Source organism: Nuphar pumila, chromosome 3 (genome assembly GCF_984573655.1).
Source record: "Nuphar pumila chromosome 3, dmNupPumi1.hap1.1, whole genome shotgun sequence".
NCBI lineage: Eukaryota > Viridiplantae > Streptophyta > Magnoliopsida > Nymphaeales > Nymphaeaceae > Nuphar > Nuphar pumila.
In genome coordinates, this window is record NC_143251.1 from 32883652 (window position 1) to 33027830 (window position 144179).

The following is a 144179-nucleotide window of genomic DNA, read 5'->3' on the forward strand; positions in this document are numbered from 1 at the left end:
GAGAAATGATAATGGGTCTCGACTCTTCGGATTCCGTTAACGGGTCTCGACTCCTCGGATTCTATAAGGGGTCTCTTTCACGTTTTGTAACCGTTCGTGGGTTATAAAACGTGATTAGGACTGGGGTTACGAATATGCTATACGCATAATTCTGAGGAAGACTCTGTGTTTTCTCTCTCCCTGTTGCTCTCTCTCTCTCTTGAGTTATCTCTTTTCAGGTTTTTTACAACATCGGTTCGTAGAGGTTGTCTTCGAAAGATGATCCGTCGGAGTGCACCAGTTCTGATCGTCGAGGCTATTGTATCTTGGGAGAAGGACGTCAGACCCTGTTTGCACTGTATGTGGGGACGAATCTTCTCTAAGGAGAGTACTTTCGTACGCCTTATCCTTTTACATAATATTAACATGATTTGTTTGTTTTTATTGGGTTCTATGCAACCTGCTGTATATCTTGATTTATATCATGATGTTGCTGAAAAACGATCCAACACTAACTTCACTTGAGTGGGTGTGTGGATGTGCCTACCCTTGTTTGCTTTTTATTCACCGCCCATCTTTGTTTGTGCAGTTGTCCCCTAATCAAATAAGGTATACCATATGTTGGCGTTAGACAACACGTATCGGTCCAGGTGGTCACCCATAGAACAAAAGAACACAATTAGAGGTGTTTTACCCTCACGGTCCAGTACAGGGTGCTTCTTGTGATTCTGATTCAAATGATTCTAAATCAAATTTGGTTTGGGGTCACACATGGTTCCTTTCTTAATTTGTTCGTTCCAGTTTTTTTTTTTCTTTTCTCATTTTTTTTTCGTAGTTTTATAATTTTTTTAATGGCAAGATTGAGGTTGATTTAGGCTATGGGTTCTATTGGCCACTTGCCTTTTGATTGAAGAAATAATTCTCCGAAGTCTTTTATTTGGTTAGATGTTACAATTCGTAGAATCACTAAATGATATTTATGTTCAGTTTTGTGGTTATTTATTCTTTTATTTACTTACAGAATTTTGGCAAAGATTTCTAGTACTATTTTCATATTCAGCGATTCATCTTTCTAATTTCAATCATAGTTTTATTAGTGTAGCTAAATCCTTCCCTTTGCTTTTTTTGTGCATCACATGAGCACATTCCTAAAAACTCAGCACTTGTCTGATGCTTTGTAAACCATCTTTTTTTTTCTCAAAATTTCAATTACAAAACATTGTTAAGTTTTAGCACCAAATAGGCTTTTAGTTTTTTTTTGGTATTTTCTAAGAAGGCCTAAGAGTTTTCTATCTAAACAAAAAGAACATTATTATAAAAAATTTGTTTATTTTGTTATATATACGGTGATTTTATGCCATTCTCTCCCTTTCTTGGTAGTATAGCTGTAAATTTAAGTCTTTTCTTTGAACATTTAATTAGGCGTTTTTTGTGGTTCTTTTTCAATCAACATTAAACATGATTGGATGAATATATACTTGATTTTGATTAGAATTTTAGTGTTTTCTATTTTTTCAATTAGCATATCTAGAAATGATGTTTGTTGGGATTTAGGGTCTTTTTATTTTCTTTCAATGCTATAAATGTTTAGTTATGGTTTTAAGGTTTTTGTGTTTTTTATTTAAATTATCATTAGGCATGAAATAAATATTTAATTAGGCATTTTTGAGTTTTTTTTTCAATAAACATTAAACATGATTCGATGAATGCATGATTGATTTTGTTAGAATTTTAAGTTTTTTTAATTAACATATATCTATGAATAATGCTTGTTAGGATTTAGGGTTTTAATTTGGTCTTTTTATTGTGCATATGTGCCCACCTTAATTGAGTCTCCTGGCTCCGCCTCTGATTATAAGGTATATAAAATGTCAAAAGATGGTTTGAGTTGTTTTAATAAAAAAAAATGCGTTTAGGGTTTAGGGTATGACATTTTTTGTCTAGTAAAGCAACAATGAGGGCATTTTAATCATTTGATTTGACTAAACAAATGTCAATTGAATGATTTTGTGACCAAGTGCATCTTTGAAACATAAATTATAAAAGAGGCAGCTAGATGTGATAACTGAAATATTAGAAGCTTTTTGTAAATAGCTGATAAGTTAGATGACTTTTTGTAAAGTACTCTTTTGATCCACGCACGGTGGATCCATCTATCCCTAGATCCGAATTTGAACTTGGATAAGGACCTTAATCAAGTTATGATCTTGGTAGCATAGTACCAGAAGTTGGCAACTTGGGTCAGGTAAGGTGGATCCAGGTCCTTTACATATGATAACCAAAAAGGCAAAATCTTGGCTGCCTATTGCCAAACCTGTTTCTGGTCCTATATTGCCATGATCTTGATCAAGGACCCTGATCCAGGCAGGATCTCGGTTGCATAATACCAGACCTGGTGACAGGGATCATAACTGGGTTCCTCACATTAGGAAGACTGAAGACATGAAAAGTGGGTCATTCATGGTGTTCCAGATCCAAGATCCGAGTCCAGCTCCGACAAGATTCAACATCGCCCCCTGTTTTAGTCCATAACAAATAATATGAATCAGAAAGGGTTGGATCTCCAACCCGGTTTTACCCATATTTGGATCACAATAAGGAGGTTCGACCCATGAGATCAATTCTTTTTATAGTTGGATCCATATTTGGGGCCTGAACTTTGGAATCGATTCACTTCTTCCCAATCATTTCTATGAAGATGGTCTGCTCCACGTGACCCCTTTACAGCTCTGATGGATGGTTTACTTAGTTTTGAGTGGACCCAAGTCTTTCATAAAGTGCAAGGGGATTTTCAAGCTTAATGGGTAAGTTGATTGAGGGTAGGTCAGGTCATATTTTATATAACCGATTATTGGTTACATTGAATCCCCACCGCACATCTCACTTGGGCACTTGACAACTATGGGATCACGCACATCTCCATCAAGTGCGATGTGGGGTGGGGATTGAGTATAACTGAAGATTCAGTTATACATAATGCAACAATCTTCTCTTTTTTTTCTGCCTAACCCCAGGTTGCCTTTCAAAAAAAAAACTCTTGGAGTACCAACTCTCACCAGATAAAAGCTTCAAAATTTTAAAAAAATTGAGCATTTTTTGTTGATCACTCCCTACTGATATGATTTACAGTCATTGAAAAACAAGTTTTGGATCATGTGATTATGACATACATGAAGGTAATTTTATGATCTTCAAAAATCAATGGCTAGTAATGTATCAAAATTTTATGACTTAATAATCTTATTTTTATGTCCAAAAAACATGATCCAAAACATGATTCCCATCAAATAAACAATGTTAAGTACATTTATAACATCAGATTGAGAAGATACAACCTACAACTATGATTTCTAGTAGGTGGGAGTAGGTGCTCTCGGAGCACTGTGGCATTACTCTGACCAAAACAAGACATATTTTTTCATGAAGAATGGGGAGACCACACAGAGATCAGAGACCTAATTGCACTGGCTTTGACTGCCTTATTATTTATGGTTGATGTCCCGATGGTATAAACCTGTGTCAACCCCCCCCCCCCCCCTCCAATGAGTTACTGTAATGTCGCATATTTTTACGCTTAGTTAAATTTAAAAAAATTTAAAATGTTGGCTAAGTATGAAAAAAAATCGGTAAATGCTCGATAGTAAGAATATGTTAGTTGAGTTTGGGCTTGTCCCAAGTCTCATCGACAAGGTTTAAACAAGCCAATCAAAAGGTGATAAAAAGTTTTATTTTTAACCTTTAAAATCAAGCTAAATTTGGGTTAAATTCGGGTAAATTTTGGAGGCAAAATTCAAGTTATATATAGTTAGATGTGTCCCAAAATTTTGAGTATAATGGTATTTTACTTTTTCAAATTTGGGCTACGGTTTGCCCGAAAATCATATTTTTTTAAAAAAAGACTGTCTCGACGGGCTGGGTCTGGATTTGGATCAAACTAGATCCAATGTATATGATCTAAATTAATATGGATCTGGACTCTATCTAAGACCCATATTAATTAAAAATTGATTCAGCCCAGGATCCAAATGAAATTTGAATATAGATTTGGATATTGGATTCAGATCCAAATCCAAAAATCATACCCAATGAAAATACAACTTTAAATTCAATATTTAGGTTTGAATTGAAGTTATTTAAAGTTAAAAATACTTCCAGAGGGATGAGGCACCCTTTGGAAGTTTTTGGATATTTAATTATTAAAAAATAATAAATAAATAAATAAATAAATATTAAATTATAATTAATTCCAAATTTCAACATTTGTTAACTAATTTGGGACTCTTTAGAAGAGTCCTTATTAGTTGAGAGAGGTAGAGAAATCTAGAAAGGAGAAAAAATGACATGATTTGAGAAAGGTTTGAAAAAGTCAACATAAAAAGAATTTCAAAAAAAATGGAAAGAAGGTGGAGAATGACTCCTAAATGGAAAGTCTTCTCTCCAGCCCATATTAGAAGGGGTTGGAAGGATAAGGGCTTATTTTTCTATAAAAAGGTCAAAAAATAAGAGAAAAAGCAAGAGAAAAAGGGAGAAGAGAAGGAGAAAGAAGAAGAGAAGATACTCTTCCTTTATATGACGTTTCATCCATCTTCCTTTTCGAACGTCAATAAGGTACGGGTGTTCTCTTTTGTTTTGGATGAGAAAGACAACTTAAATAGGCTTTAGGCAAGATTTTAAAGGAAAAGTATGGATTTTATTTTAGTTTCACCATTCTGATCCACGGGAATCAATGTATGCATGGTTAGAATACATATTTTTTATTCTTATATTAGTTTACATGCATATATTTATGTATTATATATATATATATATATATATATATATATATATATATATATATATATATATATATATATATATATATATATATATATATATATATATATATATATATATATATATATATATATATATATATGTGTGTGTGTGTGTGTGTGGAACGTATGTATTTACATATATATTTGGACAAATCTGAATAGATCTGTTCCATATGTTTAGCAGACAGATCTGGCCATCGTGATAATGGAATGATCTGGCCAGATATGAACCCTTGTTCATTCTGTCTGTCCTAGATAGATCTGTTTGGTGGACAAGTGTACATATCTGGACGGATGGACATGGGATTGCGGTTCTTGAAACGAACCTTGCTCATGAAAAAAAAGAGATATATGTATTTAGTTTAAAAAAAATGGTTTTTTGTGTGTTTTGTTTAAGATGGGATGGGCGACTGTCCAGTCCCCGCCTGAACAGTCTGTTGTTCAGTCTCAGTCGATTGTCCAGACTAGGACTGGACCTCTGTTAAAAAAAAAAGTTAATATATATAACAAGCTCCAACCAATTCAGTCGGCTGAACTGAACTGACACACTGCCAGAATGGCAAAAAAAAAAGATTTATATGAATGGTGGCTATGTTGCCTAGCAGACCAGCTGAATAGAGTTCGGCTGGGCAGCTGTAGGCTCAGCCAGGCCCAGCCGACAAGATATGTATATATATTCTGGGTAGCAGCCTGCCAAGTCTAGCTAAATTAGGGTTCAGCTGGGCAGACTGGTGGTCTGTCATGCCTTGGGCAGGCATAGGGCCTGAGCTCCAGCTGACTAGGTCAGTTGGGCTCAGCATGGTCATGTTTAAAAAAAAACAAAGTTTGCAAAAAGAAACTCTTTTAGTTGGGCTGGTACAGAGTCTATCAGGCCCAATTGAACCAGGTTTGGCTGGGGCTAGGCCATATGCCTGCAAACTGAACAAAAAAAAAGAATGACCTAGTTGATTTCAGTCGACCGGGCATTTCAATAAGCTGGGCAAAGCCCAGCCAACTGCAGTCGGTTGGGTATTCTTTCAACTCTATGAGGCCCAACCAATTTTTGGTTAGGTGGGCATTGATGCTTTTTTCCATTATATATATATATATATATAACAATAATGAAGTTTGTTTATGAATTGAAGAGTATAATATAACAAATTTTATGATGATTAGCCAATATCCTGATTTGCATGCATTACCTTTTCAAGATTTATGCTTGATAAATGTATTGGTCTATGCATGTTAATGCGCAAATTCCTACATGTCAAATGCCCCTGTTAAGTTCATATTCTCATGTGTGAAATGCTCATGTTATTTCTAGACTTACATATGTTAAAAAGTTTAGTTTTCATGCAAGTAAATGTATAGACGTATGCATACATTATATGCAGTTTTGCTTAGACATACGTGTACAAATTTCTACATGATCATTATTGGGCTGTTATGCACATGTCATGAGAATATTTGAATGTGTTCATGTACCTACCAATGTTGTCTCTTGTGCGGGTAGCAATGGTTTGGACTCGGTGGGTATGGGTGTCGTACCCCGAGCTTGTCAAGATGGTAAGAGAATTTCGGTTATGCATGTTTTGATATTTAAAGTGTTGCTTTCATACAATTGCATGAAATAAAAATGTAAACTTTGAAATTTGATTTTGTTATGGCACTTGCATAATCACATGGATGTTTACATATTAAGCATGAGATGAGTCACAAAAATAAAGTTGTATTTTTATAACCATGTGATCATATGCATAAGAAATCGGTTATTCACATACATTCTTGTTTAGTATGTGAGAATGTGCATTTGAGTGCATATTGAATGATTGCATAAGTGGCATGCTCATTATGATTTTTGCATTAGATGCATTGGTGGTCAAAAGTGGATCATCGTAGGCTATGTGGGCCTTGAGCAGATGTTGCTTCATATTTGATTTCTTATGCATCACAAAAATCAACTTAATGTTTACTGAATTAATTGCACTGTTCTCTGTTGCCACGGGCTGTGGTCCCATGATGAGTTTCACATGTTGATTTGCGAAACGTATGTTATTGATTTTGCATGTTGATTTGCAAAATAAAGAATTTAAAATAATAAAAAGATAAAAATAATAGAATAATGTAATTCACATTTTTTATGAATGTCTTTTTTTTAGTGTGCGAATCCTGGACTGCGGTTTTGGGGAACCATGAGGATACTAAAACTCTGTTTGTGATTATGCTCCAGAACCCAACTAGGTGGTTCATCTCCCGACCGCGATTTTAGGAAGATTCTGCCACTTTGCCTGGGGGTGGTGTGTAGACACAGTTGTTGTTTTTGATATACCAAGAAAGTGGCATTAGCGGATGTTGATTTTCCTAATGTCCCAACATTAAATATTGATTTCTAATATTTTGATGGATGGTGTTAGTTCTTGATATCGGTCGAGGGCTAAGTGTGAAATCTAGTAATAAAATATAAATTGTGTGTTAAGCTATAAATAGAAACCTAACTTGACCTCGAGAATTATTTACCCATTTTGAGTATCTGCGAATAATGATAATAAAAAGCAGAAGTAAAGTTTGTGTGCATTAAATAGGGACATGCATATAAAAAACTCTGATAAAAGATAATAATTTATTCATGCATATTCCTGTTATGCATTAGATCATACATATTTACTTGTTTTCTTACTTGTGTTAAATTAATGATTACATGATATTTGCTCTCTAGTGCATGATAAATGTTCCCTATTGCTTAATAGTGATTCCTATTGTTGAATAATTATTCTCTCTTGCTTAATAATTTTCTCTATTACATGAATGATTAATTGAATTATAATTTTTGTTGTAATTGTAGCATTTTTAAATATTGTATGAATCTTATTTATATTTTTTTTACTTAATGATTTATTAGAAGGATTCGTACATAGGATCTATGGTTCTGACCCTCTTATTTATATGTTTTTCATAGCCTCTGAGATCTAGTGAGGGGACTTGCTACTATGAGGAGCTACGAGGGCTACACAATTGCTTGACAACTTTATTTAGGGACAACGTAGCTCCACTCTTTTTATTTATTTATATTCTTTTATATTTTGTTCTCAGACTTTATGCTTTTGATTAATAAAGTTGGTTTGGTTTAAATGATGGTAGTGTAAGATCCCTTGTGGTTGTGAATTAGTTATGACTGCAAAGGCCCTGGTCTTTGAAAATGTTTTCATAAATGTTTAAAAAAAATCCACTTTTTAATGGGTATGAGTTTGGGTTCTTACAGTTACTTTGTTTTGGCATAAGGAGAATGATACCCTTACTCTTGATGACTATTGTAAAACCACCAGCCTAAAAGCTAAGGGCCCCTCCCACTATGCCAAACCCTTTAGGAATTAAAATACTCATATTTGTTATGGTGCTTTTGTACATTCTAAGTTGGACTTCTGGCATAAATGTACCATCACTAAGTTTTTCTTTTACATAGGGTTTAACCCTATAATCTGCACATCTCTACAAACTGAGCTTTAGTTTGCACTATTTTAATGATATGTATGTTGACCAAACCAACAATTCTTGTGTGTATGTATGTTCAAGGCATCTCTCATATGTCATCTCAATTTCTTGAATAAAAGAGGAGGTTTGACATCAATAGCAAATGACCGTAAAACTCTAGCTACATCTTATGACCCCATACACCAACGCCTTATGGCCCCACACAATTAGGATAAGGCATGATGATGATGGAGTTGACAATTAGCAATTTCTCAAGAAGCAAATTTATGGTGATAATTATAATATGGATTTTCTGTAAATCATGAGAAAACATCATAAACACATATAAACAATGTTGCAAAAAAAAAGAAAGACAATTTAAAAGTTTTAAGTGTCCACACTACCAATTCTCCTTCTCTATTACCATTAGAAACATTAAAAAAATAACTCCCCATAGTTAAGGAACTTATAGTTGTGATTGGAATTCTTGGACCTTATCGGTTGACTTGGAGACTCAAGCGAGTCAACTCAATGCTTTAATTTATTCAATATAAACAATACACATATATACATATAAAGGATATATATTTAATATACGAAAAATGATTGTATTGTCCTTGCAAAATGGTGCATTTCTCAAAATACCTTACAATTTGAAAAAAAAAATTGCATATCCAAAATTTTGATTCTTGATTTTTTTAGAATATTTTTACCCCTCTGCAAATATAACACAACCATCACAATTCTTTACTCGTGAATGCCTCCAAAATGTGTGAATTTTCGTAAAGAAAAAAGGCATAGGCATGAGAAAATTCATAAATACAGTATGACATTCACAACTCATTTGTGAATGTCCTCATACATTTGTGAATGCCTTCTTGCTTGTGCCTCTTATGCGATTTTAGTAAAAGGAGGTTTGGACATTTTGAGGACCTTCACAACTCATGATTGTGAATGTCGTACTATATTTGTGAATGTCAAGGCAAAGGGATTCCTGCTTGGTATTTGTAAAAGTGCCGCTAAAGGTTAAAAAACTTTAGTAGCACTTGTAAAATGCCTCTAAAGCCTTTAGTGATGCTTCAAAAGTGGCGCTAAAGGCCATTTGCCTTTTAGCGTAAGTCACACATTTTGGGGACATTTGCAACAATGAGTTGCAAAGGTCATACTATATTTTGCAAATGTCAGGATATGTAAGGCAAATGCCTCTTGCCTAGTATTTGCAAAAGTGCTGCTAAAGGTAAAAAAACCTTTCGCGGTGCTTGTAAAGCGCCTCTAGTGATGCTTTAAAAGTACTGCTAAAGGCCCTTTGCCTTTTAGCGCATGATGCACATTTTGGGAACATTCATAACAATGAGTTGCGAAGGTTGTACTATATCCTCCTGCCTAAAAATAAATGGCACAGGCAGGAGAAAATTCATAAATATAGTACGGCCTTCACAATGAGTTGAGAATGTGGTACTATATTTGTGAATGTCCTTCTACCTGTGCTATTTTTTTACTGATAGTCGCACACATTTTGAGGACATTCACAAGTATTGTATTTGTGAAGGTCATGCTATATTTGTAGAGGGGTAAAAATGTCCTAAAAACTAAAAAATCAAAATTTTGGATGTGGAGAATTTTGTTAAATTGCTAGGTATTTTGAAAATTATGCCATTTTGCAAGGATAGTGTGATCATTTTTCATTTAATATAGTCATTTGCATCTATAATATAGTTGGAATCACATGATCCAAGTTATTTCAACTCAATCTAATCTCATAGATGTGTTCAACATTGTTGATTTGGTAGGAATTCACCTTTAAATCATATTTTTCAACAAAAAAAACTTTTTTTAGTTCGAAAAAATTGATTTCATGGTCATTGATTTTTAGATCGCTGGAAAGATTTATATACAGGAAATACAAAAACTGACACTCACTAATAAAAACATGTAGACCACATCTATGGTGTTAAATATAAGAAATAGAGGTGGTTGTTGCACCCTTCTAGCCAACCGCCAGCCTACCATGATTTTGAAGGGATTTTTTTCATGTTTTCCTTAAATCAGACTGTACATATGTGTTTTACATGTTTGATTTTATAAGAATCAATTCTTGAGTAATCCGATTATGATAAGCAGGTAGGTTTTGAAAAGATTTAAAAACCGACAATCTAAAACTTTCATAAATATTTAAGGCTTAAAAAATTGTACTTTTTTATTGAAAAACTTGTTCCAAGTGTTATTTTTGAGCAAATTGTTCATGTTGAACAGATCTATATAGTTAGATTTGTGAAAAACAACTCAAAAATACTTGTTCACTCACAGTAGGCTAGCGGTTGGCCAAAAAAGTGGCAGCCGGAGAGAGAAATATTTTGCTACCTTTTTCGTTAAGTTACATAAGGAACCCTCAAAAATCATAGTTTTAGGTAAACTGTTAGATGTGTTTATCATTGCTTATTTAATAGAAAACATGTTTATGATTAAGCATCTTTATTATCATATGTGTATTTTAAAAAGGTAAACAAATCAATGGTTGATATTGTACTAAAATTTGAGGATAAAATATTTATATTCATACATCAAATGAATTCAAAAACAAAGTTTGCTTCTTAATAATTAAGCAATGATAAACGCATTTAACAGTTGAGATCTAGCATAAAACACCTAAAACAATGATTTTTGGAGGATATTAACATGACATGATGAAAAAAGGGATAACACAATTTCCATTCTCTTTGTCTCTCTCTCTCTCTCTCTCCCTCTCTCTCTCTCTCTCTCTCTATATATATATATATATATATATATAGAGAGAGAGAGAGAGAGAGAGATAAACTAGCTAGGTTACAGAAAACTCTATTTACATGTGAAAAATATATTTTCAGGAAAACCGTTTCCGAAACTAAAAAACATGCATTTCCAACATTTGTGGGAAACTTCTAAAAAAGCATGGAAAATCCGTTTCACATCACATGAGAAACCTACTTGCATTATATGGGGAACATGTTTTCCTATGTTTTCTAAAAAAATTTCTTAAATAAGATTTTTTTTCAATGAAAAGTTGAGATATATATGTTATTCAAAATTGCAATGACTTATTTTAGTTGTAATCAATGTGATCATATATTTTATAAAAACCATATTCCAACATGTTTCTCATTTTTGTTTCCCTTCTTGGCAACCTTGGTTCCTCCTAATCATCCATATGGTGTCGACTAAGCTATGTTTTTATAATTCCTTTTATGGATAATGTAAGGTGGGGTTAGTCAGACCCTTACGAGTTTATTTTTGAGTAAGAAAAGACAAAATTATAAAATAAACTTATAGACTCTATACAAACATATGTTGGTCTCACAGGGACAAAGTTGCCCCGAATAGTCAACTTTACACTTTGGGCAAGATTGTGTGGGTCTCTGCTATCGAGGCTCTGTGCCTCCTTGTGGTCTCGACTTCTTTGTTAGTAGTGTGAACTTTCTCCCACCTAAGTTCTTTTGGAAAAATCTTCTCTTAGGCCAGCTCCTCTGACCTGTTGACTATTATTGTATACCTCAATTAGGTTGGGCTTTTTGAGACTCTATTCAATTGTTATTCAGGAGAGTAGCTACCTCGATACCTCAGTGTCTTTGGCCCAGAAGTTTAGACCTTAGTCCTCAGAACTAGTTTATGCCCACGTGTGAACTTCATCGCACGTTCTGCCTCGATGATGTATACATTGGGGCAGTATCACTCTAAACCCAAAAATCTAGTGATGTAGTATGTCAATGTTGCTCCTCCTTACTGTAGATCTAAGAATTCTTGCATCTTTCAGTTTTTCTCGTGCTTCAAATAGTAAGCCATATAGAACACTTCGACAAATTATTCTCATAACACTGGTCCATTGAGAAATTTGACTTCTAGGGTCGTAGTTCACCATCTTTCCGCATTCTCTTTGAGTCGATAAGTTTTGAAGTCCACTTTTCTATCCTCGGGGTCTTGTAGAATTCGAAAGATCATTATGATCTCTCAAATCTAGTTTTTTGCCATTTTGTGGTTAGACTTTTCAGTGAAAGAGAGAGGATTCATGTCAATGAATCTCTTGTGTGAAGCTTCGTCAATTGCTATTGGCACAGGTGTCGTGCGGTCATGCACTATTTGTTAGAGGTTATCCCTCATCGTGTGTATAACTTTTGCTTGCTGCCCTACAACCCCTGCCAAGTTGTTGAGGGTGTCCATAATGGTGTTGCACCGTCCTTTTCATGCCATCTAACGATCACATAAGAAAACATTTTTTAGAAGTTAAGAAGGTTTGATCTTGGTGTTGTACATTTTATAAAGTTGCTCTCATAATCAAACAATAATAAGCAAAACGAGTCATATGTATTACTATGCCTGAATATTAATAGGTTCACAAAATGTCATAAGAACACCCAACAATGCAATTAAAACTTGAACCTATTTCATCAACAACATTTAGGAGTTTCTAACTCCTAAAAAAACTGTATTTGTCTCTATATGCTACAAGCGGTTGGTGTAGTGCCTGCGATATTCGACCATGTTCATAGTATGCCTCTGCTTAGGCATTGAAGAATGTGGTGGTGATGCTAGTGTGTATTTTGGCGATCCAAGGAGAGTAATGAATGCAGCTGGGGAGTATTCAGAGGATGCTGGTGTGTAGATGGGTGAGTTCGGTCCCGCTTCCCAAATCATTGGATTTGGATCCTCTACCATTAGAGGTACTGGCATTAGACTGACTTGGGATACTATATCCTCATGCATACTTGCATTTCCTTGCCACCTTTCATGTTCAGTCCTAAGTTGACATTCATCTATGATGTGTCCCTTCATACCACAATAAATACATTCACTAAATTCTCGCAGACAATTTTGTTATGTGTGGTTCATATGATATCTTCTAAAGGATTGTGCCTCCTATAGGAGCATTTGGATGCTATACGAGACTGTTTGGACGATCTAATTTAGATGTTCAACACCATGAGCTAGGTCTTGCAATGCCCCTAGCATAATGTTGCATCACTCTTCCCAAAACATCTAAACACAAGTTAATCTACTAAGTTCATCATAAGTAAATCATAATCATTTAACATAAAACAAAGTAATGAACCTAAAACTGGTGATACTTACAGTGCGATTATCGATGTTTGATGAGTCTCGAACCATTTTTTCTAATCTTGCTCTGATATCAAAATTGTAACACCTCAAAAATTTCAACTTAGAAAATATAAAATTTTAACCGATTTTTTTTTTGAAATAGATATAACACAATATATATAATTGGGTTTTAAAAAGTCGGACAATTTTGGTGGGTTACAAAAATGAAACAATTGAATGAGGTTGCACCCGATTCCCATTAGAACCAGATCCGTCCCTTACTCACATAATGAAGGAAACCAATTTCATTCAAATTTCATAACATAGTTCAGAAAATGAAAATACAAGTTTTGTAATAAAAAATAGAATATCTCAATTGGATTGAGGCACCCAAGAGCTATCCTAAGATCGCCAAGACTATTAGAAAATGATGGTTCTCAGCCTTGCCGCCACATCACACTCTCGCACCGCTTCCTCATTCATCACCCGCTCCCCATGAAACGAGGTCAAAACTCTTACGAACCGGTAAGCAAATCTACATTTACATGCATAATGATAAATATCAAGTTTCTATCATGGATATCATAACATGCTTTCTAATAGTCATATAGATGCAAATAATTTAGCATGTGAGCCTTAGTATTGAACATTATAACATGGAATCTCAAGTAAATAGGCATCATAGATAACATGAATAAGCAATAATCAAGTTAAACAGTTAGCAGGGTTAGTAAATTTTTGTTTCTCTTTGATTACACCTCCGAGCATGCAGAGACAATTGTCATCGTGTCTGTTAGAGTATATTACGGTGTTCATTATGACAATTATATTTTTATCGTAGTACTTACAGACTAGATAAACACTCTCAGGCGAGCAGTCCGTGACTGAGAGACTTTCTGCACAAGGGTAAACCAGATTGCAATCCCTACTACTACAGTAGCCAAGGTATACTACTTTTGGGCAACCCCGACCTTCATAACTTCGAGTGATTGGAGGTCTAAGTATGCCTTTGCTCCTTAGTTTAAGTTGGTATGATATGCAGATCAAACCTACATGCGCCATCGTCATGCAAGATTGTATTGTTTCACCCTCTCTAAGGTGCACCACATTATGAATGGGTTACATGGGCAGTATCCTCTTTATTAGGGTAGTTAGTACTACATGCACTCGCTTCACAAGGCAAACAGGCTCAATAGCCTCCATACTCTCCTCAGGGTAGTATACATGTCATGACATGGTTTTTGCCCAACCCAATTCACGTGCTCTGGTGCCTTTAGCCCATATGAGCACATTGTCGGTGAAGGCGATGACAAGGATCTTTAATGTATGAATGTATGCATGCGAAGTGAGACTTCTTCTCATAATTATGGGTTGACAGCTCACCCAAGCTCATAAGAGAGCATTATCCAGCCATGCATTTCAACATTTATTTCATATATCAGATAATATCCACACATAAGTCCATGATGTTCACTCATGCCTTAATATTTCATGTCATAGTACAAAGGAAACATAACTTTCAGATGCATATTGACGTATTTCTATAACACGCTATATACTTTATTTATATGTGGGATTCATGGCCAATTCGTGAGGCAACACATTACATGAACAATTCATGTTAATAACAAAGAACATCACTATCACATGCTTCTATGCATCATATGCCATTTATGTAAGCTCATGCAAGTTTTTCAAAGAAAGTATAGCCTTCATTTCATATGCACTTTATCTTATTGCATTTTAGCATAAACATAGGCATTTCATATGCAAATTTGTCATGTTGTATTTGGTCATAAGCATAGTCATTTCATATTCAAATTTGTCATGTTTCATTTGGCATAAACATAAATATTTCATGTCATATTGCATTCGATATAAGCATAGACATTTCATAAGCAATTGTCATATTTGCATTTGTCATAACTATAAACATTTCATATGCAATTATCATATTGCATTTGGCATAAGCATAGACATTTCATATGTAATTATCATATTTGCATTTGGCATAAGCTTAGACCTTTCATATGTAATTATCATATTTGTATTTGGCACAAACATATAAGCAATTGTCATATTGCATTTGGCACAAGCATAGACATTTTACATGCAATTGTCATATTGCATTTGGCACAAGCATAGACATTTTATATGCAATTGTCATATTTGCATTTGGCATAAGCATAGACCTTTCATATACAATGGTCATATTTGTATTTGTGCATATAACCAATTGTCATATTTTTATTTGGCATAAGCATAAATATTTCATGTGCAATTGTCATATTGCATTTGGCACAAGCATAGACATTTCATATGCAATGGTCATATTTGCATTTGGCATGAGCATAGACCTTTCATATGCAATGGTTATATTTGTATTTGGCATAAGCATATAAGAAATTGTCATATTTGCATTTGGCATAATCATAAACATTTCATAAGCAATTGTCATATTTCATGTCACATGTAAATTTTGCATTTTGCACAAACGTATTTCTACGTGGTTCACATAGGTCAGACTCAATAGATCATGTATTCACCCATACATCGACTCACAAGTCTTTGCATAAATCTATTTTTCTGAAGTACATGAGTATATCACATATGTACTCATGTGATATATATATTCAAATCATTGAACATATATGCATGCCATGTTTGCACTTACGTATCAGTTTTTATGCAGATGGATTTCACACTTATGCAATATAGGCATTTACCAAGGAGATATATTTATTTCCAATTGCTTCATTCCTTCTTCTTTTTTCTGCAGGACATGGACTATCAGCTGGTCTGTCCAGCCAACGCGGACCCGGTCTGGGGTAGACCAGTCAACCTGGCCTGGGTTCAGATCTGGGTTGGACCGAGCCACTCGGTCTAACCCAACTAGGCTTAGACTGAGCCTAAATTGAGTGCCTCGGTTCAGGCTGATTTGACTGACCCGCCGTTTCTAGGTCTGAGTTGAACCAGACTTGGTCTGAACCGTGGGCACGGTTCAGGTCGGTCTGGCCAGCAAGGGTTGAGAACCCTGCTGTGAAAAAAAATATACATGCGCCTATTTTTTTTCTTTTCAAAAAAATTGTTTTCACATATGACTGCAACATTTATATTTTTTATTTCCTTACTATTGTCAAATTTTGAATATCATACGTATTTTTTTTAAGAGTTAGGTGTTATAACTAATTTTGAAAGGAAATATCAACTTATAAGAAAGTTTGAAAAGGTCATATTATATCTAGGGTTATGTTTCAAGAATAAATCATTCCTTTAACTTTCTAACCATGAGTGAGTTTCAAAACTACTTATGGGTGAGTCAAGTTTATAACCGTGTTTCGAAAATCACTTCTATTTTCTCAAAAAAAAGTACAATCTTAGGTATAAATCAATTCTTGATCATGAGTGAGTTACAAAATGCCTAACACGTGAGATATTAACATTGCTATCCATGAATGAGTTACAAAATGCATAACACGTGGGGTATTAACATTTCTATCCATGAAAGAGTTACAAAATCATATCTCTTTTCACAAACCCTAAGTATGAACCACATTCTAACCACAAATGAGTGACAAAAATGCTTAATATATGAGGGATTTGTATGTCTATTCATGAATGAGTTGTGAAAGTGCCATCATAAGTAAGAATCATATCTCTAACCATGATTGTCTAGAAGAGGTGATATGATTCATGAAAATAAAAGAATTTTTTTTTCAAAAATGATAAGGCAACTAAAATAACTTATGAATAATCTTTCTTAGTATGAAAAATGGTTTGAAATGATAAAGCACTATTAGTATTGCTGAACATCATTTTTGACAGTGGGTTTATGTCAAAACGTAAATACATCAAAAGAGCAAACATATAGATGAAGAATCATGGTTTATCCATGAAGAGTCATTGTCCATACCCACATGCACTATGAAAATGCATGTTTGTACGGTGGAAAAGGAAGAAGAACTTAAACAAAAATCAAAATGCAAAGAATGAAGATTGACTTACTTTTTTTTCCTAAAATGATGCTTTGAATCAATGCTCAAGCTTTGCTCTTCAACCACAAATTATGTAGAGTAGAGTTCCTCTAAGGCACCCTACACTACACTTGAGTGGAAAAAGAGAAAACTCAAAAATGTTGAGAGAGAGGAGAGAGAAAAAGCTCGAGAATGTCGTTCTTCTTATTTTTGAGAGGTATTTATAGGAAAAAATCCATGAATATGTAAGATATGTGATTTAACTTACATGTAAAAAGATGAAGGGTTGAGATGGGTCTAACCCTCTTCTCAAAAAAAAGAAAGTTCTCAAGATTGACCTTTGACTTCTTCTAGTCATGTGAAGACTTTCACAAATTTGGTAAGCTGCAAAAAGCTATCATTTCTAGTCATTTTCATATTTGTTTTTCTTAGGAATTGTAGAGATCTTCCATTGGGATTCATGTGGAATCTCATTGGCTATCATTATACACATTCACCAAGGTAGGGACTGGTGAATATGTGGAATCCATGAATATGTAAGATATGTGATTTAACTTACATGTAAAAAGATAAAGGGTTGAGATGGGTCTAACCCTCTTCTCAAAAAAAAGAAAGTTCTCAAGATTGACCTTTGACTTCTTCTAGTCATGTGAAGACTTTCACAAATTTGGTAAGCTGCAAAAAGCTATCATTTCTAGTCATTTTCATATTTGTTTTTCTTAGGAATTGTAGAGATCTTCCATTGGGATTCATGTGGAATCTCATTGGCTATCATTATACACATTCACCAAGGTAGGGACTAGCCCCCCCCCCCCCCTTTTGGTTGGCTTCTAGTTTGTTTCATTCTAACTAGTTCTAACTACTAGTTATCTTTTTGGTATATTTTATTATTTGTAAGTTTTACTATTTTTTATATTACTTTTAGGAACTCCAAATTATAAATTTTTCATATTGGTCCTTATATTATTTTTAAAAACTTTAAATCATAAATTGCTACTTTGAATCCGACTCCAGTTAGATCCGGTCCAAATCCAAGTTAGATCCAAACTCTACAAGATCACTTTAACAAAAATTTTTATTTTAAATTCATAGTTTAATGAATAATTTAAGTATAATTATTTACTTAATGTTAATTAGGCATAGTTTATAATTAACTATTGATTAATTACCAAATAAATACTAATTAATTATTCTGACTAATTAATGCCTTATCGATAGTTTTACAAATGCTAATAAATCTTAGCTAGCCTGGATAAATATTAAGTCAATGTTTTCACAACTTGAATTTGCTACACAAAAATTTTCTTTATTTTGATTAAAAATTCCAAGAATTTTGTGGATCTTAAAGATGTGTTCAGGAAGGTTTGTTTGCTAAAGATCAAACCTTTCGATCCAAAAATATGATTTTTTGAGTCATGATATTTTAGTGCATTGTAGACCATTAATTTTTGAAGCCATTAAAAAATGTGCTTATGCATTACAATCATATTATTCAAAACTCATTTCACACTAAACAAACATTGTAAATCACATTTATAAGATTTAATTTACAAAAAAAAATCTAAAACCTATGATTTTTCAGCTCAATAGTTTCATATAATTTGATGACTTAAATAGCACCAAATATATATATAAAATCATAGTGTTAAGAAAAAAGTAAATATGACAGCCAAGTTTAACCCCTAATTGAGTCAAGCTTTATAGTGAACCCTGGGTGAGTGCCTTGGTCCCAAAGGACATCCACCAGTATGATTCCAGAGAAAATCAATCAAGTGAGCTTTTTTGTGTCCACCCACCCAAAATCAGAAAAAAGAGACAGTGTTGGCATCGTCCGTTCCTCATGTGCAATATCAACTTTTCAATAAGCAGAACTTTAATAAAAGTGTGATGAAAGCAGGCTGTGAATTACATCAAAGTTTCAATGCCTTCTTTAAAGAGGAAGATGAAGAAGATGGATAGTGTAGTAACAGGGCCTTCGCTTGTCTGGTAGGAGCTGCTAGTGCACGTCACCTTATGTTGGGACGTTGCAAGTTCAAATCCCAATGGTATCGTTGTATAACTGGCAGGGGTCTGCCTAACCCCAGCTTGCCTTTAAAAAAAAAGGTTGGATAATGTAGGGCAAGGCTTGAAAGAATGATTGTCCGTTGGTGACTGACTTAGGACTTCAATTCATTTTTTATACTCGAAAGACCACCAGGTGCTCTTTTGCACGGAGTGCAGAAAATAGAAAAGCTATTTGATTTAACTGAAAACTGTTTACTAAAGCCAACTAGAATTGTCACAATTAGTCTATGTTGGAAAACTCACTGTCGGAGGGTGCCAGAGTGGAGATGTGGAATCCCCAGTGCCCAAACCTGTTTGGAAGTTGAGAAAAATGCGGAAAACAGGAAATGACCAGGGATTGAAAACCCCCTTACAATCCCCCGGGAGGAGAATCAGAGATGTTGAGGGCCCTCGTACTACGATTAGGTTACCATCTTTTTACCCGAAATTTTTCTTTCTTTCTTTCTCTTTCTCTCTTGCTCCCTCTTTAATTCTCTCCCATCTTGCTGACCAATCTAGCATCTCCTTCTTGCTACTGCATATTATTTTTTAGAGAAAACAAACACGTCATTGGCATATAATCATAATGTTACAAGATATATATATATATATATATATATATATATATATATGTCACCCCAATGCCAACATGAAACAATACAATCTGAAATTAAAATGAACAATAGATCTTCATGTGGTCATGCACAGCCGAATCTTGGGAGGTTGATCCAATTCTGGTCGGAATTCGGCCATTTGAGCCTACAACGCTGCTTAAGCTCCCACAGAATCATATCAAGGATGACCCCCATTTGTTTCTATCATCCATTGAATGTCCTTTCATTCCTCTCGAGCCAAACTGTGATATCCATGCAATCAATAACCAGCAGCGCCATTTTCGGCATTTTCATTGAACTTCTTGTGCCAATAATAGGTCCCTAAATGTGAAATTGTAGTCCAATGGTCGACCCAACTCGCCCCCACACAAACAGTTGTAATTCTCTTATCAATTTACAATCATTAAACAGATGAATAGTTGTATCTTGATATGAACCACACATCCGACATTTGCTTGTAAGGTGAAAGCTCCTCGATTTAAAAAACAAGTCGGTTTTTACCTTATCCTGCAAGATTAACCAAGCAAAGGAAAAACCTCTAGCTGGAAGGCCCCCTCCATAAAGAACACCTTTAGGGAAGTAACATACCACATTAGAGCATAGTTCTCTATAACATGACTTCACTAAAAAAAACGACCATACGAGGACAACCTCCATGTGATTCTGTCCTCACAATCCCAAAAAGCTAGAGAGAGAGAGAGAGAGAGAGAGAGAGAGAGGAAGGCATGGTACTCTTCTAAAGCTACTGGTGAAGGGTATCTTCAGAAATCAAAGCACCATCCCTCGATATTTGACCACATAGTGACACCAGAATGATTAGTTACAACCACCACACGAAAGAGGTTCGGCAAACAAAACCTGAAGGGTTGCTCATCCAGCCAAACGTTTCACCAAAAGTTCTGTAGAACCCCCATCACTCAAGTCCACTTTGTGAATTCTAGAAAAATTGATAAGGGTCATCGAGATGCCCTTCCAAAAACCCGATCCATTTTTCCATCTTGTATCCTAGACCCAATGCCTTAAGGCATTTAGCCATCACCATTTGACTATAAAAGCCATGTTAGCATGGTGAAGGTTTTGAATACCCAGCCTCCAATTTCCATTTGCAACGATACCGTATGCCAATTCATCAAACTACGTGAGGTACCCTCTTTCCGACCTGCCCATAAATTTTTTTTGGAAAGCTTTTTGTTGTCCTTTAACCGTCTTCTTCGATATACATGAAAACAAACGTGATTCTGCCTGCAAATGAGAATAGTTTCGCCGACCACATATCCAGCCTTCTGCTCACCCTATCCTCCACAGCTTAACAATGGTCTCTTGACACACCCCGGTGCATAGGGATACCCAAATACTTTATATAGTTATGTTTTCTCTTTCACACTCACACACACACAAGAAACAAAGTCTCACCAAGCCCCACTATTATCATTAAAGGTAATTACCTGACTCTCAACAATTGAGGCGGAGGAAAGTCTTGCTCTAATGCTGTCCATTTTTCTCTAAATCGGGAATGCTCTAAACATCTTATAATTGAATCACATGCCTTGTGTAGGTCACTTTTAAGCATAAAAGCCATTTGTTTAGAGGCATGAATGGAATGGATAGCATCATGTGCTAACACCACACAATGGTGCAATCTTCTACCGGGTAAGAAAGTACATTGAACTGAAAAAATAACCGATGGTAGTACCCTTTTGAGTCTATTATATAATGCCTTAGTGAACAATTTTAGGGTAGTGTTAGGTAGAGAAATAGGTCTAAACTGGGTGATTTCACTGTTGTCTTGTTTTTTTTTTAACAAGGATGAGAAAAGATTGGCCTCATCTACTAGGCAACCTCTCATTTCTATGAAATTCCCCAAAAAGCCTCCAATAAATCACCCTTACTGTAAAACCCGTTAAAAAAATTTTCTGTCGAACACGTGCCAATGTCGGTTTGCAGTAGCAGACCAGGATCGGATCCGGGCCCGACCTTGACTCGAACCCGCAACCTAGCTTCTCGAAGGATCGAGAGCCTGAAGCTTTTAAAGACGCAGACTGGGTAGGCGAGGAGCAAAACCCTCGCCTCTTTCTCTCTCATCACCACCCTCTCTGACTCACATCTTCGTGCCCTCCTTGTTGCCATCAACAATCGAAGTCGTCGGTGACCTTCCATCCGCCAACGACCTCGTCAATGCCCCGACCTATCCTCTACCTCTGTCACCCTCTTCTCCCTCATCGATAGCTCGCCCAATACTTTGCCTCCTTTCGCTGCCTTCTTTCGCTATCGCGCTTCTTGATGACCACTGACCGTCGGTGACCTCCGAACGTTGTCGACACCTCTCTCAAACCCTCTTGTTTACCACCGACGTAACCCTGAGTCTCGTCCGACCGTCGACCATCGCCGCCCTTGCTTCAGCAGCTCGACCGATGTCCCCGATGCCGCCACTTCTATCCTCCCTAGTGCTCGTGTTCTGGCACCCCTCACTGGCGACAGTCCCCGTCGCTCGCTCCTCTCTCTCTCTCTCTCTCTCTCTCTCAGCATTTGCCTGCATCGCCCCTTCGTCCCGCGCTTCCTGCCACCATGCCCTCTACGTCGGCAGTCTGTCGTCGGTCGTCTTCGCAGGTAACTTTTTCCCCTTCTTTTTGTGTGCCTTCTTCATTTTCTTCTTTCTTCATCTCCCTCGACCTTCCTGTTCTCAGGTTAGTGGACCATAGCCACCATCGTGGTGGCTCTAGGTCTGCCAGGGAGGGGTGTTGAGCACCTCCCCTCCTCATCCTTTCCCCCTTCTTCCATTTGTTGGCGGTGTGGACCAAAGTCACCATCATGGGTGGCGCTGGGTCTACCAGGAGGTGTCGAGCACCTCTCCTCGTTGTCTTCTTCTTCACCTTTTTCTTTCTATCAACCGACAGGGGCTAAAGCCCTGCCTGTTGTTCTTTTTTTTGGCAAGTCATGGTCGATCGGCAGGGGCCCTGCCAGTTTTTCTGATAGGTAGGCAGGGGCTTCGGGCCCCTGCCTCATTCCTTCTGGCTAGCAGGGGATTTGCCCTTGCCACGTGGGTGTTTTTGGCAGGCGGGGGCAAGGCCCCCTGCCCCCACCTGCGCTTTTTTAGGGAGGGGTCGAGCTCCCTCCCTATCTTCTTTTTTGTTGCTTGTGTTGTGATTGAGGGGTTCAACCCCCCCTCCCTGTCTCCCTGTTGTGGCTGGGAGGACAATGCCCTCCTTGCCCTTTCTTTTTCGACAGGGGAGGGGCTCAATCCCTCCTTGTCTCCCTGTTTCGAAATTGTTCCCTTTCTTGCAGAGGAGGGGTTGAGCCCCTCCCTACGTTTAGGTTGGCGGGGAGTGGTCGACCCCTCCCCGTTCCCCTCTTCTCTCTTTGCTTTTGTTGGGCAGATGGGGGCCCGACCCCTCTCTCTGCTCCTTTCCAACAGGCAGAGGGCGGAGCCCCTTCCTCTACGCTCTTCTGCAAGGCTGGCAAGGGGGCGAGCCCCCAACCCCTCTCTATTGTTCGGGCATGCAAGAAGCAAGGCTCCCTTCCTTTGCCCCCTACCTGCCATCTTCTGCCAGCAAGGCCCTGGCAAAAGGGCCTTTGTTGTTTCAGTAGACAGAGAGTTGAGGGCTCCCTGCCTCTGCTGCTCTTCTGCAGAGAGCTGCTGAGCTCCCTGCCTAACCGTGTATCGGGGTCTGGTCTGGCGACCATTATGGGTCTCATCGAACTCGCATGTTGTTCTTTATCATGTCATACTAATTACTTTACGCTTGTAGGTTTTCCTATAGAGCCGGCTCATACCTCATGGCTTGAGCCCGTGCTTTTTTATGTTTGCTAGTGTACGCAGACCCGCAATCCCTCAAGGTAGGGAAAAGTTGCGCAAAGGACACTGAATGAATAAATGCCAAAATAAAAAAAGATAATTAAAAATGGAAAAGGATGATGATATACATATACGTATAAAATATATACGTATGTCCTTTAACTCAAGGATGCGGTTTCACAATCCTTATCCTTTTTACCTTTTTGCACTTTACTTTCTTGTTGTCATCGCGCTTTATATGCCCAGGCTTTTAATTCATGTCTTTTTATTTGATGTCTTTTAACTCAATGATGCAGTTTCGTGATCCTTGTCCTCTTTACTTTTTTGCACTTTACCTTTCTGTTGCCCTACACTTTATGCGCCATGGCTTTTTACTTTCTTGTCTTTACTTTGCCCTACACTTGTTCCAACACAAACTGAGGGAAGATCCATCACCAAGCTTCTGTTTCACATTTACTTTCTGTCTTTTAATTTCTGTACTTTTCTTTCTGTTGTCCCTCGCTTTATGCGCCACGACTTTTACGTTTTGTCTCTTTTAATTTCTGCACTTTCCTTTCTGTTGCCCCGCGCTTTATGCGTTAAGGCTTTTCTTTTTATCCTTTTTGGTTTTTAAATTATTGATGCTCTTCTACTTTGCGTATTACTGGCTTGCATGTCTAGTTAGCCGAGGTACAGTTTCATACCTCATGCACTGCCTTGGGTATTTCACTTGCTTGCGCGTTTGTTTGGCTGATGTGCGGTTTCATACCTCATCCATTACCTTGAGTATTCACGTACTTGCTCTGTTGTTTAGCTAAGGTACTGTTTCGTACCTTGTGCACTGCATATGAGGTTTTTGTGCTCAACACATAGTTTTACACTTTGGAGATCAATCATGCTTTTTTGCCGCACTGTATTGTTCATGAAATCGCTTTTTGTCAACTTGCATTTAAGTGCAACTTTGAGCATATTTCTTTTTCATTCATTTGTGTTAAAAGACATGATGCATACTTATGCACTTTGGTTCTCCAAAAAGGATGAGTTTTAGGCACCAACCTATTTTTGAAATGTATAGTTTTGTAAAGCAGATTTCGAAAGCCTTTTGGAGATAGTGGTTGGATCTCCCGAATCGTTGTGTTTGGGAAAAGTGTTTTACAACTTCAGTTCATGTATTCGATGCAACTCGGATGACCCTGTTTAAGGGCATGTGCATGGGATGGGCAAAGGTTCTACTGAGGAACATGTGCCATCTCTAGATCGTTGCTACATCACCTCTGATACGAGACCTAGTTTTTGGGTTTCCTGACCAAACTAAGATAGTTGGCATTTTTCCTTCCTTCGCGAGATTGTTGCTGATGGATTTCTTTTGAGAAATCCATGCCCCTCTTCTCATAGTCGTACTCTTAGTCATGTACGATAAGTTTGGACTACGAGGAGCAGGATGAGAGGTTTGTGGTAACCTCGAAATGTGTTTTGACACTTTATGGTAATCATGTAATATCGATGTTCGCCTAAAAGGAAAGAGGCTCGTGATAGTCTAAAGGACCAGAGCATGACAAGTTGGAACTCGAATGATTACACTGTGGACTTTTACAAAGCAAATGTGTTGGGGATTTCATGTGAGAAATTTGGACCCCTCTCATCATGGTTATACTTTTGAACAGGTACATTGTGTACTACGATGAGTAGGATGAGAGGTCTGTGTTTACCTCGAACGTGCAATGGCATGTGTTTGAGATCATAAAATGGTGATATTTTCACCCTCACTATAAGTTAACCCCTTTCATTGTGGTTGTACTTTTGAACAGGTACGTTGCATACTGCGGTGAGTAGGATGAGAGGTGCATGGTTGCCTTGAATGTGCACTGGCGCATTTAATCACCTAATGGTGATGGTTTTGCCTTCACAGGAAAGGTGCTCAAGTGGGTATAATGGACCCGAGCATGTAGAATGGGGCGGCAGTTAAAAAACTCTCATTGTGCCCATTCATAACGGTTCATCAAGAGAGAGGATGGATAGTACAAAACTCTAATGGATATGCCATTAATGGCTATTTTAGGTAAATGACTCAGTTTCTTCAGTCATCAGAGTTAGGGGAAATGCTACAAAGATAACTTTCAGGCCACTTATGTAGAAGTTTGAATGCATTCGCAGACCACCTATACCTTTGGAGATTTACTCTCTTGGTCACTGACCATCCCCTTAGGAGCAGACTCAGTCAGTCATTCGGAGTATCATAAAATACATAGCATAATAAACCCCCAGATCGATCTTGGTTGTTTCTACGTTTCATGCCTTATATGTACGCGCAATGACCAACTAATAATCAGAACAAAATATAACCTATTCACATTATTTGGGATGTGCATGTTGTGATATAATTTGCTTGTTTGCTCAATAGTTCAGTACACTACTCATTGAGCTATGCACGCCTGTTGTAGCATTTCGCTAGTTCCGTGCTAGTAATAACTAGCTATTCGGACTAGTTAAATACTTATGATAATATCATTATGCTAGATGCAAAAGGATGCATGTGACTTGCTTTACTACTTGGTGAAACTATTTATGTTTGCTGTAATGTAGCACTTATTGACTTAAACATCTTATGACTGATGTGATTGCTTACTACTCGTAATCTATGAACTGTTTGCAACTAGGACTAATGTAGTTGTTTGTCTTATAAGCTACTTACATCTTGTGGTTAATATATAATTGTTGTTGTGTGATTGTTTATCACGTGTAACTTATAAATTGTTTGTTGTGCAATGGCTTGCACCTTATGATTAATATAGTTACTTGTCGGTGGACTGAAGAATTCAGTGGTAATTGCATGCATTGTGAGCTCTATTATGAATGCTTATCTTATTCTGTTACTCGACTTACTACATTGCTTGGCGAAGTTAGTTATTCTCTACCTGCAGAATTAGTTGGACTGTTATAGTTACGTAATTTGCTTGTTTAGCACTTTGGTCCTTACTACTCTCGTATTTAGCTATTTGTTTTACTAGAGTTTTGATTGCCATACTCGATAGCATGTATGGTTAGCTCTACTAGTTGTGCTTCTTCTGTTTAGTTTAATAATTATCTTGCTTATTGTAGTCTTTGTTCTTCTTTGTCTTTTACACTTCTATTAGTTTTTCGCAAAATGAACTCATTTTATGGGCAGGTGGTGAATAGGTTGATGCGGCTTACGATGACGTGATGAGATCAAGATGAGACTCTTTCCCTGATGTTTCGCTCCTGAAGACATTTTAGTAAATTTGGTATAAAATTTCTTTGAAAGCCTTTTTTTTTATTAAACTCTGAGTTATTAAAACTATGTTACCAAAATTTTGTTTCTTCTTTTTATTTCAATAAATATATTTGAGTTGCAAATCTGTTTATAAAAGACAGTTTGCGTTGTAATGCGCCCAATGTCTAGAGATTTTTTATTTCAAACATGATTTTCCGCTGAACCTCTGTTTTAAATGATCGATTTCAAAGCTTTCAACCTTTTTCATAAAAGGTTTCAAGTCCAAGATTTTTTGGGGCGTTACACTTACAAGAGTCTCATATGGTCTTAAAGAACTCAATGAAAAAGTTGTTTGAGCCAGACTATTTACTAGCAGGCAACCCCAACACTACATTTTTGACCTCTAACGTGAATGTCATCTCCAATGCCAATGAATTCACCACTTCAATCCACGGTAATGGCAGCCTACTAATATCATAATCATCTTGTCCCGAGTACAAAAATTTAGTGCTTAAGTAGTTCAGTGCTTTCTCAATAATTTCAGCTTCTCCACATCTAAGGCCCTTAAGGATGAGTGAGCTAAGGTGGTTTATTCTTCTTCTAGAGGAGGCAAAAGCATGAAAGTACTTGGTATTTGCATCATCATGTTTCAACCAATGTACTTTGGCTGGCTCATTGTCTCCATCGTTGTTCCTCCCTAATCCTCCATTTCATAATATTAATAATCAACTAGGATTGCCTCATTTATAGGGTGTTCCTTTGATCCATCCAATCCTTTGCCTCTACCTCCACCACATCATTTGGCAAATTCTTTCTCTATGATGCCCCAATTCCTCTTCCCATCGTCTTATCAAGTTAAACTTCACCTTCCCATGTTCTTTAGATTACTATATTAAGTGCCTTTTAGCGAGATCCAGTTTTGCTGATATTCCAAGTGTTGCCCACATTGCCTCTTACTAAGCTGTCCTCCAATCATTTAACTTCTCACTCATACCTTCATTGTCTGATCTACCATTTTTTCAAATTTAAACCCTTCTTTCCTAACCGATCACCATTCATCCCATGATAATTTGATCGCCCCATGATTTAAAATTGTCCATGGATCTATCTATACAAGCCCAGATATCATGATATGTGTAGAAAATTTGTAGAAACTAGGAAACAGTCCAAACTTGGGTAAAATGGGGTTTTGTCTTTCCCACCTTCCCTCCATGTGCACCTCTGCAAGATCCCAATCCTGTATAAATTTTGTAAAATTTCTCGTGCTCTTGGTTAGAGACTGTGGGCAGTTTGAATCAGTTAACTGCAAAATACAATTAAAATATCCTCCCAAACACCAAGGGGAGATAGCCTTCTCCCAATCTCTTCCAATTCCAACAATAAAATTTTGCCGGATTATACACCGAAGTAATATAGAATTGGCCAAACTTTAAATAAGCAAATTTAGTAGTGATAGGATGTAATTAGGGAGGAAATTGAGTGGGGCCCATATGTTCATCTTTTCTCAAATCCATTATGCTACATATATATACGGATACTGACAACATTGGTTTTAATGACCTTCGTCACACGGAACAGTTAAGAACAATTAAAAGTATATCAAAATTCTCATTAACTATTAAAAATATGGGATTTCCTAACTTGTATCCTTTGAACGTTTTAAGAGTACTTTAAAATTCCTATTTTTTTACTATTGAACGTTAATCTTGCAAATGATTGAAACGGGATTTTCATCCATATTTTCAGTTTTGAGTCTCATCTGAATTTGGACCAGATCTACGCTAGCTATGGTTTTGGATCTTGGTTGGAACCAAATCAGCATTATAGTCGGTTTGAACCAAAGTCGGGCAAACCCACCTTTTTCACATTAAAATTGAAATGTGTAACTCTATTTTAGTGGACCCCATAACACAGGCCCAACCCGATTCGAAGCTTTATTGTGATTTATGAAACCCAAGTCGAATATAAGCTTAAAACTAGTACCAATCATAAAAAAATCGAATTTCAAACTAGGTCTGACCAATATTTTGTACTGGATAGCATACATATGAATTTGCCTCGCATCTTTAACAAATATATTTAGGCTTATTCAGGTCAAGGTAAGAGCCGGTTTGGGTCAAAATTGGGTTTGATGACACCCATTTTGCTATTTGAAATTAATAGGTCCATCCTTAAAAAAAAAAAAAAACTTTATAAGTCTGTCATGAAATTTGAGAGGGATTCGGATCTAAGCCAAGACATAACCCATATTTTTTGTAATGAACCATACAAGTACTGCCAGGTCCATTTAAATATATTGATGGATGAAAAATAAAAGGGTAGAAGCATATATTTGGCATTTCAAAATATGTAACTTAGTTAAACTAGGTGAAAATAGTGGTAGGTTAGACGAGTACCTTACTTGGCTATTGTCGGGAACACATGCTCACCGCACTTGCAGGAGACGTGCGTCATGGCTAAGCCCAAGCTCGTCGTCCTGGTGCACCTGCAGTCCCTTTCATGCCGAAGGCGATAACGGCGAAATCAACACGATGACTTTGGGGGTGCTTCCACCGTTATTCCCAGCTTGAGAGGGAGGTGCCCGATGCCCTAACAAGTCAAACTGGGTTCTTGAACAGGTTCGGCATTGACACAGCTATTGAACCCGGTCCGAATGAAAATCAGACAAGTTTTCACAAGCATGACACTGGTTCAAGGTTGACCCAAACCGGTTTTAACCTGGTTCTCAGATCCTGAACCAGTTGCCATTGATTTTGGACCCAGATCCACCTCTCTTTTACTTTAATTTAGTCTGGTTTGGTCCTAATTCTCTCTTGGACCAAATCCAAATCCAAATTCATGTCTTTAGCCCTACTTCTCAATTTCCAACTCATTCTCAATCTTGGACCCTTCTTTCAAGTCTGAATCTAACCCACGATTATCCAACTAATGCAAAACTCTATTTAAGTCAAATGGATCCTTACCCAATCCATTAGAATCCTATCCAAAACCATTTCCTTACCTATCCAAGCTCCAACTTAATCTATGATCTAAAATTAACTCAAACCTTAACCCCCACCCCGTCCATATTTGTAACGGCCCAAGTTTTGAAACCAAACATTTAGGAAATTTAAAAAAAAAAAAACTCATTTACATTTTCAAGGAACACAGACAAAACTCTTTTGAACGTGGTTCAAGCTTTAGGTGGGTTTCAAATACAATACACACCACAGGTAAGACTAGGATAACTCAATCAAATTATGATTTGCATTTAAAATAAATCAATATTAGTCTCAAACATTATCAAAGTTAACAGAACTTAATTAAATAAATAAATAATAAAATATCAAGTCCTCTCAAAGTCGTAAAGAACTGACTTTCTTAGTGCCACAACGAACCTACTATCATCACCTTTCTGCCTACTCATTACCTGAAATATTATAAGTAGAGATATAAGTCAACAGCCTCAGTAGGTAATCACCAAAATACGTGAACACAAATATTTCAGTCACAAAAATAAATATTGGCACAATTTCAAATAATATCTAAATCATACAACATCACAATATCAAAATTAAGTATAAATTATATTTACACAACTAATCATGCTTGCATTCATATTATAAAAATAAACATGTTACAATGCATCATGACAATGAAATAACAATTTATGCACAAACTGAAATATTTCAATGATTCCATTTGATTTCTTATGTTTCACTTTTCTTCCTGCTCGAAGGCAAACTCTTAGGTTTATAACTTTGATTCAACCAATTTAATGAGGAGTATATTATATCATATATTTTATTAACCTCATTGGATTGAAAAATCTGCAACCTCACACTGAGGTTTCACTGGATCAGTTTGTAACCAAGAGAAATTGTCAGTGGTCTTGCACGAAATTGATTCCTACTTTGCAGAGATTTTGGACATACCACCTAGAACACATGGTAGTCTGGCCCCCCTACGACCGACGACAAGGAACCAAGAGACACCGTCGCTCTCCAAAACAAAACAACAGTCAATCGTTCGTGTGTACCCCCACTCTCTCCAAAGTGTGCCCCAGTCCAAAGGACCTGTTCTGAATGGGTCATAAGTGTTATTTAATTATTAGGCTCATAAATTAAATTACATGTGCTCACATGACACGCACTCAAGCTCACAAGCCCAATCTCCCTATTGGAGATTCTATAAAAAAGTTTGTTTCATCCTATTCAGATCTCACAGTTCACACTGTGAGCCTGACCTCCATGAGGCAATTATGTGATTATGTGCATGGATATCTTTTCTGTCTCTAGTGCACTACAATCACCCATAGGTTCTACCGAACCCTAACTCACATCAAGCCACACACATGCTCATATCATACATCATTATCATAATGTCATATGTTCACATGCATAAATAAAGATTGTAACCACATGTAATTCATGATCATGCTTAAATAAGTAACATGTATAACAATTTACTTTACACTGATTATGCCTTATGATATTCAATGTTCATTAACATGCATGTCATATGAATGGTTATAAATCAAGAATAACATATATTATATTCAGTTTGCATATATATTAGCTCAAATTTTAAGATAAACATCCATAATCATGCTCCATAATGTAAAATATACTTAAGCATCCATACATATCATAATGTGTAAATTTGAATCTCTATTAACTCATTTTTAAAAAATCTACCAAAAATCGCATAGACTGAATTACACTTTTTCCAATTTTAGCAAAACTGCCCCCATATCTTAGGAGCATAGTCCAAGAATCAGAACTGAAAAATTCAATATAATAAAATCAGAAAAATTCTATGACTAAACCCTGTTCAGGAAAAATATAAGACAGATCCTGTCAACTGCAGAAATTTATTTCGATTTGGAAAATTTCTCCATAAGCTTCAGAAAAATCTTTTGATAAAACCCTTTTTACAGGATCTTCTTATACATATTACCTTTTACCCAAATTTTTTTTATTTATTTTGATTAGTTTTAGTTGGGTCTTTAGAACACTCAAAATCATTAGTCGGAACAGTCATGTAGAAAGGGCAGAAAACCAGTGCTCTGTTGTAATAGATGTTTCGGCCCTAATACTGATCCAAACAAAGTGAAACAAGATTTTAAATTCAAGCCCTGAGTGTGTAGAACACTTTGATATTTTTGTTTTAATTTATTAACTTTTTTTTCATAAAGATATTTTTTTTCTAAAATAGATTAAAATAAAAAAATGATGACAGAAAAGCTAAGATTCAAACTCATGAAAGATCTATAAAGCAAGAATAAGATTTAAGGTAAAAATACATACAATCATGATTTTTTATGTTCTAAATATATTTATATCATTATACAATACATGTTTGCACATATTCATGCTAATCTTGCTAAAATAATAGAATACATCATCCAAGAATCACAAAACCTTTAAGAAATACCTTAAATAAGATTATATCTATGAAAGAATCATAAGAAACCTTAAATAATCATAAAAATATGGATTATTTATACATTAAAATACAGTTTAATCATGATAAATATGAAATAATTCATCATCCATGCTCATATCAACTTTTTTTATTAAAAACATCAAAACTCTAAAAATATTTTTGCCAAAACTTTCTCTAAAACTATTTTTCGCATACAAGAACATGTATTCAAGCATATAACAAATTTTCAGAACTTATAAAACTTATATTTCATTAAAATAACCTAATATTAATATATTAAAATGCTGGAATAAATAGGATCTAGCCAAGAACAAGAAAGAAGTTTTTTCCAAAACATTTTTTTACAAAAAAAAATCAAAAATTATCCTGTTTTAAAAATCATTTTTATTTCATGGTAACAAAGATCCATAAAAAATGTTCTCTAGATTGAAAATCAATCTTAGAGAGGTGTTTCATGGTCTGAACCATCATTAGCTCAGATTTGAAAATTGAATCATGCATATTTCATGCATTTGAAAAAATCTATGCCTACGTGATTGATGTACTTACCTTAATCGGGTTCTCAAATATAGATCATCCTTTGTCTTCCATCTTACAACCCTAAAGGATCTTCAATGGCTACTGAAAAAGCTTCAAAAAGAAAGAATACGAAAGAAGAAGAATAAGAAGAAAGATACCTACCTCTCTTTTTTTCTTTTTATATTAGAAAGTCCCACTAAGGGGGGTGTCCCCTCCTTGGAGTCTAACCCTAATGTGATACTAGCTAGGCTGGTCACTAAGAGTCCTATTCCAAAAATATTATAACTAATATTTTAATTGATTAAGTAATTAATTTAATTAACTACTATTTTAATCTTAACTAGTCATTAATTAATCTAATTAGTTTTGGATCCACTAAGGGGTGTCCCACCCTCTCAAGAATCCTCTAGGGTTTAAAGACCCTCCTAATGAGGTCTCTAGGACCTGAAGTGGATCCCACTTGGGTCCAAATCCAAAAATGATCGAAATCCAAAAACTCAATCTAGATCCAATCCTCAGATGGGTTGGATCTAGAAACCAAACAAAATTATTCAAATCCAAAACCAAATTAAAGATTTATATTCAAACATAAGATCTAAAACAATATTGAATCCAAACTAAGGTTTAGATCCGAACCTAAGCCATCTAAGATCCAAATAACTCTGCGTCACCCCTGAACCCCTGTGAGCCATCCTAACCGTACCTAACACTCCACTGGACTGGGTGTAACCCCTCTGAGCCTCTCATAGACCCTGGTTTGAGACCAAAACACTACTTAGTCAACTTAGACTCTCAAATTTTGCTAGAATAAAAAACTGATTTTAACAAGAATTTAAAAGTTAAGTTAAAGTAAAATTGCAGATGTTACAATATCCAAACCAAGATCGGACCCTGACTTTGTATATCCCAAGACCAATTCCCATCCGGACACGTGGGAAAATCACACACCTAGTGTTTGACTCTAGAGGTGACAAGGATCGTGTGCAACAACAAATTTCAGAGAGCTTTTGCCTTGAGGACAATGCGAGTTTGAGAGGGGTGAATTATTATGAACCATCTTAGATTCGATCCCGAAAAGCCATTTTGGATCCAGATCTGCCCAAGATACCCAGTCCGACAAGGACTTGAGGATGTCATTTTCTATTTGGATTCTTATTTTTGGCCTTTTATTTTTTTTAGGATTCTTTAATGGGCTTTATAAATAAATGTTGTTATTTATTAATTATGAATGAAATTAATTGATTGATTTCTTTTTATTTTTGTTCTCCTTGTCTTGAGCCCTAGTCCTATGGGGAATGTCTTTTCTCTGTCTCCTCTTTCATATTTTTTTCAACAGCAACTTACTCAGAGGAATCAATATTCTTTCTTTGCTTTGTTGCTAACCTTATCTGATGCACAGCCCAGCCAGATCAAGAACGAATTTCTTTTTTTTTTCAGTTTCTCTTTCTTGAGGTCAAATTTATAGAAACTGTCCCTCCCTTAGGGTTGGGTTTCTAACAGTCACCCTGTGCACAGCAGTGAGACTGTACTAAATACAGAGCAGTCATCTCTTTTTTTCTTGCAAGTTCTGTTGGTCAACCTATGCACAACAGTTGATCTGTGCTTGTTACTGTAGTCGACCTGCTCTTTTAGGATCCCCTTAGTGTGGTCATGCGTACGCAAAATCTTGAAGCTGTTGTTTTCATTATTGGACGTGTGCATCAACATCATCTTCTTCTTGTGGTCTCTCTCTGCAGATTAGGTGTTGCTCAGTCGCTTCTCTACTCTATTGCTGCAGACACCTTCTTCTTGTTGTCCCCACCAACTCGTTGCTACCCTTGTCTATCGTAGTTGTCTCTACTATTAGTGATTGCTTTAGCCTAGTTCATCTGAACCCTGTGAGATGACCATGGCAAAGAAGGAATCAAAACAAATCTAGTAATGAATTCATGGACTCATCTAGTTCATTTTTTCTCCATCATTTTGATAATCCAGGAACTCTCCTGGTATCTCAAGTTCTGAATGGTGATAACTATATCATCCAGAGTTGCACCATGGTTATGGTGCTTAGTACCAAGAACAATCTTGGCTTTATTGACGGGTCTATTAACCAGCCAGACCTGCCAATAGCATTTTATATGTGGCTACAACACACGAAGTTTGGACCAACTTAAAAGATCTTTTTTCTTAAAGTTTGGCTCCCAAGATATATCAGATTCGAAGTTTGATTACTCGACTGCAACAAGACTCAATGTCGATTGTAGCCTATTATACTAAATTGAAAGGATATTGGGATGAGTTGAGGTCACTCGCACCTCTCCCCACTTATCTAGGTGGGGTGATGAAGATTCTAATGGAGGAACAACAATGTGAAAGAGTCATTCAATTTTTAATGGGTCTGAATGACTCATACAATTCAGTGAGAGGACAGATTCTCCTCATAGACCCGCTTTCATCCCCAACAAAAACCTATTCTCTTATCCTTCAAAAATAGAAGCAATGTGAGATGTGTCCACAACTCATTTTCTTTGATCAAACTACTATGATAGTCTCTAATTATCCCAGAAAGCTTATGACTTCTAATAGGACTGAAAAATGCCCAGTTTGTTTACACTGCAACAAAGTAGGTCATATAAAAGAAAATTGCTACATGTTGCATGGGTTCCCACCTGGGCACAAACTTCATAATTCCAAACAAAATACTGCCTTTTCAAATGCAGTCATTCCAAATCAAAATTCTGATAGGGTGACCACTAAAATCAGGACCTCTGAAACGGATTTCCTATTGCTCCAACTCTCACCATGGGAGATTATCGTTGCTCATGTCCATCAAAGATAAGCCTCTTTCCCCCCACTCTACGATAGGAAGTGCACCTCCCACTTCTCTTGTAGCAATGTTAGGTAAGTTTTCCTCAAATTCCAAAGTTAGTTCCCCTCTCTCTAAACGTTAAGTTATAGATACAAGAGCTAGTAGTCACATAACATCTAGTGTTGGCATGCTAACTCATGTATCATCAAATTCTTGTGTATTCTATCAAGTTACCAATGGCAACTCAGTATCAGACTCGCATATCAGATCAGTTGATGTTGTTCCTCAATTGTCTTAAAAATGTATTGTGCTCTCCTTCATTCAAATTCAACTCTTATCAGCAAGCCAATTAACCAAAGACTTAAATTGTGTTGCCATTTTTAATGCTTACTCTTGTGTTATCTAGGACCAGATTTTGAGGATGATTATTGGAGTGGTTGAGGAGCATGCTGAACTATATTACCTTCAATTAGTCAATTCCAAACCATCGGCCTTCATGACCCATCAACCTGATTTCAATCTATGGCATTGAGGGTTGAGACATCCCTCCTCTTCTTGGATGAAACTTTTAGTACCTATGATTCTAGAGTCACTTTTTTGAGTCATTGTGAATGTGGTGTGTCCTAGGTCCAAGCAAGCTCGTTTTGTTTTCAATTCAAGGAGATATTTATACTAGTAGTCCTTTTGATATCATTCATTGTGATATTTGGGGTCCTTGTTCTCAAACTTCTTTAACTGGTACACACTATTTTTTGAGTATTGTGGATGACTCCACTCATTGCACCTGGGTTTACCTTATGCATCATAAGCATAAAATAAAAATCTTATTACAATTATTCTTCTGTATGATTGAAAACCAATACCAAGTTCAAACAAAGAAGCTTCAATCTGATATCGGTGTCACATTTTTCTCTCATGAGATAAAAGCTTTCTTATTAAATCAAGAAGTTGAACATCAGCATAGTTGTGTGTATACTCCCCAACAGAATGGGGTCGTCGAGCGAAAACAAAAGCATTTACTTGAGCTCGCTCAAGCTCTTGAATTCTAGACAAACCTTCCTATTAAATTTTGGGGTGAATATGTTCTCATTGATGCCTATCTCATTAAGGGCAATCACCATTTGAAAGATTATACCAAAAAAGATCCTCAATTAACAGAGTCTTTGGTTGTTTGTGCTACACAACCAATCTTGACACTTCAAAATCCAAGTTTTACTCTAGAGCTAAGAAGTATATCTTCTTGGGATACCCTTTCGATCAAAAGGCTTACAAGGTTTATGATCTTGAAACATGCACTTTGTTCAAAAGTCGAAATGTGGCCTTTCTAGAAAATAAGTCCCCCTATTATTCCATAAAAGAAGAGGGATCAATAATTGTCTTGTCCTTACTTGTCCGTCAAGGAATCACTACAACAAAGCAGTAGATTAGCGACAACCACATTCCGTCGCTAATCCGTCGCTAACCATGTTAGCGACGGATTAGCGACAACGCGGCGACAGTATGCTTATGTCGCGAATATTTCGACGCTAACTGGCGACGGAATAATTCTGTCGCCAAGTCCGTCGCTAATTGCGACGGAATAACGAGCGCTATATTCTGTCGCCAATCCGCCGGTACTAAACGGCGACCACGGCGTGGCGACGGATTTAATTCCGTCGCTAAGCCGTCGCTAGATTAATATGAATAGCGACGGAATCATCCGTCGCTAATCCGTCGCAAAAACGAAAAAAAATCAAAAAAAATTTATTTAAAAATTAATTACCAAGAACTGTACAATTTATATTTTCTGTACAATTTATATTTCCTGTAAATAAAAAACAAACCACACAAAAAAATTCATATAACAAGTATCTATAATAATTAATCGTTCCACCTTAAAACTAAGAAGTTTAATTATTTACAATTCAACAATTACAATTAGGAAAAATAAAAAAAATAGAACTTCTTCAACACAGTCCTCTAATCATCGCCAAGATTTTGTGCGTCTTCTTGTTCATTGTCTTTATCTGTCCCTTCAGCTCCACTACCCTGATTATCGCTAGCAGCCTACACAAGAAAAGAACAGTCAGTATTGATAAACAAAATATAATGAAATAAATTACACACTATATGTGATTCTATCATGTGCTCATGTGTGATCTAAGGCAATAAAAAAACTCTATATGTGATTCTATCATGCTCATATGTGTGCTAAGGCAGTCAAAAAATTGAATATGTGATTATAGCATGTTCATATGTGTTCTAAGGCATATAAAAAAACTCTATATGTGATTCTACCATGCTCAGATGTGCTTTAAGGCAGGCAAAAAACTATATATGTGATTCGATCATGCTCGTATGTGTGTTAAGGCAGTAAAAAAATTGAATATGTGAATATAGCATGCTCATATGTGCTCTAAGGCAGGCAAAGCCAAAAAATTTATATGTGATTCTATCATAAATGATATATAACATGTTCATATGTATTCTAAGGCAGTTAAAAAACTCTATATGTTATTATAGCATGCTCATATGTGTGCTAAGGCAGTCAAAAAACAGAATATGTGATTATAATATGCTCATATGTGTTCTTAGGCAGTAAAAAAACTGAATATGTGATTATAGCATGCTTATGTGTTCTAATGCAATCAAAAAAACTTTATATGTGATTCTATCATGCTCATATGTGCTCTAAGACAGACAAAAAGTTATATATATATATATATATATGTGATTCTATCATGCTCATATGTGTGCTAAGGCAGTCAAAAAATTGAATATGTGATTATAGCATGTTCATATGTGTTCTAAGGCATATAAAAAAACTCTATATGTGATTCTACCATGCTCAGATATGCTTTAAGGCAGGCAAAAAACTATATATGTGATTTGATCATGCTCGTATGTGTGCTAAGGCAGTAAAAAAATTGAATATGTGAATATAGCATGCTCATATGTGCTCTAAGGCAGGCAAAGCAACTTTATATGTGATTCTATCATGCTCATATATGTGCTAAGGCAGTAAAAAAATTGAATATGTGATTATAGCATGTTCATATGTGTTCTAAGGCATCTAGAAAAACTCTATATGTGATTCTACCATGCTCAGATGTGCTTTAAGACAGTCAAAAAAACTATATATGTGATTATACCTGAGAGGGACCTGGAATCGAAGATCCCCTATCCTGAACAGCGGCCTTGATCTCATTTCGGAGAAAGGGGGCGACGGTGTATTGGAAGTAGTTATTCAGTGATTCATTAATGATCTCGCGTACATCATCACCGGAAAGAATAGTCGGCTGCTTGGAGCTTATGTCGGCGCAAGAAGTCGGTGAGCCGTAACTGGAAGAACCAATAACTGGTGAAGTGTTCATATTACTCCCAAACCCGAACACGCGACCTTTTTTGGGTTCACCTGTTGCAGTCACCCATGCTGTAGGATCAAATGATGGATGCTGAGTAGCGTCTTCGCCATATCGCTCTACCATCTGTTGCTCATATGCCTCCTACAAAATAATGTTTAAAGTATTCATTAATAATTAATGATAACATTATGATAACTTGCATATATATTGCAATGATTATTAATAGAATTAATACATACCGTTGTCGTTCTCGCCTTCTCTGATACGAAGACTCCCGTGGTCTTCCGTTTATGTGTTTCTACAAACACATCCTTTTATGGTACACTGCCTCCTTTTTCTGCTTCCTGCGAAGTTAAATGACAAAAGATTTAGTACACAAATTTGCAACAATACTTATAAAATTAATATTATATATTGATGAGTTACCATTTTCTTTAGGTGGCTCCCAAATGTCTTAGATTCACCTGTGTGTAGATGGGCTTCGGGCATCTTCGATCGATTTTGTGAAGCCTTCGCAGAGCGATTTTTAAATGCATCTCCCGCCCACATATCGCACATTTCATCCCAATAATCTCTCCTAATAGTAATAGGACCATGGCCCTTCCACAGTAATGGATCATCTACTACGCCAGATGCTTTTTTTGCTGCAGTCTTCATAGTGTGCAGCATGTCTGCAAATCGATTGGCAGCCACCTTCTGCCACACCTTCCTTGCATCATTTTCTTCCACCGTAGTTGCAAAGCGATTCGAAGCCTACAAATATTTTCAGAAAGTTAGTAGACATTGCTTAAATAAATTAAATATGAAACACATTAACTATGAGGAACATCTGTATACCATGAATGAGGACCACAATCTGTCTAACACCTCCTTTGGGTACTCTTTCCATTGAGCAACTGGTCCTGGTAGATGTTGAAAAAGTGAATTCCTAATCTCCCGTACTACTTCTTGTGGCTCAAACCTCGTGCTGCACATGAATTGTTACACAGTAAATATCAATATAAAATATTTAAAAGATATGCAATAATTGAAAACAAAATACTTACGGTCGATTATCGATATACACTATTCGAATGAGTCTTCTTGTGCCAGCCTGAGAAGACCATGTTTCCTGTGTTGGTTGTTGACTTGTGCGATCAACTGGTGTAGGTGGGTCGTGTACAGGCGCAACATCATCTGTAAAAAAATACATTAAAAATTCTCAGAATGTGCATTTGAACTAATCAAGCATCTAATTAGTTATATGATATACCTATCACAGGAGCCCGTGAAGATGAAGGTTGAGCCTGGCTACTACTGGATGAGCGACCACTATAACCTCCACGAACCATATTCTAACAAATAACATATGTCATACAATACATTCAAATAATTCACATCAAGTATTACAATGCATTCAAGTCATTCACATCAAGCATTGCAATGCATTCAAATAATTCAAATCATTGACATCAAGTATTGCACTAATTCAAATCATTCGTTAATTGCATAAATTATAATACATTCAGATAATTAAAATCATTCACATCAAGTATTACAATGCATTCGAATCATTCGTATCAAGTATTACAATACATTGAAATAAAATTTTTAATCATTCACACCAAGTATTGCAATACAACTCACATCAAGTATTACAATGCATTTAAATAGAGGTTTGTAGTATAAGATTTTGCTCACTAGCTTGAGAATTCTTCCTCGTCACTAGTTTGACTTTCTTCTTCTTCTTCTTCTTCTTCTTCATTGTTTGCCCATCCACTTGGTACATCATTTGGATCACATTCCTCTATGAATGTTTCATCAGTCAATGGAGATATGACATGCATATCATGCGCAACATCGTGACCATAAGCGAAGTCACAGACATCATCTGATTGATAGTAATCACTGTCTTCAGCTAACTCATCTTCCTGTAACTGATCATACTCGGGGTATAGTTTGGATTTCACCTTGCAAACTGCCCACCATTCATTTCTATCTGACTTTTTTATACTCGGATCAAACCAATGACACTTGAATACCGTAACCCTGTTATTCATGCCTAAGTAAGTCAACTCCATTATTTCCTCTATAACATCGTAGTAATCATGTTCATTTTCACCGTAGCTGCTACCCTTGACACACACACCACTATTTATCGTTGATTTGTTTATACCGTAGTCTTTTGTATGGAATCGATAACCATTTACGATATACCCGTTGTAGCATTGCACAACTTTGGTCGGACCATTTTCTAAATCACATATTCCTTGATCTTTAACATCACCATTGCGAACCTACGCACAAACATAAACAATGATTGTGATCACGATCAATTAAGTAACTTAGTGTTGTTTATAAGTACAAAATTTATGTTAACTTCTTTACCAACTGTTTCAACCACTCCACAAACTTAGTTTCACGTTTTTTTTGTACTTCTGCATCAGTGAGATGTGAAACTTCGTTTCGCAACTCTAGATCAAATCGTCTGCAAACCACAAATACTTATATTACCGAGTCATGTATCCACATATAGAACATAAAAGGATTTATAATTGAGTTGCATATACATATACTTACTCGATGTATGGGTCGATCGCTGAGCAATTAAAAAGAATATAGATGTGTGCTGCATCTTGCTCTCGATCTGTCAATAGCCTTGATCGGCAACTACCAAATGCATGCCCAAGTGGTTGAAATATCGACAGCTTGTCAGCTACAGTTACTTGTTCTCCATCATCGTTACGGGGCGGGCATGTGTAACGTGTTGAAATATGAGGTTCGAAGTACATAGATGAGAAATTTGAAATCTCTTCTAAAGTGTACGCCTCACAAATAGAGCCTTCTACTCTTGCTTTATTACGAACCTTTTTTTTTAGGTCGAACATGCATCTGACAAGAATATACATTTCAAATTGTAAATATCTGTCATTAAAGAGACAAATATAAAAAAACATATACCTTTCAAATGGGTACATCCATCGATATTGCACAGGGCCACCAACCCTTAGTTCATATGGCAAATGTATGATCAAATGTTCCATAACATCGAAAAATGCTGGCGTAAATATCTTTTCTAACAGACAAACAGTGGTGATGACAGAGTCCTCGAGATTCTTTACATCTGATACAATGACCTCCGATGCGCACAATGTTCTGAAAAATCCGCTCAACTCAGACAATACCCCCCATATAGGTTTGTCTAACATATCATGGAATGCTAGGGGTATCAATCGTTGCATAAAGATATGACAATCATGGCTCTTCAACCCATATAACTGTCCATCATCAATCTTCACAGCCCGAGCAATGTTAGAGACATATCCATCTGGAAATCTCAGTTGTCTCAACCATTGACATACATGTTTTATTTGATCAGGTCCGAGCATGTACTTCGCCTTTGGTTTCAGTACTTTGCCATTATACTCTTTGAGTTCCAATTCTGGTCTTTTACATATTAATTTTAAATCCATACGGGCCTTCGGATTATCCTTCGTTTTTCCTTTAATATTCATTACTGTATTGAACACATTATCAAACACATTTTTCTCTACATGCATCACATCCAAATTATGTCGTATCAATATGGTCGGCCAATACGGTAGTTCCCAAAAAATAGATTTTTTCGTCCAATTGTGTTCCTTCCCAAATCCACGGAAGGGTGTAGGACTGCGGGCATCTGTTAATACATCTGGAAAGTATCGCAATCTTCTTAAAATCTCTATGCCAGACAATCTTGAGGATGGACCTTCCATTTCAGTTGTGCCTGCTGTAAATGCATTCTTTTGACGTCGGAACGGATGATCGCTGGGTAGAAATCGACGATGGCAATCAAACCAGCAAGGCTTCCTTCCATGCCTCAATCTAAAAGCTTTGGAATCCTCCATGCAGTACGGACAAGCCAACCTCCCATGTGTGCTCCAACCAGATAACATACCATATACAGGGAAGTCACTGATTGTCCATAGAACAGCGGCCTTCATGTTGAAATTTTGTTTTTTGTGGGCATCATACGTGGTAACACCGTCATCCCACAATACTTTTAATTCATCAATCAATGGCCTTAGATATACATCAAGATTTTGGCCAGGTGAGGTCGGACCAGGGATCAACAGAGACAAGAAAAGATTTGGACGTTTCATACACAAGCTTGGTGGAAGGTTGTATGGAGTTACAAATACTGGCCAGCATGAGTATGGAGTTGATCTACCCCCAAATGGATTAAATTCATCTGTACATAGACCGAGTCTAACATTTCGCACTTCCATTGCGAAGTTCTGATGAGTACGATCAAAGTGCTTCCAAGCTTCAGCGTCAACAGGATGCGTGATCTTGTTTTTATCGTGTCGAACTTTATTTGCATGCCATCTCATGTGTTTAGCTGTCTTTGAAGACATATACAATCGCTGCAATCTAGGAGTGATAGGAAAGTAGCGGAGCGACTTGTATGAAACTTCCTTTGATCTCGTGCTACCATTGCCTCTTGTCTTTGGCTTGAACCGAGGATGCCCACATGACGGGCATGATATGTCGTTTTCCTGCTCCTTGAAATACAACATGCAGTGATTTGGACAAGCATCAATCTTTTTGTAACCCATACCTAGAGCGTTGACCATAACTTTCGCACGATAGAAATTTTGTGGCAATTTCTCATCTTTAGGCAACATACTCTTCACAATCATGCACAAACGGTCAAAACATGATTGACTCAAATTATACTCGGACTTCAAATTCATTAGTTGAAGAACTGCAGACAAGATAGTGTGACTCTCACAACCGTTCCAAAGTGGCTCATCAGCATCTTTAAGTAAATCATAAAATCTACTAGCTGCATCGTTTGGTGATTCTTCATCAACGGCAGTTCTTACATCACTAGAACTCATAGCAGAACCCAGTTCTGTTCCTGCAGCATCAAATATCAAATTCGTATATGGATTATCGTGCACCACATTCACCCGTGCATCAAAATCGTTTCTAAATTCTTCTCCATGAAACATCCAGTTCTGATAATCACTCACAAAACCCTTCCTGTATAGGTGATGTCTAACGCCATGAGGTTCTACAAATCGATTATTCTTACAAATCTTGCAGGGACACCTAATCTGACCTGTGGGATCTACCGTACTGACACTCGCCGTTGCAAATTCAATAAAACTATCGACACCATCCATATATTCATGTGATAACTCATTGTCCACTATCCTACGGTACATCCATTCACGGTTTGCAGTCATTCTGTCGTATGATGTTACGAATAGTATCCTAACGAATTAAGAAAAAAACAATCAGAATGCTACGATGAAGAAAATATCAAATTTATCATGCAATATACTATGTCAAACAATAACAAGAATTTTGATGCATGCATTGATAACTTAATATTTTCATGTGCAAACTATTAATGACATGATACAATCATTTGAAGCATGCTTTTATTATAAAATTTCACATGGAAGTCAAAATCAAATTGAAAGTAACTACATGCAAGCATGGATACAATTACATCAAACATTGCAATACATCATAATCATTCATATCAAATAAATGGCAAACATGTATCTGCAGCAAACACACTTCAATATCTCACTAACTACTACCATGCTTAGCATGGACTCCGTACTCCAAAAATAAGAACACTTCCATATTTCTACATTAAAATCATGCTCAGCATGATCTCCGAACTCCAACAAAGCAGTCCTAGATATCAACAACTAAGTGAGTGTGTGAACAATAAAGTGTTGCATTCAATAAATTAAATAACATGTGATACGTTTGCATCACTTACTCACCACGGGTATTTACCCGATTTGCATTGTTTTCGTCATTTACTTACCACAGGTGGCCGAGCACGAGTTGGTTCCGTTGAAAAATCTGCACAAAAACAAAACAAATTAAGTAACAAACTAACTAATCATGAAACAAGATGAAACACTAACTAAAAAAATTAAAACAAATTAAAACAACTCTAACTAATTGAAAGAAGAGAAAAGAAAAATAATATATATGTTAAGCCAAATCTAACTAGAAGATGCTAATTTAACAAACCAGCTATAACATGTTGAACCAGTCGACTAACATAAAGTCATAGACAATTTCTAATCTGAACTACTTAGCAAAAGAATAGTAAATCAATCAATTAGTTTACTAGAAAAGATGTGAACTCCGTTTAACCACCACTATCATAAAGAATTCAAATAGCTCTAATCTAACTAACTGATTGTGAGAACATTAAATACCAATCTATCTAAGAAAAATATAATTATAAAAGACTAATAGATTGAAATACTCTAACTAACCAGATTTCAAGAAAACAAATTGAAGTAAAACTAACTACCAGTAGACATTAACAAACTAACAAATTGAACAACATGGACAACTTGTATATATACATTACAAAAAAAATTTCAACTTAAAATCCATATGGACAACATATATGCAAACTACACTTAAAACCATATGGACATCTTATATACACATATTAAAAACTTTTTTTCAAGCTAATCACATGGACAACATAGGGATCACATAATAACTTTTTTTATTTTTAAAAAGAGATCACATGGGCAGCATAGGTATCCATAACAAAAATTCTTTTCAAAACAGATCACATAGGCAACGTAGGTATCTCATAACAAATTTTTTTTCTTCAAACAAACACATAGGCAACATAGTATTCCTACTAAAGATTTTTTTTTTCAAACTGATTTACATAGGCAGCATATGCATTAAAAAACAGATTTTTTTGAAACCAATTCACATAGACAGCATAATATATCTCATAACAGATTGTTTTTTTCAAAAGCAATACACATCGGCAGCATGTTATTCCTACTACAGATTTTATCTTTCAAACGATTCATATAGGCAGCATAGGCATTCAAAAACAGAAATTTTTTTTTTTGACAAGTCACTTAGGCAGCATAACGCAGGGGGTCGACCCCCCCTGCCGGAAAGCACGGCAGGGGGTTAAACCCCCTGCCTTTCTGGCAGGGAAGGGGGTTAAACCCCCTGCCGGAAAGGCAGTTCCGGCATGGGGGGTTGACCCCCTGCCGTGCCTTTACGGCAGGGGGGTCGACCCCCTGCGTTTCCGGCAGGGGGTCGACCCCCCATGCCTTTCCGGCAGGGGGTCGACCCCCCCTGCCGGAAAGCACGGCAGGGGGTTAAACCCCCTGCGTTTCCGGCAGGGAAGGGGCGTACCCCCTGCGTTTAGAAGAAGAAGAAGAAGAAGAAGAAGAAGAATATTACCTGCGCGTCGCCGAACGGTGGCGGGAGGTTGACGGGGAGCGGCAGCTGGCGAGCGGTGGACGGGGAGCGGCGGCTGGCGAGCGGCGGCGGCCGGACGGTGGCGAGAGCCGACGGGCGGCGGGAGGGAGCAATACAGCGAAACAGGGAAAAGAGAAAGAGGGATGGGATTAGGGATTTACGCGACATTTAGCGACGGCTTAGCGACGGAATTTTTCCGTCGCTAAGCCGTCGCGAAACCAAAATATCAAAAAAGTGACGGAATATATTCTGTCGCTACTCCGTCGCTAATTAGCGACAGATTAGCGACGACAGAGTTCCCTCTCTAAATCCGTCGCTAAAATGGTGTTCTTGTAATAAAAAGTAGCGACAAAAACATGCAGTCGCTAATCCGTCGCTAAGTAGCGACAGATTAGCGATAAAAGTCGTTTCCTCGCTAATCCGTTGCGAATTAGCGACAGATTCTATCTCTAGCTAATTTGTCGCTAAGTAGCGACAGGAAAAATCCGTCACTAATTTCCGTCGCTAATTAACAATTTTCTTGTAGTGAATCTAAGCAAATGGTTCATTTGAATTCTAAATAAAAATCAGACCCAACTCCCAATAAAGGAGTTGTTGAATCCCAAATAGAATCAGACCCATCATTTAATGAAAAAAATGACAGAACTCAACCAATGATTCTCAACCTCAAGCTCAAAGACGTTCCATCAAAGTTAAGAAACCATCAACCTTGTTGAAAGATTTTTATTGCTCCATCGTTTGCAACTTGGATCACTCCAAATCATTCACGAAAGAAGGTTCATCTAAAGGTACTCACTTTCCTTTAGCAAACTTTGTATCATTTGATAGATTATCACCCTCTCACCTAGCCTTCCTAGTTGCAATTTCTTCCCACTTGGATTTTATATTGTTTAGTGAGCCTACAAAAGAGGCTTGTTGGTGTGAGGCTATGGCTGCAAAAAATTGAGCATTGGAAGAAAATAATACCTGAACTCTTACTACATTACTTGACAGAGTGAAACCAAGAGGATGCAAATGGATCTTTAAAATAAAATATAAGGCAGACAGATCAATTGAAAGGAACAAGGCCTGACTTGTTGTCAAAGGATTCTCTTAGTAAAAAGGCCTAGACTATCAAGAGAGCTTTGCTCTTGTTATTAAATTGGTTATTGTTTGGTGTCTATTGCCATAACAGCTCACAATTGATTTCTATGTCATATGGACATCCATAACACCTTTCTTTATGAAGAAGTGTATATGTGGATGCCCTTAGGATTTACTAGTAAGGGAAAAAATTTAGTATGCAAGCTAAACAAGTCTATGTATGAACTTATACAAGCTCTGAGGAATTGGTTTGCTAAATTCTCGTCAACATTGATAAACTATGGTTTTTCTTAGTCCAAAGCAGATTATTCCTCTCTCTCTCTCATCATTTATAGCCATTCTAGTGTATATAGATGGCCTGATAATTGTAAGAAACAAAAAAGGAGCAATTTTTTAACACAAAAATTATTTGAATCGTTTGTTTCACATGAAGGACCTTGGACCACTAACATATTTCTTAGGGATAGAAGTGGCTCAATCCAAGTCAGGTATATGCTTTTCTCAGAGAAAATATACAATAAAAATTTTAGATGAGACATGTCTCTTAGGAGCCCATCATTTGGATTTTTTAATAGAACAACGACACAACCTTAGTAATCAAATGGTGCTATTATGGAGGATCCTTCTATGTATAGACATCTGATAGGTCATCTCATCTACCTAACAATTACAATACCTAATATTGTGTTTCCAATTCAAGTTCTAAGTCGCTACAATCATGCAACCTGCAAACTACACTTGGATACTACTCTCCGAATAGTAAGATATCTCAAGAAAAGTCCTGGTCAAGGAATTCTATTATTTTCAAACTCTACGCTTTAGTTGAGAATATTTTGTGACTCTTACTAGGCCGCATGTCAAGATTCTCGTCGATCTATCACAAAATTTTATGCTTTCCATGATGACAGTCCCATTTCATGGAAATCTAAGAAACAAAGCATTGTACATCGGTCATCTGCATAAGCCGAATACCGTGCAATGACAAATACAACCTATGAAGTTACATGGTTAAAATATGTATTTTTTGATTTGTAGGTTTCTCATCCTTAATCAACATTGATGTTCTATGACAAACAAGTTGCACTACATATTGCAGCAAACCAGGTTTATCACAAAAGAACTAAACACGTTGACATTGATTGTCATCTGGTTAGAGAGAGAATTTCTTCAGGAACAATAAGCATAACCTACGAATTGTTTACTAAAGCACTTGAAAAAGAGCAGTTCACAAAGTTGATGAACAAACTGGGCATTTGCAATTTGCATGCTCCAGTTTGAGGGGGAGTGTAAAAATGAGAAGCAGGATTGTGATAGTAGCCCAGTCCAAAATACTTATGTTTTTATTTTTTGGATCTGGGTTTTCCCTCGTAGGATTTGGATCTGCTGATCTCGTTGAGTGTGTGTGGGATTTAGGGACTAGGTAGAGGGTAATTCAGGCGTTAGCACTAGGCAAGGGCATTTTGAAAATTATCCAAGTCTCAAGGGAACTCTATCTTTGTGGAGGATATTTTGTGTCTTTATTTTGTCCTTAGGATTGAGCTGCTACTTGCATTAGTTTAGACACCTCATTGCTAATTGCACCATTTTTTGTTTTTCTAAATTTTGATTTCTTTAATTTTTTCACAGTTAGCTTGATTCTTCATCTAGAAATGTCATCAACAATATATCAAGAAAACATTGTGATAAAATAGTGTTATTTTCAAAATATCACTGGTCTTTGTTACATATATAGCTCTAATTATACCATAGGAATGCACACCTTAGTATTGGGAAATCTTATACCAATATATTTTTTTTAAGAATTTATGTCAACATGGCCATGAATTTGGTAATAATGATGGATGTTTTCAGAAATATGACGTTGTCATCTTGTCCTTCCTAGAGCCTTTTGCGGAACTAATTAGTGTGTGAACTTCTCTATCTAAAGGAGGCAAACTGTTGTAAGACAATATTGGCTATGCCCTTAAAACATGAAAACAATTTGCACCAAACAGATCTCATAAGGGGCATAATATTACGGTATGAATTTAGGGATGAGTGGACTTTGTTTCATTAATGATTGTTTTAAAGTGTAATAATGCCTTAGATTTGTGTTCTCCAAATGAATCTTCATCGGGTGCAGACTCACTCAAATATATTGCTCCCCAGGCCGACTCTTTAGCCTCACATCCTAAGTTCAAGTGCCACATTGCATAACTTTGTGAAGGTTAACAAGAATCCTCATGATTTGCCTTAACAACCCGAACCATTGTTGACATCCCATTGGTGACAGCTCTCTTAACTAATTAAAATGTATTTGGTCCAAGTAGGAAGGTGAACACTTAAGTTTCAGATCTTCAACCAAATATGTTTAGTAGCATTTGGAAGCCAAAATGAGATCATATTATAATTCGAATCCAAGTTCAATCCGAGAAAAATCTGGATCCTAGTACATATAAATGTCAGAGCTTAGGCAAGTTAGATTTGAATTATATTCTGACTGATTACCATATGATTTAAAATTTAAATTCAGATCTATGTTAAAACTATAAGTTGGACTTGATAATGCCTAGATCTGACTCATTTACACCTAGGTTCAAGAAACTTAGACAAAAGAGTGTCCAAGCAGCATTCCAATGGCCATATGAATAATGGTGTTTACTTAAACTGAAAATGACCATACTGTATGACAAAAATGACATGTTTTAAAAAATACCTTATAATTTACCAAATTCATCAAATAAACAATTATGTCGGTCCTAACTTTTTTAACGTTTTTATCCCTCATAACTATGAATTTTAGATTTTTGTGAGTCACGATGCTAAAAGTGGATGGACCCATGAAACACGTTAACAAAATCACATCTAAGGTTGTGATATTCCAAAAAAGATTATGAAATTTCAAAACACTTATAAAAATCGTAATGAGTATCTCAAAACACGTTGCGAAAATTGTGATGAATATCACAAAACACATTGTAAAAATCCTTTAAGTGTTGCTAAAGTCCATACCTTGCGAAATTCTAAAAGAGTATCGTAGGTGTATTGCAAAATTCATTTTTCTTGCGAAATTTTATTTTATAGAAATGATGCTTCATTTTTTAACCCCTTATTTGCATATGGATGCCCTATTTTCACAATCCTAGGGTTCTTTTGGTCACCAATCATTCTAGTAATCTTTTGATGCATTCAAGCTTTACGAAAATCTCTCATCAGTGGTGGTTCATCAGCAGCGGTTCACCGACGGTGGTAAAGCCTGAAAACATAGGTGACACTTCATCGACTATGAGTTTTTTCAGTAAAATCATGGGCGACACTTCATCGATGGTGAGTTTTTTTGATAAAAGCATAAGCAACACTTTATCGACAGTGAGTTTTTTTTTGGGGGTAAAAGCATTGGCAGTGAGAAGATCAGCGACATTTCATCGACGGTGAGTTTTTAAGATAAAAGCATCAATGGTACTTCATCGGTGGTACTTCATCGACGATGAGTTTTTTTAATAAAAACATTAACGGTAAGATCTTGTAGCATGGATGGAATAAAAAACCAAAAGTCCACGAGTTGCTCGTGAGTGATGCATTCTCATCATAGAGAACGTGAAGGATTATGATGCAGAAGACATCCACTTTAACAAAATGTGGTAGTCGATAAGATATGTTGAACGATGATGATGTACAGTTAACGTATCTCATAGCCAGCGTTTGTTCGATCACATGGTATGGGTGGGATAGAAAAAATCAGAAGAACAACACAGAATGTAGAATCAACGATGGTATATTGTGTTTTTGTCTATGGCATTATTGAGGGCAAAGAGATGAAAGCATATTTGCACATACTCGGTTTTCTCCTCATCAAAGAAGCAGTGAGAAGCAACATTCTTGTGAAAGAATAGAATGAATGCAATGTATGAGCGAATTCATTTTATAAAATAATGAAACGAATGCAAAATGTATGAGCAACTTTATTTTGTGAAAGAATAAAATGAATACAATGTATGAACGACTTTATTTTATGAAATAATGGAATGAATAAAATGTATAAGCAACTTTATTTTGCAAAAGAATGGTATAAATGAAATGTATAAGCAACTTCATTTTGTGAAAGAATTGAATGAATGCAATGTAAAAGTGCTTTCATTTTTTGAAAGAATGAAATGAATGCAATATATGAGTGACTTTATTTTATAAAAGAACAGGTCACACATAAAAATGCGGATACAAATTCACACGTATATATGCAATTTTTTTTTTGAATATGTGAATTTTCTACTTATGCGATATTTTTGCTTCAAATTTCATTTTTACAGAAAAGATTCATTTGTTTAATAATTTAATAATACATATAAACAGAACTAAAATTTACAACTAAAATTCATCTACAAACATAATAAAACAACTACAAATTCTTTTTACCTTACATGCAATATTACAACCATGTTTTTAAATGTATTGTAATGAATGAACTTTACATCCAAATGACATTCAATTTTTTTATTTATTTTATCAAAATTACATCCACATAGGGCATCTGGATGCAAATAAGGGGTTGAGGACCATAAAAACTCTATAGTTGTGAAAATAGGGCATTTGGATGCAAATAAAGAATTGAAAAATAAAACTTCATTTATATAGAACAGAATTTTACAAGAAAAAAAAATTGCAATACCCGTGTGATACTTAACGCAATTTTTCAATATCATACTTTCGCAAGTTTTTTATAATTTTGCAATACCTTATGTGATACTTATCACAATTTTGCAATATCAAACTTTCGCAAGTTTTTCGTAATTTTGCGATACTCTTTTGAAATTTTGCAAGGTACAAACTTCCGCAAAGGATTTTCATAACGTGCCTTATGATACTTGTCATGTGTTTCACAAGTATTTTAGAATTTTGCTCTTTTTTAGAATATCACAACCTTATATGTGATTTAATTGACGAATTTTATGGGTTCATCCACTTTTAGCGTCATGACCAGCAAAAATAAAAAATTCACAACTACGAAGGGTAAAAATGTTTAAAAAAAGTAAGAACCTGTGGAATTATCCATTTGGTGGATTTGGTAAATTGTGTAGTATTTTTTGAAAACATGTCATTTTTGTCATTCAGTACGATCATTTTTCGTTACTTAAATGGGCTAGAAGATTTTTTGTGATTATAGTTACAAATATCTACTATTTTTTAAGAATCTTTCGATTTTATAATGAAATACTCAAACCAATATAATCTTTGTAAAAACACCTCTAAATATCACCTATTACAGAAGTATTTTTTCGTGACATTAACACATTACTAACATGATATTTATATATTTTTAAAATTTAAATATACGAAAAACTATCACTAGATTTCCTCTGCCAAAAAAATCCTTATAATGAGATTTATGATGATATCCACTTTTTAATGAACAACATTGACGACAACAAAATGAATGGTTATAAACTTTTTTCAAATTAATCATTTAATAGATTTTCATGTATTATTCATCGTTGGCATCTTTGATTAGGAACGGCATCCAAAGCTCGGGCTGAGAAACAAGCCCAGTCGATTGTGGCTAAGCACATGTTCTGCTCTTAAAGAGCTCATTCTAACTTATAAAATAAGCTTGACAAACAGAATATGAACAATAAATACTAAGCTTGGCTCAACTCGTATAAGCATGTTAAGTATTAAAATATATATTCTATATGTATTTTAACATATTTTTTTTGTAATCCTATTTCTTCCAACTCTAAACCAATGTATGTTTTCTATGCGGGCAGGTTATATGTTTTCCCCAGAAACATGCACAACATGCACTGTAGCTACAGTGTGTGTTCCTGGGTCCCCACTGAGCACCGCATGGCTCTCAGTGGGGTGTACGGAGGAGCCATACATCGCCGTATATCCTGCAGGCTGGTGTACGGTGGTGTATGACTCTCCCTGTACACCCCCACTGAGAGTCACGCAGCGCTCAGTGGAAACCTCGAAACATGCACTGTAGCTACAGTGTGTGTTCGGGGGTGCACATGCAACACCCTCTCATTTTCTATAAACAAAAGCGAGATTGAACTCGACTTTGTTTAACTCAAACTCATTACGAGCTCAAACTCAGAGGAATGTGCCAAGCTTGAACACTTCAAGCTCAGCTCGTTCAGTTTGTTTATCAACCCTATCCAAGGCTCGTTAACAGGGATGGCAGTGGGCCAGAGTGAATGCGGGGGACAAGGTTTTCACCTCCACTCCATCTCAAAATTTTGCCCTTCATCCTCACACCGGTTTTGATTTTAACCTTCATTCAGCCCTCTATTCACATTCCATGTCCTTCATCCCGGGTCCATTTCTCTCCAGTCTACTGCTACCTAAAAAAAGAGGTTGAACCGTCAAAAGATCGATCATGCCAACCAAAAGAAAGAGAGAAAAAAAAAGGTCACTGCAGAAGCGGCGACCCAAAGAAATATAGTATTAAGGTTAAAAACTAAGAATATATATAAGAAAGTTATATGAAATTTTATTAAATCATTAAAAATATTTTAATTATTTTACTAACCAGAATCGAGGTTGGGACGGAGCAGAGCGGGATGAGAGAAAATGTAAGTCCATCCCCACATGAGTTTTGGACCTCCATCCTGTTTCATGTCTCTTTCATCCCCGACCCAAACGAGACGAAGCTGGACGGGTCCCACTGTCATCCAAGATATTTTAACCTAAACCGCTACTCTCAGGAAATCCCCCGCTACTCACAGGAAATCCCCCTCTCAACCAACGGTCCAATGCTTTTTCAAACCCCCTCCAGGCTGGCCAACAGAATCAGCGAAACCACACAAATGATAATAAAAAACGTATCCTAAGGTGAGAGAAAGGACCAGACCCACACGGCAAATAAAGTTACTGACAGGAGACAGAATAACGAGTCTTTAATAGGCTAAAGACAAAAAGTGTAAGTGATTGGGCCCACCTGTATATATCCCCAATAATTTATCTCCAACGTAATAATAATAGGTCCCATCCTACAATCCTGGCCTCCCTTAAAACACCCCAAAGAAAGTTTTAAAACTGGGGCCAATATCAACGGTCAATAATTGTTGTGGACTCATGATATTGCCACAATGCCATAATTTACCTGATCCGGATCCGATTCTGCCCTTCAATCCAACAACAGTAAGGCCGATTCCGCTCCAACAACAATAAGGCTGATTCATGCAAGTTGATCAAATCTGAACTCATAAATATATTCAGCTGATTTAATAAAAATCAACCCTTCAATCATATTTTTTATAAAAAAATACTTTTTTTTTAATCTCAAAATTTTGTATTTTTTCAACAGTTGATTTTTAAATTACCAAAAAATTCTGCAAATAAGTTGGATTCTGGCGATTCAAATGTTGACCTCCACTAAATGGGCAATGTAGATCGCATCTATGTAGTCCGATCTGATAAAAAACAAGGGGTATGAAGATAAGAATGACTTTAAGGATGAGTAAAGTGGACTCAAGCAAGGCCTCCTATTATTGGATAACGGATCACGAGAGTCTTATCTTGATAACAATCCACTCATTAACAAATATTTAAACCAATCCTGGTATAGAAAACAGAAAAAGAACTCCCAAAATCTCTACTTCACATATCATTATCTCTATGATTTTTTACAATACTAACAAGAACAGAAAAAAAAAAACACTCTAAAAGCATATCCACAAAAGCCATAAGAACTATGATATACATCTCAAGGAATGCGTGGACGCGGTAGAGTCCATGGTGGGTGCGTCTTGGAAGCCATGGTGGTCCGTTTCCAAACCATAGTCCATGAGTGGTCTGTACTCCAAGTCATCATCATGATCATAGACGAACTCAGGTATCTTTATCTCGCTCTTCCTCATATGCTCCCACAGAAACTCCAGACGGTTTATGTACTTGAACTTCCCATACAACCTTTTTTATGCACAAATAGGAATACCAAAATCAATTTCAAGACAACAACCAACAAACAAATCCCAAAACAGCTAAAACAATATAAAGAAAAAGGAAAAGGATCTGTTAATAGCTAAGAATATTACCCTCCACTGAACAAGAAGCGACCGAAGGTGGCGAAGAAAAGCCGAGACTGCAGCCCCGGATGAACAAAGTAGACAGCTCCAAGATTCTCCTTGATGGTGGCCGGGATTTCTTCATATATCCACCTGAGAGTCGAGATCCCCGGGAAGTTCTCGTTTCTTTGAACCAGGGAATGTATATAGACCAAGCAGAAAGGTTGGTTCTCAAGATGGGGAAACACATGCTCTGCCAAGTACCTCTTCAATTCTTGCGGATTCACAAGCCGAGCTGCACGTATACGCAAAACACCGAAAGAGAATTCTCCATCAGAAAACGTGCAACAAGATGTCATGGTCCATGAAGAAGAGCAGGAAATCAACAAGAAAGAAAGATCAAAGGTAACCAACCTGGGAAATACTTCCCTATGACGAGAAGTATCTTTCTTCCCAGCTTGCCTCTCCCCTGAAACTTGAAAACATGTTTCAGCCTTGATGAATTATCCATCTCTTTTTTTTGAGAGAGAGAGAGAGAGAGAGAAGGGTGGTTTTAACAGAGAGAGAGAGAGAGAGAGAGAGAGAGAGAGAGAAGGGGGTGGTTTGTGTGAGGGAGGTTGGGGTGAAAAGGGAGGAAGAGAAGGGGAGGTTTATAAAGGAAGAGGGGAGAGAGAGAGAGAGGTATAAGCTAGAGAGTAGTAAAGAAGGAAAAGGAAAACGCATATCGGATTACGACGGGGCATATTCTGGGAATCTGCCGTTGGGGAAGGGTGAATCAGGTTAGCCAGGAGAGTGGAGACTGACACGTGGCTCCTCCGCCCATTGGTCTAAGCAGACCGCCTCCCGGTTCGTCCGGTCTACACTCCCAAAACGCTCACAATTCAACAAAGTAACGGAACGGAAAAGGCAAACCCCAAGACCACGTTATGACCGAAACGCCCTTCTGTTACGTTACGGGTGTGATTGTATTCCCGTAGACCGTCATACTAGCAGATAAGCATTGCCAGGATGGGGTGACGGCGATCTGGTCAAAGGTGCTATGGACGCCGTTCATCTCAAGATGAACGGTTCCCAGACCACCAACGTGAGATGGGATGTGTAACTATGATTAGCGCCGGTGCCAAGGCTGTAAACGGATCGGATACGGCCCGGATTTCACTTGACATGAATCAGAATATGAATATTGTGCACTTGATCCGGATTCAGGATCTGATGGTCTAAGATAGAATCCAGAACTGTATCTCGTTATACTCCATTCGGTAACCACGTTCAAGACATATTCAGAAAATGATGCCAAATTTTTTATAAGAATTTGAATTAGATCCAACTTGAAATACCGAGCATGTTGAAATACCTCAATATGACAAGCGGTTGGGGAGAAACATAAGATAGGTTGTTCCGTTGTTGCTTTCTTCTGGTTTTAGAGCTCAAAAAGAAGAACCATAGAGGGGTTTTCGTCCTTGATTGAAAACGAAAAAGTTATAAGTCTCTGTCTCAGATTTTTAACAACTATAAAAACTTAGATTTTCGATGTCGAAGCATAGAGATATATAGATCTGAGAACAAAGACTATTCTAAAAAAATATATATGCAATTTTTGCATATATTTTTTGCAAATTTTTTTTAAATACATGCGAAGTACCTCCTATGTGTGATTTTCTCCTAAATATACAATTTTTCTATATATGCCATTTCTATTGCACAGCCAAAAACGATCATTTCTTTAGAATTTGAAAATACCAAGTTCTGCAAGTCTGACCATAACTGGGCCTGGCTAGTGGCTCAATCTGTTTCCTTTCTATGTAAAATGACCAAAAATACCCCCAAAACTCCTGCCAAGATTGATAGGATCGCAGAAACAAGGAGTCGTTTCATGTCATTTTGGAGAGCCTTTACTTTTGAAAAGCGAGTTAGTTAGTTTGTTTTCTCCTTTGAGAGTTTCTACTCTTATTTAAAACATTTGTTGTCCCGGTTTCACATTAGTATTTTGATTCTTTATATTTACTTTTTATCCCATCCTTTATATATATTTCTACTTTTTTTCCATTTTTCTTGTATTTATTTGGGATATTTGTCATCATCTTCTTTCTCTTTTAAGAAGCCTCTTGCTTTCATCTCCTAAAACCTTTTATTGTTGTGCCACACTCCTTTCCTTTTTCTTCTCTTTAATTTTTTTAGTCATTAATGATAAAAATATTGAAAACAAATAGTCAATGCCACTAATTTGGACACGAAAAACATGACAATTATCTACAATCATGCTTTCCTTTAGGTGTCATATCACAAAAGGCCTAAGATACACAACAACCACTCTCAAAACCAACTACTGGCAACTCCCTAACTTCTAAGTAAACCCTAATCTCATTACACCAACACAAAAATAGAATATTAACTAAATGACAAGCAAATAAATATAAATCAGCTATAACACAACAAATATATATCTATAAAAAAACTCTAAACGATAAATCTAAAAATAAATTTTAAATAAAACACATAAAAATATCTATAGCAACAATCAAACACAAATACGCATGGGTCTATTAAATGCCCATATCTACAAACAAAAAAACTGTTCAAAATAAAATAAAACAATATGCATATATATTGTTTGTATGAAACTCACATTTTGACTTAACCTGAGAAGTCGATGCGAAGGATACCATAACCACATTAGAATGCATAAAAAAATTTTATGAAAATTGCTGCAAGGGTTAAGGGTTTTATAAAAAAAATTAGGGTTCTTTCAATAAATGAGAAAAGAAAAAAAATGAATAAAAATGAATATATATATATATATATGATTCAACAAGCACGTGAATGTAAAAAAAATTGTACATAAAAAATTTATATTGATCGCCCCATATTTGTGGATCTCCTTGAAGATCAATTACAAAGGAGATTTGCACGGTTCTATGCAAACTTCGTACATGTGAATTTAGTAAAATATTTGTGAAGTTTTGATAGGTTTCACTTACAGGAAGTTCACGAATTTGGTTATGCGAACTTCATATAATATATGCAAATTTAGTAAAATGTTTGTAAAGTTAATATAGGTTTCAGTTATAAAAATTTTGCAGCTTCGGTTATGTGAACTTCGTGCTATATGAGAATTTAGTAAAATATTTACAAAATTTTGACAGATTTCAATTATAGAAAGTTCGCAAATTTGGTTATGCAAATTGCATACTATATATGCGAAGTTTTGATAGGTTTCAGTTACAAGAAGTTCACATATATGGTTATACGAACTTCATACTATATATGTGAATTTAGTAAAATATTTGCAAAGTTTCGACAAATTTCAGTTACAGGAAGTTTATATATATAGTTATACAAACTTCATACTATATATGTGAATTTAATGAAATATTTACAAAGTTTTGACAGGCTTCAATTACAAAAAAATCGCAAATATGATTATTCGAATTTCGTGAGATACACACAAAAAAATGTGTGAATCTACTTTTTAGCAAGAGTTTGCAATACCGAGAGAGTTTACTAATTTATTGCACAAACTTTAAGAGGATCGCTCGTATGAAAGGTAAAATGATCCTAAAGAAGTTGAACATTTGCGAATTTGGACATCGAGCGGATTTTGAAAATTATAGGGCATTTTGAAAACATGTCATTTTTGTCGTACAATACGATCATTTTTTAAAATTAATATGATTACTATAATATAACTTAATGCTGCTACGTGACACATTCATATGGATCTCGTAGCCTGATAAATTGATATATGAATGACGGTTCACTTCCTTTCGTGAATATTAACAAATATGATCCAAAATCGATTTATGTTGTAGATTTTGATTCCTGTCAACTAGGGAAATTATCATTGGGTTCTTTGGAAGATGAATATGAAAGCAAAGGAGTTAAGTTTATAATATTCAATAAAGAGTAATGAATTTGCTGACAGTAACATTATAGAGACGGTACATAATATTATTACATATTCTATATTGTGCTTCTTTTGTTCAATTACTCATTCGGTTTAATGTTGTGTTGCAGGTTCAATTTTTTCATGGATGGATTGGTTACGACATTTACTCAAAATGGTCGACCATTGTTATGTAAGGTATTTCTAAGCAATAAAACTGATAATTACTTTTGTATATGTTTGATAACTAATTGTGTACATGTTTGTTTACTTGGTATATAAATGTTACATGTATGATTGCAAAATATGTCCTTTTGTATATACGATACTTAGGATTAGGTGAATCATTAAATTTCACACAGGTACATCATGCTATGTACTCTTGTTTTATTTCTTTTTCGTGTGATATTTGTCACATGTTTATTGATTGATCTTTTTCAGACTAACATAACTCTATTTAGGCGTTGATTGATAAAGATCTATAAACCTGAAAGAAAGATCGTCCGTGAGGACAGGAAAAAAAAGAGGGTTGAGCTTGTGACAATGAAAGATGTTAAAGAAATGAAGATGGAGGATGCCCTTATCCTTAACGATGTAGAGATGACATTGGATAATGAGGTGTCAGATGACGATGAGAGGTTAGAGGAGTTTTGGGCAGTTATGGGTGATATAATAAAGCAATGAGCTAATGACCCTCTTTTTTGTATTTTTGTTATGTACATTAATTGATTAAATAAAATTTTATATATTATTGAAGTTGTTTGAATTTTATTATGTATATTAATTAATGAATGTGTATGTTATGTACATTAATTAATTAGTTGAAGTAGTTTATGAATGAAGTTGTCTGAGTCTTGTTTTTGGAGGATGAATTGTATACATAACAAGGAATAAAGTTGTTTGAGTGTTGTTTTTTGAGGGAATCAAGTTGTTTAATTATTGTTTGACTGTTGTTTTTTGAGGAGGATGTACTTGCTTGTGTTGTTTTTTGTTGTGTTGTTTTTGTATAATGTTCACTAAAAACACATAATGAACATGTGTTTGTAAATTTTTGCACCATAAAAGAATTTTGCAAAGTGAGCATGAATTTCCTTTCTGGTGTTGTTTAAATAAAAAAGAATGAACAAAAAATCACAAGTACCTTGCGAATTTACTTTCGCCAGTTACAAACACACGTTCCTTCCGTGTTTTTTGCAAATTTACTCTCATTTAAAAAAACTGAACAGAAATTTGAACACAGCTTGCAAAATTACTTTTTCATGCAAAAATTCGCCAATTACAAACACATGTCCATTCTGTGTTTTTTGCGAATTTACTTTCTTATTTAAAAAAAAAAAATTTTTGCACGCATCTTGCAAAATTACTTTCTGGTGCAAAAAATCGCTAGTTACAAACACATGTTCATTCTGGTTTTTTTTTTAGAATTTACTTATTTAAAAAAAACAAAAATTTACACGCACCTTGCAAAATTCTTTTCTAGTGCAAAAATTGGCCAATTACAAGAAATCCGTTACATATTTTTTCACACATTATACAAACACAACATATATTCAAAACACTCAAACAACTTCATTCATAAATAATGTCAATTAATTAATGTACATAACAAAATTCAAACAACTTTATTCATAAACAAGTTCAATTAATCAATTAATGTATATAACAAATTTCAATAATATATAAAGTTTAATTAATGTATATAAAATTCATTGATTTAGATGTTCATTGATATAATTTTGCAAATTAGCGATAAGAGCACCTTAAGAGATAAGCATCTCCCTTAAATAGGCATTTTCTACATATGCCCCGGTAGCACTTGTTGTAGCCCTAACTTTCTCATGGATGTAGACCTTATCTCCCTCTTTATATCTTTGCACATTAGTCATGAATTCCTTGTTGATGTCTTCCTCACCGTCGCACCAATCTTCCAGTTCTTATTCAAACAGAGTGGGATAATCATTGTTCTTATCCTTAATTGTGTTATGGATTGTTTTACTAACTATACTAGGATGACGGGGTGTTTGCTAAACAAAGTCAAACTGTCGGACCATTCAAGTGACTAGTTGTTGCTCAACTTCGTTCATGTTGTGCAACCAAATGTCATTCCCTACAAGGTCTCTTACGTGTGCAATCATATTCTCATGGTCCTTATCTACCACGTCTATATAGGAGCACTACGTTACCTAAAATGTAACAATCATGAATGACTCCAACAAAAGAATAAACAACTCCAACAACAAAATGAACACTTCTAATAGATTATTTGAAGAAAACTTACATGTGATTCAATAATATTCTGTAATTGTGATATGCAAGACATTTTATTGATATTATGACCCAACCCTCTTCGATCATTTCTATCCACAGTCACATTTCTGTCTCCACATTGCAGCACATGAAAATTCAAGGAAACTATGATAACTTGGCTCCAGTATCGTCTCATGTCGTATCAACCGCATTTAAAGACACGACCCAAATCCTTGAATGACCCTAGTGACGTACAGGCTTCTCATGACACTTCAATTTGGTGATTTGTGTCATGCCCTCCAACGTAATTGTCATCTCAATGTCTCCGAAGATGAATATGTTTAAAAACAGACTCCAAAACTTCACAATAGAATCTACGAGACTATGACTGATGTTTCATAGTTTGATCTCGAAGATTTTTTGAAAATCTATTCAATCCAGTAAATCCTTATGGGAGTTTGTTAGTGCTAGAAACCATGAGTATGCTTTGTGCAAAAGAATCGATGCACGTAGGTTGGTGGAGGCTAATGTGGTTGCAAGTACACATGCACATATTTAATAGTTATAACATTTTTACTGATTGAAATGCAAGTATACAAACACATAAATAAACACATGGCTATATATATATATATACATAAATTTTGTTTTTATTTTAGAAAGACAACTCAAAAATGTTTGAAACCTTATGTTCATGAATTAAGCTTACATACATACACAAACATCAAGTGTTAGTTATATACAAAATAAATGTAGAAAAATATATATCCCTCGATATCAGACATTGTTTGCTGTTGCGACTTCCTACTCGAAGCATGCACTCTCGCCGAAGGATGAAGAAAAAGAACCTCTTGTGTACTATATAGTATCACATTGCTCTCATCTACCTGAGGACCCTTATTTTGCTCTACCTCGAGGCCATAATTACACCTTTTGCATCTGAACCCTCCATAATTGCCCCAGCCACAGCCTCACTCTCCTCCACATCTGAGCAACTCCTCTATTTTAATTTGGAGACATCCTGAAGAATTGTCTTCATCTCCATCTCCCCACTACCACTAAAAGTGGTCATGTCTTCATCTTGTTCAAGGTTGGCAACAACCTCACCTTGAGCCAATGGCTTAAACTGCTTCACCAATGACTCCCCTTCCCCCTCCTTCGATGCTTACGGGATGGGAAACAAATATTTGGTCGCAATATTATTAACTTTTTTTGCAGATTCAAGAGCACTTTTGAGCCAGCCTAAAAATTTTAGCAGCTCATTTGTTAGAAATGCATACAACAAATTGGATGAGCACATATCATAAGGTTGTATTTTTTGTGGACAAGATCTGACAGCTAAATTTTTTGTGTTGGAGCATGACCTCTCTCTATCAAAGTGGCAAGCATATTGTACATGTCAAGATATATGTTGTGAAACACCATGTAACCATCAAATGCTAAAAGTCCTTCATGCCCATTCTGCATGTTAGGTTGATTATGCCTTTTATTTTTCTTCTTTGTATTGGCATGTGTAACTTATGTATTTTTTCTCTTCTTTGGTGTTATCTCATAATAAAAAACTTAATTCCTACGATAACAACAGTAAATTGTATAATACATAATGCAAAAACTGAAACAATAATAAACTTAATAATATACATACAAAAATTGATAACACATGTACATGCAACAAATGTTGGTGTCATCTCGTAATAAAAAATGATAACAGTAAACTGGATAATATATATGCAAAAACTGAAACAAACCAAAAAAAATTGAGGAAACTAACATGCAATGTTCTACACACAAAAATAACCAATTAAACTGGTCAATATATATGCAAAAACAAATTGAGGGAAGTAACTAACACATACAACCAATTTAATATATATACAATGAAAAACAACCGTGACAAACTATTCACTGAAAAACCTAGTTGTCAGTAACCTTACAGGAAAAACACTTGTTTGAAGGATGTCGATAAAGTCGGTGTTGATGGTTTTACCCAAATATTCGAAGGAGATTCGCCTGAAAAACTCGGCGAAGGAAAGCTGAAATTCAAGGTTTTCCATCGCCTGTGAACCATTGTCGATGAATCGTCATAAATGAGAAATTTTCACAAAGTCATCATCTGCTAAAATATTTGCCTAAATATCAATGAAATGTCATCAAAATATCACCAAAAGCATTAGAGAGTATCGGTTAAGGACCACAAGAACACTAAGTGTTGCAAAAATAAGGCATCTAGAGGAAAAAATGAGGTTATAAATCGAAGCGTCATTTATATGAAACCGAATTTCACAAGAAAAAATAATTACGCAATACGGGTAAAATTCAAATAAGAGATTTCACAAAACCAAACTTTCTCAACTAATTTATAATTTTGCAATACTTCATGTGATACTCATTAACAATTTGCAATTAAATTTTATGATTTTCGGTGGTGATCATGAGAACCTCGTCAAAGTTTTGCAAATTATGTGAAATTTCGTAATCTTTTTTATAATATCACAACCTCCAATGCGATTTATTTGACAAGTTTTGTGGGTGTATTATTTTAACATCATGACGTGCAAAAATCAGAAATTCGCACATGTGAAGGGTAAAAGCAACAACAACAAAAATTGAGAACCTGATATTTTCCATTCAGCAGATTTGGTAAACTATTTGATGATTTTGATAAATTATAAAGCATTTTAGAAAAAACATCATTTTTGTTATATAGTACAATCATTTTTTGTTGTTTTAACAAGTTTTCACTAAAGTTAACACATCATGAAGTTGGTTAAACCTAAGCTACGCAACCTCCTTTTCACCTTTTCTTTAGACATGCACTTTTTAAGGGTATGTTTGAAAGTGAGAAAATAGTAGGAAAAGTGAAAGTATAAACGAAAAAATGAAATCTTTTCCAACCATTCCAAACAAGAGAATTTTTGAAGGAAAAGTTTTTCTAAAAAGTTTGACTTTTGATAGGAAAAATTCCTCCACCTCAAGGGGTAAAAAAAAAATTCTATCACCTACAACACATCTCATTTCAAGAGCTGTCATAACAAGATCTTCCTCCGTCTTCATCTCCCTCCCACCCACCACCATTTTCAGGTCTCTCTCTCTCACACACATTTTTCTCACATTTTTTCACTCCATTGTTCTCATGCTACACAAACAAGCAAAAAAAAATCATTCAAAAAAGTTATCATATCAAAACTTTTCATAAGTTTTTTTTTTCCTATGAGAAATTTTCTTGCTTCCAAAAGTGCCCTAAGAAAATGAAAAAGGACAAGTGGGTTTGACCTTACCGGCCAACTCCTCTAGCCAGACAAACAAAAGGCTCTGCTCTGCAGCAAATCTATAGCTTGACAATTCAAGGCGTAGAAAAGACACTCGCAAAAGTCAGATTCAGGTTTTTGGTGGATCAGGGTTCGGATCAGGTTTGTTCAGCGCTAATGGGCCCTTAGTCCAGCCAGCCTGATGTCATCCCCAACTTTCGTTCAACATGCCCTAGAACACCAAAATTCAAAAAAAAATATTTATTTTGAATGTTTTTGTTACTTTTATCTACCCGGTTTTAATAAAAAAAAAATTATTTAATTCAGTTTAGAATTTCTCTAATTCTTTAAAAAAAACAGTTTATACTGAATACATCCAGGTAAAGCACAGATTTTTTTTTTCCTTTTTTTATAGGCAAGCTGGGGTTATGCAGACCCCCACCGGTTTTAAAAAAGTAGCATTGGGTTTTGAACTTGCAACGTCCCAACACAAGGTGACGTGCACTAACCACTCATACCAAACAAGCGCTTCTCTAGCTGGGGAGTAAAAAGTGTGTAAACCTGAAAATTGTGGGAAGAATATGATGGCTGAATTATTTGTGACATATTGGCAAAGGAGTCTCACATTTGGTTCTAACTAGGGGCTGTCCCCAGTACTCCTAGCATAATAAATGGACAACCACTCGTAAAATTGAGAAATACTAGATTCAACTGTCATGAGATAGAAATAGCTTTCCATTTTTTTCAAAAATCTGTGTGTGCATGTGCATGTGCATGTGCATGTGCATGTGCATGTGCATGCGGGCCTGTGACACCCACCTTCCTCCCAACACGCATTCACAAAAGCTGACACTTTTTTCGTTTGATTGTACATATGTTGCTATAATTTTCTATAATGGCATATGGCTCCTGTTTGTATACAAGCTTGTTGCATGTAGTAAGAATGACAAACAAGCTTGATGCATGAATTAGTAAGAATGACACTCACTAAAAAATGAAGTAATTCATGTACAGTAAATGGCGAATTAGAACACAGCACGTACCAGTCATTCTCAACTGTCCGAAGATGCCAATTGGGAACTGTACACCAAGATGACAAAATGATGTCTGTGTTGCTTGGGTTGAGCCTGAGCTACGACTGTGGTTTCAGTTCTTCATATAGGAATCCTGATGCTTCTGCAAGTTCTGAGAATTCTTGTTCTCCACTCAAGACCTATCACGCAATGCAACTTCATGAGCAAGATCTTTAAGGTTTTACTTGTTCCAACACAAGCTCAGGGAAGATCCATCACCTGGCCGTTTATAATCCAGGTTGGGAATCCATCAATATGAGCTTCTTGACATGCCTTAGCAGGTTTTGCTCCCTTCCTGTACCCATTTGGAAAGCACTCAACATAGTTCAGAATCTTTGCAGCTTCTTTCCCGAACATCTTCAGAATCTCGGTTACTAATCTGAGGTTACAATTGTAACAGCTTTTCATTTCAAAAGTATTAATTCATCCTGTTACATCTCATTGATGTTTATTTCTCACAGACATCATCTATCTCTGCCACAAGTTCTTACAACAACAACAACTACGCCTTCATTCCAAAACAATTGGGGTCGGCGATATGAACCAAAAAAGAAAATCATTCTGGGTCTTCCACATGAATCCTTCTCCTCCAATCATTTCTATCCAATGCCATGTCCTCGGTGAGGTTCAAAGCATTCATATCTTTTCCTATCATCTCCATCCAAGTCTTCCTAGGCCTACCCCGGCCTCTTTTAACTAATATATTTTCACATTTCTCCATCCTTCTAACTGGAGCATCATTAGGCCTTCACCGAATATGTCCAAACCACCGTAAATGATTCTCTCTCATCTTATTTTCAATGGGTGCAATGCCTACCTTCTTACGTATCTCCTGGTTCCGAATCTTATCTTTTATTGTATTTTCGCACATTCATCCTAAGCATACGCATCTCAGCTACACTCATTTTTTGAATATGATGTCTCTTGGCAGCCCAACATTCCGTACCATATAGTAAAGCGGGCCTAATAGTCGTCCTATAAAACTTTCCCTTCAACCGCAATGGCATTCTACGATCGCACAACACTCCAATTGCACTTTTCCATTTCAACCACCCAACCTTTATCCTATGATTTACATCTCCATCAATTTCTCCATACTGTTGAATGATAGATCCCAAATATTTGAAACAATCCACCGGTATTTTTTGCTCACCAAGTTTCACTACACTCCCATCACTACTTCGTTGCTTACTAAACCGACATTTCATATATTCTGTCTTACTCTTACTCAACTTAAAACCTCTTGCTTCCAATGTCTCTCTATAATTCTAACTTAGCATTAACCCCAGCTCTAGACTCATCAATCAAAACAATATCATCAGCAAACAACATACACCACGGCACATTTTCTTGAATTGATATCGTAAGTTCATCCATCACTATAGCAAATAGGAAAGGGCTTAAAGCAGATCCTTGATGTAACCCAACCGTTATAGGAAAATTGGTTGTCACCCCTCCACAAGTGCGGACATTGGTTACTACTCCTTCATACATATCTTTAATTATACTAATGTACTTGAGAGAAACACCTTTCTTCATCATTGTCCACCAGAGAACATCCTTGGGTACTCTATCGTATGCCTTCTCCAAATCAATAAAAACCATATGCAAATCTTTGTTCATCTCTCTATATCTCTCAATAAGTTGTCTAAGAAGATGTATAGCTTTCATAGTTGATCTTCCAGGCATAAAACCAAATTGATTCTCCGATATCATGACAACCTTCCTCAACCTAGACTCAATCACCCTCTCCCAAAGTTTCATAGTATGATTCATGAGTTTTATACCACGATAGTTTGTGCAATCTTGTATATCACCCTTATTCTTATATAGAGGCACCAAAGTACTCTTCCTCCACTATTAGGCATCTTATTTGTCCGTCAAATCTTGTTAAAAAGATTTGTCAACCATTCTAAACCTTTCTCTCCCAAGCATTTTCAAGCCTCGATAGGTATACCATCTGGGCCAACTGCCCTTCTTGATTTCATTTTCTTCAAAGCCTCTGCAATTTCTTTCTTTTGAATCTTGCGCATGAAGTCACGATTCATCTCATGAAAAGGAATGGAGAAGTCTCCAAGATCCTGAGCATGCCATAAGTTCTTGCATACTAAAATTTTTTAGGTTGCATGTTACTAGTAAAGGGTGCTTTCCTTCTCAGTTCAAGCATGCCTCATCTAAAGTGTTTGACTCACATAACAAATGGTAACATGTAAGTAGCAAGAAACACTCCTGATTTCGAAGATTCAATGTTAAGATGGTCAGAATGGATTTTTCTCTAGAGTAAAATTTATAGTTTTGGCTCCAATAAGATATCAACTTAGTAGTCTTGCAGACTTTAATTGAAATTAGTTATGACCATTTAATTTCTTAAAACCATAAAAGTAGAGGTTAATGAACCACACACTTTGTACAAATACACAAAATAGTGCAGAAGGTTCAAAAGAGATAACACTCCAAATGGATGCTGATGTTAAACATGGGATAATGCAACAAATGATGGCAAATGAAATAAAAGGTATAAGGTTCAAATGATGCAGAGTAAGCTAGAGATTGCTTAAAAATTCTGAAATTATTTTACCATCTGATTCAAGAAAACTGAAAGGGTGGTCAAGTCAAATCTGATTGCAGTTGCCTTGAGGATGGATTCTTTTCAAAACTCAGGCCAACCCAACTGAGTAATTAGCCAAGTCAGGCCTAACTGGGGAAGCAGACTACCTGATGAACTGTCATCAAGTCCCATGAATTCAACTCGGGAAAACCAAAAGATATTCTTGTTCTCACTTAACAGTAATCAACTGTAAAATTCAAAGGACCATTATTCACACAAAAAACAGGAGGTACAAATTCTTCTTCATACCAGATTAAGCAAGTACACGTTTACTGTCATAGTCTGAATATCTCTACAGTGATATAGTTATGAGGGTACCTCTTTTTGTTCCAGACAATGGGAACACCAAAAAGCTCCATACATTTTGGCTCCAATGGCCTGCAAATGTTTGGATAGAGAAATTGCTAATGGACTTGACTGACTTGTAATTTCATGTTCAAATAGTGGCAATTCAATATCTGATGACCTATTCAAACAGTACAACATAGATAAGTGCAAAAACATTTTGCAGAAATTCAGAGAACTGTAAAGATTTTTCAATATAAACTACATGGTTACTAAAAAATTCATTTCTAGCCATGTGTTGCATGTTTGACTGGAGACTGATCAAGAAGACAATTAAGAAATGAAAAACCTGACACTAGATTATTTATTTTTGATAAGCGATTAAACTGAACTACTGGTGGTGGTTAATGTTTGGAAAGTTCCCTTTGATTAGTGGTGTTGTCACCCTTGGCCTTGTCTTGCTTGTAAATACTTGAACAGCACTTGGAGAAGACAAGAGAGCAAGGAGAACACATGGCCCTGACCCCTAATGGTTCTCAATAGAGAAGGTTAGCTCTATCAAAGTTCTATTTATCCTCAAGGAAACCCTCATAGGGCATATAGAAATGTTCATCAATTAATAGTAAACTCTAATTCATGCCACAATTAAGGAACAAATAGAATAAGAATAAACATGATACAGTATTATATGCATGCCACCACCTGACGTCCAGATGTGAAATTATGAAAATATCCTTATGACCAGCAATAGCATACTATACACTTCCCTCTAAGTTGTACATTGCATTTCAACATGCACTTTGTGCTTCAAAAATTGATTGCTCAACTTTGATAATCTCTTTTGATTCAATTTCTCTCACAAAATTATGATCAATGTAAAATTATTTAGATCTATAATGAAATACCAGATTTAATGCCAACATTGGTGCACTGCACAATTGCCATAATATGTACTTGATCTAAAAAATTTCATTTCCAACACATTTAAATATTTATGACCATATATGCCAAAGCTCAATATTCATCTTTGTTGTTTACCTTTCCACACTTTTCTCTTTTGTAATTTTTGATATATTAAACATTTCTCTAAGAAAATACAATAACCAAAAACGGATCTCCTAGTATTTGGGTCTCCAATTCAATCATCACGTCCATAGATGATTAAAGATCAAACCATTTGTTTATGGGATCATTTATGTCACACAGATTCTCCATTTTGGCTCCTGCATCACGTCCCCTAATATACTAGTCATATTTAAAACTTCATAAAAATGGCTGTATTTCGATATCAGCAGGTTGTTATAATAATTATTCCATGTTCAATAGTACCCTTCACATATGTTATAAATCTTTTAAAGGATTCCATATGTAATGTATCATAGCAGGAGAGCGCATAAACTAGGATACTTAATTCATTGCATAAGAGATAGTTGGCCCAGAAATAGATGTAAGTGTGAAAGTATCTCCAACAAGATACTAATATCAAGACCTTAATATTCTTGATATTGAACCCACCACGAAAGCACAATAAGAACACTTTAGAACACTTGTGCACAAAGAGCACAACCCACAAATAACTCACAAATGCACAAAGGCATAAAAACAATGGAATCAATTTATTGAGAACTTGGGCTTTGACTCAAAGCCATGAGAAAATACAAAGGGGAGAACCCCTATTTATAACATCACAAGAGGGGCCTTGGAGGGGCTCCACCCATAGACGTTGGAGCCCCTCCAACGGTCACAAATGTGACCGTTGGAGAGGGCCCAACGTCTATGTTGGTGGGCCCCCCAAGGTACCTTTTGGTACACTTACAAAAGAAATAAAAAAACAAAAAAGAAAGAAAATAAAAATAATTACAATCACATCCATAAAGTGAATGTGCGCAAAAATAGAGGAAAAGACTAAACTACCCTTATGACTAAACAAATAGAAATATATATTTTATATATATATTTGAGTAGATACATATACATATATATTAATATATGTATATGTATTACCATATATATATAAAATATATATTACATTATATGATTATGTACATAATTTAACACCCCCCCTCAAACTTAGGGCAGGATGACCGAGAGTTTGCTAAGAAGGAAGTTGAAGCGCGGAGCACACAAGGCTTTAGTGAAGAAATCTGCCAACTGATACTCGGACGTGACATATGGAAGGTCAATGATTCCGTGGAGATACGCTTCCCGAACATAGTGACAGTCCATCTCAATATGTTTGGTCCGTTCATGAAAAGTGTGATTTTTAGCAATATAAATCGCACTTTTGTTGTCGCAGCAAAGCTTGGTAGGCCCTTCAATTTTGATTCTCATATCTTCCAGCAACTGATGAATCCAAACAATTTTCATGGTAGTAGATGCCATGGCACGATATTCAGCTTCAGTTGATGATAGAGATACCTTTTGCTGCTTCTTGCATCTCCATGAGATCAATGAGTCTCCTAAGAATACACAAAAACCAGTGGTGGAGTGACGGTTATTTGGGTCACCTCCCCAATCAGAGTCAGTATAAGCAATTAATTTTAACTCAGAAGAGGAAGACAGAAAAACTCCCTTATTAATAGTGTGTTTTAGGTATCTCACGACAAGCAAGATAGCACCCATGTGAACAGAAGTTGGTGCATGCTGAAATTGACTTGCCGTATGCACCGCATGTGAGATATCTGGTCTGGTGATACTTAGATACATCAACGAGCCTACTAGTTGCCTGTAGGGAGTAGGATCGGAGAGAGGAACACCATCATCAACCTTCATTTTTGCTCCTACTATAGTAAGAGTTTCACAAATTTTATCATCTGTAATACCTGACCTGTCAATAATCTCAGATGCAAGCTTAGTTTGAGACAAAAAATACCCTCTATGAGAGTATGCAACCTCAATACCCAAAAAATAAGTTAAGAAACCCAAGTCAGACATTTCAAACTTATCCTGTAAAATAGATTTTATGCTTGTAATCCCTTTAGAATCACTCCCAGTAATAAGCATGTCATCCACATATAGCAACAGAATAACAATCCCTGCATTAGATTTTCTAACAAACAAGGCAGTATCAGTAAAGCATGATGAAAAACCATTGTCTAACATCACGGAGTTAAACCTATCATACCAAGCTTTGGGAGCTTGTTTTAAACCATAAAGTGCTTTCCGAAGACGAAGCACTTTCCCTTTAGGGTACTCCATTCCAGGAGGAGCATCCATATATACTTCTTCGTTTAAATCTCCGTTTAAAAACGCATTCTTAACATCCATCTGATAGATGTTCCATTTATTTATTGAAGCAACGGTTATAAGACATCGGACGGTGACCATCCGAGCAACGGGGGCAAAAGTCTCCTCATAATCAATCCCATATTTTTAACCATATCTTTTTGCAACTAAGCGGGCCTTATATCTCTCAAGAGACCCATCACTCTTAGTTTTGACTTTAAAAACCCATCTACACCCTATTGCTTTCTTATCTTTAGCAAGGTCTTGAAACTCCCAGGTTTTTGTTTTCTTTAGGGCTTCAAGTTCATTATTCATAGCAACTATCCATTCCGGGCATTTTTGTGCTTCCTCGAAATCCCTAGGTTTTATGTACGAGTGAATGGCGCTTAGACAGGCTCTATATTTTGGTGAAAAAGACTCATATGAGATGAACCTAGAAGGTGGTTTTCTTGATCTTTCGGTCCTACGAAGATTTCCTTCACTTAAAGGGGTAGACTCACTATCATATCTTTCGAGGGCACTTCTAAAAGAACTCCTATCTCTATGAGAGTAGGTTATAGGATCTCTATGTGGTTCTCCATTAATGGGTTGATCAGAATGAGTTTCATCATTTTGATTTGTTTCATCATCGCTAGTATCATCATTTTCAGTTAATAAATCAAACAGAAAAGAATAGTCTATATTCTCGTCATCAGTTTCAAGTTTTTCGAAACCACTAACATTTTTCAAGAAGCTTACATTTCTGGAAACATAAAGTTTATCACTCTTAACATCATAACAGCGAAAACCTTTATGAGTTTCAGAGTAACCAAGAAAGGCACAAGGAATGGCCTTAGGGGAGAGTTTGTCATTTTTATCAGTAAGGACAAAACATTTACATCCAAAAACTCTTAACCTGCTATAATCAGGTTCTTTTTCGTATAACTTTTCAAACGGGGAAATCTTGTTCAAGTTTTTAGATGGAAGTCTATTTATGAGATAGACAGAAGTAAGAGCGGCCTCCGCCCAAAGTTTTTTCGGTATATTTTGAGAAATGAGCAAAGTTCGTGTGGTTTCAATAATATGCCTATGTTTCCGTTCAGCCAACCCATTTTGTTGGGGGGTTTTGGGACAAGACTTTTGATGGAGAATTCCGTAGTTTTCAAGATAGCTTTTAAATTCATTGGAAAGGTATTCGCCACCCGAATCGGTTCTAAAAATTTAAAAATTTCCATTGAATTGATTTAAAATCATCATATGAAATGTTTTAAAAGTTGAAAAAACTTCATATTTATGTTTAAGAAAATATATCCAACTAAACCTAGTGAAATCATCCACAAAGATAACATAGTAAGAAAAGCCTCCCTTGGATATCACCGGGGTTGGACCCCATACATCGGAGTGAATGATTTCAAAAGGTTTTGTTGTAAACATGGATCTTTGAGAAAAAGGAAGACTTCTCATTTTTCCAAGAATGCATTCATTACAAACAAAATTTTCATTACAAAGATGCTTAATAAAAGGCAAATAAGAGATTTTAACAATGTTGGGATGACCCAATCTCTTATGCCATACATGAATATCTTTGTTTTGAGCAACATTACAAAATTGATTCTTGGGAATTTTAAGAAAATCAACATAGTAGAGGTCTCCTCTCCTAGAGCCTTCCCCAATCAATTTCCCGGACTGGCGATCTTGTATCCAACATTTATTAGAAGAGAATTTTATATCGCAACCATAGTCCGAGAGTTGAGAAACGGAAAGTAAATTTAAGTTTAGTTTTGGAATAAGATGAATTTTTGGGATAAAGAAGTCTTGTTTTTCAAAATTGCCCATTCCTTTAATTTCAAGAGGGGTTCCATCCGCGGTTGAGACAAAAGATGGAAGGCGGTTTTCAGAATAATTAGAAAGAAAACAATGACTTGGAGTCATATGAAATGAAGCACCAGAATCAAGTAGCCAAGATGTCTTATCAAGAGAGGAAGAAGATGACATAGCGGCTCCAGAAGTGTCTCCTTTGAGAAGAGGTTGAAGAGCATCCATAATTTGATAAAGCGAAAGAGGTTCATTTGATGTTGAAGGCCGTTCCTCCGATTGGGATGCTAAAGCCGCGGCAAGGAATTTCTTCCATTTGGGACAATTGGGTTTGATATGTCCCGGTTCTTTACAAAAATGGCAAGTTAATTTGCTATAATCTCTCTTGCCATATCGATCATTTTGTCCTTGATTTTTGAAATGGGGCGGTTTGTAGGTCTTCAAATTATTACCGAGTCTTGACACGGCATTGACCACTTCATAGTCATTTTGAGAAGGTGTAGCAAGAATGCTTGGGTTATTTTTACTAATCCCCATACGTGTTTCCTCACCACTTAGCTTGGTGATGACATCTTCAATAGATGGGGAGGTAAAAGCCGATAGAAGGGAGGACCGAATTTGCTCAAATTCGGGTCTAAGACCATTTAGGAAGTTGAAGAAACGATCTTCCTCTAGTTGTTTGTGCCTTAATTCAATAGCTTCTCCGCTCCATTTTGGTTCGAGCATGGCAAGCTCGTCCCAAATAGATGATAATTCGGCAAAATATTCCCGAATAGATAAATCATTTTGTTGAAGAGTCAAGGCTTTCTTTTGGAGGTAGTATTTGTGAGACAAGTCCCTTGACGTATACATTTTTTCAAGGTATAACCAAGCTTCGGAGGCCCTTTTAAACTTGATGATGTTTGCATTGATCTTGGTTTCTACGGACGAAAAAATCCAAGACAATATCTTGAAGTTCTTCATTTCCCACTCATCATGCTTTTTGGAATATTCTTCTAAGGCCTTTTGTCTATCTTCTCCTTCAAGAATTTTAATCTCCCCTTTCTATATAATAGAAAGCTTGGGTTCGGGTTCCGATATGGAACCTTGAACATAACCCCAAAGACCTTTCCCTTTGATATGGGCTTCCATGTTGTCGGCCCAAACATGGTAGTTCGAACCACTAAGTTTAAAACCAAGGGAGAAGTGGGAGTCTTTTTCACCCATTATGGAGAGGAGAAGATGGAAAATAAAGCGTACCTTAACGGATTTTCAACCTTTTCTTGACAAAAGTTGCTTCTAAAATATTGCCCGGAGCAAATGTTTTACTCAAAATCTTCACTAGCTTGAGGGAACGATTTTCGAAGTGCTTCACAAGAGCCGAGATACACGATCTTCTTTCATCCAACGAGGCTCTGATACCATGTGAAAGTATCTCCAACAAGATACTAATATCAAGACCTTAATATTCTTGATATTGAACGCACCACGAAAGCACAATAAGAACACTTTAGAACACTTGTGCACAAAGAGCACAACCCACAAATAACTCACAAATGCACAAAGGTATAAAAACAATGGAATCAATTTATTGAGAACTTGGGCTTTGACTCAAAGCCATGAGAAAATACAAAGGGGAGAACCCCTATTTATAACATCACAAGAGGGGCCTTGGAGGGGCTCCACCCATAGACGTTGGAGCCCCTCCAACGGTCACAAATGTGACCGTTGGAGAGGGCCCAACGTCTATGTTGGTGGGCCCCCCAAGGTACCTTTTGGTACACTTACAAAAGAAATAAAAAAACAAAAAAGAAAGAAAATAAAAATAATTACAATCACATCCATAAAGTGAATGTGCGCAAAAATAGAGGAAAAGACTAAACTACCCTTATGACTAAACAAATAGAAATATATATTTTATATATATATTTGAGTAGATACATATACATATATATTAATATATGTATATGTATTACCATATATATATAATATATATATATTACATTATATGATTATGTACATAATTTAACAGTAAGGAGACAAGAGCTTTTTAAACAACCACAATATGTCCACCAAAGTATCAAGTGGACAAGCACAACAAATGTTCACTAAGGGCACACAACCAAAACCAACACACAAGGGTTATTCAAAAGAGAGCTAAAAATAAATAATCTCTTTATTAATCACAAAACATGCAAGAAGCATGAATACATTGAGAGAGGGGATAAGTGTAATAAAGTAGAGTCTCAATTACCGGATTTTGTGTATTTTTAGGTGACTGATTTCATGGAGATGCAAGAAGCAGCAAAAAGTATCATTATCATCAACTGAAACTGAATATCGTGCAATGACTATGACAACAATGGAGTTTGTGTAGCTTAAAAGCCTTCTCAATTATATGGGAATAATCATCTCAACACCTTCAAAGATATGTTGCGACAATAAGAGTGCAATCTACATTGCGAGCAACTACACCTTCCATGAGCGAACTAAACATATTGAAATGGATTATCACTATGTACATGATGAATATCTGAGAGAAACTATTATGTTGTCGTATGTCACATCGGAGTACTAGTTGGTGAATTTCTTCACCAAAACTCTTCCTACTCGGTTTATTTTTCTCCATAGCAAACTTTCGATCATTTTCTCGTAAGTTTGAAGGGGAATGTTAAAATATATATGTTTGTATATATATACATATATATAATCTGTATTGTATTAGTTTTCCTGATAGGGGAATGTTAAAATATATATGTTTGCATTTTCTTACTCTTGTTATAGTAAAAAGCAAAAGCTTTTTAATATGACCTACATCGTGCAAGTTCTAATCTCACCCTCAACTTACACCAACTTGCAAGTTGTAGTTAAAAGTAAAAATTTTGCATTTTTACCATGACTTGAACTAGGCAAGTTTAAGGTCCCATCTCAGCTTGCACTACTTATGCAAGTTGGGGTCAAAATTGATTTTAACAAGCATTTTCACTTGCAAGTTAAGTAAAAAATAAAAGGTTTACCAAACTTTCATGAAAAGATAATCAATTTGCACGTAAACCTTAAAACTACCCCGCCATCAGCCCAAACTATTTTGTACCATCCCACTTTAAGTACAATAAATAGTGGGAGTGGTTATAGGGCCAGATAATAACCATCTAACCAAAATAGCACCCGTGATAGAAGCTATTACACCATAGGGTGCTAAACTTAAAGAAGAAGTCTTTGCAAGTCTATAAACAAGGAAGTTACGTAGGCTTCAAGGTATCAAGTGCAAGTTGGAAAGGGAGAAAGTCTGCCCAAGTGCTCGAGCATCCAAAAGAGCTAAAGATACAAGGATCCAACAACAACCTTCTTCTACTCACCTTCTCTCTCATATTTTTCTTGCTCTTCTCAGTGTGTATTCCAAGCTCTATGAATCAAAGACCATTGTAAAGATGAAGAGTTCCTAAATAAAATTACCAAATTCTCCACATCTCTACTTGAGTGTTAAAAAAAAAATCAACCCTAACTCGAGTGTTGATTTTTTTTATATTTTAGAAAATTAACACTTTATTTAAGAACTCATCGCCTTTACAATATCCTCTAATTATCATAAGTTAGAAGCTATGGTACCCGGACAATCCATTTTTCCCTTTGTACCCATGTCGACAGGCATATCCCACCCAAACATGCTATTTTACCCTCCGTACATATAAGTTTGTATTTAATTTATAATTTTATAATTATATTTTCAGTTTATAGCTTTATATTTTCAATATATAATATATATTTTAGATATAACATATACATTTAGATTATATTCAATTTATTTTGTATTTATGTGATATTTAATATATATATATAGTTGTGTTCCTGTACCCACATTTTTTGGAATTGTCGCGTCGTACCCGTTGTATCGTACACGTACTCAGGTGACAACTTAGAATATACAGTGAGAAGAGGAAGGAAAGAAAGAGAGAGAGAGAGAAGGGGAGAAGAAGAAAGTTGTAGGATTATTTGCCTCCTTGAAGCTTATGTCTTTAACTCTCTTGAATATACGACCACTTAGGCAGCTTCTCTTCCTTTTCTCACTTGCACTCGATGCGTTGAAGCCTATGTAACTTCATCTTTTATAAACTTGCAAAGGCTTCTTTCTCAAGTTTAGTACACTATGATGGAGTAACTTTCATCATGGGTGTTATTTTGGTTAGATGGTTGTCATGTGATCCTACAACTACTCTCACTCAAGGTTGTATGTATTGTATTGTATTGTATTGTATTGTATTATATTGTATCGTACGATACAGTACAATACGTATCGTAACTTTGGGAGAAACCAATACAATACACAGTATGTATTGTATCTGTATCAGGTGCATTGTATGATACACCCCTGTATTGTGCCATATCATATGATACAGGGTGTATCATACAATACAACTTCAGCGAGCTTTAAAAAACCGAAAGTTACTTTTTAAATTTTTGAATTTTAAATACCTCTTGAGGGTCGACTCCCTCATTTGTGTAGAGGCTATTAGAGGGAAACCCACGCACCCTAGGAGTCGTCAGAGCGATTTGGGGGCCGATCCATGCGCAAGGAAAATGGCTTTTGCGATTTTTCAAGAGTGCATTTTCACCATTTTTCCGCTCAAGGAAGTGGGTTAAGGTAAAAAATTCATATTTTATGTGTGTGTAAACTTGTTGTCGAATATTTGTATGCCTATATTTTTATTTAGTGGTTAATTGGTTATGTTTTATTTCAGATCTTTCAATGTCGTCTTCACGTTCATCTTATAGGGATGATCTTGTATGGCAATACTGCAGAAACATGGATGATGTACCACGGCCAAGGTCATCATTGAGATGTGTCTTTTGTGGTTATATTATTAGAGGTGGATTGCATAGATTAAAGCAACATATTGCAAGTGTTCATCAAAATCTATGTCCATGTGATTATCCATCTATTCATGCCATTTCTTGTTGATGTTATTATTGAACTAGAAGAAACTCAAAGAAGAAAAATTTTGCAAAAAATGCAAAGAATAAGGAGTTGCAACCATTATTCCACATTCTGAAGATGATGATAATGACCCAATTGCCAAAAAAATGGTTGAAGATAAAGAGATCATCGTGTAACAGTTGGATGCAATACTGAGGAATTATTGTCCTAATGCTTGGCAAATAGGCTCTAAAAGATAGTTTAGTTTTAAGATCTTTATAGTTTAGAACTTTAGAGATGGAGATTGACATGTAAGACATTGGTTAAATGTAATGTTTTTAGTTATCATGAATGCTTAGCAGTTTAGTTATGACCATAACATTTTAGTATGACTTAGATGTGAATTTAATATTGTTAGTTTAGGCTTTAATTGTGTTTAAAATTTAAATTGTGTAGTTGCCTTTTATTTACATTGTCAGTTATCAGTTGCATGGTTTGTTATTAATTTTAATAGGAGGAGATGATTATGACTATTGAGGTTTTATATAATATTTTGTTTTTATTTTTGCAAATATGAAAGTATGAGTATTGTGAAATGTTCTTAATTGCAAGAGTTTTATGTAGCTCATATAGACATAAATGCTTCATATGTGATTTTATGGTTGTATTTTGTGCAATTTATCATTGTTTCATGTGTTATGATTTTTTAGAATTTTTGCTAATTTGTTCTGATTTTTCTTGATTTTTTGAAAATTTTTATTAAAAATTTACGATACAATACAGTGCTACTTTGGGCCCGGCCGATATGGGTAACGATACAATACTTTCAACCTTGCTCTCACTACTCCTTATACATAAAGTAGGATGATACCAAGTAGCTAGGGTTAATGGCGAGTAGTTTTAAGGTTTACACGCAAATTGGTTTTCTTGCCATGCAAGTTTGGTAAACCTTTTACTTTTTACTTAATTTGCAAGTGCAAATGCTTGTTAAAATCAATTTTTACCCAAACATAAATAAGTCGTACAAGCAGAGATGAGACCTTAAACTTGCCTAGTACAAGTCATGTTAAAAATGCAAAATTTTTACTTTTGACTACAACTTGCAAGTTGTTGTAAGTTGAGGGTGAGATTAGAATTTGCATGATATAAACATAGTGACAAACGTTAAAAATGGCAAAATCTCATTTTTCAAAAACTCATGAGAATTTAAAAAAAAATCATAAATCTCATTTTTTTGGCAAAATCTCAGCAATAAAAAATAAATTAAAAAATATAAAAAATATTTTTTATAAGAAAATATTAATAACAATATTTAAAAATAAAATTGCAGATTTTTTCACAATAAAAAGATTTTTAAAACGTAAATATCATGTATAAATCGCGGTATTTATGTTTTTCATAAATCTCATGATATTTTGAAAATCTCACAAGAATTTGCCGTTTTAAACTTTCAGGCAATTTCTCGCGATATTATCGTGAGATTTTCATAAATCTCGCGATATTTGTCACTATGGATATAAGTCACATTAAAAAGCTTCTACTTTTTACTATAACAAGAATAAAAAAATGTTCATTTTACCACTACTTGCATAGATTATGCAAGTTAGCTTTAATTTTGATTTTCTTACGTTTTTTTATCATTTGCATGTGTGCAAATGAGTGCACACACTTGACATGTGTACTTTATGTAATTTTGATAATTTCCTTTATATGCAAACAATTTACCCCTCGATTTCTTTTTTTTAAATGAATTTCAAAAATAAGAATCGCATGCATTTAGCATTTTTTAGCTAAATGAATAGTTATTTTTTTGTTACTTTGGATTGTGAATTTGAATCAAGATTCAATTAGTAATGAAAAGACTTGAATCCAAAGTTTATTTGGATTTGCTTTTAGATCCATAATTTAATTTTGATTAATTTAATGATAGGATTTGGATCCATTTAACTTTTGTAACTTAGATGGCTTTGAGCCCCTTTTTATTTAAAGATCTATTCTTGATCTATGAGGAACCCTATCTACCCTTTTTTTATAGTTTCCCTCTTTTTGTTAATGGGGCCTCACTTTTATTTATTTATTTTTAACTCTTTTAGATAACATTTCTACTCCCTTTAAAGTTTATCTTTATCGTTGGAGATGGTTTCCTTTTTTCGACTTTGGAAACCTCTCATGAAATAAGCTAAATTCTTTTGAGCTTTCTAATTTAATTTTTATTTTTAATTTATCTTTATGTTTTTTCAAATAAGAAGCTTTATTGACTAGGGATCAAGTCACGTCCATCTAGGGCTTCATTATAGAAAACTTTACCCCTTTTTTTTAACTATGCTCTATATTGACTTTACCATGAGAGAACAGTCTTTTTAAAGACTTGAGTTGATAGAAGGAAGGTTATGATGACGTTGGGTAAGATCTCATATTTGGTAGGGATTTGCTCAAGACCTTTTAGGTCGTTTAGTTTCCTATAGAGATAAGGAAAGACCATGCATTTTCCTCTTCTAGACTTCTTTCCTACTCTTATTTCTCTTTAATAGGGTTTCACATTGACTTATAGGGCACATTTGGAAGCAAGAAAAACTCTCATAGGAAAAGAAAATTTTGCCTATTGATATGATAATTTTTCCTTTTAGAAAAAATTTTGCTTGTTTGTGTAGCATGAGAAAAATAGTACGAGAAAAATCTTCGCTTGTTTGTTTGTGCATGAATTTGCAGAAGGTTTCAAATGAACATTTCCCAGCAAAAAAAGCCATCTGAATAACAATATTCTAACAAAAAGGTTTGTTCTCTAGATATAGTGCCTCATCTCACATCCTGCAGAAGAGAAGTTTAGCATTTTTACCATAACTTGCACTAGGCAAGTTTAAGTTCTCATCCCAACTCACACAACTTATGCAAGTTGGGGTAAAAAATATTTTTAACTGTAAAACCCATTATTTTTAAGGATTATTAATAAATAAAGAACTCATTTTTTTAACTCGAAATTAGAAATGTTTTTCTAGCTTTTGAATTTCATTTATTGATATATTACATGTTCATTTGTTTATTCAAGCTAATCAGAGGCATAATTTGCATTTATAGAACTATTTGGACTATAAATCACTATTTATATATATATATATATATATATATATATATATATATATATTATACTTAAATATATTTTTGATGGAGTTTATAAATTATTGGAGTGTATTTGTATGTTATGTGGCTCATGGTAATGGTTTATAGAGTAATTTGCTATTTTTGGCTAATCTTATTATAATTGACATTTTTTTTTGCATTTGCGATCACACACGAAGGGTTCGTTGTATTGCTTGGGTAGCGGTCTTTGCGGACTTCGAAACCCTTCGGTCTTTTGGGTATCGATTAATTGTTCTTCACATTATTAAGGTAAGATACCTTACCTGAACTTATAGAAAGCACGTTTAGGCACTAATTGTGTAAGCATGATGTTGCACTGAATATCTAAATGAATTGCAAATACAAGTTATGCTCACACACTTCACTTAGTTGTAGATATCTAGGACTCTTGTGATTGTAGTTCGGAGATCATGCTTGTCATGATTATAGTTAGCGGAATATGGAGTGTGTTTGCTCCAGGTACACCTGTGTGTGGGTTTGAATGCCCGTGCACTTATGAATGTATAATATGTACGTAATGTGTGTCATCATACTTTGGTTTGTGCATACTATATTGTTTTGTGTGATTGTATGAATTTGATACATGGTACACATATAATTACTATGAATGTGTGTAAGTCGTATTTGATACATACTGCGAATGTTATAAATTGTTTTGAACTTCTATGTCTTATTTGCTTGAGAAATATATGCATATGATGTACGGTGTTATGGTCAATGAGATTTTGACCTACCCTTATAGAATTATATCTAAGGTGATATATCGTTTCATGTGGTGAAAAATGCATATGACTTTTACCGTGTGTGCAAATCTCAAACTATGTAGGAGTTATGTATGTTAAGGTTTAGTTGCTTCGTATTATGAAATGTGCATGTTCACGTATGCATGCATAGAACTCATATTTTTTTTACGCATGCTTCGAGGTTCAATTTATGTAATGCAATGTTTCTTTTGGTGATGATATGGTGCGTAGGAATATATGCTTATGTATGATATGATTTAAATGTCATGTGATATAAAATTATAAAGGCATGCGATAAATATTTAAGTTCAATAGTGAACTATGGTTCATGGAACCTTATTGGTTAAATGTATGATTTTATGATTTAAGTGTCATATGAAGTGATGTATGATGTGATGCATATTGATTGTATATATGCTTATGTCGTGTTGGTGGCTATTGACCCTGAGAGTGGTCAATTATATTGATGCATGTATCACAATAGTTTTCATTGAATATGGTACCCGTTGAGGAACTGTTCCCAAAGAATTCTCTATGAGGGTGTGCATGACCAGATCAGGTAATTCAGCTAGAGCGGTAAGTCTTTGTGAGGAAATGCATTGCCTAAGAGCGAGTAGCCCGCGAAGACGGTATATTCCTGTGAGGAAGTGCATTGTCCAAGACCAGGCAAACCATCCGTCTAGGGCGTAACTCCTTGTAAGGTTGTACATTTCTCATGATCCGGCGTGGATCCTGTAAATCTTTATTACGATTATACAAAATATTATGATGAATTGTAATGATCTTCTGAGTTGATTGAGATAGTCAGTTATGAATCTATAGATTTGGTTTTTCTGTTATAGCATGATTATATGTTGAACTCAGATGTGAGAATCAGATCCTTATTGATTTTAAATCTTAATATGAGGTTATGATTGTGACGCTTATGTTAGCATATAGGTGACACGCTTACAAACGACTAATTTTGATTTATTAGGTGAATGATACATTACGCCTACATAGTTTCATTGCAAATGATTGCATTATGATTGTCTGAGTGAATATATCACACCTATGTATCATGATTAATGTGTATCATGATTGATGTGTATCATGAATATTTAACTAAATTACTTAGAATGTATGTGCATGTGTTTCACGCTAGAATGGTCATATGTGATTTGACTTATTGTTTATATGAGTTATGAATGCATATGAAAATAATGCAATGATCTGAAAATATATATATATATATATGTGTGTGTGTGTGATGACTTGTATGACTTGAATGCATATAGATTATCTTTATTGTGTGAGTTAATGTTGAATAGAATATTAAGTGATGAAATATTTTATATTTGAATGCTTGAAATAAATGACTCATAGAACGTTCATTTGTCTATCACCTGACAATTGATGAATAATATATCATGTCTTTATCTTTAAATGCTTGATATGTTTTCTTTAAGTTTGAGTTTGGGTTGCTTTACCAGACTTTAGCGAGTCTGATCCTGTTTTATGGGGGACAGGTAATGCAGGTAAAGTATAATGAGAAGTTGGAGCAAAGAGTCGGTCGAGCTGCATCCTCGAGGGTCCACTCTTGCGATCTTCGTATTCATGATCTTTTTTGTTTAAATACTCGATAATGTAAAGATTGAAGTGTTGTATTTATACTCTGATTTAAAATGAAATTAAAATTCTTCATATTTTAGTCTTATATTGTACGTGGTTTGAAATGTGTATATCCCGTACATTTTGATTTGATTGTTATCTTTAGTGTAACCTCGCCCAAAATCTTAACCATTTTTTAAAATTGTTTCCGCATTATAAGATTTGATTTATTTATACTTATCAAAAAAAATGCCCTCGAAATTTTAAAATTTGAACAATAATTAAGGTTAAAATTTTGGGGGCATTACAAAGTGGTATCAAAGCAGTTTGGTAACAGTGGCCACGAGATGCGAGTAAGGCGACCGTCGCAGGTAAGGTATCCGTTTCTAAATCTTGTAGATGCACATATATAAAATGTGTCAATATTAAATGTGAAAGACTTGTATGATGTGTGATGTTTGAAATGTTGTTGATGTTAACTTAGAAATATGTGTAAGACTCATATTTATTATGTGATCTTTTCTTCGCCAGATGGTTTGGGTAAGAAGGGTCAATGACCTCATAAATACTCTGACCTATTTAAATGATTGTATAAATTTCGAGGACAAAATTTCTTTTAAGGGGGGTAGGATGTAAAACCCATTATTTTTAAGAATTATTAATAAATAAAGAACTCATTTTTTTATCTCTAAATTAGAAATGTTTTTCTAGCTTTTGAATTTCATTTATTCATATATTACATGTTCATTTGTTTATTCAAGCTAATCAGGGCATAATTTGCATTTATAGAACTGTTTTGGACTATAAATCACTATTTATATATATATATATATTATATTTAAATATATTTTTGATGGAGTTTATAAATTATTGGAGTGTATTTGTGTGTTATGTGGCTCATGATAATGGTTTATAGGGTAATTTGCTATTTTTGGCTAATCTTGTTATAATTGGCATTTTTTTAGTTTTTTACATTTATGATCGCACATGAAGGGTTCGTTGTATTGCTTGGGTAGCGGTCTTTGCTGACTTCAAAACCCTTCAGTCTTTGGGGTATTGATTAATTGTTCTTCACATTATTAAGGTAAGATACCTTACCTGAACTTATATAGAGCATGTTTAGGCACTAATTGTGTAAGTATGATGTTGTTGCAGTGAATATCTAAATGAATTGCAAATACAAGTTATGCTCACACACTTCACTTAGTTGTGGATATCTAGGACTCTTGTGATTGTAGTTCGAAGATCATGCTTGTCATGATTGTAGTTAGCGGAATATGGAGTGTGTTTGCTGCAGGTACACCTGTGTGTAGGTTTGAATGCTCGTGCACTTATGAATGTATAATATGTACGTAATATGTGTCATCATACTTTAGTTTGCGCATACTATGTTGCTTTGTTTGTTTGTATGAATTTGATACATGGTACACATATAATTACTATGAATGTGTGTAAGTCGTGTTTAATGCATACTACGAATGTTATAAATTATTTTGAACTTGTATGTCTTATTTGCTTGAGAAATATATGCATATGATGTACGGTGTGATGGTCAATGAGATATTGACCTACCCTTATACAATTATATCTAAGGTGATATATTGTTTCATGTGGTGAAAAATGCATATGACTTTTACTGTATGTGCAAATCTCGAACTATGTAGGAGTTATGTATGTTAAGGTTTAGTTGTTTCGTATTATGAAATGTGCATGTTCACGTATGCATGCATAGAACTCATGTTTTGTTTATGATTTACGAAATACAATATTTCTTGTGGCGATGATATGGTGCGTAGGATAATATGCTTATGTATGAGATGATTTAAATGCTATATGATATAAAATTATGAAGGCATGCGATAAATGTTTAAGTTCAATAGTGAACAATGGTTCATGGAACCTTATTGGTTAAATATGTGATTTTATGATTTAAGTGTCATATGAAGTGATGTATGATGTGATGCATATTGATTGTATACATGCTTGTACCGTGTTGGTGGTTATCGACCGTGAGAGTGGTCAATTGTATTGATGCATATATCACAATAGTTTTCATTGGATATGGTACCCGTTGAGGAACTGTTCCCAAAGGATTCTCTGTGAGGGTGTGCATGACCAGATCAGATAATCCAGCTAGAGCGGTAAGTCTTTATGAGGAAATGCATTGTCTAAGAGCGAGTAGCCCGCAAAGACGATATATTCCTGTGAGAAAGTGCATTGTCCAAGACCAGGCAGACCATCCGTCTATGGCGGTAACTCCTTGTGAGGTTGTACATTTCCCAGACCAGGTGATCTGGCGTGGATCCTGTAAATCTTTATTATGATTAAACAAAATATTATGATGAATTGTGATGATATTCTTAGTTGATTGAGATAGCCAGTTATGAATCTATAGATTTGGTTTTTCTGTTATAGCATGATTATATGTTGAACTTAGATGTGAGAATCAGATCCTTATTGATTTTAAATCTTAATATGAGGTTATGATTGTGACGCTTATGTTAGCATATAAGTGACACGCTTACAAACGACTAGTTTTGATTTATTAGGTGAATGATACATCACGTTTATATAGTTTCATTGCAAATGATTGCATTATGATTGTCTGAGTGAATATATCACACTTATGTATCATGATTGATGTGTATCATGAATATCTAACTAAATTAATAGAATGTATGTGCATGTGTTTCACGCTGGAATGATCACATGTGATTTGACTTATTGTTTATAAGAATTATGAATGCATATGAAAATAATGCAATGATCTGAATGTCTTATATATATATATATATATATATATATATATATATATATATTTATTTATTTATTTATTTATTTATTTATTTATGCGATGACTTGAATGCATATAGATTATGCTTTATTGTGAGTTAATGTTGAATAGAATATTAAGTGATGAAATGCTTTATGTTCGAATGCTTGAAATGAATGACTCATAGGACGTTCCTTTGTCTATCACCTGACGATTGATGAATAATATATCATGTTTTTATCTTTAAATGCTTGATGTATTTTCTTTAAGTTTGAGTTTGGATTGCTTTACCAGACTTTACCGAGTCTGACCCCGTTTTATGGTGTACAGGTAATGCAGGTAAAGTATAATGAGTAGTCTGAGCAAAGGGTCGATTGAGCTGCATCCTCGAGGGTCGACTCTTACCTTGCGATTTTGGTATTCATGATCTTTTTTTGTTTAAGTACATGATAACGTAGAGACTGAAGTGTTGTTTTTATACTCTGATTTGAAATGAAATTAAAACTCTTCATATTTTAGTTTTATATTGTACATTGTTTGAAATGTGTATATCCCGTACATTTTGATTTGATTGTTATCTTTAGTGTAACCTCGCCCAAAATCTTAACCATTTTTTAAAATTGTTTTCTCATTATAAGATCTGGTTTACTTATACTTGTCATAAAAAAATTAGCCTCGAAATTTCAAAATTTGAACAATAATTAAGATTAAAATTTTGGGGGCGTTACGTTAACAAGCATTTGCACTTGCAAGTTAAGTAAAAAGTACAAAGTTTACCAAACTTGCATTGCAAGAGAACCAATCTGCACATAACCTTAAACTACCCACTGTCCGCTTAAATTACCTGTTACATCCCCACTTTATGTACAAAGAGTAGTAGGAGTGGTTGCAAGCCCACATGACAATCATCTAACCAAAATAGCACTCGTAGTCGAAGTTATCCCATCACGGTGTATTAAACTTGAGGAAAAAGTCTTTGCAAGTTTACAAGCAAACTAAATGTATTCAGGTATGTGAATGGATCCTCTCTTGTTCTTCACATAAGCAAAAGATTAATGATGATTTACAATAGTTGTCACCCATTGAAGTGATAGTATAGTGGTCCTTGAAAAAAATAAAAAGAAACATGAGTTTTAGTCTTTTTGTTGAAAAAGGGTTTTTCTTACTTCATACCATAGTACAAATCCTCATGCAGATAGTGATATCTGATCCAATGTATATCTGGGATAAAATGAGAGAGAGAGAAATTTGATAAAAAGAACAAACAACAAATGTTGAACTTGAATCATATGGCCACGATGAAGGATAAGAGAGAAGAGGGAAAGGGGTTTGTGCTAGTAATCATTCATTTCCAATTTTTTTCTTTAAATGTAGAGAATACCAAACACTCGAAAATAACCAAGGGTGAAAAGTATTTTATGTATAGTGGAAAGACGGACACTAAGAGTACGTAGATAGGCATTTGGTTACAGTAAAAATAAATGCTACAACATTTGGTTATGGCAACCAAAGGCTATTGTTATAGTAACTATCTTGGCCATGCAAAGAGAGAGAGAGAGAGGCATAAGAGCTTACCTATTTTTATGGCTTTTGTCTGAAGAAATCAATTTGAAAGTAGGTTTGGAATAAATGAGGTCGGCACCTTAGTCTCTGTAGGTTAGGACCTGAACTAGTTTCTTTTGTGCTTTTTATATAATAGAGATTTATGCACGTTTCCATTGTTTCTCAAGCTCTTTCACAGCCTTAGAGTCCAACCTCAGTAATGAAAAAACATCCTGCAGACAATGAATTTACTAATATCATCATTGTTGAAAAAAATTGTTAAATGTGTTTTAGGTATATAAAAGAAGGAAAACTTTCTTGAATTATCTCACTAATGTGTCTGAGAGAAGCAGCAAATAGTAGAATAACATTCTATACAAGATCAGCAAATTTAGAACTTGAGGAGGCCTAATTCGTAATTTTATCCCATAGACTGTTGGATTTCCTATGAAGGTTATTCACATTAGTACAAGGCATCTTTAAATGAAGCATTAAAAGTATGGTAACCATGGTTATATTATATGACACAACAATTGATCAAAGATGAGAAGGGGTCCACATGGTATAGCTTGTAGGTTCAGGAGAAAGCATACAAATATGTCTATAAACTTAATAAATATATATATATATGGTCTAAAACAAGTTTCTATAACTTGGTTTTAGAGTTTGCAGTGTGCTCAAAGAGAAGGATTTTATGTGGACAGGAATTATTCATTCCTTATTCAGACAATATATATATAGTGACAATGCTGTTGTGTATTGATGATATTATCATCATGAGAAATTCAAATGTGATGGTCGATAAAATAAATAATTTTTTGCACATAAGGTACTGACATTCACAAGAACATGGAGGGTTGAATTTTTTTAACACTCAAGTTGAGATATGGGGAAATTTGCAATTTTATTTAGAAACTCTTCGTCTTTACAGCGGCCTCTAATTCTTAGAGCTTTAGAATATACAGTGAGAAGAAGGAAAGAGAGAGAGAGAGAGAGAAGAAGAAGAAGATGGTTGTCGAATCTTAGTGTCTTCAGCCTCTTTGGATGAACAAGCACTTGGAATGACTCTCTCCCTTTCCAACTTGCACTTGATGCATTGAAGTATGTGTAACTTACTCTTTTAGAAAATAGAAGATACTAAAAGAAGGCTGGTAGGCATCCTTGAAATCAAGGACCTTGGAAGGTTGAAATACTTCTTGGGTTTAGAAATGCATACTCAAGGATAGGACTCTATTTGTCGTAGCATAAGTAGGCTGCTGATCTAGAGGTGAAGGCTAGACTAGCAATGATACCAGGAGAGTAACCTCTCCAATGGAGGCAAATATCAAATTCAGAGATACTGATGAGGAAAAGCTTGAGCATCCAGTGATATATAGGCAATTAGTAGGCAGCTTGATATACTTGACTATTTCTAAGTCTGATATCACATACTGCAATGCTTAGAATCATTTGATATGTGAGAGACGCCATGCACTTTGGAATGTTTGTCGTCCTCCACAAATCTCATAAGCTTTTGCATAGTTGGCAAACTCATGACTCGGATTCGGATCACCCAACCCTTGACTTGCGAGTCAGCGGGTTGACTCAGTGACTCGGACAAGTTAGGACTATACATTTTATAGTGTAAGCACATGAATAACACATGGAAATAACCAAACTTCAAACTGTAAAATAAGCACATTTTGTCAACAGTTAAGCTACAAAAACATATAACCTATGTCACATGGGTGCGGGTGCGGGTGCGGGTGCGGGTGCGGGGGTGCGGCACTTTCAAAAAACCCAGGTGCGGGGGTGCGGCAAAAATATAAAAAATTATATATATATATATATAGTCCAAAAGTTGACCCTGGGTACGTTGACTGCACCCAGGGTTAGGTTGACCGCATCATGTGCGGGTGCGGCACCTAGTTGGAGAATCCCTGTGACATATAGGGCAAAAAAATTTTTCTTGGCAATTTTTTTTTAAGTCCGAAAATTGGACCAAAATGACCCTGGGTGCGTCGAGTTGACCACACCCGCACCTGCATCGCGTCAACGCGGGTGCGGCACCCTGCTAGCCGAATCCCTGTGACATAGCATATAACTATACATGATCATCAACCCTTTTCATTGAATTGTATTAGATTCTTCATAAAAGTGCCTTTGTATAATGATGGTGTATTAAAATTGGTAAACATATCTGCAATTTGCTCTTTTGAGCTCATGTGCTCCAAAGATATTATCCCAGCCTCATATGCCCTCCTTGTAAAGTGAAAATCAATTTCAATATACTTTGTTCTTTCATGGAATTCTGGTTTCTTTTGCAATATGAATTGCATTCATATTGTGATAATATAAGGAGGTTTTTCCATTAGCTGTGACACCAAACTCACTCAAAAGCCACCTTATCTAAATGATCTCGGCAGTCACTTGAGCCACAGCTCTATACTTTGCCTCTACTGTAAACAAAGCAACACTTTGTTGCTTCTTGCACTTCTAGGAGATCAAAGAGTTCCCAAGAAAGACCAAAAATCTGTTATTTAGAGACAATCTCTCGTCGAACCTCCAAAATTAAGGTAGACTCTTGAATATACATGCCAATATTGTAAACATGAAATGGAGAACTCAACGCACAAAAGGTACCCAAATGTCTGACGAATGTATCCAAAATTCAAACAAACATGTTTTACTGGAACTGATTAGAAGAAGGTGCCAATCTATAACATCGAACTGAGTAAGAAATTATCCAAGAAGAAAATACCTCTTAAAATTTTCCACATACAGCATACCCTGTTAAGTCAGGACTAACGCCACTATATGAAGTGCTCAAAGCTGCAATCACTAAGCCAGCTATAGATAGCTGAAGCCCAGCAGTCTTCTGCATCTCTTGCAACTTGAATTCCTGAGAGAAACACTACGCTCGTATGATGATATTTTTGTTATTATGATGGAAAAAGTTCTTCGTTGTAGTTCACACAACCAACCTTCATAGTGATAAAAAACAAGCTGAAACTCAAAAATGCAGAAATCAAGCAGTATGAACACGATCCTCCTGAAAATTTTGTGCTTAGAAGGTATAAAAAATAAGAACTAGCTGCTGCCATTGAAGTTGCACTCCCAAGCAGAAGTAATTGTGCACTTGTTCCACTTAACGCAAAAAGAGAACTTCTTCGTGCCAACTGCAGACCCAATAATGCAACTAATCCATATGCTACCATTCCAAATACTGGAAGAGGAACACCTGAGAGTGCAAATGGAACAGGGTGCTTTCATACCAAATATCTATCCAATCAATTATTGGTAGCAACTTCATGGATGAATCAAATCAAAATAAAGTTGAAAGTTAACCACAATCATGAAACAGAATTATTTTTGCAAAAGGAATAAGGTGTTTTAATAGAAAATATTTATCCAATCAATTATTGGTAGCAAAATAAAGTGAAAGTTAACCACAATCATGAAACAGAATTATTTTCGCAAAAGGAACAAGGTATTTTTGTAACGACCCCAAACTGACCCTTGAAAAATGCAGAATTTTTTTTTTAAACAATTGAAGAAAACCTTCCAAGGACTAGGGGCGCATCACATATTTAATATATCCATTCCATCAACTATTCCAAACATAGAGTCAATTTAAAACTGTAAATTAAATTTCATTTATTTAATCAAATAAGTCAGAGTTCAAAAATTCAAAATCAACTCTAATCCTTCCCATGAGTACGTCAAAACTCAAGCCACCAAATCATAATCCTCGAGTCCTCCAGCCAACCAATCTCTCTCATTACTGAACCTCAGAGCATGTAAAACATTTTTAGAAAACAGGTAAGAACAGAAGTTCTCGTATGATACCTTCTAAAAATCTAGCAGTAAGAAAATAGCACAAATTAAATCAAACACAAATTTAAGAGAAAATCACAGGCAACATAATCATTAAAACAAACTTACCAATTAAGCAGTTCAACAAGTATTCAACACTTTCATGCTAAATGAAACATATCGACATTCAGAGATGCATAAGAGTAATACTAAATGTTTAAAGATGCATAAATAACTTTTTAAGTTAATTATCAGAATTGTTTTTGCATGCATGTCTCTATTTAAATGCACACAAAGTTTAATTTTCACTTTATTACAATCCCAAAGATACTTAAAACGGGTAAAATTCTCGAGGTTTAAGGCAGTTCTCAGTTATAACTTAACACACAATTTGCATTTTAATTACTGGATTCCACACTTGTTTTCCAACCGATATCTAGAATCATCACCATCAATCGGAACATTAGGAATCATCACTTAATGTTGGGACATCAAGGAAATCAACATCCATTGACGTCACTTTCTTGATATACCAATAACTACGGTTGAGTCAACAACAACACCCCCAAGCAAATTAGCTGAAAGTTCTCTACAATCGTGGTTGACAACACGAATCACTCATCGGGTTCTTGGGAACAACAAATGCACACGGTGTTTTAGCATCCTCACGGTCTCCCACAACCGCCATCCAAAATTCTTGCCCTTCAGAGAGACACCAGGGAAGAAAATTTATTACACTATTTATCTTTTATCATTTTAATTTATTAATAGTTCTTTACACAAGAACAGTTTTGCAAATCATCATGCAATAACAAAAATTTGGGCCTTTGCCCTAATAATCCAACAGTGTAATTAATTCAGAAAATAATGCTTTCAGAAAAATCATTTTGTAATGCATAACCAGTTCCACTAACTCATGAGTAACATATGCTCCTGGCCTCCAAGGCCCTTCAGTGGGTCACACACAACCATTAATTTGTTTCATAATTAATTTATGACATTGCAAAATTTCAATGAACATCACACACAAATATACAAACTTATGTTCACAATGCACAATCATTAATATATGTTCATGGCAAATGAATAAATACAATCTTATCAAATTCATCACATTAGCCAAAACCCAACCTTTTAAAAATCGACCAGTTTCAGCATCTATTTATCTCATATTTAAATAATTATCCAAAAGCGATCAAATTTCACAATTTCAACAGAAATCATATTTCCAAATGCATTGACTACAGCACCAACACACAATCACAACACAAAAACAAATGTGCATTTAACCAAGCACATACATATGTATATATAAAGCTTGTTGACCCACATATATATAACATATACACAAGTTGTATGTCAATCCGAAACCAGATTGCACATAGGGCTGTATAATTATATACATGTGACAACAATCATCATGCTACAACGTGCTTGAAGTTGCTGCACATAAGTGAGCAACATTATGTATATCGTACTCAGTTGCTGCATACATTTATGCAGCAATATGCATATTGTATGCTTGTTGTCGCTGCATACGTATATGCAGCAATAATCACTGTTGTCGCTGCACATACATGAGCAGCTAATCGCAGTCCAAGTGCCTACTATCGCTGCACATACATGAGTAGTGATACACTGTCCATCTATGTGTTGCCGCTGCACATATTTGAGCAACGACACACTATCATCAACATGCTGTCACAGCACATCTATGAGCAGCGATACACTGTTCAGATATGTGTTGTTGCTACACATATTTAAGCAACGATATGCTATCCAGTTATGTGCAGTCACTGCACATTCTATGAACAATGATCTGCTGTCCCACTATGCCCTGTTGTTGAGCATATATGAGCAGCACTAAGCTAGCAGAATGCTCGTTGTTACTGCACGTATATGAGCAGCGACATGCTGACAGCATGCACGCTGTCGCTGCTCAGGTAAGAACAGCACAGTGATAGTGTCACTTTGCTGGCATAAATATGTACATATATATAGCTGCAGCATTAAGACAGGCATTCCTGTAGTTGCATATATATATATATATATATATATATATATATATATATATATATATATATATATATATACACATACGCGAGGAGCGGCATGGCAGTTATCAACAACATGCAGATTCATACATGTGCCCGGTAAAAATGAGACATTGGCTCATGCACATGATCAGCATGAAATAAAACAGCAAAACATATTTGTTTATGATTAGGACTCATGCACATGATCAGCAGATAATAAATCAGCAAAATATATATATTTCAAACTCATGCACATGATCGGCAGACAGTAAACTATATCTACTTATGATCAGACTCATGCACATGATCGGTAGACAACAAAATGTATCTCTTTATGAACATACTCATGCACATAATCGGCAGTTAATAAAACAGCATAATATATTTGTTTATGATCAAAGTCATGTACATGATCGGCAGTTAATAAAACATCATAATATGTCTGTTTATGATCAAACTCATGTACATGATCGGCAGTTAATAAAACAGCATAATATATATGTTTATGATCAAACTCATGTACAAGATCGGTAGTTAATAAAACAGCATAATATATATGTTTATGATCAAACTCATGTACATGATCGGCAGTTAATAAAACAACATAATATGTCTGTTTATGATCAAACTCATGTACATGATCGGCAGTTAATAAAACAGCATAATATATCTGTTTATGATAAAACTCATGTACAGGATTGGCAGACAGCAAAATATATCTATTTATGTCTCAAACAAAATAGTACCTATGAAACCCAGCCTATATAATGATATAAAAAAAAACAGGTATTATCAAAAACGTGTATGATCGGATTAAAACGTAGATCCCAAAATTGGTTTTGCAAGAAAAGAAACACAAGTTTTTCTTTTTTTTTAAATCACAATCTGCCAAAAACGTGTATATGTTAAGGAAACCAGATTTTTCTTTTAAACTCTGAACCTATGCTTGAATCAACTTACACCATCCAATTTAGAGAGGAGCTTGTACCTTGATTTTTGTTCTCACGAAAAACTTAGAGGAAGGAGGAAACGTTGAAGATACCTCTCTCTCTCTCTCTCTCTCTCTCTCTCTCTCTCTCTCTCTCTCTCTCTCTCTCTCTCTATATATATATATATATATATATATTCAGCAGACATTATGAGAGAGGGTTGTTTCACCCCTTCTCATAGGGAGTGGGGCTCTCTAGTAGGTGACTTAGTCAATATGAAACCTGGATTAGGTCCAGATCCATATGGACATCGATCCAAGAGTAAACGGAGCAGGTTGAATCCGATCCAAATCGAAAAAGACCCAAAAATAGAGGTTGGTCAAATCAGGAAAAAGCATTTTCAAAGCCAACCGATATCCGGATCGATAAAACAGATCTTCTATGAGATCTACGCTCCGAAACAAATCTAACTATGGTCTTAGATCTATTTCACTTGAATTTAACCTGAATTTTGCTCAAATTTAAGGGTTAAAAATAAATAAATTCGCTGATTTTTCTTACCATGTATGGATCTTGTCAATGGGCCCTGGACCATGCCCAGACCCATGCTAACGTCAGCCTACATTTAAATATTTTTTATAATTTTGTCATATTAAATATAAATATTTAATCAAAAACTAGATTTTGAGCTTAAAATTTATGAAAAAATTACGAGATATTACAGTTTTCATGTAAAACCCGAATTTAAAAAAAAAATATATATATATATATATATATCGGACCCTGGCCGGGTCGGGTCCTGACCCGACCCAGGCCCATTGACGTTAGGGTTTTTAAAAAAAAAAAACCGACACAGGAGGTCTTTCCCCTGTGCGCCGCAACCTCCCCCCCCCCCCCTTTTTCAACCCGATAAGGATGGAAATCGGGGTTTCCCGATTTCACGCATCCTCCTTCGAGCTCTTTAAGAGCACCAGTGGAGGACAAGGGGAGGCACACCTCCCCCTTGCGTCTCCTTCTTCCCTGCGCATGCCTCCAGTGTCGCCGCTGCTGCAACCCCCCCGCCAACGCCGATCGACGACGCCGGCCATCGTCGTCGGCCTCTTCCCAGGTACGTCGCCTCCTCCCTCGTCTCCTCCCTTCACCTCTCTCTCTGTCATCTCGCCGGAAGGCACGACAGGAGGCCGATGGCCCCTGCCATGCCCTCCCTCTTCACCTCCCTCTTTTTCCCCCTTCCAGGTACTCCCTCTTCTCCTCCTCACCCCCCTCTCTGTCACCTCGCCGGGAGGCCGGGAGGCCAACAGGCGGCGCACGGCCCCTGTCGCGCCCTCCCGACTCGCCTGTGCCCATCGGAGGCCCGACAGGTGGCCTACGGGGCCCCTGACGCCTCCCCCTCTCTCTTGAGGTTGCAGGTGAGCCTGCAGGGGGGCAGTCACCCCTGCGGCACCCCTCCTCCCTTCTTTCCCTCTCCTTGAGGGCTTGTCGAGGGGCCGACAGACGGCATACCGCCTGTGTCGTGCCCTCCTTTTTCCCTCTATGCCTACCTGAAGGGTGGCAGGGGACTGACACCCCCCTTGTCGCACCTTCCCCCTTGTTTCGCCGTTGTTCCGTCAGGCAGGGGTCGGGGCCCCTGCCATTTTTTCATTTCGTCAGGCAGGGGCCGAAACCCCTGCCAGTTTTCGTTTTGTCTGGCAGGGACTGAAGCCCCTGCCATTCATTGTTTTGCATAGGCCGAGGCCCCTGTCGTCCAATATTGTCAGGCAGGGACCCAAGTCCCTGCCATTTGCTGTTTCCGTGAGGTAGGGGCCTCGGCCCCTGCCATTTATTTCTTTCGTTAGGCAGGTGCCTAGGCCCCTGCCGTTTGGTGTTTTAGCAGGCAGGGCCGAGACCCCGGCCGTTTGTTGTTTCAGCAGGCAGGGTCCGAGACCCCTGTCGTTCGTGTTTTGGCCGGCAGGGGCCTCAGCCCCTGCCATTCACTGCTTTGTCTGGCGGGGACTGAGGCCCCTGCCATCCATTGTCCTGTCAGACAGGGGCTGAGGCCCCTGTCATTCATTGTTTGGTCAGACAGGGGCCGATACCCCTGCTACTCTTTTGATTCTGCCGGCAGGGCAGGTCTTACCAGTGACCTTCTGCTATTTTTGACAACTACGTCATAATAACTCTCACTCTTGCAGATTTTCGCAACGAGTCCAGTTCGCACTTCGGGGCCCGACCTTCGTATCATCCACACCCGTAGACGTACGCAGCTGCACGACATCCCGAGGTAGGGTAAAGTCGCACAAAGGGCAATTGATAAACGTATTTAAGTTGAAATAATTAAGATGCCCATGCTAGATATGCTTAGATTTATATTGCTTCTGCATTGCATATTTTCTTGTCTGCATATTTATGAGTCGATGCATGATTTTACTCTTTGAGTATTAATTTGCGTATTTGCTTATGTGGTTGAAGGTGGTTTCGTACTTTTTGCAATACTTATGCCCTTAATTTCTTGCATATATGCTTGCATGTTCGTTCCTATGGGTCGATGTACAATTTCATTCTTCGATCATTATTTTGCATAAGTTGATTATGAGTTGAGGTGCGGTTTCGTATTTCTTGAAATACATATGCCCTTGTTTGCTTGCATCCATTTTTGCCTGCACGTTTCCTTTGAGTGAGGTATGACTTTGTGTCTCGTGTATTACTCATGACCTTATGTGTTTGTCTATCTAAGTGGTCAAGGTATGGTTTTGGTACCTCGTGTGTTACTTATGTGTTTTCGCTCGATGTGCGGCATTGCAAGTCGAGAGTCGATTGTTGTCATGTTATAATCTGCATATGCTCAGACCTATGGTAAATATGTACTTACATAAATATAGTCTTGTGTCTAACCTGATTTCACTTGTTTTCAAAACACTAGAAGTTGTGCTTGTGCATTACAGTTCTTTAAAAGCGAGTTTCCTTCTGCGAACCCGGAACTCTTCAAAATGTACAACTTTTGCAAAGTATGATTAAGTCTTGCAGGATTACGAAGTCACATTTGGGCCCTCCCAAGTCTACACACTTGGGAGAAATGTTTTATGACCTCGATTCAAGTTGCGGCTCAATTTTGAATAACCCCGATTAAGGGCAGGAGCCTATGATCAAGTGAGGTTCTGTTGAAGGACCCATTCTTCATTTATTAAACCTAGTGTCGCGTGTCGTGCGAATCATGTCGATATTAAGATAAATTTTGGATGCAAGATTGATAGTGATGTGCCTTGTGTGAATTACTCAATGTGGCATTATGGCTTTTAAGGATGAATCGTGTCAAATGAGCACTCCTTTATTCTTTGGATCGTTATGAAGTTGTGTGTTGGGTGTTCCTTTTGAGAAGCCCCCACACCTCCCTGGTACAGTATAGCGTACTTTTAGACATGCACAACATGTTAAGTACTTTGTTGATCGGACGAGAGATCCGAGATGACCTTGCATCATGAAATATGAAAAATGTTGTTGAAGTGAATTCAAGACTTATCTTGTCAGGCTGTGTTGTATTAATTCTTTTGTAGATAATATATGTTGGGGTTTCTTTTGTGGAACCATTTCCCTTTCATCGTAGTCGTACTTATGACATGTACGACCGTACTTTTTGACAAGTACGTCTTCTTACGTTGCGATGATTGGATAAGTAGGTTGTGGCAACCTTGATGAATGCAAATAACAGAATGTTGAGATCAGCTAAATAAGTGATGTTTTCGTCTTCACCGGCAAGATACTCGAGTTGGTCGAAAGACCAGAGTATGTAGAATGGGTCTTCAATTAACTACCCCTGATGTACTCATCCGAATCGCTGACTCCTGTCAGGAGAGAGGACAGGAAGGTACAAAACTTCGATGAACAGGCCATTAATGGCAGTTACGAGCAAAAGATTCGGCTTCCCCAGTCATCGGAGTTAGGGGAATGAGACTACCATAATTATCCTAGGTGGTAGCTCTCCATGTTTGGGATGCATCCACTGTTTATGCTGCTTTGGGGATTTCTGTCTTTGTCACCGACCGTCCCCTTAGGTGCGGACTTAGTCAGCTATCCGGGTTATCATAAAATACATAGCATAATAAACCCCCGGATCAGTCTAGGCTGTTTCTAGAGTCGTGCCTTGTGCGTGTAATGAAATAAGCGGAAGAAACCAAGAATGCTAAAGCATTCACTATGTTCCACACGGACAAATGCAACAAGCACAAGAGAGAAAATCCACTAAGGGATATACAAAGGGCCTTATAAAAAGGCTACACACATGAAAAATAATATCACTATTATTGAAGAGGAGCTCTCAAGAGCAATACAACATACATGGGGGGTTCCCCCTATTTATAAGAAGAGGAGACCAAAGGGGCTCCCAATAGAGTCGTTGGGAGCCCCCAACGGTCACATATGTGACCGTTGGGGGCCCCAACGACTCCATTGTGGGCCCCTTTTCGGTATCCAAAAAATACAAAAATAAAAATAAAAAGAAAAATAAAAAATAGTGAAATACGAGAAACAAAATAAGTACCCCTATGGGGTACTTTGTGAAATGACCATAATACCCCTATCGGGTATTATGGTATTATTACATATGTTTTAACACCCCCCCTCAAACTTTACGGGGGAATGACCGAAAGTTTGCCAAGGAGGAACAAGAAGCGAGGAGCAGGCAGGGCTTTGGTGAAGAAATCAGCAAGTTGATATTCTGAAGTCACATATGGCAGTGTTACTGTCCCACGAAGATATTCATCACGTACATAATGACAATCCATTTCAATATGTTTCGTCCTCTCATGGAAAGTGTGGTTGCTGGCAATGTAGATAGCACTTTTGTTGTCACAACAAAGCTTCGAAGCCCCGGTAATTTCGACTCCCATATCTTGAAGAAGACTTCGAAGCCACACCAGCTCCATTGTAGTGGTTGCCATAGCCCTGTATTCTGCTTCAGTAGAAGACAATGAGACTTTCTGCTGTTTCTTGCACCTCCAAGCAATTAGCGAATCTCCTAGGAATACACAAAAGCCAGTAGTTGAGATTCGATCATTTGGGTTTCCTCCCCAGTCAGCATCAGTATAAGCTAGTAAATCTAAGGAAGAGATTGAGGATAGGAATAGCCCTTTAGTCAAAGTATTTTTAATATATCGAATGATCCGGAGCACAGCACTCATATGCACAGATGTAGGAGCATGCTGAAATTGGCTTGCAGAGTGCACAACATGAGCAATATCGGGCCTGGTGATAGTCAGATAGGTGAGGGAGCCTATGAGTTGCCTGTAGGGCGTAGGATCGTCCAGCAGAACTCCATCCTCCAGTCGTAGTTTAGCATTGATAACCTCGGGAGTCTCCACCTTTTTATCATCTAAAATCCCAGATTTGGAACATATGTCTGCAGCAAGCTTCATCTGTGACAGTATATACCCTCGAGGAGAGTATGCAACTTCTATGCCAAGAAAGTACCTGAGAAAACCCAGATCAGACATATCAAAATTATGTTTTAACATATTTTTAACTTTAAGAATACCGCTTTCATCATTGCCAGTGATGATCATATCATCAACATAAAGCAGAAGGATGATGATACTATTACCTGCATTTTTAACAAAAAGAGCAGTGTCAGTATAACATGAGCGAAATCCCAATTGTAACATGATAGCACTAAATCTATCATACCAAGCCTTAGGGGCTTGTTTAAGACCATATAAGGCTTTTAATAACCGAAGGGTTTGACCTTGGTTAACACTGATTCCCGGCGGAGGATCCATATATACTTCTTCATTTAACTGACCATTAAGAAAGGCATTTTTAACATCTAATTGGAATATAGGCCATTTCTTAGATGATGCTACCGCAATTAAAGTTCTAACGCTTGTCATGCGAGCCACGGGAGCAAAAGTTTCCTCATAATCGATGCCATATTCTTGTGAGTATCCCTTAGCAACTAATCTAGCTTTATAGCGCTCTAGGGAACCATCACTTTTTGTTTTGACTTTGTAGACCCATCGACATCCTATAGCTTTCTTATTTGGAGGAAGGTGAACTATTTCCCAAGTTTTAGCTTTATTTAAAGCGTCTAGTTCAACTTTCATTGCTTCAACCCAATGAGGTATACTTTTTGCTTGATTATAATGGGAGGGTTCATAGTAAGAATGCAAGGCTATTAGACAAGCTCTATATTTAGGTGAAAGAGTTTCATATGAGACAAACCTATTAGGTGGAATTGATTCTCTAGAAGAACGCCTAAGGGAGGTTTCTTCTAGGGGTTCATTAAGCCGCAAGAATTTTTCTAAAGCACTAATAGGTTGGGCTTCCTCACGCCGAGTGTATACTTGGAGATTGTCACCATTAGTTGGTGATACATCATCATCATGAGAATCATGAGTATTTTCTAAAATTTCCGGATGACTCAAAGAGTCATCATTTGAATCTTCTAAAAGATCATTGATAAACATATAATCAATTTCATTTGATTTTTCCAATATGTCAAATCCATTTTCATCTTCTAAAAAGGTTACATCTTTGGAGACAAATAACTTATTGTTTTTATGATCAAAGCATCTATAGCCTTTTTGATTTTCACCATATCCTAAAAATACACATTCTATTGCTTTAGGTGACAATTTATCTCTTTTATGTAAAAGAACAAAGCATTTACACCCAAAAATCCGAAAACGATTGTAGTCGGGTGTCATATTAAAAAGTTTTTCATAAGGAGAGATATTATTCAATTTTGAAGATGGCATCCTATTGATTAAATAGGTGGAGGTTAACACGGCTTCGGCCCAAAAAATTTTAGGAATATTTTTAGAAATGAGTAAGGATCTAGTGGTTTCCAAAATATGCCTATGTTTTCTTTCCGCTAGACCGTTTTGTTGAGGAGTTCTTGGGCAAGATTTTTGATGACAAATGTCATGTTGTTTTAGATATGCTTGAAAATCATTTGATAAGTATTCTCCACCCGAATCGGATCTAAGAATGGATATTTGACTTTGAAATTGATTTTGAATTTTTGCATGGAATTCTTTAAAGAAGTTAAAAACTTCCGATTTAAAGTTAAAAAAATAAATCCATACATATCTAGTATAATCATCAATAAAAGTAACATAATATGAATAACCACCTTTAGATAGAACCGGAGATGGCCCCCAAACATCGGAATGCACCAATTCAAAAGGTCTTGTTGTCACAAAGGATCTAATAGGAAAAGGAGTAGACTTCATTTTGCCAAAAATGCAATCTTTGCAATTGATATCTTTTTCTTTACAAAACTTGTGTCCAAAAGGAAAAAGATACATTTTAGAGTAACTTGGATGTCCAAGCCTTTTATGCCAAGTTTCAATATTTTTGTCTTGGACATAAGTACAAAATGAGGTATTTGGAAGTATTAAATTATCCATAAAATAAAGGTCTCCCTTCCTATGGCCTTGCCCAATCCGCTTCCCGGACCGGAGATCCTGCACAAAGCACCCTTGGGATGAGAAAGATATTTCACATCCATGGTCGGCTATTTGAGAAACGAAAAAGAGGTTAAGATTTAATTTTGGAACTATTCTAACTTTTGGAACAAGGAAATTTTGAACATTTTTAGAATCAAGAGTTCCAACACCATTTATTTTGAGAAAAGTTCCATCGGCCGTAGAGACACAAGACATTTTTGAATTGGTGTGCACATTGGTTAATGCATTTTCATGAGGGGTCATGTGAAAAGAAGCTCCGGAATCTAAAATCCAAGAGTACGTACCGGGAGGTGATGATGAGGCAATGGCGGCACCGGAGGTGGAAGAAGTGACCTTTAAGATTTGTTGAAGAGCCAAGGAGATTTGTCCAAGAGTGTCTTTGAGATCCCCGTTCTTGCCGTCATCTTCTTTGGTGGTGGATTCTTCAACGGAAGCCAACTTTGGCTTGAATGCCCCATTTAGCTTTGGGCAAACGGGTTTAATATGTCCCGGCTCATAACAATGGTGACATATAATCATTTTTCTTCCACCACTCCCTTGCTTACCAAAATGAGGTGGTTTGTATGTTTTAACATGATTGCCGGGTTTAGATACGGCAAGAACTTCCTCTATGCTTTTACCCATGTTATGCCTAGTCTCTTCTTGAGTAATCTCGGCAATAGCTTCTTCTAAGGGAGGAAACGTGGATCTATGGAGAAGTGAGGATCTCACTTGTTCAAATTCGGGACGAAGCCCAAATAAAAATTGAAACAATCTATCTTGTTCCATTTGTTTTTGTCTTAGAACCACATCCTCCATAGATACCCATTTAGGCTCTAAAAGAGCCAATTCATCCCACAAAGGATTTAGAGCACTATAGTAATCTTGTATGCTCATGTCGCCATGTTTTGTGGTTCTTACTTTTTCTTGCAAGAAATAAGCTCTTGCAAGATCCTTTTGGGTAAACATACCCTTCATAAAAAACCAAGCTTCATTTGCCCGGCGGAATTTTGCAATATTTGCACATACCATAAGTTCGACATTATTCATAAACCATGCAAGGATTTTTGCATGGTTGCTCTCCCAATCTTCCATTTGATGATTATAATCTTCAATGGCCTTGAGACGAGCATCGCCTTCAAGTGCTTTCTCTTGATCTCCTTCCATCTTTGTGAGCTTAAGTTGGGGTTCCGGAACGGTTCCCATTACATAACCCCAAAGCTTCTTGCCTTTGAGATTATTCTCCATTGCGGATGCCCACATCATGTAATTTTTTCCATTGAGTTTGAATGATAGATCGATCTTGACTTCCATTGCTACACAAGGAAGATGTGAGAAAGAAAGGAAGTAGAGAGAGACAAGATTTTACCTTTAGAAGATCTTATGGCTCTGATACCATGTAATGAAATAAGCGGAAGAAACCAAGAATGCTAAAGCATTCACTATGTCCCACACGGACAAATGCAACAAGCACAAGAGAGAAAATCCACTAAGGGATATACAAAGGGCCTTATAAAAAGGCTACACACATGAAAAATAATATCACTATTATTGAAGAGGAGCTCTCAAGAGCAATACAACATACATGGGGGGTTCCCCCTATTTATAAGAAGAGGAGACCAAAGGGGCTCCCAATAGAGTCGTTGGGAGCCCCCAACGGTCACATATGTGACCGTTGGGGGCCCCAACGACTCCATTGTGGGGCCCCTTTTCGGTATCCAAAAAATACAAAAAGAAAAATAAAAAGAAAAATAAAAAATAGTGAAATACGAGAAACAAAATAAGTACCCCTATGGGGTACTTTGTGAAATGACCATAATACCCCTATCGGGTATTATGGTATTATTACATATGTTTTAACAGTGCGTACCCGCTTGGCCAATTAATATCGAAACATAATCCGATCACACAATGTGTTCAGTTATGCACGTATGAAAGTTATAGGGTACAACATGTTCAATACTTATGGAATTGTGTGTGTGGTTGATGAAGCATTGTATTTTGCTAGTTAACTTTCTTGTGCAGTGCTTTGCTTGTAATAGTTAGCCTACTTGTGCCAGTAAAATGCTTGTAATAATTTTAGCACTGTGCTCATGATAGTTGCTCTGTGAATCTGTTGAAATTAAATTGCGATATAATTGTCTGTCTACTTGACATATTAAATTATTCTGCTTAATTATGTTCAATATTGACTTGTCTATGCACCTACCAGTTTTTAGTGAAACTGGCCCATTTTATGGGCAGGTAATGGATAGGTAATACAGTCTACGATGACACGATGGCGTGATGAGGTCAAGATAGAGCTTTTTCCCTGACGTTTCGCTCCTGAGGACATGTTGGTAAATTTGGTATAAAGTGTGTTTCAAAATTTCTCTTTTATTAAACCGTGAGTTAATAAAACTGTTTTAGTAAGCTTCTTCTTGGTTTTAACAAACGAATTCTCAATTATTGGAACTCCATTTCGAAACCATTTGATTTCAATGGTTGTGCAGGATTTGACAAAAGGAAAGTTTACGCTGTAATGTGCTCAAGGTCCATTGACTTATGGTTTTAAAAATATCATTTTCCGCTGAAGTATTATTTAAACTCTGATTATTGTATGATTTCAAAGCTTTCTAAACTTTTCTAAAAAGTTACAAGTCCTGGATTTTTGGGGCGTTACATTTCATACCAAATATTTATCCAATCAATTATTGGTAGCAACTTCATTGATGAATCAAATCAAAATAAAGTTGAAAGTTAACCACAATAATGAAACAGAACTATTTTCGCAAAAGGAACAAGGTGTTTTCATACCAAATATTTATTCAATCAATTATTGGTAGCAACTTCATTGATGAATCAAATCAAAATAAAGTTGAAAGTTAACCGCAATCATGAAACAGAATTATTTTCAACTACTCTATATGAAAACTATCTACAAAGACAGAATTTCTTGTTTGTAGCAAAAATTCCCAAAATGAAAGTTATGGTAACCAATCATTGACAAATAGTTTAGAATTTTCTTGATGAACTAGAAAGTAAACAATTCCACATCTGGTTACAGGGAAATGATCCACTGATCCGTCCTTTTCTGCAGCCTATTGTTTAGTAGTCACCTTTAAGAAATAAATGTTTAAAAAACTTGAAATATTAACTAAATTGATGTAACAGCTATAGCATAATCATGCAGTGAAGAACGATAAATGAAAACTTAAGCTTACCACCTAGACAATGGGACATTTAGTGCTTTAATTGCCTTGGTAACAAAATTTAATCCAATCTTAATTTAGACTACATACATAGACAGTCTGACTTGTTCATGGTTGAAATTTTAATTCAGATAAAAGTACTTCTGATCAGTGTGACAAATATCACAAGATATGAAAGACTCACGAAAATATTGTGACAAATTACCTAAAAGTTTTAAATTCTAATTTCTCGTAATTTTTTCAAAATATCGCAAGTTTTTGTAGAAACATAAATATTGCATTTTAAACATGATATTTATGTTTTTATCGGCTACTTATCAAAAAACGTGTTTTTTTTATATTTTATTTGTATTTCTTTATACAAATTTATTTGCTTACATTGTTTATTGCCGATATTTTGCAGGAAAAAAAACATGAGCTTTTCTAAAAAAGTCTATTTCTCACAAGTTTTTGGCTGCCAAAATTTTGCCTTTTTAACTTCTGTCACTATATTCCTTATCTAGGGTACTTGATTTATGGGATGTGGATAGAGATTGCACAATAACTCTTCTCCAAAAAACGGCCTTTGTTAACCAATCAAATCGATATATACATGCATACACCTTCAAATTTGAGTGTGGATCAGGCTAGGGGGACCCCTGACAGGAGTCTGTCAAGGGTCCCTCCAATGTCATTCATCCATGCAATGAATGACATCCCAAGTGCCATGGCTGGATTGCTGACATCTTAGATGGGTTGCACAATTTTTTTCAAAGGCGTAGATGCTATAGAAGAACAGCATATAGAGCATAAAAAATGAAAGGTCGAAAACAATGCCCAATCCATGATGTTTGGGATGTCGTTCATCCATGGGATGAATGGCCTCAAAGGGACCCTTGACCTGATCTGCACTTTCAAATTTAATGAACACCATAAAGGTTGGTCTTGTAATAAGAAAAGGCACAGATGAACAAATGGTTCACTGTATTTGAGTTATGATAATGCAGTATAGCATGGTTTCTTTAATTATCTCCTATGACACAGAGAATAAGGATGGAAAGGCAGCTACTTGGCCTTAAGAAACTAGTATATATTATACAGAAACAAATAAGTATACATGTAGAAAGCGAACAGTGCTCAAATCTTCATAAGTACATTTGTGAATGAAATGAAAGCTTAACATTTTGAGCTTGAGTCTCTCATCAGACAAGAAGCAATGTTTCCAGGCTCAGTTTGGCACACTCCAAGTTGAAGAATCTTTTCAGGGTCAGATTGGCTCCAAGATGGATAAGCAACTATCTTCCATTTATCAGTTCTTACAAATTTCTCTCAGCTGAACAGAAGGACTCCCTCCATTAGGCATTAGCTATGTTCACAAAAGAGTATAGGATGTAGCTTTCTATTACATGACTATTTTTTGTATTAAAAGTTGAACTCAAACAAATTGGCATGCCTGACGTTGGAAACACTATCAGTGGAACTCTAGAACCAAAACAGGCATTCGAAAGATATAGACTGGATAAGGTGAAGAACCATATGTAAAACAAGGCAGAAGAGCTAACTTTATCCTTTCAATGGAAGAACATATCGGGGTTGGAGGTTTGATTCTCGCTGAATCAAGATCACAACCTGCATAATGAACTGCAACACAATTGACGAAGAAGAAGCAATACAATGTGGCATACTTCCTAAATGAGATACCTTTTTTGCACAATTTCTTGCTAAAATTTTTTGTGCAGGATCTCGGACATCATGTTCATCAACACCACCAATTGTGTGCTTTGTTGCATATACGTAGATGAATTATAAACAGGAATAATTTTCACGATAACTCCTATTCCATAGCTTATCATGGTCCATTCACAAGCATCGTTCCAATGTGTGTTTCATCCCATTGGAGTTGCCTTGTTTCTTGACTTTTTTTCTCATAAAAAGTCTCATCAATTAGCCTTCAGTACGGGTTCGATAATGTAAAAATGATCCACCACAAAAATCCCATGTTCTTCTCTTTATCTTCTTCGCGTAATCATTGTTTTTGCCATCAAATTCAAAATTTCCATCGTGCTTATTTTAGCATTCTAGCAGGTGGGTAATTGCGCAGTAAGATCAAACAAGGGAATTACAAGAATCCACCAACAATCAAAGTAACAAAGTGGGGAAATGGAGGAGGGAGAAGAATAATGGCCTCGAAACATACCAAACACAGAAGCATACTCGCTATTGAGAACGGTGGTGCAGATGCCACCACCAATGGGACAAAACGCATCAGAACCAGTGAGCTTCAGGTACGTCAAGTAGCTCGTCTCCGCGAACCCCACCACCCCAATCCCCGCGCACCATGCATAAGAAGAAGAAGAAGAAACGACCTCTGGTGCGTTCGATTTGGCCTCGGAATCACTATGGTCGGGAGATGGGAGGCAGCAGTGTATGGTGGTGGCCACCAACGACCTCTACAACCAATCAAACACTTCGTTTCAAGCTAATGTGCTCTCTCTCACTCTCTCTCTCTCAGCAATGGAAGAAAAGGAAGTACCTTGTGATGGTGGGTGATGGTGAGTGTCGTGGAGGGAGAGATGGGGAGGGCGGGAGGGACGCTCCTGCGGAGCAGCAGCAGCAGAGGATGATTCATGATGATGGTTCGGTTCGGAGGACGACCATGATAACGCTCAGCCGCTGATCGTCTGGGTCATATGTTATCCCAAATGAAAGAGGCTCTATTGAACGCAGAGAAGGGCATATGCCCGGGGCCCAACGTATTGCAAGGGTACCGCCAGGTGTTGCCATGTCACAAAGTTACAGATACGACTTGACACGGGATACGGGTCATGGGACACGGGTTTGCTAAGTTCGAATTTTTGGGGGGAAAATAAGACATGTGAGCATGAAAAAAAATTTACGTTTTAATCGATAAAACCTTTTTTAATATCTTAATATTTAAATATGTATTTTATTAAAAAATATCAAAAATAATTAAATAATAACAAAATAATATATGTGTGAACCTATGTCTGTGTCCGCATGTCAGCGTCGGGTATCAGAGACGTACAGCCAAAAATGAAGCATTTCTGTGACATAAGCATGGTAGAGGTGGACATCAGGTCAAGTAGTAGATGGGTGGTGGGGTAACCAATCACAAATGGACTGGGTTATGTGTCAAACTCGGCCCGACTAGTAAACGGGCCCAGACCTGAGTGCGGTGTGTCGGCCACATATTGAGTCTGCCTGTCAATTGATTCTTAGTAACCTATCAAAATCTGCCATGCACTCAAGCATGTTATACCTGTATAAGAAGTCATTATTAAGACAAGATAGTCTGCCCACCCGGTCAGGCTCTATAAGGGCACGTATGAAACCAAACAAAAAAATCATATGAAAATAAAACTATGTGAAAAATAAGCTTATTTTATAGTTAATTTGACTTAATTTTTTAAAAAACTTACAATTTTTTATATTCTCATGTTCAAAATCCTAAATATTCGACAGCAGTAGGACCATTTTACCTTTTGCAATTGTGAATTTAAGTTTTTTTGTGATAAAATTGTGCCATCCATAGGTTATCTTCAATACCCACTTAAATACATAATCGTAAGTTTTTTTATGCAAATTTGAACTTCACGAACATCGCATAAATTTATTTGTAAAATTTTTGTGAAACTGAAACCACCAAAATGGCAAATATCCTACTCTTTCGCATATAATAAAATATTTCGCATAAATATATTTGTGAAACACTTCTCGCAAATATCCTATTGTTTTGTATATACTTCTCAAAATCGCATAAATTTATGTGTGAAACTTCACTTAAAGGAAACAAATAAAATGCAAATATGCTACTTAAATATTTGCAAAAAAATTATTATATGTGATTTTTCGTAAGAGTTTTGATTTTTTTTAATCATATATATACTCATTTTTGTTTGAGGGTTTCTTCTTCTCGTTTGTGTCTACAAAGAACTTATCTATAAAACTCTTGTAGTGATTCCTACATTTCAAAGAAGTTGTGTTATTATCCTTGTGGTCGATTTTTTAATCTGCGGGTTCGAAAGATGAGTTCCATACAATATATATGTGGGTATCTCCATGTGTATTCTTGTTTAATATGATAGACTACAATCGGGAGAGTGAATGGATTCAGCTCACAATCATTGAATATCCCTATATATATTTGTGTTTAGTTGTTGATATGGATGTTTTTTGTATATTTTTTTGTGTTGTCATCGACATTCTCAACCACCATATTTAACGTTGAGGGTTTATTATGTTTACGATTTTTTTTTAGTAGAGATTTATATATTGTTGTAGATAATCTATGATTGTTTGTTTGTCCTTAATTAATATTTATTATTCTTTTGTTAGTATAATGGGGCTAAGGTTAACTATGCATAAGCATTAAAAGGGCTAAAGTAGGCAGTCAATGATGGATTCTGAAAGGGCTAAAGTACAGTATCATAGGTATAATTACATTAATTGAAAATCTTTACTAGTCTAAAAAAATATTATCTTTAAGGAATCTTTGGTTTTTATGTCTCGTAAAACCGGATATGCATCAGACTTATTGCCTCTGATATAATTATTCTCCAAACAACCAAGAAAAGTGGATAGATGTTGAGGAGGAGGAGGAGGATGTAGAATTGATGTTAACGAGTAGTGATGTTTACTTTTAAGTATTCAAAGATAATAAAGGAGCAGTTAAACAATTAGTAGTTAATTAATGGAATGATGCAAATTTCATAGTGAATATGCATATATCTCAGGCACCATCTATCGAGTTGAGTCCTTTATCGATTATTCAACTGTCTAAAACAATGAACGATATTGATGTTGTACGTGAAAAAAAAGTTTCAGTGATCTTCATCGCAATAATTTAAATGAAATCAAGCCTTCCCGGGCATACGACATTACTAAGTACAAGTTATAATTTCAATATAATTTATAGTTGAGATATAGGTATGATAATGAATGTAGTTTTTTTATGGTTAATTTTGAATGTTGTAAATGAATGAATAATGCATGCATATAAGCAAATGAAGCAATAGATACAATGAATTTTGATTTTGTTGTTTCAACCAAACAGTCAATTAATGATACAAACGATCATGTTGATAGTGTAGACTTGAATGATATCGATAATGATGAGTATATCATATCGATAGGAGACATTAGATAAATAAGGGCCGGTAAAAGCGATGTACGAATGGTATTGGAGAATGTGAACCCTTGATTCTCGTTTAATGAGTACTCATACAATGAGAGTAATTGAAAATCATTAAAGTGAAGGCATCTGATTTATATGAACAATTGTATAATGAAATGCTTAATAATTATGAGCAATTTCAATGACTATCAACACACTCAAACGATCGAGAAATTGTTTTAGGCAAAATGTTTAATGATCTTCAGCATTGCCGTGAGTCTTTGAAAGATCATGTGATTAAGAATAATTATAAAACAAAATTCTTAAAGTGTTACAATAACAGAATCATTGGCGTACGCATGAAAAAAAAAACTCATATAATAGTTAATTGCCCCTGGAAGATCCATTGCATAAAAGTACACAGAATAGGTTTCTTTCAAGTGAACAGGTATGATAGTGAGCATACATATGGTGGATCACTGGGCAATCTTGTAGTGGAGAAAGTGTCTTTCAAGTATTATTCACAAAGCACAATAACCCGAAGATAACTCCAAAAAAAAATCATGAATGACATCAATCGCAAGGGAGGTGTGGAGGTTACTTGCAAACAAGTATGGCGTGAACGAGAACACACTAGGGTTTTATTATATATTTTATTCGAATAGTCCTTCAAGATGCTTCTTGCATATTTGGATCATCTGATTAATGCTAACTGATGATCACTAGGATATATTAAGATTGATAAAAAAGATCGATTTAAGTACATATTTTTATCCTTTTAACAAAGAATTAATGAGTTTTTTAAATGATACTCTCTAGTTTTTGTGGTAGATGGCATATTCTTAAAAGGAAGATACACGAGTATGTTGTTGTTGGCCCATAGTATTGATCCTTATTGTGAGATGTTTATGATAGCATTTACAGTTATTAATAAGAAGTTCAAAAGATTCATGGACATGGTTTTAAAGGTATTAAAGCATGAATCAACATTTTGAGTTTAAAGAGAGGAGTATTGACAGTTATCTCAAATAGGAATCTAAGTTTAAAGTATGTTGTCCCTCACACATGAACTATATGTCATGTTGGATTTTACATGAAGTATTTGATGAATAACTTTTCAAATAAATTCGGTTCACCACTAAGTGCACTTTGGTGGAGTGCAACTCGAGCAACCATGTAACACCAATGCAATTATTTTATTGGCAAAGTTAAAGAACAAAGCACAAACACATACAATTATATTGCCACTGACGTGGATCTGAAACATTGGGCTAAATGTCACTTTCAAGTGAAAATATATGGTTGCTTAACATCTAATATAGCTAAGAGCTTTAATTCATGATTTTTTGTCATACATGACAAACTCCTAATCTCACTTATTGAAAAGCTTTGTCTCATGCTGATGAAACTGGTTGAGAAAAGAAAGATTGCAGGCATATGACAGGCGTTGTGGTGCCAAAGGAAAAAGAAAAGCTAGAGAAACTGAAGAAAAAGGCACAACAAATACATGTGCGTGTAGTGCATTGCCTTTGACAACAATACAAAGCTCATGGTCGATTTCACGGTTATATTGTTGATCTTCAGAGGTGCTTATGCTTTTGTGAAGAGTAGTAGGTTAGCGGGATTCCTTGCGAACATAAAATCACATGCATTTTGTACTAGGGCAACCTATTAGAGGATTATTGCGACAAGTTTTTCAAAGTTGAATTGTATCGAGCTGCATATAATAAATATTTATTCTTTTTTTATGGTGGATAATGTCTCACACATCGCCCCACTTAGTCATATAGTTGTCTATCCATCAAAAGGGGTTCGCAAAGCATGACGACTTAAGGTTAATAGATAGAGAACAAAACACATGGATGTTGTATCATACAAGTGCAGTGTATGTTGTGAGGTTGGCTACAATAGGCGATACCACGAATAACAATATGCATATATATCCAGTATTGTTTGATAAATTTTTTTTATATATCTATTGTTTTTTAATTAATTGCTTCTTTATGTGTATATCTAGTATTTTTTAATTAATTATTTCTTTATGAGTATATCTAAGTAGTTCGAGATGTATGACCGTACATGTTCTTAAAAAAGAAAGGAATCCAAAGGGTCCTGAGTTTCAAAGAGCAAGGAACAACCGATCATACATAAAGTATAAGCAATATCCTCAATCATATATCTATATTTGATATTAATCATATATAATTTATTTTCTTCTTAAGAATAAGTTAATGAGAAAGGAAAAGCTATAGAAGAGAACACTCCAAAGCCGAAAGAGTATAAGTTTGCCAAAAAAAACTCTCTTAGCAAGTGATATAAGTGTTAGTTTTGTATGTTAATTTGTTTATTTTTTTATTATATTTACACATAATTTTGTTTATTCTTTTGTTACTTCATTGATTTTACTATGTACCATCTAGTAAGATTCTTAGAAAGACTTCAAGTGGCTCATAATGAAGACAAAGAAATAGACAACTTGCTAAAGACTCTTTACCTTACCTCATATTTTTCTATGAGTTATAAAAGTGATGTTTATATTATTTTACTAGTGATTAATAAAAACTAACTGGTAAACATTGTTTGTTCATAGCAAATGGTCGCAATTAAAGGGCAATGAGGTAAAGCAACTGACTGCTTTGAGTGCAATGACTTATCATATCATTTCCTTGATGTTGACAAGAAATATTTTTACACAACTTTGCATACTTATCGATAAATTTTCATGTGCATAATGACATTACACTAGATTTATGTTGCAGTTGTTAATTCCTTTCAATGGGAGCAATGAGCACCAGGTTCTTTAGAAAATGGATAAAGAAAAATGACTTTAGACTATATAATTTCATGCCAAACACATATTTAGTAGATAAAAACCTCAAACAAATAGTACGATAATATAACTTACTCAAAAATATACTCACTTTTTTGTGTATGTTTGTTATCTTCTTTTTGTGTATATTTATTGCAGGTTTATTTTTTTAGTGTGATTTTGATTTGATTGTTACAAAGATTGGACGATGCAGAGGATAGAGGGTATTCCTCAACAAGAGAAAGAGTAATTACTTTGCATTTGTTTGTTAAGTCATTTCGTACATGTACATATTTTTTACTTGGTATTTCATTATTTTACATGTATGATTGTGATATATTTGTCATACATTATATTCAGTACTTGGGCAAAAACTGAAGATTGAGCTTCATGCAGGTATGTATTTATATGTTAGTTGTTCACAAGTTTGAGATGTTCGTTATAGTCAGTTATTTGCTAATAAAGAGTTATTTTCAGCAAGATGTCACAGATATAACGAATCATATAATCGAGTTCTATAAGCATATAAAGGAAAGAGCTTCTAAGGGTGTGAAAGACAATGAAAAAGCAGAGACATCAGTTAGAGAGGTGTCAAAAAAGTCTATCTAGCTAGTTGAGCAGTGGACAATTATGCGCATTTGTAATAGATCGAGTTAAACTTACATTTGTAATTGGATTAATCAAGTTAAACTTTGTAATTGAATAGATCAAGTTAAACTTTGACTATAACTTTGTAATGAAACCCATGTATTAAATGTAACTTTGTAATTGTTAAACTTCAAGTTATCTTATTTTGTGCAAACCAACTCTATTTAGTTTTATATTAATTATATTGACTTGTCTATACATGGAGAAATAGTTTGCAAAATTGTTCAATTTTTGCCGATCAGTAGAATTTTTATAAGTATACTTTATGAGATTTCAAAACATATATACGAACAAGTATGATATATGCAAATGATTAAAAATAGTTGTTGGAAGGAAAGTAAGTTGGGGACCAATGGTTAGGGAGAAAAGATAAAAAAAGCCCTAGATTGTGCTAAAATAAGCAGGTTGGGGACTATATATTTGTCATAGGTTGGGGACCACAATTTTATATATGATTCAAGAAATTTACAAAAAATACGAAATATCATATATTTGTCATAGTTTCACAAATATTTAAATATAATATTTGCTATATCTAGAGATTCACAAATAACTTTATATGAGAGCATGCAATATATGCAAAAAAGTAAGCTATTTGTGAAATTAGTGGTATGTATTTTACACATAAATTTATGCAATTTTTGGAAAGTATATGCGAAACAATAGGATATTTGTGAGAGGTGTTTCACAAATATATTTATACAAAATATTTTATTATATGTAAAATAGTAGAATATTTGCAATTTTTGTGGTTTCAGTTTCACCAAAAGTTCACAAATAAATGTATGTGAGTTCGTGAGGTCTAAATTTGCATAAAAAAACCTACGATTATGGATTTAAGTGGGTTTTGGACATAGCCGACATGCAGTATAATTTTATCGCAAAAATGCCTAAATTCTCAGTTGCGAAAGATAAAAAGGTCCTAACAATGTCAGATATTTGTAATTATGGACATTGGAAGAATATTGAAAATTGAAGAGTTTTTAGAAAATCAAGTCATTTTTCGAAAACTTTGCCTATAATAAGCTTTGATATGATAACTTTTTCAAATGAAAAAAAAATTGCTTGTATGTGTAGCATAAGAATAACATAGCGAAAAATGTGAGAAAAATATGTGTTTGTGTATGTGTACGTGAGAGAGAGGCGTGTCGATTGTACCAGAGAGAGAGAGAGAGAGAGAGAGAGAGAGAGAGAGAGAGAGAGAGAGAGAGAGAGAGAGAGAGAGACCTAAAAATGGTGATGGGTGGGAAGAAAATGAAGACTAGAGAGAGACCTAAAAATGGTAGGTAGATGGGAGGAAGATGAAGATAAGAGAGAGAGGGAGATCTGAAAATGATGGTGGGTGGGAGGAAGACAAAGATGGAGAAAACTCTTCTTGTGACAATCCTTGAGATGAGATATATTGTGGGAGAATGGTGGACCTAATACAAAAATAAATTTTGATAGAATTTTTTTTTTACCCCCAAGTAAGAAAAAATTTCTATCAAAAGTCATACTTAAAAAAAAACAAAATTTTCCCTTCATTTGGAATGTTGGAAAAGATGTAGGTTTTTCTTTCCTACTTTCACTTTTTCTACTATTTTCTTACTTCTAAATGCGCCATATGATGATTCAAATTGTAAAAGAAAGTTTACATCACACATATTTTCAAGATTGAAAGTAAAAATAATGAGAAACATGAACAAAACGATAATTTTGAAAATCTATAAAAATAATTTTATTTTATGAATATTAAAAAGTGAGAGAAAGACATTTTGGAGAGAGAGAGAGAGAAAGATGACGTTTCTTCATTATATGCATATTAAAAAGGGGGGGAGAGACTTTTAGGAGAGTGAGTGTGTTTTATCATTTTATGGCCATTAAAGAGGGGAAGAGGGAGGGGGTTATAATTAGTAATTCAATAATGTTTGAAAGAATTACAATATGCCATGTAAGCAGGGGTGTCAACGGGTCAGGTTTACCCAAACTCGACCCAAACCAACACTACAAGAAAAATGTTAATTAGCGACGGAAATTTGCGACGGATTTTTGCCGTCGCAAATTAGCGACGGATTAGCTAGAGAAAACTTTCTTCATGAATCCGTCGCTAAGTAGCGACGGATTAGCGATGAAAGTTTTCTCTAGCTAATCCGTCGCTAATTAGCGACGGATTAACGACAACAATTGTTTCGTCGCTAATTCTCAATACCAAAAAAACATTTTAGCGACGGAAAAATTCCGTCGCTAAATCCCTCGCTAATTTTCGATTTAAACCGAGCGCGAAATTTTCCCTCTCTCCCTTTCGAAATTTAAATCGGGCCCACTCTCCCCCTCTCCTCTTGCTTTTTTATCCTACCGGGTTGCTTCATTCCATCCCGTTCCATTCCCTTCTTATTCCCACGGAGGCCGGGCTGAACCTTTCAACTGGTCCCAATACTCTCAGCGCCTGGGCAGCGTGCTTGACGCCCACGAGCTTCTCCATGAGCTCAACACCACGCAAAATCGCCTCGTCACGACCGAGGCCCATCTCTCCGAGGTGCAGAACCAGCTTCACTCCTCCAACACCCTCCTCGAGAACCTGCTCACGGAGCTGGCTCGGCTGAAGGAGTCGCTGCCGGAACGGGGGAGCAATAGCGGCCAGAACGACCCCGTGGTCCTTGAACAATATGATGGTGCCAAGACAGATCACCTGGCTGGTTGGGGCCCCGATGTCCCCGACGAGGTGAGGAACGTGGTGGGTCCGCACAAGCTGCCGCTGGGTTTCTCGCCCACCTTCGGCTCCGAGGAGATCTACCCGCCGGTGGGTCACGCCTGTCGACGGTTCCAGGAGGAGCTGAAGCAGTACATGTCGTACGACATCGGGGGGACGTGCCCGGCGGACGACATCTTTGTGCAGCGGCTGATGATCAAGGGGTGCGAGCCCTTGCCCCCGAAGGCGGTGCCACGCAAGGTCTGCCTTTGGCGTCGTCGTCCTCCGGTTCACGGAGGACGACGACGCCGGTTCACGGAGGACGACGATGCCTGTCGGGTGCGGTATAAGTCCGGCTTATTGCTGCCGGAATACCGCCCGACAGGGATCATTTTTTTTATTTTTTTTTTTAAATTTAGCGACGGATTAGCGACGGATAATGTCCGTCGCTAATCTGTCGCAAATTAGCGACGGAATTAACGACAAATAAGTTTTTTCGCTAATTAGCGAGCAAAAATTCGCGATGGCCTCTATCCATCGCTAATCCGTCGCTAATCCGTCGCTAAACTGTTTAGCGACGGCTTAGCGACGAATTAACGATGGATATAAGCCGTCGCTAATCCATGATTTTCTTGTAGTGCAAACCCTATAGGGTCCGGGTATGGTGATAAATAATAAAACCAGATTAAGATTCGGGTCAGGACCCAAAGGTCCTATTAATACATGGACCTGGGTATAGTTTGTGAAATTTTATACCAGATCCGGACCCGACTTGAGTTTCGATTAAGACCCACAAATTTTTAATGTAAAAATGATAAAAAATATGGTTTTACCAGGTATGGTCCGGGTCTAGTTCATGTAGTTCTTATCGTGTCCTGGTATGTTTTTTCTTATAATGGACCCGATTAGACCCAGGCCCCCACTTGATACCATACCCAAAAACTAGGTCCAAGTCTGGTTTCACCTGGGTTCGAACCAAACCCCACCATTGACAACTCCTGAAGTAACACTTTCTTTTTATGAAAACTCTATACAAATGCCCATAAATTTTTTTAATTATATTCTCAGGTTACAATATCAGAATGTTCATTAAAAAAAAAAGTTATAAAGCATCCAATTTTTTTGTACCCATGCTTCTAGCTTTCCTATATTTAGGATTTAGGGTAGGATAGGATTAGGATGAGGATAAATTGATTATTTGGCTTCCACAAGGGCTATCACATAACAGGCCTAAGAAGCTATCTAACGTCATGTTTTGTTTTGTTCTTTATTGTGTAAAGGTTCGTTTACCTGCAAAAACTTGAGAAAGTTCAACACCAAATCCCAACCTTTCTATGTTCATGTAAAGTTGAGATTACAAAGAATGATATCTGAGAAGAGAGGATGCATGAATACACTGAAATATCCCAGTTACATCATAGGCAGCTCCCAACCATTAATATGGGTGTTTGGAACATAGATGTAAGATCTTGATTATGATATTTTCTTTTCCCAAAATTGGTACCACATGCTTTTTGACAAATTATGTTCATCAAAAAGGATATTGGATGTCAGAAAATTAAAATCAGACCGTAAATGATGCATTCTCTACTATTAATTTTGTGGACCACGTAACATCCGAACGTTGAAGAGAGTTCTGCATGTTTATGCTTATTGTTATGGACCACCTATGAATCACTTGAGCATACGAAGACGGATGCACTCAATGTGAGACACACCCATGTTTAGGGTGCCTTTGATACGTGGGACACAACCAGACAGGGACCGACCGGTTCTTGCCTGGGTGTTGTCTCACGTTTGATGTGCAGAACGTGTGCAGTGCAACACTTTGTAAAGCTTCTGCACAGGACGCTCCAATCACACCCCCAAGGGTGCAACTGGCAAGTCCAGGACAAATGCCATGCTTACTGTCTAAGTGGTGTTTGTCTTGCGATGCAAACACGGTCTTTGGCTACATTTGTTTTGGCCACAACTATGATTGTGTGACTTTTCAGCCCATGACTCCTAGGTACAAATTCACACTTTGTGACCAACTTTCATAGGTTAGAAGGTGTGAAGAATCACAATTATGATTCCTCAGCTCATGATCCAAGCTTTGTTCTCTGAAAAAAAGTTGTGTTTTTTGAGATTTATGATCCCAAAAACTTGATAAAATCCTGCTTTCACACAACTTACAAATGTGCCCTTAAGGAAGGATTATATTGGCCTGTCAATGGGTCGAGCCTGAATCGGAACCAAGAAGAGCTTAATCCGGGTCCAACTTTGAGGTATCAACACTGGGTGTTTTCTTTTTTAAGAGGAAGGCCTATGCTGGGCTGTCAATGGGCCTAGCCTGCATCGGACCCAGGTGGGTCTTAATCCGGATCCAACTTTGAGGTACCAAGAATAGTACAGATCTGGATCAGACCGGACCTAACATATGCTAAACCAGACTTAGGCTGAGATGTTGATGACATATACCAGACCCAGTAAAATATTAAACTTTTTTTCGTATTTTCTATTGAAAACTTATGGATCTTAATTGATACTTGGTCCAATCCAAGTCTGTTTTTTAGAAATCAAATCCAAGTCCATATACTCAAATCCTCGGGACCCAGCCCGACTAACTAACCAAACTCACTTCAATTGTATCAAACCTGTGTCCTGTAGAACCAGTTCCGGGTCTAAACCCAACCTTTAACTGTCACTTGCTATTATGTGAGTTGGAGGAAATAGAATCCCTACCTTTTGTTATGTTTTTTTTCTTGATCGGCTTAGGATAATATTTTTATTGGAAATGAAAACTTATAAACTCAGCGTGTGGTCAAAAAAATTGTAAAATTTGTGCCAATCAATGACATTCTTCCCATGAAATCACTATATGGGCCCATTTGTTTCATGCATATTTCATATGAAAACTAATTAATGAGCTGGAATTCCTTATCCATCATGAGTGAAATAAATGGGAAAGTTCCAGCATGACGTGTAAGTCCCAGTATTTCCCACTACTTTCCATATCCCATGTGAAAATCTGTTCAAACCTTCTATTGAAATGGGTTTAATGGGAAAGCTGAGCCGCCAAGAGTTTTTTTTAAATCGTGTCATTTATCATAAATGGTTCTTCCTGTCCTGGACTGAGCCTTCGGAATGAGGCATGTGCAGTGCGGAGTAGGGGTGGCAATCGGGTCGGGTTGGCGGGTTGGCGTGTCAGCATACCTCAACTCGAACCCGACCCGTTTATTAAACGGGTCAGCTATGGCAAACACGAACCCGACCCGTTTAATAAACGGGTAACACGACACGACCCGCCAACCCATTTAATAAATGGGTTGGATCGGGTAAACGGGTTTTCAGGTTGGCGGGTTGACGGATCGGGTTGGCAGGTAGTCAGGTTGGCGGGTCGGGTTGACAGGTCGGGTTGGCGGGTTGACCCACCCGCCTAACCCGTTTATTAAACGGGTCAGCCGGGTTGGCATACCCCGAACCCGACCTGTTTAATAAGCGGGTTATGCGGGTCGACCCGTTTATTAAACGGGTTGGCTTAAGCCCAACCCGAACCCGCCTAAGAGGCGGGTTGGCGGGTCGGGTTGGCGGGTCGTGTCAGAAATTGCCACCCCTAGTGCGGAGCTCTGTTGAGTGGTAAACACATCGAGTGTAGCAGCGCGCAGTATACGTTGGCTTGATCGGTGATGCGCGGTGATAGCGCCACACGCGATAAGCAACGATATTGGCATTAGTGCACCTTTGGGTGGTGGCTCAAACGTAGAGCGTTGGTTGGATATGCAGTGCCAACGGATCAGAGGATGTTGCCTTTGGAGATTTTGTTATGGACCTCTCAGCTTGGAGTTTTTCACGCGTAGCAGTTGGACGCATGGAGGTACGTGTGGGTTAGGGCTAATTCCCCCAGGAATCACCTTAGGTGATTCCAATCGAGTATTGTGACTCGAGGCTAGGCGAGTGAATGCCTAGGCACCAGCGAATGAGTCTGAGTGGTGCTCTTTACTATTGTATTCAATCATCAATTGGTCTTCGGACTGGGGGCCACAAGGTCTTGTCCCATCAGTGGCGGGGTTTTGCTATGTCGTGCACATGGGGTCACAAGACACTTCATGGCACGCAAGGCTAAGGCAAAGTTTGTGCCTCTTTCGAAAGTGATAGCTGATATGGGACGACTATGCACTAAGCGGCATGGACTATATGGAATGCGCACTTGAAGATGCGCTTGATCAGCTTCCGCTAGGTAGTTATGCACGAGGTGGTGTGCAGGGCCAATGAAAATGATTCAGCTCATAAGAAAGTGTTGTGGCGTGACCTTTGGTCGTTGGGATGTTCAGACTGTGCAGTCTGGCGCATTGCGGGTTTGCAAAAAATTCTATGCCTGTGACAAATTGGTATCAGAGCAAAAAGATTCACGGAGACCTTATTTTTCATTGTATGCGACACTGAAGAGAATGATGGTTTATCTTGGTTACATAATTTTGTACAGCTGGAGTGTGATTGATCGAGCATAGAAGCAGGATGTTGACAGGATGTTATGGGACATCTTGTCGATGATAAGCAAGTGTAAGGTTATTGTTCAGTTGTTTAAGAGAACATAGATGAGTCAAAGATTCTTACCAGTTGTGTGTTAGGCTTACAGGTGAAGCGTGACGTTTGCCTTGCGCATGCAAAGAATGCACATTAGATTCGGCTGGATGGATTTGCACCTTTGGGCATGAGAGACTTAATTAAAACTTTTAGATTCTCTCCAAAGATTGTGGATTAGCGGAGTGCCCATGATGAGCAAAGATGCTCATTGTTGGGTCCCTTGAGTTGAGAGTTCCTCTGTAGATTGTGTGTGCTGAAAAGTTGTGGTTCGTGACTCGTTGGTTTGGTTCCTGTGGGAACGTTTGCTGGCTCTAGAAGAGAGTTGCAGCGTTGGCCGGTATTGCCCCTTGTGTGGACAAGTGCCCAAGAAGACGCTTTGATGGACCACTTTGGGGTATTACGCAAGTAAGCACCCCCTACGTGAAAACTAGTTTGGATAATTGGAAAATCACAAGTTGGTGCCTAAGAGAGTTGATATTTTATGGCACGCATTGGTGGTCATGCTTATCTGCGTGCACCACAGAGGGTTTGGAATTACCCTTGCTGGGGTTGGAAGGCACCCCAGCCATGAGCATAAAGACGACAAGTTTGTCGTAAGGGCGATGATGACCTGCTTGAAGTTTGGGACTTCACTGAGGTTCCACGAGCAAATGATGCTCGATGTTGATGCAACAAAGGATCATTGTCTAAGTAATTGAATGTGTGTTAAGGAATGAGACATGGCATATTAAAGGTTATGACGATGGTGGACAAAAACCAGAACAAGCTGAGTAGGGGGAAGAAAAGAGTAAACCAAAGATGAATCTAAAGAGAAATTGGCATATCAGTTAAGACTGTGTTCTTACTTGCACCGACATTGTCGAGGACGATAATGGTTTGGGTGAGGGAGAATGTCCCGGACTGAGCCTTCGAAACGAGACATGTGCAGTGCAAAGCTCTGCTGAGTGGTAAACGCATCGAGTGTAGCAGCGTGCAGTATGCGTTGGCTTGATCGGTGACGCACGGTGATAGCGCCACATGCGATAAGCAATGATATTGGCGTTAGTGCACCTTTGGGTGGTGGCTCAAACGTAGAACGTTGGTTAGATATGCAGTGCCAATGGATCAGAGGATGTTGCCTTTGGAGATTTTGTTATGGACCTCAAGACTTGGAGTTTCCACGCGTAGTGGTTGGATGCACGAGGGTGCGTGTGGGTTAAGGCTAATTCCCCCAAGAATCACCTTAGGTGATTCCAACCAAGTATGGTAACTCGGGGCTAGGCGAGTGAATACCTAGGCACCGACGAATGAGTCTGGGTGGTGCTCTTTGCTATGATGTCCAATCATCAACTGGTCTTCGGATTGGGAGCCACAAGGTCTTGTCCCTTCAGTGGTGGGGTTTTGCTATGTTGTGCGCATGGGGTCGCAAGACACTTCATGGCACGCAAGGCTAAGGCAAAGTTTGTGCCTCTTTCGAAATTGATAGCTGATACGGGATGGCTAAGAACTAAGCAGCATGAACTACATGGAATGCACACTTGAAGATGCGCTTGATCAACTTCCGCTAGGCAGTTGTGCACGAGGTGGTGCGCATGGCCAATGAAAACGATTCAGCTCATAGGAAAGTGTTGTGGCATGACCTTTGGCCGTTGGGCTGTTCAGACTGTGCAGTCTAGCGCATTGCGGGTTTGCGAAAAATTCCATGCCCATGACACTTCCCTTACATGGGAATAAAACAAACCTATTTAAATGGGAGGAGGCATGAAATGTCGTCAAAGTTAAGTCGCACCCGACTCATTTTTTTTGGAAGGCAAGCTGGGGTAGGTTGACCCCTACCAAATATCTCTTAAGCCCCATGTAACAGATGGATTCGAACCTGGGCCGACAGCTTGGCACATGACCCTGCTTACCACATGGGATACCACCTCGGTGGTGGCACCCCACTCTTTGGGTGAATGACATTGACGTATTTTCCTCTTTCAAGGCAAAATGCCTTCCACCCTACTCCTACGGAGCACCATGGATGCGTGAAACGCACGCCATGTTCCAAGAATGGTGAAACACTGTTCCACCCCTCTCCCTCCAGAATGGGGTGGGGAAATGGAAATAAAAATATGAGCTGAGGGTATAGGCTGACTCCCTCCTCATCTCTCTCTCTCTCACCCACCCTTGTGCAGAGACAGCCAGGCAACGACACCATATGCTCTCTCTCTCTCTCTCTCTCTCTCTCTCTCTCTCTCTCTCTCTCTCTCCTTTGTGTCTTCTTCCTTTCCCTTTTTCTTTATCTTATTTTTCACTCTTCTTCTCTCTCTCTCTTTGGAATTAAGGTTTGAATTAGGGATTTTTCAATCAGGCTTTAAATGAAGACTTTTATATTTAAGGTTTTGAATTAGAGTATCAAATTAGGGCTTTTCAAATTATGGGTTGAATTAAATATAAAAAATAAAAATAAAAACAAAAAAAATAAAAATAATTAAGGATTTTTATGTTTAATTTGATTAAGGTTTTTTTATTTTCTTTTATTAAGGTTTGAATTAAATTTTTTTAATTTTATGATTTATTTATGGTTTATTTTGTTGTAGCTTAGAGTCAATTTGCACTACTCTCAATCAAAGCCTTTATGCTCAAATGTTTGGGGCCTCATCATAATATTGGGATATGTTTCACTTTCTAAATATAATGCCTTCAATGCTAGGCCATATCTAGATCTTTAAGGGCTCCTGAATCTTTTTCTCATGGGCTAACTCAATCTTCATCAATATCTTTCATGATCAATCTTGTCCTTTTAAAAACTCAACATGTAGATTTTTTTTTGTTTATTTATGATTTATTTTCTTGCATTTTAAGGTTTTTTTATGTTTTATTTTATTGCAGTATATCAATTTTTAAATAAAAATATGATTTCATATTTAAGTCAAAACAAACATTGGATGAAGAACAATTATTACAAAGCAAACATAACATGTGTTTTGTCTATTCTATTCTACTATTATGTTCAATCTTGGACAAGCAATCAAGCATACCCTCAGGGTCTTGATAATCATCCAACCAATACCATTCTCAGGAGACCTGAGAAATTGGTCATTTTTCACAAGAAAAGGACCATTTTTCGCAGATCATGAAACAAACTCGGTCAGTAAGAAAGTGGTCAGTCCACATAGACTGCGATGGGAGCCTCATGGGCCATATTTCTTTTTTTTTTCTCGACTCATGAGCTGTCTCTTTTCATAAAAGAGGGTAGTGTTATTTTGGAGAAGAAAAGTGCTTCCCATAGGAGCTCACTGGTTTTTCAAAAGGAGTGGCTTTAGCCTTTCATACGAAAACTTCCCACCACACCTCGTGGAACAAGTGGGCCCAGAATGTTGTTTCTGGGTTCCATGGTTTGTTTGACCCCACTGCCTACACATGCATGGGATTGGTCGAAAAGGTGACCTAATCCCCTCTCGTTCATTTGTGATTGGTAGTGTGACAAATAATTAGGGATGGCAGTCGACCGGGGTGGGGGCGGGGGACAAGGTCTCCACCCCCGCTCCGTCTCAAAATCCTGACCTCCATCACTGCATGGGTTTGGATTTTAACCTCCATCTCTGCCTCCATCCTTGTTTTATGCCCTTCATCCCTGGTCCAAACGGGGCGAGGCAGGGCTCTCCTTAGAATGATTGGGGATGGGGTTGGGCTGGGCAAGGCAGGGATCAGGACGGGGCGAGGCAGGGAGGAGGAAAGCGTAAGTCTATCCCCGCCTCCATCTTTTCATGGGTTTTGATTTTAACCTTCATCTCCGCATCCATCCCCATTTCATGTCCTCCATCCCTGGTCCAAACGGGGCAAGGCAGAGCGGGGCTCCGTTTCCCCCTGGTCCACTGCCATCCCTATAAATATTTGGCATTAAAAAAAGGAAGATATTACCTAGTTGAGAAACACGTAAATATCAATTAGAAATTAAATTTTAATTAATTTTTTATTTTTTTAAAAAAATATTTTTTTTATTCAAAATGTTAACCTTTTTTGGGTTGCAAATACTAAAAAACAAAAAATTTCAAATTATCCCTAGAATTTAGATGCCATTATTTCCCAAAAACACTTTTGTCACTACGTTGGTCAGACGAAGCTTGACTAATTTCATGATCACCAGATTCTATTTCAAACTCATCAAACATTTTGATATGCACCAAGACCTTTGTGGGATAAAATTAGTCACATGTCAGGTTTGGTGCCACATAACAATGAGCAAAGTTTATGGCTCGCAATGCTTTGGAACGTTCCAACTTCTAAGTGACTAATTTGCTGGCATTTCATGTGGCGCTAAAACCATGGATGTGAGCGAGTCAGATTCAGTTTGGATTTATGTATGAAAAATGATGGTATTGTTCTTATAAATTGCTGTGATTTTAAAATGCATCATAATTTGTCAAAATCTCGTTCATGCTTAAATTTTTGATTCTCAACTTTTTAGGACATTTTTATTCTTCTACTCTAGTGAACCTGTTGATATTTGTGTGATAGATACGCAAGTAGTCTGAAGGTCACAACATCTCAATAACAAGAAAATTTGCATAAAAATTTTATGAGCCTAATGAAATTCACATAAAGTATTTGTGAACATGACTAATTTAAATCCCAATGCAGGTGATTCACATTTTAAACTTGCAGATCTTATGAGATTCATAACCCTGGTGCAAACCTTGTAGAATTTAAAAGTTTGAGTTCGACATGTTCGTTTCATATATTTGCAATAGTCCTAACACTCACGCAGATATTATGCAAACCCCTTGTAACTAAAAACTTGCTTAAAGTCAAGACATACATCCACAAATATTTATTACAAATGTTCATATCTTCGCATGTTTACTGACTGATTGCAGGTTCATATTGTTAGAGCACATGTTGGACTCTTTCAAGAGTCCTTGTATAACACCCCAAATTTTAAGACTCAAAAATCATGATTTTTTAATGCTTTTAAATTCCTTTATGAAATTGCAGCGAAAAATCAAACGGGAACGCATTACTTTTCGTTTACATTCACATTCAAACAGGCATTTGAAGTTAAAATTTTAAACATCCATAAATGAAATAAATGTTCACACATGTTCATCATTAATAATAAAAACCCAATAAATCAATCCATTAATATATCAGAGTTTTGAGCAACTAATATGCTCTTATTCCATAACTTCAGAGGTTTGAAAAAGGTACGACTCAATCTCCATCGCAACCTCTCGCCATCGCACATGAGCTCACTCACTTTCTAAAAAACATTAAAAAATTATGGGGTCAGACAAAACATGTCTTAGTAGAGGAGAGTCATACTAAACATGTAATCTAGAATTCATAAGCAAGAATCCCTTCACACTTTCATGCATTTAATAATTCAAATACGACAAAGTTCAACAAGTATTACAAATATCTCAAGTAAGCATGCAATTACAAAAGTTAACATTTATTCATCATTAATTCAACTTAATCAAGTAAAAATGCATGTATTTACCAATGCAAAAGCCTTTTATATGCATGAATCAATTTTTATCTTTAATTATCTTTTTTTTCTTATATGATGCATGTCATGCCTATCTAATGCATATACATTTAGGTTCAACTTCTTAGCCTCGTAGGTACAAACACATGCATATACCTAAATCAGGGCCATGACACATGCAATATTTTCATACAAGAGTGGCTTTGGCTTAGTCAGACACCTTTTACTAGTCTAGTTATGGGACGACAAAAGTGAGAGACTCCCAACACCATCAACCTGATGCATCAAAATTTCACTCATGAGTTTCTTTCCCCTACGCTGTAGTCTTTTGCAGATGATTTCTCCTATCTTTGTGGGTGAGGAGGAGCAACCTTTTGTACTCAAAACATATTTTCACGAAGCCAGATGTACCACTTGCCCCCCTCTTTGTAAGACATTACTTTAGTGTTACATGTTACACTTATTTGCATTAATGTCTTACATGCAACACCATAATTGAATCCCTCAAATAGGGTTCTATCACTATGGCTATGGATGCATACTTAAAACTTTGCATTTGATATCATGCTCATACTTTTTACTTTACAAACATGTGCACATATACATAAACAATATGCCTAATTAATAAATAAATTTAAGAAGTTAAATTAGAATGAAAGTTTATTAGGGAAGAGTAGTTCCCTAGGGTGGGATGCCCCCCTTGTGGGCCCCTCTTACTTGGCAAAGGTTCTTACCCTGGCTAAAGTCAAATTAGTCAAAGTTTCCTAATTTTATTAGTAGACTAATTGGCTAAGATATTAAAAAAAAACTTTCATAATTTGTACGAGCCCTAATTAGCTTAGAATCTTTTTAAATGAACATACATAAAAGAAATTAAAAGCTTCAAGATAGGCAGGGGGGGTATACTTCCTATTGGGATTAGAAAATATCTCAAGGCCCTTTAAAAGGACCCCATTCACACCACCATATTCCTTCTCTCTCTGCCCTTAGTTATCTCTCATTTTCTCTCTCCTCCCTCCCTCATGATTTTGGGTGGTAGGATCTATTGGCATGTGTAGTTGTTGAACCTTGGAGGCTTGGTGTTGATGTGTTGTACATCCATTAGAGGTGTAGCTTGAAGAGAGATCTGAACTGTGAAGATGAAAGATTCATAGACCCTATCATTTTGAGGTAAGAACATACTAATCGTGTGTGTGCATAATACCAACATGCGTATGCATGTTGTAGAGAATCCACATATGCATATCAATATGCTTATATCAGTTCAATGATTAGGAAGGCTAATATGAAATTGATCATGGGTATTTACAACTCCCAAAATGATTTTTGAGAAAATCGGTTTAGGGTAAACTATGTAGTATTTCCTAAAAAATATTTTTAGTATGATGAATTATATGTAACAGATCAAATCCATATTAAGTATGATAGACGATGTGCAAATACAAATTAATATCAAAACCCTATATGTGAAAATTGATTTTTTGGTATTTGGATGCCTTAGTAGAAAAAAGGAAAAAATAGTTTATACTATTAATTGTTTATCGTGACATTCATGTATGAACATGTATGAATTTATATCTATATTGTATCTATTATTACAAGTGCATGAATTGATGGAGCACGATAAGGGTTACATCTTCACACTCAAATGCATACATTTTTATAACTTTTTGACATAATTGACCATGCTTAGTACTAAAAATTGTACAACAGAGAATTGAGGTCAAAAATATAATTTTGGATTTTGGAGCATAATTTTGGATTTGGATCTTAATAGAGGATCCAATTGGTCAAATCCATGACCCAAGATCCAAATTTATTTGGATTGGATATGAGATCCAGAGAGTCAACACTTTCCAGAAATTTCAAAATTTGAATTCCCTTTTTGCATTTGGCTAAGGTGGCAAGCAGGACTTGCCAATTTTCGAAATTTAAGGCAAAAAGGAAAAAGAAGGAAAGGAGGGGGGCAAGATTCTCAAAACCTCTCCTTTATTCTTCATTCCATGACCAAGGAAGGAAAGAAGGAAGGAGTGGGGCGTGAATTTCAAAACTACCCCCTCCCTTTTTCGAAGTTTAAAAAAATAAGAAAAAAGGGTAAAGGAAGCAACATTTCAAACTCTTTCTTTTCTTGCTTCCTCTTTCTTTCCCCTTCCACACATGAGACTGAAGGGGTAATTGGTGGACCAGATCCACCAAAATTTCTCCTTCTGGATAAAGCCTCTAAGGAAAGAGGAAGGAGCCATTCTTCCTTTGCATTTCACGTTTTTCTCTGCTGCAGTCGCCATCTCCTCCTCTGCTCCAGGTTGAGCACCAACCTCTCTGGTAAGCCTTGTGTTTCTTAACCCTTCTTCTCTCTTGTCCAACCCTCTTTTACATCTGAGGCAAAGCCGAAGGAGTTGGCCGGCTTAACCCCTCCAACGCTTTACAAAGAATCCGCCATTGAGGTAAGAATCATTACTTTGTATTCCCGTCTCTGATTTGGCATAAATTCAACAACCTTCTACAGATCTAAAAATCTTCAAAAAATCATTTTTTGTTAAATAAGGTTGCCCTCGATATTCTAGATTTTTTTTTAGAAGAAAAGCATTCTGGATTAGATTAAAATTATCTAGATACGAAATCAAGTTTCTGAATTTGCAACAGGCCTATCTGGTCAGAAATGACCAGGTTCATGTAGTTGTCAACATCCAATTGACCTGATTTTTGGATATGTTGCAGATAACACATCCAACTGGTCTGTGTTAAATTTTGGATTGATTTCAACCACGAAATCTAGACTTACAAAATTTAGAATTCTAGAGGCATCCCTAACGCCTAGCGCAATCAAGATTTGTTAAACTGGTCTTATGCAACACATATTTTCTTCAATTTTTCGAGTTCTTCTGAGTTTTTTCTTTTGTATTGAAGCTATGTACTATGTACCTTGATTTTTCAAAAAAAAATCTGATAGCAGAGTATGTAGTTTTAGATGTCACAAACCGATCAACTGGATCATGTCAGAAATCCAACTGACCAACACTGTTGACATCATTTTATGTTCATTTTTTGGTCAAATCAAGCCAAGTTTAGGGTTGTAGTTCGGTGACGAACACAAGAACTTACAGTTAAAATTTCACAACCATTACTGTTTGGAGCAGTTGGTGGTGAAGATTTTAACAAACTAGTTTTTCTGGGTTTGTTGTTGGACATCACATAATGTTTGGATTTTGGTTGGCCCGAGTCCCTTTTAATTAGTTTATTTCATTTTTTTTTGTTTCACATTTTTTTAGGTTGTTTAGAGTAAGTCCTAGCATTAGTTTGAGTTGGTCAAACAGTTAGATTAAGTTTGGTTTTTGCAATAAGCTAGTCAACTTAGTCGACCCGTTCCAATCAGCTAGCATAGGGAAGGGCATATTCATCATTTCACTTGGGCAGTGGTTCAAAGCCGACCCCAACAACATTCTAGAGGTTTGAACATGTCTGCTACAATAGACCATATGCTGATTGTCGTCAAAAGATTAGACTTGGTCTGTTGACAAACCTAGTCCAATCGGCTAGACCCGAGTCTAGTTGTTGGTGCGGTCTAGTCAAAGTGTTAGCCTAGACTGTGTACATAGTCATAGTCAGTCACATTAGGTTGCATTTAGATCTCTTTTTAGAGTTGTTTAGGTCTGCAATTGTTGTGTCTTAGGTTGCATATAAGTCTGCATTTAGCATTTAAGGTTTAAATTAGATTAGGTCGTACTAACTCTTGCATAAACGAGTTTCTTTCTTTTTTATGTTTGCAGTGTTTTGCAGGTGAAGGCAGCCCTCTCGCATACATCACTGTGACAAGGACATTGAGTGGCTGATCTCATTTATTTTTATTATTTTTAGGGCCTTAGGCCAATTTTAATTCGAGTTGTAATTTCGGCTCTACAATTATAATAGGCTTGGTGCTCGATTGCTTCCACACAATTTTTTTTTATTATAAGGCAATAAAGAAGTGTGAATTGAGTGGAATACATAGTTTTACTTCGTTCCCTGTGGATTCGATCAGGACTTCACCACTTTCATGTGTGAACCGGTTATTGAAATTTAGTGTATGGTTTACACTTATGTTTTATTAAAAAATCTATTTTAAATATATTTCAAAACAAAATCATACCATGAATGCTTTAAAATCTAAAATATTTATTGTAAAATCAATTTTGATAAATGAATGTCGCTTTTTGAGAAAATTGTATTTTTTGATGTAATTGCCTAGGATCTTGCATTTAATGTGTATTATGAATTTTATCTCTATGATTTCAGCATACTTGGATGTATACATTTCTGTGTATGAGATGTTTATATGAAATTAAAGTTATGAAATGCATGATTATGTTTATTCTTTATCAAAAACATAGAATTTTGCATGTGATTGTTAGACATGCATTTTGTCCTGTTATTTTTATTCTAACTAGTCTTAAATAAATTCATGGTTATCTAAAATGGTGAATCTAAAATTTCTTAAATTTTAGAGGGATGTTCTAGTCATGTAGGTGCAGTCTCAGAAAAAAATTTGGGTTTGTTTAAGGTATGAAATATTTTAGTCATGTAGGAGCAGTCTAAAAAAAAATGGGTTTATTTGAGGTCTGAATTGAGAGATATGACCTCTACAAGTCAGCAAAAAAATCTTGCTAATTTTATTTCTCACAAACTATTTCATGTTTATGGCCAATATTTTTATGTGTGTTTGTTATATAATGAAGAACACACGATAAAATTCTTGTGTACTGATTCATTATGGTTTAAGAATTAAAAATCATGAAAATTGATTCCAAAACCCCAAAAATCTGGAACATAATTTGTCTAAGAACAATAATAGATTGTAGTGCGTGAATTTTAATTCTCAGCTGGGATGAATCGCAGGTCTACCAATGGGTATGCCATCTTCTTTAGATCCAGTTTAATTTTGTAGAGCTCCAAGAAGTAGTCTATTGCTTCATGGTCTAATATAGAGTCAGAATACACAGTTATGGCCAATGTCGCAACTGAATTGACTTGGCTTCAATACCTATTAAAAGAATTAGGCATATGTACTCATATTCCAACTCTTTGGTGTGACAATATTGATGCCTCGTACTTAGTTGCTCATCAAGTTTTTTATAATCACAACAAACATATTGAAATTGATGTTTATCTTGTGCGAGACCAAAATTCTAAAAGTGAGTTATGAGTCCAGTATATCTCATCTTTGGATCAACTTGTTGAAGTGCTTACCAAACCACTTCCCTCACTGTACCATCAACTTCTCCGTCACAAGTTCAATGTGCTCCCTACCCCATTGAACTTGATGAGGGGATGTTAGAGCACACGTTGGACTCTCTCGCATTGGGCTCTCTCAAGATTCCTTATCAGATCTAGGCTCAAGACTTTAGCAAGAACATGGTGTCCCTCATGATGGACTCTCTCGAGAATCCCAATTGAATCAAACATCAAGCTTCCAAGAGACCAAGGTAGATTAGAAATCAAGAGTTCCCCAAGATTCCATGTTGGCTCAAGACTCTTTAGAGTCCATGATCAACAAGATAAGAGAGATGCCATGTACCCCTATGTCACCTAATCAAGAGAAGAACACAAAAAGATGGAAGTTGTGTTCAACAAAGAAAAGGCCTCCTCCAAATCTCAAAATCATGTAACCATAAGAATTCCTCTTCTTGAGGACTTGTATTGTTATAAATATAATAACAATCAGAGCTCTTTGGTGATTTGAAGTGAGAGCTATTACTTCATGGATGTAGGCACACAAATTGTTGAGCCACATTAAATTGTGTTCCTTGTGTGTGGTTCACTTCATAAATTGTTTACACATCACAAACTTGTGAACATGATGACCTTTATACATATACCATGTGAACCTCCTTCAACTAAAACCTCACATAAAGTCTTTGCATACATCTTCAAATGTGTGTTGACATTTACAAATATGTGTTGTAAATGTCTTTACCTTCGTATGATTTCTAATTACAGATTCACATCACACATATGCGAACAACACAACCTTCACACAGATACCATGCAAACTTCCTTTAGCTAAAAACTTGCATAAAGTCTGGACATACATTCATAAATGTGTGTCTTGACTTTCACAAACATGTTTTATGAACCTTCTTACCTTTGCTTTTGTCTTATTTATATATAAAGTCATTGGTTGTTCTTTTTTCTTCTTTTTTTTGTTTCTTGTTAGAACTTTAACCCTTTTTCCTTCAGAACCCTAATCCCTTTTCCTTCATAACCCTAACCTTTTTCTATCAGAACCTTAACCCCTTTTCCATCATAACCCTAACTTTTTTCTCTCTCTCCTTGCGGTAATTCTTGTGAAATTCATTGCAACAACTTTTTGATTAGCTTCCCCGTCTTTTGATTCCTACAAACTTTAGATGAAAAGAAAAGTGAGTTCTATATGTTTTTTTACATTCATAAGATTTTTTTGTAGGTATATATTTGTTATCCTTATAGTATTTGTGTTCGATTGTTGTTGTTGATGGTTTATGTTTGTTTGCTTGAGTTTTATTTACTATTTGACACCATATTATATATTTAGGGTTGCCTAAGTTTACTTTATATATATATAGTGAGTGGTAACTTCTAGATCCATAGGTGCTTAATGAAAATGCACTTATGCTGAGCATCCATCATGTGCACGATGGATGCTCAACATTTTTTGCTCAAAAATGAAAAAACAAGGGCTTTAGCAGTGCTTTTAAAGCATCGCTAAAGGTCCCAATTTTGCTAGGACCTTTGGTGATGCTTCAAAACAATGCCAAAACTTGTTTTAATACTGTGTGTGCCTCACTGGGGGTGTTTTAAAAAATTTTGAAGCATCACTAAAGGTCCCAACGAAACTGGGACCTTTAGCGGTGCTTCGTAAGCACAACTAAAGGTGATTTTAGCACAAAATGTGCATTGAGTGTCCATCACACACACACACACGATGGATGCTCAATGCATATGTGTTTCATTTAAACCCCTATGGATTAAGCAGCTATCACTTTCTCTCTCTCTCTCTCTATATATATATATATATATTGGCCTTGTAGTAATTGCATTTCGTTATTGTCATAAATAATTTATGTTTGTTTGTTTGTATTTTATTTAATATTTGGTTGTTTGTTTTTTGTTAATGGGGTTAGAGTTAACTGACTAAGGTTGAAGTGATTGGTTTTCAGTGTGAGATAACTATTATGGTTGGTGTAGACAATTAGGTTAATTGAATGTATGAAGGCTATATGGATGACCTTTACTTACATGATATTTTTCATTTGATACATGATATATTATGTGGTTGGTGTAGGCAGTTAATGATGGCCTCATAAAGGGTTAAGGTACACTATTGTCTCAATGATGATTTTTATTAGAGATCTATAATAGTATATAAAAATAGTAGCTTTAAGGAATTTGTGGGTTTAATGTCTCATAAATGAGATATGTCAAAGAGTATATGAGCTTTCAGTATGGATATTTTGCAGGCATAAGAAGTGAATAAAGATTGATACTTGTTTTGGATGACGATGATGTAGACTCTATGTTATGTAACAATGATATTTACTTAATTATTTTGATCATACAACTTGACAAAGTTAAACAAGAAGCAATTGAAAGCGACCTGCAAGAAACACTGGATTTATCTCAGAGAATATATGTTGAAGTCAATAAAGAAGCAAACATTCAACTCTCTCAAATAGTTGGCAATATTGGTGTTCATAACATTCATGCGAAAGACATACAATTGTCTCAACTAATTAGGGATATAGGTGTTGTACTTGAAAGCAATGAATAACTTGCACCAATATTTTATTGCTTGTATATGATCAAATGATGTATGCAAAAAATATGCAGCTACGTCAACAAATCAATGCTATTGATGTTCACTACAATAATATGGAGAACATCTAGCCTTATAGGGGGAAAACATAACTAAGTATAAGTTGTTAGATTATATAATCTATGTTTGAGATGGTGTTATTTTTATGGTTAATCATAATTTTGTAAATGCAGGAATAATGGATGATCTATGTTGGAGATGGTGTTATAATGTCTTGCGATTTAGTTTGTGCATAGACAATTAGTGGTAGCAACAATCATGTAGACAAGAGAGAATCTGATGATAGTGATGACTATACTATATCAGATGATGGTGACTCTAAAAGATAAGAGATGACCAAGGCACAAATGACATAAAACAATTGATGATGAATGCAAATGATACACAAATGATAATTAAAGAGTTAAATATTTGGTATATTGTACATATGAGCATTTATTAAGAAGTAGATTTTTTTTATATACTAATGAGACATGATTGAATATGTTCTCATTCAATGGATTGTCATATAATGAAGAACAATTGAAAATCATTGAAGTAAAGACATCTAAAATGATTAATGAGTTGCGAAATGAAAAACTCAATGACCAAGAATATTTTTAGTAGCTAATAACATATTTAAATGATGAGAACATTTTTGTCGGTCGAAGGTTTAATGAACTAAAATATTGTTGTAAATTTTTTAAAGATCACGTGATCAAGAAGAACTATAAAACAAATTTCTTAAAGAGTTATAATAATAGAGTGACTATTGTATGCACGAGAAATAACCCACAGACTATGGTTGATTGCCCCTAGAAGATCTATTGTACAAAGGTACATAGAGAAGAGTTTTTTCAAGGGAAGATGTATAAAAGAGAGCATATATGTAATGGTTTATTGGACAATCTTTAAGTGAAAAAAGTTTCTTCCACGTGGATTTTAGGTGTTATTTGTAAAAGCCTGCATGATAACTCAAAGATAAATCATTAATGATATCAGTTATGAGGAAGGTATAAAGATTATTTACAAACAAACATGGTGTGGATGAGAACGCATGATGAAAGTGCTATTTGATACATACAAAGAGTCATTCAAGATACTTCATGCTTAATCCATAAAAAAAAGACTTAGAAACGAAAAAAAAAAGAGGTTCCTACCAACTACAAAACATTCAATGCATAAATGATGCCCTAATCCATCAAAAAATAACCCCAAATTTCAAAACTTAACAATTATACTAACCTCCATGCCACAGAAACTAGGGAGACAAATCCCCTCGATTTTTGCCTCTTCGAATCCTGCAGTTTAGACAAAAATGAGTCGCGCAAAAGCACCACAGGAAGAGCTAACTCCAAAATCCCTCCCTGATCTGAGAAGAACCAAGACCAAAACCTAGGGCATCACTAAAATGACAAAGAAAAAAACATATTTCATTCAGAAACTTTAGAAAAACTCCAAAAAGAAGCCTAAGAGAGAGATTTCATTTTCATAACCGGGAGAAACCCACAAGCCTGACAATTATTATATGGGTGGTCTCGGGCATACCCTGATGTGTCCGGTACCTGACCCGTTGACAGCCCTATACGAACATAAGATGGCGACCCGTGAAGGTAAACCAACCTTGATGTCATGAGTTTGAAACCGTACACTCCCATAAAGGTGTAAGAATAAGTGTCTGACGCATGCGCATACGATATCAATAAGTTGAAACAAGAAATATTTTATTGCTTGTATTTTTTTTTACGTGAATCTAACCCTATAGATATGATCAACATGGTTTGTTTGGTGGGGATCGTCTTTTAAATCACCAAAATCCACTGTGAACCTGCATAATTTTAGAAATTTACTTTTAATGAAAATACATAGCGCAAGTCCGGCCCGCATATTGCTCAGGTGGACCCCAAAATTATTCGGATCAGCACTTTTCATGCCCCTACTTGAGAATTCAAATTCGAATCGAGTACCCGATTCAAACTAGTTCACGTAAAACCGAATAAATAAACGCGGTTTGTGCCTCCAATTTTTTATGACGGAGCTCTCGTTGTCGTCACGCAGTTGCCGCTCGACGACGACGACGACGAAGCGGCGGTCCCATCCCAACCAACCACCGAACTCCGATCTCGCCGTCCCAACCTTGACTCGCGCTCCACCCCTTCGCTTGTCCCTTCCTCACACACGGACCTTCTTCTCTTTTACGGAAACCGGCATAACATTAAAAAAAAAAACCCTAAAAATCATACATATCCCCTCAATCTAACAAACAAATTCAAATGAGTTGAGAGAGGATACCGGAACAAACCCTCGCCCTTTTTGGCAGTCAGAGATACAAGATCCCTCTGGTTTCCGTCGCCGTCCGATCGGATCTTCCGCTTCCATGACGGCGTCGCCCGATGGAATCCGCCAACGCTGAGATGGGATCGGACCAGCTTCGGGACGGCGTTGAAATCCCGTCGGAGATGGAGGAATTGGGTCTGAGCATGGTGCCCAACCCGTCGCCATGGCTGGAGATCCGCCTCATCTACGTGCGTATCTCCTCCTGCTCCGTCGACCTCGCCCCGCAGCGCCTCACCCTCCGCAGCCTCCCCCGCCCAATCGGCGCACTGCTCGAGATCAATGGCTCCAGGATCACGCCCTCTGACTCCGCCTCCCTCGCCCTCCGCCGCGACCGCCGCGACAAGGGCTCCGCGGAGGTCACCTACGTGAGCACCGACGGCGTCAGGATCGCCGGAGCGCTTGGGTTCGAGGTCTCGGACGCGGATGATGGATTGATCCTGTGCGGCTCGCTGGAGCGGGTGGAAGCCCAGTGGGGCGGCTTGGACCCCACGGGGTTGGACATGGACGGGAGGACCGGGTGGAGCATGGATTGCTATTCCGCGGTCGTGTCGCCGAGGTCGTCGTCTCCCCCGTTCCTTCGGGGGGCCGCGGCGACGCCTTCATTGGAGGTTTACGTCGCGGGATGCTGCTCGGGCTTCCCCTTGATACTGACGAAGACGATTCCGCTCTCGTCGAGGAAGAAGGCTGTCCGGCAGGGGACCCTGGAATCGATTCCAGAGGACGAGGAGACCGTGGCGCATCCGAAAGGTGGTACAGCGTTTTTACGCCGGAGGGCGTTACAGGCATGCTCTCGCCCCTCTGTTTCTCGTGTCTTTTATTTTGAGCTTCGTTGTTTGATTTTTGGTTTCCCGATTGATGAATTTTGAGTCCTTGTTTGATTCTCAGTCCAACTTGTTCCTATCTGAAATCGATGGTTGCCACCAAATTTTGGAAATTTGTGGTTTATATGGTGGTTCCTTTAGACAACTACTTTGTTTTTAGTGGAGAATTTTATCTAATTTCGAGAAAACTACTGTGAACTGTTTCCAACAATTTTTTTGCTCTTATGACATTATACTGCAAAATCTTGATTTTCACTTGTCTTAGGAAAGCTTATGGAGAAACTGATATGTCGAAAATATTTTTTTGGGGGTTACCGTGTTTAATGCCGACATCTTTAACTAGGAAGGAAGTTCATCTTTTTCATTTCGATGCTTGAATAAGGAGAGAAAAATCATAAGCATTACGAATACCATTGATTTACATGGAACTCCATTTAATTAGGTTGAGTGCTTCCTTTCTGCTCGGTGGGGTAGGATGTACTGCTTCAAGAACAAACCTACCGGATTACATTTTCTTTACACATATATGATTTTTTTTCTTTTTTATTATTAACTTTCTCCTCAACATGTACTCTAATCCTGAAGATGTAAATGTTAATCTCCTGTTTTATATGTTGTTGTCTTCCTTTCTTGATGTCTTTTAAAAGCTCTATGATTATTTTTGTTCATGCACCTTAATACGGTTGATGGGAGCTGCAATGAGTTGAGAGTTTGCAAGGGCTCTGACGAGTTTCTGATATTTTCTGTAGAATCCAGCTTAGGTTTTAGTTATATATAATTTGATGAGTTATTTCTTCTGAGGGGAACTTTTGGTTTGTGCTGGGCATTTGCTCTAATTTAAAACTTACCATCATTAGTATTTCTAAGATGTAAATCTTGGCTCCGATAATGTAGAGGCTTGATGAATTACTGAGTGAGGTGTTACTTTGAGCCAATCCTTAATTCGTTATGACTCAATCTCCCCCTAATCTCTAGAAGTGAGTTTAAATGTGCAAGCTATAAGCTTGTACCTTGGATATTATAACTGTTACATGTTTTGGTTGCAATCAACAAATTGTTGCTTCTGCCTGAACAAAAACTTGAATTGACATTGAGCTACCTATCATAGGGAAACTCTCACACTTAGGAACACTGCCTGATCGGACAAATTCATTGTCACAAAGGTTTAATCAAAGGGGCGCTGACTTGAAATCAAAGTGGCAAAGGGCGAGGACTTCAAGAGCCTAGTTTTCTAAGGATATAGTGTTCTGTGAGACTTTCTTTGATATATATTATTAAACTGAAAGTATGAAATCTTACTGCTTGTGAAAAGAAAGATCTGTTTCAATGGAAATGGGCGAGATAGCTGTGAGACAAGAGGGCCACTATTATCTTGAAGGTCATTGAAAATGTTTATTTTGTTAAAAAATGATGAAGTTAAGTCAATATGAAGTAAAACCAAACTGGTGTTTTTCAATGTTGTGAGAAGAGAACAATCATAGCTAGCTGTAGTTTCATACAGAATGCAACTTTGCTTTGCTACCTTACAGGAAGTGAGGCACAGGTCGTGGGCTGAAGGTTTTCATGAGAAAGAGTTCTTCTTTACATTCATCTGCAGAGTCAATGTTTAGATGGACAAGTTGGATTTTGTGGTGGAAACAATATTCTATATTTTCTATACAAATGGTTTAAAATGTGATGATTATGCATGAGACATATTATCATTTCTTGAAATGTGACTTATTGAGGAATTTCTGATACACTTACAGGTATCTGGGTTTTAAGTGGTTGCCATATACTCAAGGACTTGGAGATGCTACCTCCAGGGGTATGCTGCAAAAAAATACTACCTCCATGTCCTTCATTGACTCTTCATATCATATTCTTGTGCAAATAAGGCCACAACTCAACTTCTTAATTGGTGCCTCTATTGATTGACAGTGTCCACAAGAAAAATTCTTAAGCAACTTATTGTTGTTGGTTCTCTATCCCAATGAGTCACAATTTTAGCAAGCACGCATATTAGATATTGCATGATCTAGTGGACTATGTTTCATAACTGTGACCACTGATGCAGACCAATCCAGACCCGGCTCCATCAACCCGCCCCAAGATCCAGATGAAGAAGTGGATCAGGTTGGACTCGGATCCAACTCCACCTAAGGGACCGGCTGGCCCTTGTGGGGCCCACCTAGGGAGGTTGACTTTGTTCTTGGGGGCGGTTTATCCGTGTAAATATAAAGAAAAAACCCAGCATTCATATCTTTCGTTCTAATTCGGAAGTTGATTTTTTGTTAAATGAACTCAAAATTTATTTCAAAGAAAATAGTTTTTTACATCATAGATCTTGCCAAAAAACCCCTCAACAAAATAGTCTTCTCGAAAGAAAGCATAGGCATATTATAGACTACTAGAACATTGCTTGTTTCAAAAGATATTCCTAAAAATATTCTGGCTGAAGCCGCTCTTACCGTCGTTTATTTAATGAATAGAATGTCGTCTTGCGCTTTGAAAAGCATCTCTCCTCTTGTCTGCCTAGATGGACGTTATAGGGAGGTTATGAGGGGTCCCTAGGTGTTATCTTGACTCAAGGAAGATTTATCTATTTTTAGAGTTGGGACTCCAAGGAGTCACTTAGGTATATCTCATTTTAGCCTTTGAATTAAATTAAAATCTTGTAACTTGTGAGGGTTGTAAATACCTCTTATTGGCCTATAAATAGGCCTTGTCATTTCAGTATTGATAGGAATGAAAAATTAGAATTGAACTTCTCCCTAAAATCGTCTCTCTCTATTCTCCTCTCTCTCTCCCCCTTGGCCCCTAGCCCTCTTTGTTAAAACATGTCATACCCGATAAAGGGTATTCTTGTATTTCTGCCTAATAGGGGCATTTCAGTCATTTTTTAGTTTCTTTTTCTTTTTCTTCTTTATTTTTATTTTTCTTGTATTTTTTCTTTTTTTTCTTTTATATTTATTGGATTGCATTGGGGGTCTCAACTAAGAGTCGTTGCCCCCCCCAACGGTCATTAATATGACCGTTGGGGGCTCCCAACGACTCTTAGTGGGAGCCCCCCAATGGCCTCCCTTTTTAGTTATATAAATAGGGGTGTTCACCCCTTTGTAAAATAGGCTCTTCCAAGCCCTTATGCTCAATAACATTCTCTTTTTATTTGTAAGCCCTTTGTTGGCTTTTGTATTTGTCCCTTGTGGACTTGTTCATTGTGATTGCACTTGTGGTTGTCCGTTATAGGACATTGGGGTATGCTTTAGCATTCCTTATATCTATTTTTGCGTACTTCATTACATGGTATCAACGCAAGGTTCTGCTCTTGATTCTTGTTAAAGTTGTATTTGCTTTTCTTGTATCTCTCTTCTTGCTCCTCTCGCTTAATCATCATGGAGGGTGAACAAAGGATAGATCTTTCTTTCAAGCTAAATGGTTCAAACTATTTAGGATCGACATCCGCTACGGAGAACAAGCTCAAAGGCAAAAGGCTTTGGGGTTATGTGATGGGTACCGTTCCGAAACCTCAACTTCAACTTACCAAAATGGAAGGAGATCAAGAAAAGGCTTTGGAATGAGGTGCACGAATCAAGGTGATTGAAGAATATCAATCCAGGATTGAGGATTGGGAGAGTGGACATGCAAAGATTCTTGCATGGTTTATGAACAATGTGGAGTTAAAAATGTGTGCAAACATTGCCAAATTTCGTAAAGCTAAGGAGGCATGGTTCTTCATGAAAGGTATGTACACTAAAAAAGACCTCGCTCGACAATTCTTTCTTAAAAAAAATATTCGCACCATTAAGTAAGGAGACGCGTGTCCGTGACTATTTTAGCTCTCTTAGTCCCTTATGGGTTGAGCTGTCTCTCCTAGAACCCAAGTGGGTGGTTAGTGAAGATGTAGAGCTTAGAAGAGAACAAATGTAAAAATAACATTTTTTTCTAATTTTTACATAGGCTTAGGCCCGATTATGAGCAAGTTAGATATTCTCTCTTCCATAGATCTAAGCCTCTTTCCTTAGAAGACGCGGTTGCCGAAATATGCCAAGAAGAAACTCGTCTTGACATGATAAAAGGAGGAGATGAAGTCTTAGCCATATCCAAACCTGACAACCATGTTAAGACCTACAAGCCTCCACATTTTGGGAGGCAAAATGGCTATAATGGTAACTATAAGAAGGCCATATGCCATCATTGTCAAGAACCGGGACACATAAGACCTAATTGTCCCAAGATAAATGAAGCTCCAAAACCTAGAGTTGCTTCCGTTGAAGAAACCACACCAAGGAAGGAAGATTATACCAAAGGAAAAGATTCTTTTTCTCTTGCTCAACTATCGGAGGCACTTCAAATTCTACTCAAATCTCCGTCTACATCCGGTGCCGCCATTGCCTCTTCCTATCCTCCAGGTATGTCTTCTTGGATCCTTGACTCAGGATCTACTTTTCATATGACACTAGTTGAAAATGGGCTATCCGACTTATGTTCAAATTAAAAAACCTTTTATGTTTCAACTGCCGATGGAACATCTTTACAAATCAAAAGTGTTGGAACATTAAGCTCTTTTAAAAATTTCTTGTGCCAAATGTTAGAGTTGTTCAAGAACTAAATTTAAACATTCTCTTCGTTTCTCGAATTTTCAATCATGGATGTGAAATCTCCTTCTCAAATAAGGGTTGCTCTGTGCAGGATCTCCGGTCCGGGAAGCAGATTGGGCAAGGCCATAGGAGGGAGGATCTCTATTACATGAACTACTTGAAACTCCCCACCAACTATTTTTGTAATTATGTCCAAGATAAAGATTTTGAGACTTGGTACAAAAGACTTGAACATCCAAATTTCTCAAAAATGTATTATTTTCCATTTGGGAAAAAAAATTGTAATGAGAAAAATTTTGTTTGTAAGGATTGTATTTTTGGAAAAATAAAATCCACTCCTTTTTCAAATAGAACTTTTGTGTCTAAGAGGCCTTTTGAATTAGTTCATTCGGATGCATGGGGGCCTTTCTCCGGTCATATCAAAACGAGGATATTCATATTATGTTACTTTTATTGATGACTTTACTAGATATGTATGGATTTATTTTCTTAACTTAAAATCCGATACCTTCTCATTTTTTAAGAAATTTCATATGATTGTCAAAAATCAATTCTCAAGTAATATCTCTATCCTTAGGTCCAATTTGGGTGGAGAATACTTGTCAAAAGAGTTTCAAAATTATCTAAAAACCAATGGAATTTGCCATAAAAAATCTTGTCCTAAAACTCCTTAAAAAATGGTTTAGCCGAAAGAAAACATAGACACATTTTGAAAACTACTAGGACTCTTATTTCAAAAGAAACTTCAAAAAGATTTTGGGTCGAAGCCGCTCTAACATCAATTTATTTGATAAATAGAATGATCTCATCATCTTTGCAAAATATATCTCCCTATAAAAAACTATTTGAAAGAATACCCGACTTTAATAGGTTAAGAATTTTTTGTTGTAAATGTTTTGTTCTTTCACACAAAAGAGATAAATTATCACCAAAAGTTATTGAATGTGTATTCTTAGGTTATGGAGAAAATAAAAAAGGATTTAGATGCTTCGACTCCAAAAATAACAAACTGTATGTGTCTAAAAATGTAACCTTTTTGGAAAATGAAAATGGTTTTGAGAAAACTAAAGACATTGATGAAAGCGAATATGCTTTCTTGTTTGATCTTCTTCCTTAAGAAGAAGTGTTTCCAAATGAAAATTCGGTGAATGACCAAGAGGACACTCCTCTTAACAAAATTGAAAATGAAAATGTTAATGAAAATGATATCATTGATAGTAGACCAATTAAAACTTATATTCGGCGTGGTCAAACAAGTTCTCATGAATGCATTGGAAAAATACTCTCTGAATTCTAGCATAGCGGAAACTTCACTTAGAAGATCCAGTCGTATCTCCAATCCCCCTATCATGTTTGTTTCCTATGATTCATTAACACCAAAATATAGGTCATGCCTAATTGCGTTACACTCGTTCCATGAACCATCCCACTATAATGAGGCTAAGAATTTTCCCCAATGGGTTGAAGCCATGAACTTAGAACTTAGTGTCCTTGAAAAAGCAAAAACTTGGAAAATAACTTCATTCCGTATTGGAAAGAAATCTATAGGATGTAGATGGGTCTATAAAGTCAAAACTAAGAGCGATGGGTCCTTAGAACACTATAAAACTAGGTTAGTAGCTAAAGGATACTCTCA

General features: G+C 36.4%; 3 protein-coding genes across 3 annotated transcripts in view; 1 reads left to right on the top strand and 2 right to left on the bottom strand.

Annotated features, from left to right (window-relative positions):
* Positions 1 to 54837: 54837 nt before the first annotated feature.
* LOC149842521 (uncharacterized) lies at positions 54838 to 55949 on the bottom strand. Its single transcript, XM_090001471.1, has 3 exons — positions 55745 to 55949; positions 55361 to 55625; positions 54838 to 55235 (listed from the first exon to the last, which is right to left on the bottom strand). The coding sequence occupies exons 1-3, from the start codon at positions 55839 to 55841 to the stop codon at positions 55016 to 55018; spliced, it is 582 nt and encodes a 193-aa protein (XP_089857597.1). The 5' UTR covers positions 55842 to 55949; the 3' UTR covers positions 54838 to 55015.
* A 9784-nt stretch (positions 55950 to 65733) lies between these two features.
* LOC149842522 (thiol-disulfide oxidoreductase LTO1-like) lies at positions 65734 to 108350 on the bottom strand. The gene is made up of 8 exons (XM_090000682.1): positions 108255 to 108350; positions 107919 to 108171; positions 91337 to 91593; positions 91167 to 91254; positions 70745 to 70769; positions 68708 to 68855; positions 66001 to 66138; positions 65734 to 65921 (listed from the first exon to the last, which is right to left on the bottom strand). Exons 1-8 carry the CDS (start codon positions 108348 to 108350, stop codon positions 65841 to 65843), a joined length of 1086 nt encoding a protein of 361 aa, XP_089856808.1. The 3' UTR covers positions 65734 to 65840.
* A 28705-nt stretch (positions 108351 to 137055) lies between these two features.
* LOC149842523 (Erythronate-4-phosphate dehydrogenase family protein) overlaps positions 137056 to 144179 on the top strand; it is a 20523-nt gene continuing 13399 nt past the window's right edge. Inside the window, exon 1 of the mRNA XM_089999256.1 lies at positions 137056 to 137924. Coding sequence (XP_089855382.1) covers positions 137199 to 137924 — 726 coding nt within the window. The 5' untranslated portion in view covers positions 137056 to 137198. The remainder of the gene's footprint in view (positions 137925 to 144179) is intronic.

Coding starts and splice junctions, on each gene's coding strand:
- LOC149842521 (XM_090001471.1), bottom strand. CDS start 55,841: ATGGATAATTCATCAAGGCTGAAACATGTTTTCAAGTTTCAGGGGAGA. Junction 55,626..55,744: donor CATAGGGAAGTATTTCCCAG/GTTGGTTACCTT, acceptor GTATACGTGCAG/CTCGGCTTGTGAATCCGCAA. Junction 55,236..55,360: donor CGCTTCTTGTTCAGTGGAGG/GTAATATTCTTA, acceptor TGCATAAAAAAG/GTTGTATGGGAAGTTCAAGT.
- LOC149842522 (XM_090000682.1), bottom strand. CDS start 108,350: ATGAATCATCCTCTGCTGCTGCTGCTCCGCAGGAGCGTCCCTCCCGCC. Junction 91,594..107,918: donor CGAGTATGCTTCTGTGTTTG/GTATGTTTCGAG, acceptor TTGCACTCTCAG/GTGTTCCTCTTCCAGTATTT. Junction 66,139..68,707: donor ATTGTCTGGAACAAAAAGAG/GTACCCTCATAA, acceptor GAGATTCTGAAG/ATGTTCGGGAAAGAAGCTGC.